The 144,179-nt window shown below is 46.1% G+C and overlaps 5 protein-coding genes, 1 long non-coding RNA gene and 4 other non-coding genes across 14 annotated transcripts; 6 read left to right on the top strand and 4 right to left on the bottom strand.

Moving 5' to 3' along the window:
• Positions 1-42,230: 42,230 nt before the first annotated feature.
• SURF6 (surfeit 6) lies at positions 42,231-46,229 on the bottom strand. Its single transcript, XM_069747366.1, has 5 exons — positions 46,079-46,229; positions 44,114-44,210; positions 43,460-43,567; positions 43,179-43,258; positions 42,231-43,078 (listed from the first exon to the last, which is right to left on the bottom strand). Exons 2-5 carry the CDS (start codon positions 44,202-44,204, stop codon positions 42,398-42,400), a joined length of 960 nt encoding a protein of 319 aa, XP_069603467.1. The 5' UTR covers positions 44,205-44,210; positions 46,079-46,229; the 3' UTR covers positions 42,231-42,397.
• A 5,114-nt stretch (positions 46,230-51,343) lies between these two features.
• Positions 51,344-52,217, bottom strand: LOC138662158 (uncharacterized). The gene is made up of 3 exons (XR_011318011.1): positions 52,104-52,217; positions 51,725-51,972; positions 51,344-51,489 (listed from the first exon to the last, which is right to left on the bottom strand). It is a non-coding gene; the product is annotated as an uncharacterized lncRNA (long non-coding RNA).
• Positions 52,218-88,327: 36,110 nt separating this feature from the next.
• On the bottom strand, positions 88,328-94,413 carry MED22 (mediator complex subunit 22). Of its 3 annotated transcripts, none has more exons than XM_069747360.1 (4): positions 94,038-94,413; positions 90,680-90,760; positions 89,472-89,680; positions 88,328-88,817 (listed from the first exon to the last, which is right to left on the bottom strand). In XM_069747360.1, exons 1-4 carry the CDS (start codon positions 94,158-94,160, stop codon positions 88,643-88,645), a joined length of 588 nt encoding a protein of 195 aa, XP_069603461.1. In that variant the 5' UTR covers positions 94,161-94,413; the 3' UTR covers positions 88,328-88,642. The 3 variants fall into 3 exon arrangements, with proteins under 3 accessions (XP_069603461.1, XP_069603462.1, XP_069603463.1); XM_069747361.1 differs by having other exon boundaries at positions 88,504-88,811; positions 94,038-94,293; XM_069747362.1 differs by lacking the exon at positions 88,328-88,817 and having other exon boundaries at positions 89,329-89,680; positions 94,038-94,293.
• RPL7A (ribosomal protein L7a) lies at positions 94,159-100,644 on the top strand. Its single transcript, XM_069754506.1, has 9 exons — positions 94,159-94,226; positions 94,422-94,497; positions 95,383-95,611; positions 95,688-95,837; positions 96,307-96,447; positions 96,616-96,695; positions 97,043-97,173; positions 97,322-97,391; positions 100,487-100,644. Exons 1-9 carry the CDS (start codon positions 94,159-94,161, stop codon positions 100,589-100,591), a joined length of 1,050 nt encoding a protein of 349 aa, XP_069610607.1. The 3' UTR covers positions 100,592-100,644.
• On the top strand, positions 94,731-94,800 carry LOC138668309 (small nucleolar RNA SNORD24). Its single transcript, XR_011319135.1, has one exon. It is a non-coding gene; the product is annotated as a small nucleolar RNA SNORD24 (small nucleolar RNA).
• On the top strand, positions 96,167-96,236 carry LOC138668311 (small nucleolar RNA SNORD24). Its single transcript, XR_011319137.1, has one exon. It is a non-coding gene; the product is annotated as a small nucleolar RNA SNORD24 (small nucleolar RNA).
• On the top strand, positions 96,483-96,555 carry LOC138668306 (small nucleolar RNA SNORD36). Its single transcript, XR_011319132.1, has one exon. It is a non-coding gene; the product is annotated as a small nucleolar RNA SNORD36 (small nucleolar RNA).
• LOC138668307 (small nucleolar RNA SNORD36) lies at positions 96,902-96,974 on the top strand. The gene has a single exon (XR_011319133.1). It is a non-coding gene; the product is annotated as a small nucleolar RNA SNORD36 (small nucleolar RNA).
• Positions 100,645-110,546: 9,902 nt separating the features above from the next.
• Positions 110,547-133,690, bottom strand: SURF1 (SURF1 cytochrome c oxidase assembly factor). Of its 3 annotated transcripts, none has more exons than XM_069747357.1 (9): positions 133,608-133,690; positions 124,395-124,467; positions 121,509-121,627; positions 115,813-115,895; positions 113,544-113,732; positions 112,462-112,534; positions 111,882-112,044; positions 111,454-111,535; positions 110,547-110,943 (listed from the first exon to the last, which is right to left on the bottom strand). In XM_069747357.1, exons 1-9 carry the CDS (start codon positions 133,644-133,646, stop codon positions 110,880-110,882), a joined length of 885 nt encoding a protein of 294 aa, XP_069603458.1. In that variant the 5' UTR covers positions 133,647-133,690; the 3' UTR covers positions 110,547-110,879. The 3 variants fall into 3 exon arrangements, with proteins under 3 accessions (XP_069603458.1, XP_069603460.1, XP_069603459.1); XM_069747359.1 differs by having other exon boundaries at positions 133,503-133,646; XM_069747358.1 differs by lacking the exons at positions 124,395-124,467; positions 133,608-133,690 and adding an exon at positions 122,305-122,421.
• Positions 133,691-133,758: 68 nt separating this feature from the next.
• SURF2 (surfeit 2) lies at positions 133,759-139,974 on the top strand. Its single transcript, XM_069747356.1, has 6 exons — positions 133,759-133,922; positions 133,999-134,153; positions 134,252-134,355; positions 136,217-136,393; positions 137,724-137,842; positions 139,838-139,974. Exons 1-6 carry the CDS (start codon positions 133,848-133,850, stop codon positions 139,907-139,909), a joined length of 702 nt encoding a protein of 233 aa, XP_069603457.1. The 5' UTR covers positions 133,759-133,847; the 3' UTR covers positions 139,910-139,974.
• Positions 139,975-144,179: the final 4,205 nt, after the last annotated feature.

Genomic DNA, 144,179 nt, shown 5'->3' with positions numbered 1-144,179 from the left:
TAGTTGGGGTTTCTAGTGGGGCCATCAGAGTGTGGTATATTAAGGGGTCCATCTTACAGAGTGGTGGCAACTATGGGGGGGGGAGCAATATACAGTACTGGGTGGACTACTATGGAGGCTATCATACAGATTAGGGACCACTGTGGGGGCAGGGATGCAGTGAGGGGGACATCATACCTTGTGAGGGATACATTGGGGACATTGTATGGTATAGGAGTCACCAGACCTCCTGCCAGAACTACAATGGATGGTTTAGATCAAAGCATATTCATGTGTGTGAATGGCCCAGTCACAGTCCAGACCGAAATCCCATTGAGAATCTGCGACAAGACATGGAAATTGCTGTTCACAGACCCCTCCATCCAGTATCACTGAGAGAGAGCGAGTGTGCAAAGAAGAACGGGCAAATGTCACCTCCAGATGTGCAAAGCTGATAAATAGACCCTAAAAGATTGACATAATTACAGCGAAATTTGGTCTCAAACTATTGATTCACGGGGCTGAATACAAATGCACCTCACAATTTTTAGATTCATATTATTAAAACATTTAGAAAACAATGTATAAATTCCTTTACATTTCACAAATACTTGATACTTGATGTGTTGGTATATCATATAAAATCCCAATACAATATATTTAAAGCGTGTGGGTGTAATACACTTACACCCAGTATACAGGACAGGAGAAGTGGTACTGTGCAGTGTATATATACAGAACTAGCTGAAGAGCCCGGCGTTGCCTGGGCATAGTAAATATCTGTGGTTAGTTATAGCACCTCACTTCTCTTATTTTCCCATCATGCCTCTCATTTTCCCCCTCACATCTCTCATTTTCTCCCTCACTCCTCTCATTCCCCCCTAACACTTGTCATTTCAACCTCACATCTGTCATTTTCTGATCACTCCACTATTTTTCCTCACTCCTCTCATTTTGCACTCACACCTTTTCATTTTCACCTCACACCTCTCATTTTCACCTCATTACCTCAGTATATACATGTTTGTCATCTCCCTTATATATAGTATACATCTGTATGTCATCTCCTGTATATAGTATATACCTGTATGTCATCTCCCCTGTATATAGTATAAACCTGCTGTGTGTCATCTCCCCTATATATAGTATATACCTGAATGTCATCTCCCCTGTATATAGTATAAACCTGCTGTGTGTCATCTCCCCTGTATATAGTATATACCTGCTGTGTGTCATCTCCCCTATATATAGTATATACCTGAATGTCATCTCCTATATATAGTATATACCTGTGTGTCATCTCCCCTGTATATGGTATATATCTGTGTGTCATCTCCTCCTGTATATAGTATATACCTGCATGTCATCTTCTATATATAGCATATACCTGTATGTCATCTCCTCCTCTATATAGTATATACCTGTATGTCATCTCGTCCTGTATATATATGTACCTGTATGTCATCTCCTCCTCTATATAGTATATACCTGTGTGTCATCTCTCCTGTATATAGTATATATCTGTGTGTCATCTCCCCTGTATATAGTATATACCTGTGTGTCATCTCCTCCTGTATTAGACCTCGTTCACACGTTATTTGCTCAGTATTTTTACCTCAGTATTTGTAAGCTAAATTGGCAGCCTGATGAATCCCCAGCCAACAGGAAGCCCTCCCCCTGGCAGTATATATTAGCTCACACATACACATAATAGACAGGTCATGTGACTGACAGCTGCCGTATTTCCTATATGGTACATTTGTTGTAGTTTGTCTGCTTATTAATCAGATTTTTATTTTTGAAGGATAATACCAGACTTGTGTGTGTTTTAGGGCGAGTTTCGTTTGTCAAGTTGTGTGTGTTGAGTTGCGTGTGGCGACATGCATGTAGCGACTTTTGTGAGATGAGTTTTGTGTGGCAACATGCGTGTAGGAACTTTTTGTGTGTCGAGTTGCATGTGACAGGTTAGTGTAGCAAGTTGTGTGCAAGTTTTGTGCATGGCGAGTTTTGCACGTGGCGAGTTTTATGTGTGGTGCCTTTTGAGTATGTGCAAGTTTTGTGTGAGGCAACTTTTGCATGTGTTGCAACTTTTGTGCATGTGGCAATTTTTCCGCGTGTGCAAGTTTTGCGTATGGCGAGTTTTCCATGAGGTGAGTTTTGCACTTGTGGCGAGTTTTGCAAGAGCCTAGTTTTTGCATGTGGCGAGTTCTGCGCGTGGCGAGTTTTGAGTGGCGACTTTTGTGTTTCAACTTTTATGTGGCGAGGTTGGTGTATTTGTGGTGAAATGTGTGCTGAGGGTAATATGTGTTCAAGCACGTGGTAGTGTGTGGCGCATTTTGTGTGTGTTCATATCCCCGTGTGTGGTGAGTATCCCATGTCGGGGCCCCACCTTAGCAACTGTACGGTATATACTCTTTGGCGCCATCGCGCTCATTCTTTAAGTTCCCTTGTTCACATCTGGCAGCTGTCAATTTGCCTCCAACACTTTTCCTTTCATTTTTTCCCATTATGTAGATAGGGGCAAAATTGTTTGGTGAATTGGAAAGCGCGGAGTTAAAATTTCATCTCACAACATAGCCTATGACGCTCTCGGGGTCCAGACGTGTGACTGTGCAAAATTTTGTGGCTGTAGCTGCGACGCCTCCAACACTTTTCCTTTCACTTTTTTCCCCATTATGTAGATAGTGGCAAAATTGTTTGGTGAATTGGAACGCGCGGGGTTAAAATTTCGCCTTACAACATAGCCTATGACGCTCTCAGGGTCCAGACGTGCGACTGTGCAAAATTTTGTGGCTGTAGCTTCGACGGTGCAGATGCCAATCCCGGACATACACACATACACACATTCAGCTTTATATAGTAGACTAGCTGAAGAGCCCGGCGTTGCCTGGACATAGTAAATATCTGTGGTTAGTTATAGCACCTCACTTCTCTTATTTTCCCATCACGCCTCTCATTTTCCCAATCACATCTCTCATTTTCTTCCTCACTCCTCTCATTCCCCCCAACACTTGTCATTTCAACCTCACATCTGTCATTTTCTGATCACTCCACTATTTTTCCTCACTCCTCTCATTTTGCACTCACACCTTTTCATTTTCGCCTCACACCTCTCATTTTCACCTCATCACCTCAGTATATACATGTTGGTCATCTCTCTTATATATAGTATACATCTGTATGTCATCTCCTGTATATAGTATATACGTGTATGTCATCTCCCCTGTATATATTATATACCTGCTGTGTCATCTCCCCTATATATAGTATATACCTGAATGTCATCTTCTTCTATATATAGTATATACCTGTATGTCATCTCCTCCTGTATATAGTATATACCTGTGTGTCATCTCCCCTGTATATAGTATATATCTGTGTGTCATCTCCTCCTGTATATAGTATATACCTGCATGTCATCTTCTATATATAGCATATACCTGTATGTCATCTCCTCCTGTATATAGTATATACCTGTAGGTCATCTGCTCCTGTATATAGTAATATACCTGTGTGTCATCTCCTCCTGTATATAGTATATACCTGTATGTCATCTCCTCCTGTATATATATATGTACCTGTATGTCATCTCCTCCTCTATATAGTATATACCTGCGTGTCATCTCTCCTGTATATAGTATATATCTGTGTGTCATCTCCCCTGTATATAGTATATACCTGTGTGTCATCTCCTCCTGTATTAGACCTCGTTCACACGTTATTTGGTCAGTATTTTTACCTCAGTATTTGTAAGCTAAATTGGCAGCCTGATAAATCCCCAGCCAACAGGAAGCCCTCCCCCTGGCAGTATATATTAGCTCACACATACACATAATAGACAGGTCATGTGACTGACAGCTGCCGTATTTCCTATATGGTACATTTGTTGTAGTTTGTCTGCTTATTAATCAGATTTTTATTTTTGAAGGATAAGACCAGACTTGTGTGTGTTTTAGGGCGAGTTTCGTTTGTCAAGTTGTGTGTGTTGAGTTGCGTGTGGCGACATGCATGTAGCGACTTTTGTGAGATGAGTTTTGTGTGGCAACATGCGTGTAGCAACTTTTTGTGTGTCTAGTTGCATGTGACAGGTTAGTGTAGCAACTTGTGTGCAGCAAGTTTTGCGCATGGCGAGTTTTGCGCGTGGCGAGTTTTGTGTGGTGCCTTTTGAGTATGTGCAAGTTTTGTGTGAGGCAAATTTTGCATGTGTTGCAACTTTTGTGCATGTGGCAATTTTTTCGCGTGTGCAAGTTTTGCGTGTGGCGAGTTTTTCATGAGGTGAGTTTTGTACTTGTGGCGAGTTTTGCAAGAGCCTAGTTTTTGCATGTGGCGAGTTCTGCGCGTGGCGAGTTTTGATCGGCGACTTTTGTGTTTCGACTTTTATGTGGCGAGGTTGGCGGATGTGTGGTGAAATGTGTGCTGAGGGTGATATGTGTTCAAGCACGTGGTAGTGTGTGGCGCATTTTGTGTGTGTGTTCATATCCCCGTGTGTGGTGAGTATCCCATGTCGGGGCCCCACCTTAGCAACTGTATGGTATATACTCTTTGGCGCCATCGCTCTCACTCTTTACGTCCCCCTTGTTCACATCTGGCAGCTGTCAATTTGCCTCCTACACTTTTCCTTTCATTTTTTCCCATTATGTAGATAGGGGCAAAATTGTTTGGTGAATTGGAACGCGCGGGGTTAAAATTTCGCCTCACAACGTAGCCTGTGACGCTCTCGGGGTCCAGACGTGTGACTTTGCAAAATTTTGTGGCTGTAGCTTCGACGCCTCCAACACTTTTCCTTTCACTTTTTTCCCCATTATGTAGATAGGGGCAAAATTGTTTGGTGAATTGGAACGCGCGGGGTTAAAATTTCGCCTCACAACGTAGCCTATGACGCTCTCGGGGTCCAGACGTGTGACTGTGCAAAATTTTGTGGCTGTAGCTGCGACGGTGCAGATGCCAATCCCGGACATACATACACACATACACACATTCAGCTTTATATATTAGATAATGCAGATACTGAGAATTACACCCAGTATACAGGACAGGAGAAGTGGTACTGTGCAGTGTATATATACAGAATAATGCAGATACTGAGAATTACACCCAGTATACAGGACAGAAGATATGGTACTGTGCAGTGTATATATACAGAATAATACAGATACTGAGAATTACACCCAGTATACAGGACAGGAGAAGTGGTACTGTGCACTGTATATATACAGGACAGGAGAAGCGGTACTGTGCAGTGTATATATACAGAATAATGCAGATACTGAGAATTACACTCAGGATACAAGACAGGAGATGTGGTACTGTGCAGTGTATTTATACAGAATATGGCCGGCTTCACACTTGCGAGTTTTACGGACGTAAGAGCGCAGAAACTACGTCCGTAAAACTCGCAAAAAATACGGCACAATTATTCTCTATGCCTCTGCTCCTATCTGCCGTATTTTACTGATCAGTATTATACGGCTTTCTACGGCTGTACAAAATCGCAGCATGCTGCGTTTGTCACCGTACTGCGCAAGAAATACGCCAATGAAAGTCTATGGAAGCGTGAAAAATACGGATTACACACGGACAAGCAGTGTGACTTGCGAGAAATACGCAGCGCTGTTAGAGAGAAAAGCCGGCAATTCAGTGCGGTGTACAGTAAAATCACACTGACAGCTTACAGTAGAATAGGTAGAATAAATGTGTACACATAGAATAGGTATATATATATATGTCAGTGAGACACATATATGTATATATATTAATATTTTTTCCAGCGCTATACAGCTTGAAAGCCGGTAATTCAATTACCGGCTTTTTCCTTCTCCTTCCTAAAACCCGACATGATTTGAGACATGGTTTACGTACAGTAAACCATGTCTTCTCTCCATTTTTTTTGCAGATTCCACACTACTAATGTCAGTAGAGTGTATCTGCAAAATTTGGCCGTTCTAGCTCTTAAAATAAAGGGTTAAATGGCGGAAAAAATTGGCGTGGGCTCCCGCGCAATTTTCTCCGCCAGAGTAGTAAAGCCAGTGACTGAGGGCAGATATTAATAGCCTGGAGAGGGTCCATGGTTATTGGCCCCCCCCTGGCTAAAAATATCTGCCCCCAGCCACCCCAGAAAAGGCACATCTGTAAGATGCGCCTATTCTGGCACTTGGCCACTCTCTTCCCATTCCCGTGTAGCGGTGGGATATGGGGTAATGAAGGGTTAATGCCACCTTGCTATTGTAAGGTGACATTAAGCCTAATTAATAATGGAGAGGCGTCAATTATGACACCTATCCATTATTAATCCAATTGTAGTAAAGGGTTAAATAAAACACAAACACATTATTTAAAAATATTTTAATGAAATAAAAACAATGGTTGTTTGAGTATTTTATTCTACGCCCAATCCAGTCACTGAAGACCCTCGTTCTGTGAAAGAAATAACATAATAAACCAACAATATACTTACCCTCCGCAGATCTGTAACGTCCAACGATGTAAATCCTTCTGAAGGGGTTAAAACATTTTGCAGCAAGGAGCTTTGCTAATGCAATGCTACTCCTCGCTGCAAAACCCCGGGGAATGAGTCTAAATATAGATCAATGAGCTATATTTAGCTTCATTTGCGGTGAGGCGCCCTCTGCTGGATGTTCATAGATCGTGGGAACTTTCCTAGAAAGCCTGGGAGCTATGAAGCCTGGGAGCTTTCTAGGTAATTTCCCACGATCTATGAACATCCAGCAGAGGGCGCATCACCGCAAATGAAGCTAAATATAGCTCATTGATCTATATTTAGACTCATTCCCCGGGGTTTTGCAGCGAGGAGTAGCATTGCATTAGCAAAGCTCCTTGCTGCAAAATGTTTTAACCCCTTCAGAAGGATTTACATCGTTGGACGTTACAGATCTGCGGAGGGTAAGTATATTGTTGGTTTATTATGTTATTTCTTTCACAGAACGAGGGTCTTCAGTGACTGGATTGGGCGTAGAATAAAATACTCAAACAACCATTGTTTTTATTTCATTAAAATATTTTTAAATAATGTGTTTGTGTTTTATTTAACCCTTTACTACAATTGGATTAATAATGGATAGGTGTCATAATTGATGCCTCTCCATTATTAATTAGGCTTAATGTCACCTTACAATAGCAAGGTGGCATTAACCCTTCATTACCCCATATCCCACCGCTACACGGGAATGGGAAGAGAGTGGCCAAGTGCCAGAATAGGCGCATCTTACAGATGTGCCTTTTCTGGGGTGGCTGGGGGCAGATATTTTTAGCCAGGGGGGGGCCAATAACCATGGACCCTCTCCAGGCTATTAATATCTGCCCTCAGTCACTGGCTTTACTACTCTGGCGGAGAAAATTGCGCGGGAGCCCACGCCAATTTTTTCCGCCATTTAACCCTTTATTTTAAGAGCTAGAACGGCCAAATTTTGCAGATACACTCTACTGACATTAGTAGTGTGGAATCTGCAAAAAAAATGGAGAGAAGACATGGTTTACTGTACGTAAACCATGTCTCAAATCATGTCGGGTTTTAGGAAGGAGAAGGAAAAAGCCGGTAATTGAATTACCGGCTTTCAAGCTGTATAGCGCTGGAAAAAATATTAATATATATACATATATGTGTCTAATGACATATATATATATATATATATATATATATAGACAGTATATATATATATTTTTTTCTTTTTGGGACACATGGATCACTTCTATAGCGGTATGTTGGTTTTGCAAGCCTGCGAGAAAACCACGCAGTACGGATGCCATACGGATTACATACGGAGGATGCCATGCGCAAAAAACGCTGACACACCCTGCCTACGGAGGAGCTACGGACCACTATTTTCGGGACATTTCAGCGTATTACGGCCTTAATATACGGACCGTATTTTCATACGCTGAGTGTGAAGCCGGCCTAATACAGATACTGAGAATTACACCCAGTATACAGGACAGGAGAAGTGGTACTGTGCAGTGTATATATACAGAATAATACAGATACTGAGAATTACACCCAGTACACAGGACAGGAGAAGTGGTACTGTGCAGTGTATATATACAGGACAGGAGAAGCGGTACTGTGCAGTGTATATATACAGAATAATACAGATACTGCGAATTACACCCAGTATACAGGACGGGAGAAGTGGTACTGTGCTGTGTATATACAGAATAATACAGATGCTGAGAATTACACCCAGTATACAGGACAGGAGAAGTGGTACTGTGCAGTGTATATATACAGAATAATGCAGATACTGAGAATTACACCCAGTATACAGGACAGGAGAAGTGGTACTGTGCAGTGTATATATACAGAATAATACAGATACTGAGAATTACACCCAGTATACAGGACAGGAGAAGTGGTACTGTGCAGTGTATATATACAGAATAATACAGATACTGAGAATTACACCCAGTACACAGGACAGGAGAAGTGGTACTGTGCTGTGTATATACAGAATAATACAGATGCTGAGAATTACACCCAGTATACAGGACAGGAGAAGTGGTACTGTGCAGTGTATATATACAGAATAATGCAGATACTGAGAATTACACCCAGTATACAGGACAGGAGAAGTGGTACTGTGCAGTGTATATATACAGAATAATACAGATACTGAGAATTACACCCAGTATACAGGACAGGAGAAGTGGTACTGTGCAGTGTATATATACAGAATAATACAGATACTGAGAATTACACCCAGTATACAGGACAGGAGAAGTGGTACTGTGCAGTGTATATATACAGAATAATGCAGATACTGAGAATTACACCCAGTATACAAGACATGAGACGTGGTACTGTGCAGTATATATACAGAATAATATAGATACTGAGAATTACACCAGTATAGAGGACAGGAAAGGAGTCTATATTTCTATAGCTCCATTTTGGAGGTATTTAACCAGTTAATAAAACCGAAATTCAGCTTCTCATGAACAGGTCTAACAAGCAATCATGGCTCCTATAACAGTACATGGTGACTGGAGGTGGGCTGCCATGTTCTGATGATGGCAAGGCCTGTGGTTACATATAGCTCCCTATCATCATCATTCTCATCATGGTCATATGAAAGCAGATTCTACATTTGGGACATTACTAATTACTGGAGGACAATACCAGGCTCAATAAGATTTTGAGACTCGGACCACAATACCATGCAAATATATAATTATAATACACACGTCACCTACCCCTGCACTTACACATATCCAGGAAGATGACTGCGATGATGCGTCACCTGCGTCTGCTGGAGACTGGAACAGGTGCAACCACGCTCTTTGCTATAATGAGGAGTCTGTACACCTGGGGCCTGGGGATCAGCTGCTTTGACTGCTGGGAAAAGAGGATGCAGGTAATGCCAGATCCCTCATAATTGCAGGGTGTTGTTTACAACAAATGGGGTAGGATTCTCTCTTCTGCTCTGGATTATAAAAGGCCTTAATAACCACTAATAATAAGAGAAAAAAATACTTTTGGAAATGAAAATTTCAGTGTGTGAAATTCACCTTTTCTGGTTGCCCTTTTGCAGCACACATAGGCATGAGCTACCAGGACATATCCCTACCTACAGTGACACATGGCGGTAAGCCTATACAGAAATGTGTTCCCTACATAGTTACACATCGTGGAGTATGCTATAGAGGAAGGAGCCCCCTACCTACAGTGACACATGGTGGAGGAACCTATAGAGAAAAGTGCTCCCCACCCACAGTGCACATGGAGGAGCCTATAGAGCAGGGGTACACATTTTTTGGTCTGACTGTCATATTGCCATACTGAACCAATCCTAAGGTCCACAACAAAAAAATTTAGAGGGGGACTTACATGAATACATCACCAGACCCAAGTATTTGAGGAAGATTTGGTGAGTTTCTGCTGAGCTAGGAAAGAAAAAGAAGAAAATCCAGCACTCACAATTTTTTTAGCAGTAAAAACACCTTCATTACTAGAAAAATCAATTTAAAAAGTCAGAATATGAAGAAAACAAAATTGACGTGTTTCAAACAAAAATCACATTAGTAACAGAAAATCATAAAGGAGAGAAACTAACTGCATTGTCAGGATGGACTCCTGGAAACATTACTGGTAAGACTAATCCCAGTTTTCTAGGATGTCCCTCCTGACAGCACCATGGAGAATACCAAAATATGACATTCTATGGTGTGACTACTGCCTGGAAAACCTTTCTACCAAAAGCAATTTGTTTCCCTGGCATTACATCCAACTAATGCCTACAGAATGTATTCAGACTAGCTTAAGTTGCTGCTCTGCAAATTTGTTCTACCGAAGCCCCTGCTCTTTCTGCCCAGGATGTGGAGACTGCTCTAGTGGGGTATATCCGAGGGGGTATTTTCTCCGAAGCATAGGCTAGGGATATTGTGGACCTAATACATCTTTCTATAGTAGGCTTAGAAGTCCCCCCCCCCCATCTATTCCTGCTTCCAAATTGAATCCATAGATTGGTATCCTGTCTCCAATTTCGTGTAGCCTCTAGGTATAGAATGATAGCCTGCCGTACATCCAATGAATAGAAGAGGTGTCCTTTTTGGCTCTTAGGGTGCAGACAAAAAGAGTACAAGACTACTTCTTGATTCATGTTCTGGGTAGAGACTCCAATGGACGGTAATGCTGGATGAAATCTAAGGATTATTCAGTCCTCCAAGCTCTGAAGGTATGGATCCTGTACAGACAAAGCTTGCATCTCTCCAATTCTCCTGGCAGAGGTGATTGCTACTAAAAATGCTGTTTTAAATGAAAGTCTGGAAATGCTTATATCATCTACGGGCTCGTAAGGATGTTTGTGTTGGAGCGTCCCCCAGTTAGGGCAATGGGGTACTCGGAGCCGGGCCCTTCGGTTCTCGTCGGGGATGTCACGGTGGCTGACCCGGTCCGTGGCCCTAGGGGGACGTCTGTTGTAAAATGGGGGAAAGGTCTTTAAAGGGATAATGTTCGTAACGCCACCTGTGGTATTCGGTCAGGGTGACCGACACTGCTTAGGGGTCTGCTGGGGAGATGTTATGGCAGCTAGATGGTATACCTTCCCACAGGTGAAGTATGTCCCCAGGGCTTCCCAGAGTGTAAATGGTGGATGGTGGATGATGTAAGGCGTGGTGAATAACGAGGACACAAGGTTGCAGTCTCTTTACCTTTACTGAAGGCTTCAGCATCCACAGTCCAGAGCACCAGATCACAGGGTAGGCAGAGTCCAGCCGGTCTGAAGGCAAATCCAGAGTCCCCCTTATCCAGGTGGAAATCAGTAGCTTTCCTCTAGCGCCTGAGTGTTGTAGTCCCTCCCTGCTGAGCTTCTCGGTGAGGTTCTCACAACTGTTGCTGATGTTCTAGATGTTATCTCTCTCTCTGTCCCCCTCATGGATAGGATAGGACAAACCTGTATGACTGATGGCCTGAGGCTTTTTACAGGGACTCTAGAGACTCCCCGGCCCCCACAAGTTGCCACCGTGCCTCCTGAGTATATGGTCGGGCAGCCAACGTGGAATCAACTGTCCTGCCAGTCTCTGAAGTAATAGCATAGAGATCCTTACTCCCTCGGTGTTCTGGCTACTGGATTCTGCGCCTCAGAAGGAGGCAGCCTGTTGCAGGGCAGAACTCCTTCTGGATTGCTCTCCTTGTGCTATGACTTAATTTCTCACTCACTGCAGCACAATTCCTTTCAATATCTATTTCTTTAGATGCTGCCGCAGCTCCGTGACCCTCGTCCTCTGCAGAACGAAGTCTGCCTCTGGCTCTCTCCCTCTCCAGCCAGCTTCTCGCCTCTCCTTCTCTGACTGTTCTAACTTTCTGTCCAGACTACCAGTTTTACCTAATTGTGAGGAGTGCCCTAGTAGATAGAAGCATAGCTCCCCCTGGTGGACTGGAGTGTGAAGTGTGTTGTGTGGCTTGTGATACCTGGTAAGGTGATCTCCTTTATTGCCATCAGACGTAACATCACTCCCCCTGGTCGAAGAATAACATTACTGCAACGACCAAGACTCTGGGGTGCTGCTTCCAACCCCCCCCCTCTTCCCCCCCGTTAAATCCAGTATTCCGGGACTGGGAAAGAAAACAACAATACATAAGCAAAAGACATGCAAAATTTTGAAAATGCTATAACACAAGTTAATTTAACTGTGCTTCCCTTTATGAGAGGTGAGAACACTTGAACGTTACAAACAATAACATATTTACATTGTGCATGACTTTAACCCCTTAGTGACAGAGCCAATTTGGTACTTAATGACCAGGCCAATTTTTACAATTCTGACCACTGTCACTTTATGAGGTTATAACTCTGGAACGCTTCAACGGATCCCGCTGATTCTGAGACTGTTTTTTCGTGACATATTGTACTTCATGTTAGTGGTAACATTTATTTGATATTACTTGCTTTTATTTATTAAAAAAACGGAAATATGGCGAAAATTTTGAAAATTTCGCAATTTTCAAAATTTGAATTTTTATTCCCTTACATCAAAGAGATATGTCACACAAAATGGTCAATAAATAACATTTCCCATATGTCTACTTTACATCAGCACAATTTTGGAAAAAAAAAAAAAATTATTATGGAGTTATAAGGGTTAAAATTTGACCAGCAATTTCTTATTTTTACAGCAAAATTTACAAAACCATTTTTTTAGGGACCACCTCACATTTGAAGTCAGTTTGAGGGGTCTATGTAGCAGAAAATGCCCAAAATTGACACCATTCTAAAAACTGCACCCCTCAAGGTGCGCAAAACCACATTCAAGAAGTTTATTAACCCTTCAGTTGCTGCACAGGAACTGAAGCAATGTGGAAGGAAAAAATGAACATTTTACTTTTTTTCACAAATATTTTACTTCAGAACCAATTTTTTTTATTTTCACATGTGTAAAAAAAGAAAATGAACCACATAATTTGTTGTGCAATTTGTCCGGAGAATGTCGATACCCCATATGTGGGGAGGGACCACTGTTTGGGTGCACAGTAGAGCTCAGAAGGGAAGGAGCGCCGTTTGACTTTTTCAACATAGAATTCTCTGGAATTGAGATCGGACACCATGTCGCGTTTGGAGAGCCCCTGATGTGCCTAAACAGTGGAAACCCCCCACAAGTGACACCATTTTGGAAACTAGACCCCCTAAGGAACTTATCTAGGTGTGTGGTCAACACTTTGAACCCCCAAGTGCTTCACACAAGTTTATAACGTAGAGCCGAAAAAATATCATTTTTTTTCACAAAAATTATCTTTTCACCCCCAATTTTTTATTTTCCCAAGGGTAGCAAGACAAAATGGACCCCAAAAGTTGTTGTGCAATTTGTCCTGAGTATGTCGATACCCCGTATGTGGGGGTAAACCTCTGTTTGGGTGCACAGTAGAGCTCAGAAGGGAAGGAGCGCCGTTTGACTTTTTCAACATAGAATTCTCTGGAATTGAGATCGGACACCATGTCGCGTTTGGAGAGCCCCTGATGTGCCTAAACAGTGGAAACCCCCCACAAGTGACACCATTTTGGAAACTAGACCCCCTAAGGAACTTATCTAGGTGTGTGGTCAACACTTTGAACCCCCAAGTGCTTCACACAAGTTTATAACGTAGAGCCGAAAAAATTAAAAATCATTTTTTTTTCACAAAAATGATCTTTTCACCCCCAATTTTTTATTTTCCCAAGGGTAGCAAGACAAAATGGACCCCAAAAGTTGTTGTGCAATTTGTCCTGAGTATGTCGATACCCCGTATGTGGGGTAAACCTCTGTTTGGGTGCACAGTAGAGCTCAGAAGGGAAGGAGCGCCGTTTGACTTTTTCAACATAGAATTCTCTGGAATTGAGATCGGACACCATGTCGCGTTTGGAGAGCCCCTGATGTGCCTAAACAGTGGAAACCCCCCACAAGTGACACCATTTTGGAAACTAGACCCCCTAAGGAACTTATCTAGGTGTGTGGTCAACACTTTGAACCCCCAAGTGCTTCACACAAGTTTATAACGCAGAGCCGAAAAAATTAAAAATCATTTTTTTTCCACAAAAATGATCTTTTCACCCCCAATTTTTTATTTTCCCAAGGGTAGCAAGACAAAATGGACCCCAAAAGTTGTTGTGCAATTTGTCCTGAGTATGTCGATACCCTGTATGTGGGGGTAAACCTCTGTTTGGGTGCACAGTAGAGCTCAGGAGGGAAGGAGCGCCGTTTGACTTTTTCAACATAGAATTCTCTGGAATTGAGATCGGACACCATGTCGCGTTTGGAGAGCCCCTGATATGCCTAAACAGTGGAAACCCCCCACAAGTGACACCATTTTGGAAACTAGACCCCCTAAGGAACTTATCTAGGTGTGTGGTCAACACTTTGAACCCCCAAGTGCTTCACACAAGTTTATAACGTAGAGCCGAAAAAATTAAAAATCATTTTTTTTTTCACAAAAATGATCTTTTCACCCCCAATTTTTTATTTTCCTAAGGGTAGCAAGACAAAATGGACCCCAAAAGTTGTTGTGCAATTTGTCCTGAGTATGTCGATACCCCGTATGTGGGGGTAAACCTCTGTTTGAGCGCACTGCGGAGCTTGGAAGGGAAGCGCGCCGTTTGACTTTTTAATCTCTTAATTGTGAGAGTGGACGCCATTTTGGGTTTGTAGATGTGCCTAACAGCAGAAACCCCCCACAACTGACCCCGTTTTGGAAACTACACCCCTCAAAGATTTTAATCAGGGGTATATTGAGCAATTTGAACCCACATGTATGACACAGAGTTTGATAACATTAGGTCGTCATATTGAAAAAATTCATTTTTTTCCACGAGAATCTTGTTTTAGACCTGAATGTCTCACTTTTTCAGAAATAACATCAAAAAGTGGACCCCACAATTCGTTACCCACTTTATTATGAGCGCAGCGATATCCCATATGTAGTAAAAAAGTTCTGTTTGGACAAATGGCAGGGCTTGGACAGAAAGGGGCACAATGTGACAAATTTGGCTTTATTTGAAATTGAAGATCCAGGACCCATTCAAAGCTTCTAGAGACATTGAGCAAAAAAGAAAATCCTTCCAGGAATTATTACTCACAGAGGGAGGCATGCTCCTAAAACACAATGGCTGACTATAAAATTGGTCTTGCTAACAAAACAGTTGTCCCGCATTTGCGTATATTGTAGCAGGAAGAATAAACTGTACTGGAATGAAGGGCAAAATGTGTAGGAAAATGCAGCCAACTATGTGGCAAAGCGGAGTTTGTTCCAAAGATGAAAGAACACCATCAGGGCTAGAATGGCAGACACTTTCAGAGACTGGTCGTACAACGTCCTTTTAGCTCCATCAATCCCTATATGAGAGACGAATGTGCCAATAGACGTGGTACACCATAGCAAGCTCCCACCCGCCAAGGTCAGAACCGCTATATGCACAAAACAACCAGTTCTCTATAGAAAGTATTGTCTGGTACCAGAGGTTCGGCAAGAACCATAAAGTAAAGCCCATCTAATATATAATTGCCTAGAATACTACTTCCTGCAATTTGTGCCAACTTCCTGTCCGGAGCTAATGTCCGGAGATAATGTCCGGAGCTAATGTCCGGAGATAAGTGACGTCAACAGTGTCCAGTGTCTGATTGGTTGCCGCCTGCTGCGAGCGACCAATCAGAAACGTGCCGTACTGTGACACACTCCGCCCGCCATTTTGGTGTGATTTTTGAATTTTTACCTCACAGCAAGTTTCTACTGCGTGGAGGCGGGCCCAGTGACGTTGCTCTTCAAGCTCCTGCCGAATTTCGTCAAAAAAATGATAATACCATTTACCAAAACTATATATATTTAGTTGTGAAGTGGTTCAGTGACATTTTCACACCAATTTTGAACTTTTGTTTGGTGTTTTCTCCATATACTGCCTATTATTTTTGTTCTTTCTTACTATTATTTATTAATTGTATTATTCTTACATTTGAATAAATAAAGTATATATGGATTCTAGACTCCCGATTCTTTAGAATCGGGCTGCCATCTAGTAGTGTATAAGTACGGAACTTCCTCATTTTTTAGAAATCCTACAATAAAATGATCATGCCCGTATCATCAACATAAATATAAGTAATATAAATGGAAGCCAAAGTTTTGTGTAGCAAGACAGTTATAAAAACAGTCAAAGTTAGATAAATGGTCAAAAATGTTTGTGAGTAATCAAGTCCTAGAATTCATTTTCAGATAATCTCACTTTTCATGATCATTTCTGGGGTCCACATTCTAACGCTTATTGACATAGGTACGTGGACGAGAATTTGTTGGAATAGTAGTTTGGTATGGGATTGATCGAGTCGTAGAATTTTCAGATGACCTGACTTTGCAAGAACATTTGTGGGGTCCACACTCTAGAGCGTACAGACGTGGGTACGTGGATGAGAATTTGTTGGGATAGTAGTTTGGTATGGGATTGATCGAGTCGTAGAATTTTCAGATGACCTGACTTTGCAAGAACATTTGTGGGGTCCACACTCTAGAGCGTACAGACGTGGGTACGTGGATGAGAATTTGTTGGGATAGTAGTTTGGTATGGGATTGATCGAGTCGTAGAATTTTCAGATGACCTGACTTTGCAAGAACATTTGTGGGGTCCACACTCTAGAGCGTACAGACGTGGGTACGTGGATGAGAATTTGTTGGGATAGTAGTTTGGTATGGGATTGATCGAGTCGTAGAATTTTCAGATGACCTGACTTTGCAAGAACATTTGTGGGGTCCACACTCTAGAGCGTACAGACGTTGGTACGTGGACGAGAATTTGTTGGGATAGTAGTTTGGTATGGGATTGATCAAGTTCTGGAATTAATTGTGAAATGGGGTGAAATGGGATCTACTAATTAAAATATTATTTATCAATTGTTCCAAATTGTACTACTGGGGCCACTAAGCAGAAAATAAAAATTATTGAAAAAAAGCAAACTAATAATTGTAGGTGGTGTGGTAGGTCTCAAAACAGGGGGAGATACAAAGGCCTGGTTGGGATGGGCATGTGGGGCAATAGAATCGGGAATCACTCCGCCTGCCATGCTTTCTGCAAACTCGGCACCTTTTTTGAGGATACCTTTGGGTGGGAGTGACAGGGACAGGGTGAGGAAAATGGCGTTCTGACAGTCTCCGGGAATCCTCAGAGTCGAAGGCTTCCCCCGGTGCCATGGACTCAAATATGAGGCTCTCTACTACTTTCTCCTGAAAGTGCAGGAAAGTTAGCGGTCCTTGAGATTTTTTATATAGGACAAAGCTGTTGTAGGTGGCAGTCTGAATTAGATAGATTCCCACCTTTTTATACCACGCCCTGGTCTTCCTCTTGACCAGGTATGGTTGCAGAACCTGGTCTGACAGGTCTACGCCACCCATATGGTTGTTATAGTCTGTGACGCAGACACGTTTTTCTTTGTCCCTGGTGGCACCCCTCTCTCTGACCGTCACAGTGGTGTCCGTATGCAGTGTGGAAAGCATATAGACGTCCTTCCTGTCTTTCCACTTCACTGCAAGTAGTTGGTCGCTTGCAAGTGAAAATGACGCCCCCCTCTTCAAACGTCTGGACACCAACTGTGACGGAAACCCCACTCTGTTTTTCCTCACTGTCCCACAGGCCCCTGTATTTGCAGCATGGAGGGATTTGTATAGGGGGATGCTAGTGTAATAATTATCTGTGTACACGTGGTACCCTTGATTGAGAAAGGGCGTCATTAGCTCCCAGACAATTTTGCCTGGGATACCAATTGTCTGGGGGCAGTTTGGGGGGTTTATTTGGCGGTCCCTACCTTCATAAATTAGGAAGGTGGACGTGTACCCTGATGAGCTCTCGCAAGCTTTATATAATTTTACGCCATATTTGGCTCTCTTGGAGGGAATAAATTGGCGGAATGACAGACGGCCCTTGTAGCTCATCAAGGACTCGTCGACTGCCACATTTTGCTCTGGGGTATAGGAATTTAGAAAGGAAGTTTTTAGGAGGGAAATTAGGGGTCTTAATTTATTTAGCCGATCGTAGTTGGGGTCAGTTCTTGGGAGAGCTTGGGAATTGTCACTGAAGTGGAGGAATCTCATCAGGGCTTCGTAACGGGCTCGGGACATGATGGCTGCAAATACAGGGGTGCAGTGGACAGCTTTTGTTGCCCAGTAAGAGCGGAGAGTGGTTTTTTTTACTATACCCATATTCAGGGTGAGGCCTAAGAATTTTTTAATTTCGGGGACATTTGTGGGGATCCAGGAACGGGAATGAAAGGCTGTGGGTTTTTGGGAAATATATTGCCGGGCATATAGGTTAGTTTGGTGGACGATTAATTGCAGGACTTCGGGGCTAATGAAAATTTCAAAAAAATCAATGGGGGTAAAATTGGCGACATCTACTTTTATTCCAGGGACTGCAGAAAAAGGGGGAATTTGAGGGGAAAATGAGGTGTCATTATACCACAGCGGTGGGGGGACTGCGGTACTTGGTCCTGCCTCTGAAGCTTCAGCAGTGACGACCGACTCCGCTACCACTGGGCTGGGGGATCCCGTGGAGGAAGAGTCGTCATCACTGTCTGAAAGCTGCTCAGCTTCAGGGGCAGAATCTGTTTCGCTGCCGGAGCTGCCGGAGCAAAGCAGGCTGTAAGCTTGCTCCGCGCTAAAAGTTCTGCGAGCCATTTTATCTAATTCCTCCCCTAACCCTAACCCTAAAAAAATTTAAAAAAAAAAAATTATAATTTTTTTTCTTCTTTTTTTTTATAATCCTCTGCTGATGATGCAGGGATTACGGAGAACGGGGGTGGGTAAATTGGATGCTGGCGGAGGCAGATGATATGTTATTTGTAACTGACAGGGCAGCACTTGAACTGTAGCCTCTCTCTCTTCTCTCCTAGAACAACTACAAGGAAAGAAGAGAGAGGTACAGCCCAAGTGCTGCCATATTTATTAAATATTAGGGGTTTTGATCACTGTAATTGGACATGTTACAGTAATCAAAACCCAGCAGCCAATGAGAAAATTCTCATAGGTTGCTGGGTCTCTGCTGGCAGATCATGGCAGGCGCACTGCGCATGCGCCCGCCATTTTCTTCCAGCAGAGAAGAAGAAGGGGGGCCAGGAGCAGTGGGCTGGGGACCGGGGACCAAGGGCTGTGGACCGGGGACAGGGGGACATTAGGAGGAGGTATGGTGGGAGGCTCGGGGGCTCTATTTCTCTCCCCTCTGATGTGCGATCACATCAGAGGGGAGAGAAATGCAAAGCATTTTTTTTTTTTTTACAAACTATTTGCAGCGATCGCAATCCCGGGGGTCTGTAAAGACCCCCGGGATTGCGATCGCTCCAGGGGGTCTGTAAAAACAGACCCCAATACACCGGGGGAAGCTAGGCTTTGGCGGGCGCATCTGCACATGCGCCCGCCATTTTGGAGCCCGGACAGGAAGGAGGAGGGTCGGGGACCGGGGGGGGCACCTTCTCCGGTACATAAGGTACCGTGGGGGGCTCGGGGGACCCTATTTCTCTCCCCTCTAATGTCCGATCACATTAGAGGGGAGAGAAACACAATACTAATGCGTTTTTGTTTTTTTTTTGCGATCGCCGGTAAACGGTTAATTACCGGCGATCGCAAAAGCGGGGTCGGTGAAAACCGACCCGAATCATGTTCTCTGGGGTCTCGGCTACCCCCGGCAGCCGAGACCCCGGAGAAAATCGGCCTCTGGGGGGCGCTATGTACTTTTTCCACAGCGCCGTTAATTAACGGCGCTGTGGCTTAAGTACCCTTAGCGGCCGCCGTTAAAAGGCGTATCGGCGGTCGCTAAGGGGTTAAGTCAAGTAGAAAACACTTATTATCTAACTATGAAATACAAGTACCCATACAGGTATACTATCTAATAAGTGCAAGTACCCTCTAAGGGTATACTATCATTAAACCTTAAAGTGCAAATCAACATTTTCTTTATCTCTCTTCTACACATGGAGGACTATCTATCTACCCCCACGGGCTCACTGCATTTTCTTTCCTAAAACCTATCATTTTAACTTAACTTCAATTCTGATTAAAAGTACATACTCAAGTTAATTTTCAGTTCCTTCTTTCAACTAGGAGCTACATTTTCTCACATTTGTTCAGCTATTCTCCTAACGTACCAGCTCCGCCTAGCTGATGTTCCGCGACAAGCTCCATTTATTTTTATTCAAAAAGTGCCTTATCTTCAAACATTTTACTACATATTACTAACTATGTAACCATTGTTACTATCTAACTACTCAAGTCAACATTATCAAAATGCAACAGGTAAACATTCCCTTTAAGGGTAAACTCAAGTCTTTTCAATGAGGTAGTGCAACAATCACATCACCAACATTCAAGTCTGTTTTAGCAACAATGGTGACGTGATGCGAGGGACCCGTGACGAACCCCCGAACGTTGGTCTTGGGTGGGCTACAAGACGTGTAATCCTGACCCGGAATACTGCCACACCAATGGGTTTTTCTTCAGGTCTGTAAAGTAAAGCAATTATCACAGCAAAAATTAACAGCAGTTTCTGTTAAGAGGCAGTCTCTGTAAAAGCCCCTTGTGTAAACCCAGTAAGGAGCACCTTTAAGAAGATGCAAACTATATACAGGCAGTTTGTGATCATGCACAATCCATGATTCTGCAGTTCTTTTAAGGCAATGATGTAACTTGTGCAAAACTGAGGATCCCTTTAACGCGGGACCCCTTTAAGGAATAACCCTAGACGGGTTCAAGCAGCAAAGAAACAGGGAAACGTTTTTGAACTATGTACAGTCTTCAGGTCCTTCGAGGTTTATTAGTAGAACTGCATCCAGGGCCTGATACGGTACCTGGTAACCTTTGGCCTTAGGTGACTCGTGTATAGATCCTCGACTACGTCAACCCCATGGGCCCGTTGCTCATGCATAGTCAGATCGTGGGCTGCTATTGCAGTCTGAGTGGCTTGAGTGCGCCTATCAAGCGCTGCATTGGCTCGTACTGTCACATCATCGATAGCTGCAGGAGCAGCAAGTTCAATCTGCCTGACGCCAGGTGACCCCATTAGTAAAGTATTTCTCTTCACTTCCTGGGTATGCCAACCCTCATTTGTCCAATAGCGGGTGTAAGTGACTATGTCTCTCTTACGTGGCTCATAGTCGGTACAGTCTGTCTCGGTGGGAGGGGGTTCTTTTTGTTCAGTAGTGGGGATTTCTTTCGGCGTCTCTATCTCCTGAATGTAGCCTTTCCTGTTCTGGTGGGGAGCGACCACCACTACCTCTATCGCACCGGAAGCGCAGGTGTTGAGCTAGAGTCCAGATATTGAGCGGTCACTGACGCCGGCTCGGTCACCCGGGTGATGGCGTTCTCCATACCTGTACCGGGCATGCGTGTCCCGATGCTGGGCCGTCCCGCTGTCTTGAGTACTGGGATCAGTGACTGTACAGGCGGCAGTCTCACCTGGGCGTTCTCCTGGGGCAGGGTTGGACAGTCGATGCAGCTGCTCCACCCATAGCTGCACGAAGTCGACCTCCACGAGCGGCGGCGGGTCCGGGCACTCCTCTTCCGATGACTCGAGGTTGCGGTGGATCGGGTCGCCCTCTTCCAGGTACCTGTTGGTCGCCATCTCTGCTCCTGGATCTGCGGCCGCACATGCACGCTGCTCCTCCATTTTCTGGGGGCGGAGATCCTTGGGTGCTGGGCACATCGTCCTCTCACAGCAGTAGTCAGAGGGGGAGGTCGTCACTTCTGGCGCCGCTTTGGTAGCCTCCTCCCATATTGGCCCGCCCTTCTTCTCCTGCGCTCCTCGTGGCGCTGTAATGGCGGCAGTTTTGGTGGGAATTTTTGTGGTAAATGGCAATACACAGTCCTTCAGTAAATCACAGTTCAAGTACAATTCTGGCACAGTTCTTAGGCGCACATGGCCCAAATTTTCAGGCTTAAGTAGATCCTGTTCATGACACCAAAATTGTTGGAGCGCCCCCCAGTTAGGGCAATGGGGTACTCAGAGCTGGAGCCTTCGGTTCTCATCAGGGATGTCACAGTGGCTGACCCGGTCCATGGCCCTAGGGGGACGTCCATTGTAAAATGGGGGAAAGGTCTTTAAAGGGATAATGTTCATGATGCCACCTGTGGTATTCGGTCAGGGTGACCGACGCTGCTTAGGGGTCCGCTGGGATGATGTTATGGCAGCTAGATGGTATACCTTCTCACAGGTGAAGTATGTCCCCAGGGCTTTTCAGAGTGTAGATGGTGGATGATGTAAGGCACCGTGAATAACAAGGACACAAGGTTGCAGTCTCTTTACCTTTACTGAAGGCTTCAGCACCCACAGTCCAGAGCACCAGATCACAGGGTAGGCAGAGTCCAGCCGGTCTGAAAGCAAATCCGGAGTCCCCCTTATCCAGGTGGAAATCAGTAGCCTTCCTCTAGCGCCTGAGTGTTGTAGTCCCTCCCTGCTGAGCTTCTCGGTGAGGTTCTCACAACTGTTCCTGATGTTCTAGATGTTATCTCTCTCTCTCTGTCCCCCTGATGGATAGGATAGGACAAACCCGTATGACTGATGGCCTGAGGCTTTTTACAGGGACTCTAGAGATGCTCCGGCCCCCACAAGTTGCCACCGTGCCTCCTGAGTATATGGTCGGGTAGCCAACATGGAATCAACTGTCCTGCCAGTCTCTGAAGTAATAGCATAGAGATCCTTACTCCCTCGGTGTTCTGGCTACGGGATTCTGCGCCTCAGAAGGAGGCAGCCTGTTGCAGGGCAGAGCTCCTTCTGGATTCCTCTCCTTGTGCGGTGACTTCGTTTCTCACTCACTGCAGCACAATTCCTTTCAATATCTCTTTCTTTGGATGCTGCCACACGTGGGGCAGGCGCAGCTCCGTGACCCTCGTCCTCTGCAGAACTCAGTCTGCCTCAGGCTCGCTCTCTCTCCAGCCAGCTTCTTGCCTCTCCTTCTCTGACTGTTCTAACTTTCTGTCCAGATTATCAGTTTTACCTGATTGTGAGGAGTGCCCTAGTAGATAGAAACATAGCTCCCCCTGGCGGACTGGAGTGTGTTGTGTGGTTTGTGATACCTGGTAAGGTGATCTCCTTTATTGCCATCAGACGTAACATCACTCCCCCTGGTGGAAGAATAACATTACTGCAACGACCAGGACTCTGGGGCGCTGCATTTGCATAAGGTATTAAGAACTAAATTTAAGTCCCACAGCGGCATCGATTTCCTTACATCAGTATTAGTCTCTGTACTGCTCTAGAAAATCTGGCTACCCAGGGGGAAAGGCTAGGGGAAGGTCAAAGAAAACACTCAGAAATTTGGACTTTTAGCATGCTTGGTCTTAGACATTTCTTAAATCCTGCTGGTAGGAAATCTAATATTTTAGGAATATCTAAGTGAGAAGTATCTATGGAAAAACTGCCACACTCCAAAGATAATCTTTTCCAAATTTTGTTGTAAATAGCCGAGGTGACTGGCTTCCTCCTTGCCTGAATTGTGGTTATCACCTTATCCAAAAGGCCCCAGGATCTTAAGATATTCCTCTCAGGATACACGCTGAAAGGTGAAGTCTCTCCAGGTCGTAGTGAAGAACTGGAACCTGATAAATCAGATCTTTTCTCAGGAGAAGCAGGACCGGTTCCTCTAGGGCCATCATTTTCAATAGAGGGAACCAACTTCTTTTTGGCCAGGAAGAATCTATCAGGAGTGCTTTTGACTGGTCCTCCTGAATCTTTCTGAGAACCCCTGAGATTAAGGCTACTGGAGGAAAGGCATATGAAAGAGTCCTGCTCCAATCCTGATTTAAGGCATCAAGTCCTTCGGGATTGTCCATAGGGTTCAAGAAGTAAAACTTTTCAACCTTCAAATTCTTCCTGGTCACACAGAGGTCTATCGGAGTAAGGTCTCAGCGCTGACACTGCTGCTGGAATATCTCAAGAAAAACCTACAAAACAAGTATCCCTAAAAAATAACCTTTATTAAAGCTAAATAAAAGAACTCTTTTCAACAACAATACAACGATGCAACAAACCACAAAATATGTGCCTGTTGAGCCATAGGGGATCGCTATACTCCAAACTGCCTAACAGTGGGAGTAGGCACCATAATTTACTGCGATAGGCACCCCCACTCCTCGTCGGCTCACCCTCAAAAATCCCTAGAGGTCCCTAAAATGCAGGAATCCTGGTGAAACATAAAAAAGTCCCTATCGGGAAATAACTACCTGGCAGTGGAGGTAGGCACCCTAATTTGAAGCGGTAGGCGCCCCCACTCAGCGTCGGCTGACCCTAGGGTCTTTCAAAATTCCCTACAATGGGGATAGAGAATTGAAAATGTCCCAATACACCTTGGCTCCCAGAAAAACAACCAAAACCATATGAAATAAAGAAGAGAATAATAAAAAAATAAAGAAAAAATATGTCTCAAATATCACAGATGTAATGTAATGGAAAAGTTGTTATCACCATAGACAAGTGATGTACCAGGCATACATGAGACAAAAAAGGACCCTAAGGTCAGATCTAGTGTGTACATAACCACATTATTGTTTATTAAGGGTATTGTTGTTTTTATGGACTCCATCCTGAATCTTTTGTACTTTACCCAGTAATTTAATGATTTTAAATTTATTAGTACGGGACTCACCCAAGCGTTTTTTGATGGTGACGAGGCCCGAGTAGTGACCCCAGCCTTTCTCTACCTGAGGAACCAGTACTATTACTCCTGACTTTAATAGATCTTTTATGTCTGACCACTTAGGGTAACTGGTTGCTAGGGAGTGAGGGTGTTATTATGATACATCTTTTGGGTGGTGGCAGGATGAATTCTATTATATATCCTTATGAGATTTTTTTAGGGTCCATTGGTCCTGGGATATGTCCTGCCAGCTTCCTGCAAATTGCCTGAGCCGCCCCCCTTACACAAATGGCGTCATTGCCTCCTTGAACCTAAATATGAGTGAAAAAGTGGCACTCTACCCCTACCCCTTTTGCAGTTCATCCTGGATCGACTGCGATTTCCTTGATTTGGACTTGTGATTTTCCTCCACCTGCAAAGTGTTTCTGACTGCACATAAGAGCTCATGTGTCTTTAGAGGAGAAGAGATATATTTTACCCTCCTCTGGGGGTTCAGAAGCCTTCTCCCCCTCTTCGTTCTGATCCGAGCCCAGGGATTGCAACTCCCCTTCTGAACTTAGTTCCATCTCCCATCTTGGTCTCTTAGCATGGGGACCTGGTTGAGATGCATGTGGAGGAACCAGACTGGAGCTAGAGGCCTGGACCTCCTCTCTAATCATGGGCCTCATGTCAGATAGGAAAGTTGGCTGTTCATCCCTAATAATGTTAGAGTTGCAGCCCTCACATAATTTATTCCCGTAAGCCTTGTGCAATTTCATATTGCAGATGGCACATCTTTTAGATTTCCCTGAAGCCTTGCCGGACTTCTAGGTGCTCGGATTGGTGTAGCAGCGGTTCCCCTGTCCAAAACTTGCAAGAAAACAGAAACTCCAAATATACTGGTACCAATAGTGAGTAGACTTTATTATAAGTGCTCACATTTTCCATGCTCTGCTTTGAGTTTCTGCACGACCTGCCTCTTCCATCCTTGTTCCTGGATGAATCAGCTGTGCCTCAAAAAGACAAAAGGTAGTGCTTTTATATTACCTTGTTTTCCTCAGATCATGTCATGCGTTCCACTGTAGAACACACGCTCCACCCGGAAGTATGTTGCCGGTGTGCTTCAGTGATGTCACTGAAAGTGCGCCTCTTCACTCATGCCACGTGGCCTGCCTGGAACAAGCAGCACACCACCGGCTGATGTCTGAGTCGAGAGCCCACCCACTGGAGGGAAGTGGCTAGATAACCAGGAGCTCTTCATGCTCAACTGGTTTGTGGCTAAGATCGTTTGACAGGGGGAAGAGATGATGAACCCCCCCGGTCCCCCTGAGTCCATACAGGTAACCTCATTGCTGAGGCTCTTTTTCAGCCGACGTACTCTCTCTTGTCTGTCCTCACAGGGACAGTAAAAAAACACTAAGATATGGGTGGGAGGGTTCTTTTACCCTCTCATGCATTTCCTGTCCCTATAAGGATAAGAAGGACGACCTCCATGGTGCTGTCAGGAGGGGCATCATGGAAAATTATTTTACATTTTGCATGATAGAACAGAATGTACAGATTTTATGTCCACACTTGTGAACCCTTCTGTGAAAGCCATGTCGTCGTTCTCTGTGGACTGTTCAAAAATAAACTGGGTGACAACATGTTACCTAAAGTTTTGGCACTGCAAGAAACATTTGATACCATATTGTAAAATTTTAGCAAATGAGGGATCATTATTTAAGACAGGCGGAAATGTCAGAATAATCTTGCAGATTGAAGGGAATTACTGTAGAACGTGGAAAATATAAGTTGATGTTGAAAATCCTTCTTTTTATCATGATATTTTAAAAGGCTATTTTGATTTTTAGCCGATGTGATATTTTTAATTTTTAGTAAGGTTTATATATCATCTTTGATAGCCATTCTCAGTGAAACGCTTCTCCAATTGAGTGGACTCCAATTTATAATTGTCATTGGAACAGTTTCTCCTGATTTGTGTAAACTCACCAACAGGTCTGTCCTTAATCACATCTTAGGGTGACAAGTGGTATTTCCTGTCCATGGTTTACGGAATGTGGTGGTGATAACTTTACAAGATAAGGGATTACCTTTGTGAAAGACAAATTTAGACAATTTTATTTTAAATGCTTGATTAGGTCCAGTATGGCCGCCACATCTGCACTCCAGATGAGGAGTAAGTCATCAATGTAACGGCCATACCAAACTATATGAAACATGAATTCAGAATCAAAAAATATACAAATACTGAAATTCCCACCAAGCCATAAAAATATTAGCAATCGAGGAGGAAAATTTGGCCCAATTGAAGCTCCTGTTCTCTGCAAAAAAATTGGAGTCAAAAAGAAAAGAAATTATGCGTGAGCAAATATGGTGAAAATGAGAAAATTTAGCAAATCCCACATGTAATCATTATACATGTTCAGAAACCATTTGAGCGCTAGAAATGCCAAATTGTGTGGTATAGAAGTATAAAGAGAAATTACGTTGACTGCAATACAGCAATAATTATTTTTAAATTAAAAATCATTGAATGCCAAAAGAACATGGGTGGTGTCCGTTATATGACCTGGAATAGAAATTAGTGCTTGTAACAAAGAATCTGCCCATTCACACAAATTCTCATACAATGATTCAATACATGCAACAATGGGACAAAATAATGGTAGAAAACCCCTTGTTTATTTTGGGAAGTGAATGAAATATGGCCATTTTAGGGTGTTCTTTAATTATATATTCTGCCTCCTTTTGATTAAAAATACCTATTCAACCACCCTTCTGAACAAAATTAGACTGATCATTTTTATACAGGGAAGTAGGATCAGACTTCAGTGTAATGTAATTTGTCTACTCACTGAACATTTTCATATTTTTATATCAATACACGTGCATTTGTTTATCAAGAATAACAACTGATCCTCCATTGTAAGCTTGGCGTATGATATATTTTATTTCTTTTAGTTCTTGCAGGACTTTTGTTTCGTCAGTTGTAAGATTTTTATACCTTTACTTTTAGTGTTATCAAGAGCTATCAAATGTTCAACTAATTCTTGAAATTGGTCAAGACAAGATGGATGAGAAATTATAGGGTAAAAAAAAAAATTGTTGAACAGTTATCATACCCCATGTCCCTAGTGTTCAGGGAAAAAAATGTAAGTTAGCAAGCAGAGTATTAGAAACTTTCTGCTCAGTTTCTGCTGCAAAACAACAGTGTCAACACACCCTAACTTACACCAAAGCTTGTTTTTTTTTTTTAGCAGAAACACTCCAAATTCTCATTATCTCAAAACTCCAAATGTTTGTGTATTTTTGAGTTTAACATAGTCATGTAGCATGTCATATCACCAGTTATGGATGCTGAATGTGTAGTAGATTAGAACCCCCATAAGTACATGAATGCAGAACCAGTGCCACCGTCAGTACATAAATCCAGTACCAGACCCAGTCAGTACATTTTTTCAAAACCAAACCAAGGAATAAATTAGATCACCAGAACCACCATCAGTACATGAACATGAATGCATCACTGGAACCTCCATCAGTTCAGGAATGCATCATCAAAACTACTATTTGTACAAGAGTTTATCACTAGAACCACCATCAGTACAGGTATTCATCACCAGAACCACCATCAATACAGCACCAAGCTTAGTACAGCAATCAATGCAATGTCAGGTCAGCAACATATACATTAGTATTTAATGAACCTGCACCTCCCAGAATGTCCTTAACAATGGTAAGGAGATGCTGGGAGTTGTTACCAGCCATCATTAGGCTGCAGATCATACAAGAAACACAGAACTGATGTGACAGTCATTATCACAAACATTTGCATCCAAGTACCTTATAGGCGACATCTCTCATTGAAGTCATTCTCATCCCTTTTCTATCCATGTAGAAGACACACCATGATGATATTTCACGCCCACATCTCATCTCTGAAGTTTTCCATCTTCTCCGCTCTTCCCAACATAGTGCCCTTAAAAATAAAAAAGTATTATAATGCCCCATGAATAAAAATCTCTCATGCTGTGCCCCTGAATAAATAATTGCATCACACTGTGCTCCCTGCGCAAAATATGACCCTCAGTTTCCTTCTAGAAATTATAAGCACAGTCCTCCTTTATGAACTATAATTGCCACACAGTCCTTCCTAAATATGGCTTCAACACTATCCTCCCTCATGCTGTCCCCATTTTCAGTGTCCCCTCCCACACTGCTACCCCTCCATAGTCTCTCCCTATGCTCCCACCACTTCATACTGTCCCCTCACATTGCCACAACTCCCTATGTTCCTCCACACAGCCATCTCTCGGTAATGTCCCCCATACTGCCACAAGTCACAGTTTTCAACCCATTGCCCTAGAATGTGCCCTCACATTAACACTCCTACCTTTTCCATCTACAATAATAGTACGGTAATTTAATCTTCGGCTCCCACATGGATTGCTTACTATTCTCCACCATTTACATTGCCACTGTGATACTGTTACGACAGCAGCGTGATGAGCTCATCATACCACTGTGCTTTGAGGTGAAGAACTGACAAGCGCTCCACTGCTCTTCTCCCGGTGTTCAAATGTATTTGTGTCTATAAGAAAAATATATTTGAATACAATATGAGAAGAACCGACATCTCCTGTTTTTCCACAAGCCTCCTTTTGAGGGCTGCATGTGGTGTAGGCCTGCTATTGAGAAAAGTTCCCCCTACCTACTGTGGCACGTGGTGGAACCTATAGATAGGTGTCCTCCACCTTCAGTGACCTATTATGGAGAAGCTTACAGAGAACAGTGCCGCCTACCTACAGTGTCACATGCAGGAACTTATAGAAAACAGTGCCTGTGACTCATGGTTGAAGAGCCTATAGAAAACAGTGCCTCTTACCTACAGTGACCAATAAAGAAGGAACCTATGAAGAAAAACCCAGTTACAGTGACACAGTGGTGCCATCATCCAGTGAACATCTTTCAGCTTTATTTCTATATTGAGATGACGGTAAGTTTGGTGACAGGACAAATTTTATTGTTGCAGGACAAGCTATGAGATTGAATGATCACAGTTGGTCAATATCCACCAATTTCAAAATATATTGACTTTTTTTTAGAACAATCACGGGTTGCTAAAGTGTTGACCAAAGCTGTATATCTTCCAGATCTTATATACAGAAAAGTTAGTAGGTCTATGACCAACAAGTGCGATTGTTTCAGGATTTTCTGCTCAAGTCTCTAAGCCATTTGATGGAGCTCACGTACTTGTAGAGGAGAGATGCCAGTCTTGTCAGTGTCCATCTCTCAACTATGTCAGTACACAAAAATAAATAAGTATGTTCCACAAGACCGGAATATGCTACTTGCGGTAGAATTGGTTTGTCCAGAATTTTCCTCAGGATTAGTAGGAGAAAATGAAAGACAAATAGTCTTATTTCAACTGAAAAATCAAATTGTCTATTATGGTGGGAGTTTTTTAACTGGTTTGTACATTTTGGGCTATAGACGTCATACCCTGATTAGGGACAAATAAAAAAGTTACAGAAACAAGCCATATTCACCAATGACTGTTCATATTACATACAGGATACAACTCATCAAATTTGGCCAATGTATCAAATAAGACCTCATGTGAACCAAACATATGTGTGACTGATGCCCTTTACAAATCTTATCCAAGTGCATTTGTAAAACTAGGGAAATTTCCCTGAGGATAGTCAATCTGGGTGCATCTACCATCTTGAATCATTCTGTGAAATCCTGTATAGAAAGGAGATGGCCTTTAGATTTTCTCCTGTTAACCTATAAAGCTAGAGAGAATGGATATAAGCCTTGGCCCAAGGTGCTGCCTCGATAGAGAACAGACAATGCTTTCATCACTGGGTGAACAGACTTTGCAGACTGAACCAAGGTGTGAAACTCCCTAATCATTGTCCTTTTCTATCCAGGAAAGCTTAATTTTCATATAATGACACAAGAAGATGAAACCCAGAAACTTTTACATTAGTGAGATAGGACTTCTCCATATTTATAAGAATCCTGTCTTGTCAAGGTTTCCAGAGGCTCCTGTAAATGACGGTGGTGGTACTTCCTGGATATTTCTACTGACCTACTGGAACAACAGTTCTAACAGTTTTCGTTTTTGCACACAGTGAATCGGTTTAAAGTTCTTTCGATTTATGATGGTATTTCGTACAATTTGGCTTCTCTACAAGAAAGAGGAGACTACGCAAATTGTGGTAGCCTTTGTTTGTCCAGAATCTTCCTCAGGATTCTCTGGACTATTGGGAGAAGAAAGACATAAACATCTTGTTACTAAAAGATAACTATGACAGTGGGATTGACTTCTCCCTTATCTGAAGAGGATACTTGAAGTACGGCCCACCACTGAAGGAAAATCTGAAAATTTTCCTTCAGTCTCCTTTGGAGAAGAAAGGAGTTTACCTTTGCTATTACAAATCTTGCAGGAAGTGTTAAGGCGAAAATCGATTCAGCCCATTCCCCGATGATCCAATCATCTGATTTCCCTTTACCGCTATAGTATCAGTTCCAAAAATCTAAACATGAAAATTTCATTTGGTCGTTTTTTTTTAATCTGGTAAAAAGCCTTTAAATTTATCCACAGCTTTTACTCGAGATTTGGTTCAAGTCAGGGCCAAACAGTTTTGTTTTTTTTAAAGAATATGCTGCAGTCTGAACTTGGAGATTTTATTATTTGCCAGTGCATAAGCCAAAAAGATCTTCTAGCCACGGTCAATAAGACAGCAGAGCGGGCAGTATGGACCAGGCCAGCAGAGACATCTGCTAAAAAAACCCATTGACAACTTCAACATTGGGACAGACAAGCAATGGCTCTTGAAGTTTTCCCCTGCAGATTAGATTCAACTTGTTCCAGCCAAAGGAAAAGGATGCTAGCGATGCTTGTTGCAGCAACATATTTGATTTTAATAAGGCAGCTGATGCCTCATAAATTCTGCAAAAAAGCCAGTCGTTCTGCCCATGGGATCTTAGATGTGGACGGTGTCCTCAAAAAAGTAAAGTGGTGTTTTTAAACACTTAATACTTACACATTAGTGATGAGCGAACGTGCTCGAGTAAGGTGTTAACCCAGCATGCTTGGGTGCTGGCATGCTCGAAAAATGTTTGAGTCCCCGTGGCTGCATGTCTCGCCGCTGTTTGACAGCCACAACACAGGAAGGGATGCCTAACAGACAATCCCTGCCTTTTTTGCAGCTGTTGAACAGCCGCGGGGACTCAAAACATATTTCTTGAGCACGCCAAAGTCACTCAGTTAGCACCCGATCATGCTAAGGTAACACCTTATCCCAGCACGTTAGCTCATCAATATTATAAGTCAATCTTGGGTATTTCATCTCAGACCTCAGTCTTCTCACCTTTAACCCTCCGTCACATACAACTGATCTGACAGGCGCTTCTCTTTTACTTTCATTTCTCCTTCCTCACCAGATTGTGAGGAAACCCCCTCCCTCCAGGTAGTCTCCTGTCTCTTGAAGGTCTGTGAAACCTGATATCACAGTTGGATTTCAGAGCTTCAGGGGAGAGGATATAGCTGCACAGATCTCTCAGGCTCATTGTATGTGAATACGTCACATTCAGTAAGGTTGGTATTTTATGTTTTTATTCATCACAATAGTTTATTTAGCTTGTTTTATGAATGTATAGCACAAAATGTGAGGATATTTCATAGAAATAAGGGAGATTTTATAAAAGAAAGTGTGCTGCTCAGGCATATACAGTAGTTCCCTAACATATTCCTTCTCTTGCTTCAGATTATCTGCTGAAATGGAGAGGAAAATGTACAATTTATCCAACTTGATGTTGAGGAAGTAACAAACATGCTGTTAGATGATAGAGACCTCACACTGAATGAGGATTTAGGAGAGGAAAGTGAGATTGATTCTCATGATGAGGTGGAAGAATGTGTCCTGGATTCTGAAACAGAGCAAGATGGTGACAGTGGTGAGGATGAAGAAGTTGGATCATATTATATTGGAAAAGATAAAAATACTAAATGGAACAAGAAGCCATTCCAGAAAAAACGTAGGGAACCTTTAAACATTATTACTCACCTTCCTGCAGTAATAGGAACTGCACGTAATGCAAAAACTGCAGTTGAATGCTGGAACAGTATATTTACAGATGACATTCTGGACTCTATTGTCACATATACCAACCAATATATAGACATTATAAAGGACAAGTACATCTGCAACAGAACCATCAAGCCCACAGATGAAATAGAACTGCATGCTTTTTTTGGATTACTGTACCTTGCAGGAGCTTATAGGGCAAATAGACAAAGTTTGGAGGAACTTTGGGGTAAAGATGGGGATGGAGTTGAAAAATTTAGCCTTGTTATGTCCATAAACAGATTCAAGATTCTAATTCGTTGCCTTCGGTTTGACGACAGAACTACCCGAACCGAACACAAAACACATGACCGACTTGCTCCAATTCGTGATATATTTCAAAGATTTGTTGTAAACTGTAAACAAAGTTATTACCCTGGAGAGAATCTCACTATTGACGAAATGCTCCCTGGTTTTCGTGGTAGATGTGCCTTTCGTCAATATATTCCATCAAAGCCAAACAAATATGGAATAAAAATGTATGCCCTTGTTGATGCCAGTAAGACCTACACTTACAACCTGGAAGTTTATGCAGGAAAACAACCAGAAGGTCCTTACTGTGTGAGCAACAAACCCATTGATGTTGTAAAAAGACTGGCTGAACCCTTATTTGGATCGGGTCGCAATATTACAGCTGACAATTGGTTTACAAGTTGTGATCTGATTGATTATCTGAAAATTCAGAAGCTGTCATATGTGGGAACTGTAAGAAAAAACAAAAGGGAATTGCCGCCACAGTTTGTAAGTGTGAAAGAGAGACAACAGTACAGCAGTATGTTTGCATTCCATAATGGAAAGGCTTTAGTTTCCTATGTACCACATGCCAAAAAAATCGTACTTCTTCTATCAACACTTCATGATGATGCTGCCATCGATCCTGGGACTGGGGCAGAAAAAAAAACGGAGATAATTACATTTTACAATGCCACCAAAGGGGGTGTGGATACAGCAGATCAGATGTGCTCCACTTTCAACGTCAGCAGAAACATCAAACGCTGGCCAATGGTCATATTTTTTGCTATGTTGAATTTGGGTGGTATAAATTCACAAGTAAATTATCTTGAAAACAAGCTTGAACCACTCCGTAGACGATTGTATCTGAAAAAATTGGCCCATGAACTAGTACTTGGAGAGCTACGCAGGAGAAGCGTGAAAACAATCGGTATCCCCTCTCGCCATCAAGTTCAGCTCAAAAGATTCCGCCCAGAAGATGATGGTGAAAAGTCACCATCTGCACCACCTGCCAAACGGAAAGCGGAACCAGAAGGCTTTCAAATTATGAATGTCTCAAATGTCATAAAGCAATTTGCCTGACACATTCAAAAATGGTGTGTAATTCTTGCTATTTGCTCTGCAAGTGTGACTTTTCTGGGGAAACCTCAGCATCTACTTCTGATTGAATATGTTTTTAATAGTACTTAAGGTACCTTAAAATTAAGTTTGTGTTCAAAAATTTTCTTTGTACATTTTTTTGAGAGAGTCGAACTGGGGACTATTTGGCGGGAGTTTTGAAAAGTTTGTATTTCATAGTTATTAGTTTTATGTTAAGTAAATGGTTTTTTTTGCAACTGATTATGTGCAGTCTCTTTTATTACATCCCTATGAAGGTCACTGATCACTTTTAGAGCACTAAAATTGCAAACATTAGATATTATTGGTATTTTTCCAGCAGGTGCCTGACAGGCACATTTTATGTGAACTCGTTAGTCCGAATATTGTATGTGACGGAGGGTTAAATAAAATGTTATTACCTTATTTCTTTTGGAACACGTTTTCTCTAAGGATGTTTTTAATAGTCCAGTTTCTGCACATTGTCATGTATGGTGAAATCCTTTTTATGAGGTCTAAGACCTCCAGACATTCCATCCTGAAAATGTTTTTGGTTGCATCTTTTTCTCAACCTTCACAGTATTGTGGATGCCACCAAGCAGGATCTCAACTGAATCGTCTTCCTCCTCCAAGGAAGATTTATATAAAAAGATGGAATTGGACTTGGAGTGATAACACAAAATTACTTGTGTTCTGGGCCTTTCCAAAGGAAGGCAAGAGCTCGGGCTTTGACACAGGTTTAATATAGATAGGCCAAACTGGACCTCCTGTCTCATAATGGCTTCAAGTTCTTCGGAGAGAGCCGGTTGTTTGTTTTGTACCATCGTATTTGTGCACGGTTTACAAAGGGGCTTGTTGTACAAACCCACTAATTTTTTTGAAGCAAATAGCACATTTCTTAACTGCAGGCTATTCTCTACACAGAGAAACCCCCGCAATAAAATATATAACACTAAACCACAGCTGCACTAGTCTATCAACAGTAACCAGGTAACAAAAAGTGCCCCATATTAAGTAAGTGCACCCATTAGGCAAAAAAAAAAAAATCAGCATCCAGCACAGAAAGTCCAATTTGGTGAGTCAAGACTGTCTAACATGCTCGAAAATTCCATATAAATTGAAACACGCAACAAATTCTTCAAAAAGAAAGATTTTTAACCTATGAAGTGTAAAAATATATGCAAAAATGTAATTCACTTTCATTGTTTTTTATCTGCTCATGTTTAATGTATTTGTCTATATTTGCCCCGTATTCACATGTAAAGCGCCATGGAATAAATGGCGCTATAAAAATGTATAATAATAATAATAATAATAATTGTATACTGCTACATTAAACGGACATTGCTGTAGATCCACAGGAGAAACGTCTACATGCCGAGTATGTCCTGTGGGATCTCCTGTAATGTCCGTTTTAAGGTAGCAGTATGCACCAAAAATGAATGACTTTATTGTATACATTCTTGCTGGATTTTATTTCAAAATATCCCTATTTGATTTGTCAGGTGTTTCAATTTATAAACGAGACCGCTGAACATCTCATATATGAGATTGCTAACAAGCTACTCATGGTTTCCGCAATCTCACCAGCCTACTCACACAGTCATCTCTACTTTATATAGCACGCTTCGAAAGTTTTCACCCATTCCAAAGGCTCCTCTTGGCTGCGATATGAATTCTGTACAAGTGATTGTCCATGATGTCAGAGTGACAGGACTTCTAACACAGCCATACACGTCTGTGCGCATTTCTACAATTTGGGAATGCTGGGAGACCCCGCCGAGAGGGACCCTGCACAGCTCTCATAGTTCCACTGAGCGCAATTAAAAAAGCAGAGACCAGGAAGCTCAAACCCGCTAAAGGCTGGTACGAATCCGGATGGGAAGAATACTGGAAATTGGTATCACTCACGGATAGCAAGGCTATAAAAAAAAAAAAGATCAAATGAGGTCTCCAACCACAGGGTCTAACAGATACCAAAAAAATACCCCGCTCTGCTCCACGTACAGGTAGGAACAGGAAAACATTGGGGACGTGGAGGTTTTTGTAATCGCTTTGCTTGTGCTTCCCGTTCCTAAAAGGATAATAATAATCTTTATTTTTTTTATATAGCGCTAACATATTCCGCAGCGCTTTACAGTTTGCACACATTATCATCGCTGTCCCCGACGGGCTCACAATCTAAATTCCCTATCTGTATGTCTTTGGAATGTGGGAGGAAACCGGAGTATCCGGAGGAAACCCACGCAAACACGGAGAGAACATACAAACTCTTTGCAGATGTTGTCCTTGGTGGGGTTTGAACCCAGGACTCCAGCGCTGCAAGGCTGTAGTGCTAACCACTGCGCCACCGTGCTGCCCATGGATCAAGAGGCAATCTCATGCCAGAGCTGTCATGGTGGCGCTAATAACAGCAATTCTGGAATTTTTTCATATATTATATACTGCTCAAAAAAAATAAAGGGAACACTAAAGTCCCACATCGTAGATATCACTGAATGAAATATTCAAGTTGTAAATCTTTATTCATTATATAGTGCAATGCGTTGAGAACAGTAGAACCTAAAAATGATCAATGTAAATCACAACTAATATCCCATGGAGGTCTGGAGTTGGAATGATACTCAAAATCAATGTGGAAAATCAAACTGCAGGCTGATCCAACTTCAGTGGAAACGCCTCAAGACAAGGAAATGATGCTCAGTAGTGTGTGGCCTCCATGTGCCTGCATGACCTCTCTACAATGCCTGGGCATGCTCCTGATGAGGCGGCGGATGGTCTCCTGAGGGATCTTCCAGACCTGGACTAAAGCATCCGCCAACTCCTGGACAGTCTGTGGTGCTATGTGACATTGGTGGATGGAGCGAAACATGATGTCCCAGATGTGTTCAATCGGATTCAGGTCTGGGGAACGGGCGGGCCAGTCCATAGCTTCAATGCCTTCATCTTGCAGGAACTGCTGACACACTCCAGCCACATGGGGTCTGGCATTGTCCTGCATTAAGAGGAACCCAGAGCCAACCACACCAGCATATGGTCTCACAAGGGATCTGAGGATCTCATCTCAGTACCTAATGGCAGTCAGGCTACCTCTGGCGAGCACATGGAGGTCTGTGCGGCCCAAAGAAATGCCACCCCATACCATTACTGACCCACTGTCAAACCGGTCATGCTGAAGGATGTAGCAGGCAGATCACTCTCCACGGCGTCTTCAGACTCTGTCACACGTGCTCAGTGCTAGCACCATGCTCACCGGTCCCAGGGCTGTTGCTGCCGGCGCCGCGCTCGCCGATTCCTCCTCCTCCTTCGTTGCTCCCGTGCTGCTGTGGGCTTCTCTCAGGTTTGGCTCCTGGCACGTGCCTGCTCGGGCACGTCGGCATGCTTCCTCCCTGCTGCGCGCTGTCTCTTCCCATATGCATCGCGCACATTCCTCCCTCTTATCCAGCACTGTGACCTGACCCGGCAGTATTGCCTTGTGGAGGCGCCAGATTGTTAAGTTTCTCTCCCATTACCAGGCCTGTCCCTCTGCTCCTTGCTTATGTCCACACTGATACTGATCTCTGTCTAAACCCCTTGCCTCCCTGTTACCTTTTCAGTTTCCAGCTCTGCCCTGTGTCCTCCTGAAACCTGTTACCATTTTCTCATTAGTCTGCTGACCTTCTTCTCTTAGGTCTCCCTTGCCTGTTTCCTCTTTTTGTGGTTACTTATCCTGCTCCTTACCCACGTGGCTCTCTCTCTTCCCGCGTTCCAGTCCCATCTCTTTTCGCTCTCCTCGAGCCGACCCCTGGTCCTGGCATCCGTGGTACTCGAGGCCTCTGACCTTGCTCCCAAACTATCCCGGTATAGGGGTTGGTCCAATCTGGTGCGCTCACTCGGGGGAGGTTCGGTATCACGGTCCAGTGTCCACTCTTGGTATCTGCCACCTCTGGCATAACAGTCTGCCATCTCCAGCATAACACTCGGTGTGAACCTGCTTTCATCTGTGAAGAGCACAGGGCGCCAGTGGCGAATTTGCCAATCCTGATGTTGTGTGGCAATTGCCAAGCGTCCTGCACGGTGTTGGGCTGTGAGCACTACCCCCATCTGTGGACGTCGGGCACTCAGACCATCATCGTGGAGTCGGTTTCTAACCGTTTGTCCAGACACATGCACACTTGTGACCTGCTGGAGGTAATTTTACAGGGCTCTGGCAGTGCTCCTCCTTGCACAAAGACTGAGGTAGAGCCCTGCTGCTGGGTTGTTGCCCTCCTATGGCCCCCTCCATGTCTCCTGGCCCGTCTCCTGGTAGCGCCACCAGCCTCTGAACACTACGCTGATAGACACAGCAAACCTTCTTGCCACAGCTCGCATTGATGTGCCATCCTGGATGAGCTGCACTACCTGGGCCACTTATGTGGGTTGTAGAGTCCGTCTCATGATACGAGTGTGAAAGCAAAACCAACACTCAAAAGTGACCAAAAAAATCAGCCAGAAAGCCTTGGTACTGAGATGTGGTCTGTGGTCCCCACCTGCAGAACCACTCCTCTGAGTGTGTCTTGATAATTGCCAATAATTTCCATCTGTTGTCTTTTCCATTTGCACAACAGCATGTGAAATTGATTGTAAAACAGTGTTACTTCCTAAGTGGACAGTTTGATATCACTGAAGTTTGATTTACTTGGATTATATTCTGTTAAGTGTTCCCTTTATTTTTTGAGCAGTGTATATACACACACATATACATACACACAGGTGATTCTCTCAAAATTAGAATATTATCAAAAAGTTCATTTATTTCAGTTCTTCAAGACCAAAAGTGAAGCTGATTATATAGAGTCATTACAGAGTGATCTATTTCAAGTGTTTATTTCTGTTAAAGTTGATAATGGCTTACAGCCAATGAAAACCCAAAAGTCATCTCTGTAAATTAGATTAACAAAACACCTGCAAAGGCTTCCTAAGCATTTAAAATGGTCCCTTAGTCTGTATCAGTAGCCCCACAATCATGGGGAAGACTGCTGACTTGAGAGTTGTCCAGAAAGCAATCACTGATACACTCCATAAGGAGGGTAAGCCACAAAAGGTCATTGTAAAGAAGCTGGCTGTTCAGAGTGCTTTATCTAAGCATATTAATGGAAAGTTGAGTGGAATGAAAAAGTGTGGTAGAAAAAGGTGCACAAGCAACCGAGATAACCGCAGTCTTGAAAGGATTGTCAAGAAAAGGCCATTCAAAAATTTTGGGGAGATTCACAAGGAGTGGACTGCTGCTTTAGTCATTGCTTCAAGAGCCACCACACACAGACGTATCCAGGACATTGGCTACAAGTGTCGTATTCCTTGTGTCAGCCACTCATGACCAATAGACAACACCAGAAGCATCTTACCTGGGCCAAGGAGAAAAAGAACTGGATTGTTGCTCTGTGGTCCAAGGTGTTGTTTTCAGATGAAAGTAAATTTAACATTTCATTTGGAAATCAAGGTCCCAGAGTCTGGATGAAGAGTGGAGAGGCCACAATCCAAATGCTTGAGGTCTAGTATGAAGTTTCCACAATCAGTGATTGTTCGGGCAGCCATGTCATCTGCTGGTGTAGGTAATTTTAGAGCACTTCATGCTTCCCTCTGCTGACAAGTTTTTTGGAGATGGAAATTTCATTCTCTAGCAGGACTTGGCACCTGTCCACACTGCCGACAGTACCAATACCTGGTTTATAAACAACAGTATCACTGTGCTTGATTGGCCAGCAAACTCGCCTGACCTTAACCCCACAGAGAATCTATGGGGTATTGTCAAGAGGAAGATGAGAGACACCAGACCCAATAATGCAGACAAGCTGAAGGCTGCTATCAAAGCAACCTGGGCTTCCATAACACCTCAGCAGTGCTGCAGGCTGATCACCTCCACGCCACGCCGCATTGATGCAGTAATTGATGCAAAAGGAGCCCCAACCAAGTATTGAGTGCATTTACTGAACCTACATTTCAGTAGGCCAACATTTTGGAATGTAAATAATTTTTCAATCTTTTGTTATAAAGTATTCTAATTTACTGAGATAATGACTTTTGGGTTTTCATTGGCTGTAAGCCATAATCATCAACATTAACAGAAACAAAGACTTGAAATAGATCACTCTGTTTGTAATGACTCTCTATGAGATTCACTTTTTGTATTGAAGAACTGAAATAAATTAACTTTTTGATGATATTCTAATTTAGTGAGAAGCACCTGTGTCTATATTGTAGTTATATTCATTTTTTAACAGCTTAAACTTTGCGGTATAAATACTGTACTTATAGTCTAATACAAGGGCTCAGTACAATTCCAGTGAAACTCAATTTACATTTTTTTTCCATTTTACTACTTCTGCACACAGACCTGTAGTTTTAATGGTTACCATTCTGGGATATTTATTCTTCCATCAGGCAAAATTAACAAAAACAACAATTCTGGCAGTTTTTTTTAAATATTTTTTGTGTGAATTTCATTACCCTAGTTATAAAGTATGGGTCGTTATAGAGGTGGTGATACAGAATACATGTTTTACAGGGGAGATATTAAAAAAAAAACAACTAGTTTTTAATTAACTTCCTCCTGACATCCGCTGTATATGCAGTTTGGGCTCAGGACCTGAGCCTGCACCATATCCAGTGGATGCCAGCTACGTTACACATCCAGCAGTCGCTGTCAGGAGTATAATAGGCTGTGGTATATGGTAGATATTGTTAGGCCTCTGGTTGTCATAAGCACCCCAAGACCGTGTTAGCGATGGGATGACATAGGGAGTTTTCTCCCTGTGTTCCTTCAAACTCCTCGCATGTTGTGGTCATTACAGACAGAGGTATCTGAGAGGTTAAAGCGCTTAGATTTAATCCAACTCTGGTGCCAGCACGAGATAGTTATGTATGCTGCGGAGGGATGATCAGAAATTTCGTAGAAAACTGCACCCCGAGGAAGTGGATTTGAAAACCGCGTCTGGGTTGCGGAATGCCAGACATGCTCGTGATTATTGCTACAACTTTATCTTTACTTATCTGGCCTGTTTACTTTTACCTCTAGCACTGTCACTTTATTAGGAAAAATATTGATGGCTGCTGTCATGCACTTTACATTGTAGCTATTGTCTTTATCTAGTCCAGGGCTTTAACATCTCTAATTGTCACATTTATATATTTTCAGGATATTGTCTACATATTTACCCCCTGGACTATACATGTTGAGGGATAATGCAGGGCCTTTTCTATCCCACTTACCCATGCAGTTATTGCAATTCGGCTGGTTTGCATGGGCTATATTGTCAGTCCTTCCCCTATTTTCGTGAGGCATCTTCGCTATATTTATTTTACTACTGCACTGCTATTGTCTGTTTAAGTAACTAATTTTGCTTTATAATACTTGTGTTCTTTGCCGCATACCTTCCGCCACAGTTCTTTTTCGCTATGGTTTGCTTTATTGATTTGATTGCCTATGTAGTAACTCTAATTGTGTTCTGGATCTTATTTCATGAGTTAAGGCTATGTTAAGGCTGTGTGCACATGGGATATCTCACTTCAAAAAGTGCTGTGGATATGCTGCCTGCGTCACCCTTTGCACCGTGGTGAGGAGCACAGCATACATTGACATCCTGCAGATTTCCGAGCAGCGGTCAATACGTATGCACAAACCCTCAGTAAATCAGTGGGTTTTCCCAAACCATCAAGAGGTTCACTTGCATCCTACGGGCAGAGGTTTGGACACAATCATCTCTAGAAGTCTGTACAGCTGAACTATTCATGTTTTGTTAGCACAGATCGGCTGCAATCATCTGCTGCCAAGAACAGGGAGTAAAGTAACCTCTAGAGTGCTTAATATGCCAAGAGCCCTTCAAGTTAACACTATCACTGACACCAAGTCACATGTGTTTTATGTGCCACCTGCTTTTCCCATCTTGTGCAGCAATGTGGCGCAACAACTCTCAGTGCGCTCCAGCACAGAGGTAATTGGCAAGAGAGCAAAATATGCGAATACAAAGGAATCCAACATGTTGGGATGCACGACGGCTCAACTTCACCCACGGTGCTGCCTCTGTACCCCCAAATCATGGCGCCATCGCCAGCCACCTCCATATCTTGCAGCATCTCCTCAACTGAATGCAGAGAGAGGCGTACTGGTTCCCCATGCAACCTAAAACAGGGAGACAAGTATGAGAAGACACTTTCTGAGGGCTAGCGGAGGTCAGCAGTGTCACCCGAGGGACTCAGAGTCCATGACACTATTCAGGCCTTTATTACACAGTTAAATATTAAAAAATGCCTCAAAGAGACAATTCAAGCTAAATGTCTTCACAATCCATACTCAACAACATCCCAGAAAGGACTATGTGCCCTAAAAACAGAAACAAACTGCTCCACTGCAGTGACTAGTCCCTGCGCACGCATCACTTCACACTGGCCTTAGCCAAGTCCTCCGGCATGATTCGTCCCCGCTTGCGAGCCCGGTTCTTCTTCTTCTCAACCTTGGCCATCTTTTTCTTCTTGATGTTGCGATTTCTCTTGTCCTGTCTCTGCTGCATCTTGTCGGCTGTGTTCTGAATGCGCTTGTCCCAGTGCTTTTTCCTCTGTTCCTTCCGCTTCTCTTTCCTTTTCAAAGCAGTCTTCAGCATCCCCTCATCATCTCTGATCTTCAGGCCCTCCGCTTTGTATAGCACATTAGTCCACTTTATCTTGTTCTCGAAGTCCTTGGCTTTGTCCTGATCTTTAACCCTGAGCTCCTCCAGTTTGCTCTTTCGGGCCTCCAAGCGGCTCAGCAGCTGCTTGTAGTTCTTGCCCGTCATAGGTGTGATGTTGCCCTTCACACTCTGTTTCTTCTCCTTCTTCTTCATAACCTTACTGAGAGGCTCATCTTGGGCCACCACCTTATTGAATACAAGTGGGGGCTGGACCATGTCCTCAGTCAGATTGTTGGAGGTCTTCTCTTCAGAGGTTGTTTCCTGCTTAGGGCTCTCTTCTATGGCCTTCATCTTCAGTTCCTTTCTCTTCCTCTTCTTTCGCTCTCGCTCTTGCTTCCTCTTTTGTCGCCTTTTTGCAATTTCTTCAGCTGAAAGTGTTTTGTTGGAAACCTATGAACAGGGAGAAAAAATTTCATTGATTATACAGAGGTTCTGGGGCCTACAGGGTGAGGACCATGACTGTGCCCCTCCACAGCAGACTCTTTCTCACCTGACACCGAGACTCTTCAATCTTGTCATGGAGGCGTTTTCTTAGTAAGTCCACTGTGGAGAAGGAGCTCAGAGCTGGGTCTATAGGAAACAAGAGTGGGTGAGATGCAAAAACCCCTCAAAAATAATGGTGCTTACCTCATCCTCACATATATACACCAGCTCACCATATATCACTAGAATGCAGGAGACCCCCATATACCACAGGTACACCAGCCCTGCCCGACACCCCATGCTCGCCCATACAAACAGCGTCTCCTACCACCCCTCCTCTGCAGTCACCTGCTCTCTGTGGTGCAGGAGAAGTCACCAAAGGTTTCTGGTCTTTTCTCGGTGGCTTCTTCTTCTTTTTTTTCTTCTTGGGGTCGCTGGACTGTGAATCTTTAAAGTCTGGAAATTAAAGGGAGACATCAGCATGTAGTGTGAAGATCAGAGTTCATTCAGATGGGTTGTATCTGGTTGTGTGCGTAACAAACTGCACATGGATCCATTATTGTCAGTGTATGTGGCCGATTTTTTTCTACACAGATCAATTGTCTGCATGGAAAAAAAAATTGCAGCTAGCAATAAGCCAGTAATATTTTCAGACCAGACTTGTGCTCGAAAATGGCAGTCAGCTCCTGTACTCATCTGGCTATGGAAATGAGCAAACGGGAAGAACCACGCGCACAATTTAGGAGACGTGAGTGGCCAGAAGTTTACTATGGCCGACTGAACTTAAAAGGGAAACAACAAAAATAAAAATGGAGAGAGAAAGACATTAGGCACAACCATGTATTCAAAATCCATAAAAACCAAGTGGATTAATACAAAAAGGTTAAAATACTGACGCATTTCCACAGAGACAAACACCATTAATGATTATATAAAAAAGAGTGATGGGAGACAATGAACAAGCATTCTCCATGATGGATGAGGAGGAAGCGTCGGCCTTACCTGCTTTATGCTTCGTTTCTTTGCTTGGCTGTGCACAAACCTTTCTGCCCAAACTCTGAAAATATGAGTCCTTCCTCACCAGAGATGCCATAGTCACCTGGAAACAGAGAAAACAGGCATCAGTTACGGTACATGGGAGGGAGAGGGTAAGAAGACAGAGAAAAGTAGGCAAGACAGATTGGGAGGGCACAGAGGAAAGAGGGCCACGGGGAACACAGGGGAGAGAGTGTGAGGGGGGCACAGAGGAGAAAGGGTCACGGGGAGCGGGGGAACAGAGGAGAGAGGGTGAGCACAGAGGAGAGAGGGTCGGGGGGAAGAGGGGCACAGAGGAGAAAGGGCTGGGGTGGAAGTGGGGAATAGAGGAGGGCCACGGGGAGAGGGGGGAACAGAGGAGAAAGGACGGTGGAAAGTGAAGCACAGAGGAGAGATCCAGGTGGGGAAAGGGAACGCCCAAAAGGAGAGGGCCACGAGGAGCACAGGGGAGAGAGTGTGAGGGGGGCACAGAGGAGAAAGGGTCACGGGGAGCGGGGGAACAGAGGAGAGAGGGTGAGCACAGAGGAGAGAGGGTCGGGGGGAAGAGGGGCACAGAGGAGAAAGGGCTGGGGTGGAAGTGGGGAACAGAGGAGGGCCACGGGGAGAGGGAGAACAGAGGAGAGAGGACGGTGGAAAGTGAAGCACAGAGGAGAGATCCAGGTGGGGAAAGGGAACGCCCAAAAGGAGAGGGCCAAGGGGGGGGGGCCACACAGAGAAGGCCAGGGACCACACAGAAAAGAGAGGGCCGGGGGACACACACATAGAAGGTAGGGCTGGGGGGACACGACCACCAAGAGGAGAGAGGGCCGGAGAGGGACCACACAGAGAGGGCTGGGACGGGGGGACACGGGAGAGATGGCCAGGGGGGGGAAGGAGGACACGGAGGAGCGGGACACAGAGGAGAGAGGGCTGGGGGGGGGGGGGGGGGGGCGACACAGAGGAGAGAGGGCCGGGGAGGGGGGACACAGGAGGGCCAGGGAGGGGGGGGGGGGGGGTGTGCGGGGGACAAGCAGAGGAGAGAGGGCCGGTGGGGGAAAGGACACGGAGGAACGGGACACAGGAGGGTTGGGGTAGGGGACACAGGAGAGTGGGCCGGGGAGGCGGGACACGCAGAGGAGAGTGTCAGGGGACACGCAGAGGAGGGCCAGAGCAAGACACACAGAGAAGAAAGGGTCGGGGGGGGGAGGACACACAGAGGACGGCAGGGACACGGAGGAGAGAGGGCAGGGGGGACACACAGAGGAGAGGGGCCGGGACACATGAGGGTCGGGGGGACACACGAGAGGGCCAGGGGGGGGGGGGGACACACATAGAGAGGGCCAGGGGGGACACAGAGAAGAGAGGGCCGGGCAGGAGGACACAGAGGAGGGCTGGGGATACAGAGATAGGGCCGGGGGGGGGGGGGAGGGGGGGGGACACACAGAGGAGAGAGGGTTGGGTGGGGACACAGAGGAGAGAGGGGGGGGGGACACACAGAGGAGAGAGGGTTGGGTGGGGACACAGAGGAGAGAGGGGGGGGGGACACACAGAGGAGAGAGGGCCGGGGACGAGGACACAGAGGAGGGTTGGGGGGGGGGACACAGAGGAGAGAGGGCAAGGGAGGATACAGAGGAGGGGGGGACATACAGAGAGCGGGTGGTGGACACGGAGGAGAGAGGGTCGGGGGGGACACACAGAGGAGAGAAGGACGAGGAGGACACACAGAGGAGAGAGGGGGGGGTGGGGGTACACACAGAGGAGAGGGCCGGGGGGGGGGGGACACACACACAGAGGAGAGAGAGCCAGGGAGGAGGACACAGAGGAGGGCCAAGGAGGAGGATGCAGAGGAGGGGGGGACACACACAGAGGAGATGGGGGGGACACGGAGGAGAGAGGGTCGGGGGTGACACATGAGAGGGGAGGGTGCTGCCATCGGTCGGTGCAGATCAGTACTTTCGGTACGTTCTGTGTTATCCCCGTGGAGCGCACGCGGCCGCCGGCATCATCGCGTGGATTCTAGGACTGAACTATCCGAGCACAGAGTAGAATTTCCTACAACCACAACACAAAGTGCGGCCTCATCGGTATTCCATTATAAATGTCTAAGACTAGCAGAGAGGGGAATGCTGGGAAATAGGACATACGTAAAGGGCATCTTAACGGCAGTGGGTCATGTGACAGTGTGGAGTCACGTGATTTAGCTGCGCAGTGCGCACAAATCCGCTGTAGTGATGCGTCTAGAGATTGGATCTTCTCTCCGGAGCTTCTGTGTGGCCGGACGAGTCAGCCGGAGAATCCAGGAGCCGCCATAGAACTCCAGAGCGGCGGGAAGAAGTGTCTGCTGGGAGGACTCTGCCCAAACCAGGGTCATATATACCCAGGATTACACTGCAGAGTGACCAGGCGTCTGTGTCTGATGTCACCGATGTGTGTATATATATATGTGTGTATCTACTATATAATTGTCCAAGGGTCACTACCGTCTGTCTGTCTATCACGGATATTCATTGGTGCGTGGCCACTGTTATATATTGCGTGGCCTGTATTAACGCATCGGGTATCTACTATATAATTTTCTAAGGGTCACTTCCATCTGTCTGTCCCGGATATTCATTGGTCGCGGCCTCTGTCTGTCATGGAATCCAAGTCGCTGATTGATCTCACCAGCTGCCTGTCATGGCTGCCATGACCAATCAGCGACTGCCACAGTCCGATTAGTCCCTCCCTACTCCCCGCAGTCAGTGCCCGCTCCATACTCCCCTCCGGTCACCGCTCACACAGGGTTAATGCCAGCGGTAACGGACCGCGTTATGCCGCGGGTAACTTACTCCGTTACTGCCGCTATTAACCCTGTGTGACCAAGTTTTTACTATTGATGCTGCGTATGCAGCGTCAATAGTAAAAGGATCTAATGTTAAAAAAAATAAAAAATCATTATATACTCACCTTCCGCCGCCTTTCCAGCTCCTCGCGACGCTCCAGTAACCGCTCCATGCAAGCGGCAGGTTCCGGTGCTAAGTATGGTATGCGACGACCTGCCATGACGTCACGGTCATGTGACCGCGACCTCATCACAGGTCCTGCGTGAGAAGGACCTGCCATGGCGTCACGGTCATGTGACCGCGACGTCATCACGGGTCCTGCGCTACCAACCCTGGGACCGGAAGCTGCCGAGTGCACTGCACACAGGCTACATGACTACAAGGGCTCCCTCGGAAGGTGAGTATATGTTTATTTTTTAACCTGTGACATACGTGGCTGGGCAATATACTACGTGGCTGTTCAATATACAACGTCACTGGGCAATATACTACGTGGCTGGGCAATATACTACGTAACTGGGCAATATACTACGTGGCTGGGCAATATACTACGTGGCTGGGCAATATACTACGTGGCTGGGCAATATACAACGTCACTGGGCAATATACTACGTAACTGGGCAATATACTACGTAGCTGGGCAATATACTACATAGCTGGGCAATATACTATGTGACTGGCCAATATACTACGTGGCTGTGCAATATACTACGTGGCTCTTTGCTGTATACTACGTCACTGGGCAATATACTACGTAACTGAGCAATATACTACGTGATTGGGCAATATACTACGTGGCTGTGCAATATACTACGTGGTTGGGCAATATACTACGTGGCTGGGCAATATACTACGTGGCTGGGCAATATACTACGTGGCTGGGCAATATACTACGTGATTGGGCAATATACTACGGGGCTGTGCAATATACTACGTGAGCTGTGCAATATACTACGTGGCTGGGCAATATACTGCGTGGCTGGGCAATATACTACTTGGCTGGGCAATATACTACGTGGACATGCATATTCTAGAATACCCGATGCGCTAGAATCGGGCCACCATCTAGTGTGTGTGTATATATATATATATATATATATATATATACTGTGCAGAGTGATCGGGCGTCTGATGTCTTTCGAGTGTTAGTGATTTTGCCATTGTAACAATTTTAGTAATATTTAATATTAGGCTTCGGTATTCAGCCTACGCATGTGCCTTTCAGTGACGACCTCGTGACTTTCGGCCCCGTGCGCGGCAGGAGGGTGAGCGTTTCATGCTTGCGTTTTAGGCACACGGATCCGGAAGTCACTATTTCGCTGAAGGAAGTCCGGGGATTGGCGCATGCGCAATAGTGCGCTGATTATACCAACGTGGGCATCAGCTGAGATTGCAGTATTTAAGGAAGTGCCAGACATCCATAGACACATATGCCCCCCGTTGAGGAAGCCAGTCAGGCGAAACGGCGCTGTCGGGGAAGCCAAAGAGCGATTTTAACCAGGACAGTCGTTATGTAAGTATTTAGGAAAAAAATTTGTTTTCCATTTACATTATTAGCAGCCAGTATACTAGTTATCTACAGGGCAACAGTCAACTGATTGTATTAAATTAACTCCACATATGTCTGAGACACCATAAGAGAGGGCACTTCACAGTACTATGTATAACTAATCCCACACAAATACTGGTGGGAAGAAAGATGAGATCCCAATATAAAAACCAATGTTTATTAGTATATTTTAAAATAGTAAACAATCAAAAAGCAAAATAACCGCAGGGGACACCAAAAGACAAGGAAAAACAAGAGTAATCCGTACTCAATATGCACTCAGATTATGCCAGTAGATATTTCACTCCAGAGTACTAACATGAAATTATTTACACAGTGGTTTAATATATCCAATACAAATATCGCTTCCAGATCACCACCTACCCACCATCAGACAACCTCAAAAATCACTAGCACAGTGGCTATATTATAAAGTATCGGTGGTGATAGGAGAATCCAAGCTGACCGCACTGAAGCAACATAGCTGACAAAAAGTATCCATAGCTGCAAAGAGAGGTAGTATTACCTTGTACTAGATGGCGTCCCCTCACCCCGACGCGCGTTTCGTCTCCTGCTTCTTCCGGGGGCGTGCCGAGGTGAGGGGCAACTGTGCTTTATATATGAGAGGTAAATGTCCAGAAACCGCCGGCAGCTGGCGGCGCATCGCGTGTGGTTCCGCCCCCAAGATGACGCGCTTCCCTTCGCCACTCAGTGACACGCAAGCATAAGCTATGCGTGTCAGTGTGTGAGCGTTTCAGGGAGCGACGGCGAGCTGGAGCCACTGCGCATGCGCACCTGCCTGGCGTGGAGAAAGGAAAAATATCACAGCCAAGCGGCAAAAAGAAGAGGAAATCAGAGAAATAGTGAGTGCAACCATACCCAAATTCACCAGGAGGTGACCGAATCTATCGAAATCTCAGAGAAGGCTGGGTATATAAACAATTTTACCCATATGGTGCTCGTGACAGTGCAATAAATGGTTTTACAAATAAATCGATTTGCAATGTTTATTGTAATGATTCTACAGGGAGTGCAAAAGAATAAATAAATCCAAAGAATGAATGTGAACAAAGAACAGAGGGGGGGGTTCCCTAATAATAAACCCCATATAGGGCGATAAGGTCACTATTAATTACCTAAAATGTCAGTGCAGTAAAAAACTTTTAATGGTGACTTAGGTGCAAATAAAAAAGAAAAACGGGGAAAGAAAAAAGGAAGGAAAGTCAATCGAAAAGGTCTGCCACACACTATAAAAGGGGAGTGGCATCTAATGCCAACCCTATATCTCAATATATATATATATATATGTATATCCCTATCCAATAGCCTATATAGACCCTGAGAGCGTTCCCACTATGGAGATACCCAATATAAAGTACCCTGTGCATATAAAGATGAAAAAAGAGAAGATAATAATGAAAATAAAAATGCAGAATATCCCCACGGTATATAAATACTCCTATACAATAACGTGCTAATAGTTCTATATAATAATGCTCATATTACTATGATGATATTAAAAACCTACTCACATAATATATATAGGTAACCTAACAACAAAAACTATATAAGAATAGAAGTGTATCTAGGTGCCAATAATGATTACCTAAAAAGACCCCCCAAGGATAAAGAAGCATGTACAATACTAAAAGAACCCCCTTAAGAGGTGCAAGGCCTAAAAAGTACATAAAAAATATAATATTACATAATGTTATATTGATAATAGTAGACAATTCTTCCTTCTTGATTCTTCATACATCCTCTTCATATTTCTGCCGGATATTCTGAGCCATGTACTCCATAGAAAGGAACAGGTATCCTGGATAGATCAAACAGTTAAAGCCTCTCATATACTAAAAAAAGGATAAAAAAAATGACAATTCGAAGATAAAATCACAGAAAATAAAGTGTACATTCCATGAGCAATACAACAGTTACAATGCAATATACCCCTCAACCCCTAAAAAGATACCAGTTACAAAAAAGCAGAGAATCCCATATTCTCATTCAGACCTACAGGGCTCAGGGCGCCTAAACGAAAAATCCAACGGCATTCCAATTGTGCCAACATTTTGCTTGTATCTCCTCCTCTGACTCCCAAATCTAATTGGTCAATGGCTTTGAATCTTAGGCCTCGAGATTTGCAGTTGTGGTGTCTCTTGAAATGTCGTGGTAACGTCTTTAACAATGTGTCATTCCCAACATTGGCCGCCTTCTCAATATCCAAAATATGCTCTCTCACCCTCAATTTGAATTCTCTAGTAGTCAGACCAATATATATTTTCCCACAGGGGAATGTTGCTTGGTAAATGATTTGTTTAGATGAACAGGTAAGATGTTTGCAAATGTCGTATCTTCGTGTACCGTCCGCATTAAAAAAGTATTTAGACCTATCCAAATTTAAACAGGCTTTACACAGCCCACATGGGAAAAAGCCAGGGGATAGTTTACTACCCGAAGAGGGACTTTTCGGATTGAAGTGGCTATGTACCAACAAATCTTTGACATTAGCTGAACGTCGGGCCACACACTGTGGGGCCTGGGGTAAACACTGTTTGAGGACGGGGTCTGTTAGCAAAACCTTCCAATGTCTGTTAATAAGATCCCTCAAGTTATTCCATTGTCCATTGTAAGTGGAAATGAAGCGGACCTGCTTATCATCCTTCTTTTCCTTAATCTCGTTGTTATAAAGAAGTTAATTTCTTGTAGTGGCTTTCGCCCTTCTATACCCCCTCCTAATCATTCGCCGACTATACCCTCTGTCCTCAGATCTTCTAGTCATTTCCTCGCACTGTTTCTCAAACAAAATGTCATTCGACCATATACGTTTGAGGCGTAGGAACTGACCTATTGGGATGCCTCTGATCGTGTTTCCTGGATGGGACGACCCTGCATGCAGATACGAATTGGTGGAACTAGGTTTTCTGAACACGTCCGTATGCACAGAACCATCACTGGCAGTTTCCACCCAGATGTCAAGGAATTCCAGACTCCTGCCAGATTTAAAGGTGAGTTTCACATTAATGTTGTTGTTATTGAGTTTCCTCATAAGTGTCTCCAAACCTTCTTCATTACCCCCCCACACAAACATCACATCATCAATATATCGTATCCAACTTTGGACCTGTCCCATTTTCACGATACCATCCCCTAAAAAGATGTCTCTCATCCAGGATCATAAAAATAAATTTGCGTATGAGGGGGCGCATGAAGCCCCCATAGCCGTACCTTGTAATTGGAGGTAGATGTTCTTATCAAAGATGAAGACATTGTGTTTCAGAACAAATTTGAGTAGTGTCAAAATTGGATCCGCCAATCGACTTTCTATGTTGCTTGCTCGGAGGAACCATGCCGTGGCTGCCAACCCGTCATCATGTCGGATTGACGTGTAAAGGGATTCGATGTCAGCCGTGACTAGAATTTGATTCTCCTCTAGTTGTAGTTGATCGATTCGTTGCAAAGCCTGGGTGGTGTCCCTAACAAAAGAGGGGAGGGTAGAAACGATGGGTTTGAGAAAATAGTCCACCAGATCCGCGACAATTTCACATAGACCTCCTATACCGGCCACAATTGGTCGCCCAGGAGGGTCTAGGGCATTTTTGTGTACCTTGGGGATCAAGTAGAAAGTTGCCAATTTTGGCTGATAATCCCGAATCCTGTCCAGAAAGGTTTTTGTGATCAGACCGTCATCATAAGCTCTCTCTAAGATCACCACCAGCTCCTGTTGAAATAAAGTGGTGGGGTTAGAAGCCAAGCGCTTATAGCATGTCTCATTTTTAAGTACCGTATATACTCGAGTATAAGCCGACCCGAGTATAAGCCGACCCCCCCTAATTTTGCCACAAAAAACTGGGAAAACTTATTGACTCGAGTATAAGCCTAGGGTGGAAATGCAGCATTTACCGGTGAATTTCAAAAATAAAAATAGATCATTATTTCCCCATAGCTGTGCCATATAGTGCTCTACACCGTTCATTATTTCCCCATAGCTGTGCCCCATATAGTGCTCTGCACCGTTCATTGTGCCCCATAGCTGTGCCATATACGGTGCTCTGCACCGTTCATTGTGCCCCATTGCTGTGCCATATACAGTGCTCTGCACCGTTCATTGTGCCCCATATCTGTGCCCATATACGGTGCTCTGCTCCGTTCATTGTGCCCCATTGCTGTGCCATATACGGTGCTCTGCACCGTTCATTGTGCCCCATTGCTGTGCCATATACGGTGCTTTGCACCGTTCATTGTGCCCCATTGCTGTGCCATATACGGTGCTCTGCACCGTTCATTGTGCCCCATTGCTGTGCCATATACGGTGCTTTGCACCGTTCATTGTGCCCCATTGCTGTGCCATATACGGTGCTCTGCTCTGTTCGTAGCATGTCTCATTTTTAAGTAACCTGTTAGCTTGCCTAACATACATGTCCACCAGCCAGACCACCAGGTTACCCCCCTTGTCCGCTGGTTTATACACAACGTCTTCCCAACTTTTAAGTTCATCAAGGGCTATGCGTTCCTCCTTAGACAAATTGTCCTTATATCTCTGAGATTTGGCCATAGCATGGATCTCATTACTAATTAGACGTGTGAATACCTCCACTGCCGGGCATAAATTTAAGGGCGGAAAATTTTTAGATTTTACAAATAGGCCGGATGGAATTATGCTTACCTCCTGTTGCTCGGCTTCCAAGGATTACAAAATTTCCACCACCTCTCTATCCTCCATTGTAATTGAAGCTGTCGGATCACACCCAGTTGGTTTAAAATGTAATTTTTTCAAAATGATCTTACGTGCAAATAAGTTTAAATCTTTTATCGCAGTAAAGGGGTCTAGGAGAGAGGAGGGAGAGAAAGTAAGCCCCTTCTCCAATAAACCAATCTGTGAATTTGTCAGGACATGTTTAGATAAATTAATTACCTTCATATTGTCCCTTGCTTTCTTCTGTCCCTTGGGTTTATGAAATATATCAGCATATTTACGCCTCCCACTCCTCAAGTGAAAATCACGGCTATAGGTAATTTCATTAGAGGATCTCCAGCTCTCACTTCCAGAGACACTCGAGGCGTCAGATGTATCTGTTCCAGTTTGTTGAGATGGAATCTCCACTTTCTTCTGTTGCCACTTATATACTTTACATGTTTCATAGTCTTTATTATCCCGTACAAACTTCTTCAGTTTGCCACCACTGACATCCTCCTCCCATTTATCCACATCTTTTCCCAGTTCTTTGAACCAGGACTCCAGAGATTCCTTACTCATACCTGCCTCCAACAGTTTGTAGATGGACTCCAACTCCTTATCCATATCCTTGAGACTAGCCGTATTATGTTCAATTATTATTCTAATAAAATCCAAAGAGCAGTTTGAGGCAGTATCCATCCATTTTGTGATCAATTCTTCACTATTCAAGTCAAAGGTCGGATACAACTGTACCCTGAGACCTCTAGGGACAATATGAAGGTAATTAATTTATCCAAACATGTCCTGACAAATTCACAGATTGGTTTATTGGTGAAGGGGCTTACTTTCTCTCCCTCCTCTCTCCTAGACCCCTTTACTGCGATAAAAGATTTAAACTTATTTGCACGTAAGATCATTTTGAAAAAATTACATTTTAAACCAACTGGGTGTAATCCGACAGCTTCAATTACAATGGAGGATAGAGAGGTGGTGGAAATTTTGGAATCCTTGGAAGCCGAGCAACAGGAGGTAAGCATAATTCCATCCAGCCTATTTGTAAAATCTAAAAATTTCCCGCCCTTAAATTTATGCCCGGCAGTGGAGGTATTCACACGTCTAGTTAGTAATGAGATCCATGCTATGGCCAAATTTCAGAGATATAAGGACAATCTGTCTAAGGAAGAACGCATAGCCCTTGATGAACTTAAAAGTTGGGAAGACGTGTATAAACCAGCGGACAAGGGGGGGTAACCTGGTGGTCTGGCCGGTGGACATGTATGTTAGGCAAGCTAACAGGTTACTTAAAAATGAGACATGCTATAAGCGCTTGGCTTCTAACCCCACCACTTTATTTCAACAGGAGCTGGTGGTGATCTTAGAGAGAGCTTATGATGACGGTCTGATCACAAAAACCTTTCTGGACAGGATTCGGGATTATCAGCCAAAATTGGCAACTTTCTACTTGATCCCCAAGGTACACAAAAATGCCCTAGACCCTCCTGGGCGAACAATTGTGGCCGGTATAGGTGGTCTATGTGAAATTGTTGCGGATGTGTTGGACTATTTTCTCAAACCCATCGTTTCTACCCTCCCCTCTTTTGTTAGGGACACCACCCAGGCTTTGCAACGAATCGATCAACTACAACTAGAGGAGAATCAAATTCTAGTCACGGCTGACATCGAATCCCTTTACACGTCAATCCGACATGATGACGGGTTGGCAGCCACGGCATGGTTCCTCCGAGCAAGCAACATAGAAAGTCGATTGGCGGATCTAATTTTGACACTACTCGAATTTGTTTTGAAATACAATGTCTTCATCTTTGATAAGAACATCTACCTCCAATTACAAGGTACGGCTATGGGGGCTTCATGCGCCCCCTCATACGCAAATTTATTTTTAGGAGCCTGGGAGAGAGACATCTTTTTAGGGGATGGTATCGTGGAAATGGGACAGGTCCAAAGTTGGATACGATATATTGATGATGTGATGTTTGTGTGGGGGGGTAATGAAGAAGGTTTGGAGACACTTATGAGGAAACTCAATAACAACAACATTAATGTGAAACTCACCTTTAAATCTGGCAGGAGTCTGGAATTCCTTGACATCTGGGTGGAAACTGCCAGTGATGGTTCTGTGCATACGGACGTGTTCAGAAAACCTAGTTCCACCAATTCGTATCTGCATGCAGGGTCGTCCCATCCAGGAAACACGATCAGAGGCATCCCAATAGGCCCGTTCCTACGCGTCAAACGGATATGTTCGAATGACATTTTGTTTGAGAAACAGTGCGAGGAACTGACTAGAAGATCTGAGGACAGAGGGTATAGTCAGCGAATGATTAGGAGGGGGTATAGAAGGGCAAAAGCCACTACAAGAAATGAACTTCTTTATAACAACTGTTATGAACTGGTGATTCAGAAACACAATAGACCTGGTGGTTAAGAGCACACAAGTGACCTGATAGTTACAAATAACATAGGACAAGCTCTGAGACGTGGGAACTCTGCTGACCGCAATTCCTAATCCTATCATACCACACCAGAGGTAGCCGTGGATTGCTCCTAATGCTCCCTATGCAACTCGGCACAGCCTGAGAAACTAGCTAGCCCTGAAGACAGAAAAATAAGCCTACCTTGCCTCAGAGAAATTCCCCAAAGGAAAAGGCAGCCCCCCACATATAATGACTGTGAGTTAAGATGAAAATACAAACACAAAGATGAAACAGATTTTAGCAAAGTGAGGCCCGACTTACTGAATAGACCGAGGATAGGAAAGATAGCTTTGCGGTCAGCACAAAAACCTACAAACAACCACGCAGAGGGCACAAAAAGACCCTCCGTACCGACTAACGGCACGGAGGTGCTCCCTCTGCGTCCCAGAGCTTCCAGCAAGCAAGAAAAACCAATATAGCAAGCTGGACAGAAAAAATAGCAAACAAAAGTAACACAAGCAGAACTTAGCTTATGCAGGGCAGACAGGCCACAAGAACGATCCAGGAGAGAGCAAGACCAATACTGGAACATTGACTGGAGGCCAGGAACAAAGAACTAGGTGGAGTTAAATAGAGCAGCACCTAACGACTTAACCTCGTCACCTGAGGAAGGAAACTCAGAAGCCGCAGCCCCACTCACATCCACCAGAGGAAGCTCATAGACAGAACCAGCCGAAGTACCACTCATCACCACAGGAGGGAGCTTGACCACAGAATTCACAACAGTACCCCCCCCTTGAGGAGGGGTCACCGAACCCTCACCAGAGCCCCCAGTTAAGTGGAGGGGTTATGGTCAGGAAGATAATTCCTGGGTCTTTGCCTCTGATGTAGGAAAAAAATAAGGTGCTCACTATTTAGTTGGTGCTCAGGAGAAAAAAGTAGAACATCCAAAAAGGCCGACCAGGATGAGCCAAATGAAAGGCACGAACCAGATCGGCAGCATGAACATCAGAGGCAAAGATCCAAAAAGATAACTCCGGCACACAATAGAAATCAAATGCAATTTCATGAAAGTTTATTGAAAAATTTCCAAACGTTGAAAATGACGTATTCAAATGACATTAATTCACCGCACACGTATTAGAAAAAAAGAATAATAATATCCATCACTCCATAGGTAATTTTCGACGTTTCGGCTTATGAGCCTTTTTCAAGTAAACCTGTACATGTATCTGTAATGATATTAAACAGATAAAAACACTTAAATACATATGACCAAACATGACCAAAACTTTTGGAAAAAAGCCAACGCCTCAAATACATAGGATATATAATATAGAATAATCCCTATTTGGAAGAAAAAGGACCATACATTTGAACTGGGATATACTACATACATAGGACTGACAGACAAAATAGCCACCAGTCAAACTAGAAAACCAACCTAAACGGAAAAAAAGAGGAAAATCAAAAAAAAAAAAAAGGAAAGTGAAGGGAAAACAGAAAATACAACCAAGAAAAATGAGAATATAAATTCACACACTACCATATATGCAAACGCATATACTAGCACACATACACATTCACACACCAATCACAAAGCGCCCCGAAACATGCACACTAACATGTACACACATATATAAACTGTCACCCCTATATATACATCCAGAACTACCATACATAAGCAGAAAAAGGGGGTATGAGGACACAGGTAAATAAGTAAATAAGTCTATGTAAGAAAGAAAAAGATGAAAAGTAATGTGAAAACACTATAGCCAACAAGGGCCCAGGGAAAAACAACATGTGGCAAGAAACCAACGGCGTAGATACAAGATAACACCAGAGGACCCAGAAGACTGCGTGAAGAAACATACACAGAGAAACCTTACCAGTGGTGGTGATCCGGCTAAGCGAGGTCCGTGGTGCGGTGGGGGAGAGAGCGCAGTGCCGCGCTTATATGTGCCCGCCGACCGCAGTGAGTGGATGGGAAGAAAAGAACTTCCGGGTGCCCAGAAGGTCAGAATACAAAGTGCGCAGGCGCTAGACAAAAGTACAGCGCCGAAGGGAGCCGAAGAAAGCCGAGTGCAGAGCGTCCCTGGCGCATGCGCAGTTAGCGCAGATCGGAGCCAGCCTGTAAGAAAGGAAATAAAATGAGTATATGGCAGAAAAGTAAAATAACATATAAGCGATCAGAAAGAAAAGGGGGGAGGGGGAAGACCTAAGTGAGAGGAGAGAAAGAAGAAAAAAACATATATTCAAAAATAAGACAACAAAAATAACGATAATCCCAATCACTGAAATGAAAATAGAGGGAGATAACAAACCTCCACATATCAAGTGAAGTCCATAGAGGAGGAAGTACCTCCTCCTAAATGAAAATAGAGGGAGATAACAAACCTCCACATATCAAGTGAAGTCCATAGAGGAGGAAGTACCTCCTCCTATGGACTTCACTTGATATGTGGAGGTTTGTTATCTCCCTCTATTTTCATTTCAGTGATTGGGATTATTATTATTATTATCGTTATTTTTGTTGTCTTATTTTTGAATATATGTTTTTTTCTTCTTTCTCTCCTCTCATGGTTTCTTGCCACATGTTGTTTTTCCCTGGGCCCTTGTTGGCTATAGTGTTTTCACATTACTTTTCATCTTTTTCTTTCTTACATAGACTTATTTACTTATTTACCTGTGTCCTCATACCCCCTTTTTCTGCTTATGTATGGTAGTTCTGGATGTATATATAGGGGTGACAGTTTATATATGTGTGTACATGTTAGTGTGCATGTTTCGGGGCGCTTTGTGATTGGTGTGTGAATGTGTATGTGTGCTAGTATATGCGTTTGCATATATGGTAGTGTGTGAATTTATATTCTCATTTTTCTCATTTTTCTCATTTTTCTTGGTTGTATTTTCTGTTTTCCCTTCACTTTCCTTTTTCTTTTTTTCTTTTTTTCTGATTTTCCTCTTTTTTTCCGTTTAGGTTGGTTTTCTAGTTTGACTGGTGGCTATTTTGTCTGTCAGTCCTATGTATGTAGTATATCCCAGTTTGGACATTTTTCAATAAACTTTCATGAAATTGCATTTGATTTCTATTGTGTGCCGGAGTTATCTTTTTGGATCTTTGCCTCTGATGTTCATGCTGCCGATCTGGTTCGTGCCTTTCATTTGGCTCATCCTGGTCGGCCTTTTTGGATGTTCTACTTTTTTCTCCTGAGCACCAACTAAATAGTGAGCACCTCATTATTTTCCTACATCAGAGGCAAAGACCCAGGAATTATCTTCCTGACCATAACCCCTCCACTTAACCAGGTACTGAAGTTTCCGTCTCGAAATACGAGAATCCAAAATCTTCTCCACTATATACTCCAACTCCCCCTCAACCAAAACCGGGGCAGGAGGATCAACGGATGGAACCACAGGTGCCACGTATCTCCGCAATAATGACCTATGGAATACGTTATGGATGGAAAAAGAAGCTGGAAGGGTCAAACGAAAAGACACAGGATTAAGAACCTCAGAAATCCTATACGGACCAATGAAACGAGGCTTAAACTTAGGAGAGGAAACTTTCATAGGAATATAACGAGATGACAACCAAACCAAATCCCCAGCACGAAGTCGGGGACCCACTGTTGTGAATTCTGTGGCAGAGCTCCCTCCTGTGGTCATAAGTGGTACTTCTGCTGATTCTCTCTGTGAGCTTCCGTTGGTGGAGGGAAGTGGTACTGCGGCTTCTGAGTTTCCTCCCTCAGGTGATGTGGTGAGGTCGTTAGGTGCTGCTCTACTTAACTCCACCTAGTGCTTTGATCCTGGCTTCCTGTCAATGTTCCAGTATTGGACTTGTTTTCCTCCTGGATCGTTCCTGTGGCCTGCTGCTCTGCATAGCTAAGTTTTCCTTTGCTATTTTGTTTGTTTTTTTTTCTGTCCAGCTTATCTATTTGTTTGCTGGAAGCTCTGGGACGCAGAGGGTGTACCTCCGTGCCGTTAGTTTGGTACAGAGGGTCTTTTTGCCCCCTTTGCATGGTTTTTAGGGTTTTGTGTTGACCGCAAAGTTACCTTTCCTATCCTCGCTCTGTTCAGAAAGTCGGGCCTCACTTTGCTAAATCTATTTCATCTCTACGTTTGTCTTTTCATCTTAACTCACAGTCATTATATGTGGGGGGCTGCCTTTTCCTTTGGGGTATTTCTCTGAGGCAAGGTAGGCTTATTTTCTATCTTCAGGCTAGCTAGTTTCTCAGGCTGTGCCGAGTTGCATAGGGAGCGTTAGGCGCAATCCACGGCTGCCTCTAGTGTTTGTTGGAGAGGATCAGGGATTGCGGTCAACAGAGTTCCCACGTCTCAGAGCTCGTTCTATGTTTTTGGGTTATTGTCAGATCACTGTATGTGCTCTGACCTCTATGTCCACTGTGGTACTGAATTGCCTAATCATAACACCCACACAGCGCCTGCGGTTAGTGAAACGTTGAGCCTTCTCCTGAGACAATGTCAAATTGTCCACCACATGAGTCTAAATCTGCTGCAACCTGTCCACCACAGTATCCACACCAGGACAGTCAGAAGACTCAACCTGCCCTGAAGAGAAACGAGGATGGAAACCAGAATTGCAGAAAAACGGCGAAACCAAAGTAGCCGAGCTGGCCCGATTATTAAGGGCGAACTCAGCCAAAGGCAAAAAGGACACCCAATCATCCTGATCAGCAGAAACAAAACATCTCAGATATGTTTCCAAGGTCTGATTGGTTCGTTCAGTCTGGCCATTTGTCTGAGGATGGAAAGCCGAGGAAAAAGACAAATCAATGCCCATCCTAGCACAAAAGGCTTGCCAAAACCTCGAAACAAACTGGGAACCTCTGTCAGAAACGATGTTCTCCGGAATGCCATGTAAACGAGCCACATGCTGGAAGAACAATGGCACCAAATCAGAGGAGGAAGGTAATTTAGACAAGGGTACTAAATGGACCATCTTAGAGAAGCGATCACAAACAACCCAAATGACCGACATTTTTTGAGAGACGGGGAGATCCGAAATAAACTCCATAGAGATATGTGTCCAGGGCCTCTTCGGGACTGGCAAGGGCAAAAGCAACCCACTGGCACGAGAACAGCAGGGCTTAGCCCGAGCACAAATCCCACAGGACTGCACAAACGAACGCACATCCCGCGACAGAGACGGCCACCAAAAGGATCTAGCCACCAAATCTCTGGTACCAAAGATTCCAGGATGACCAGCCAATACCGAACAATGAACCTCAGAGATAACTCTACTAGTCCATCTATCAGGGACAAACAGTTTCTCCGCTGGGCAACGGTCAGGTCTATCAGCCTGAAATTTTTGCAGCACCCGCCGCAAATCAGGGGAGATGGCAGACAAAATTACCCCCTCTTTGAGAATACCCGCCGGCTCAGACAAACCCGGAGAGTCGGGCACAAAACTCCTAGACAGGGCATCCGCCTTCACATTTTTAGAGCCCGGAAGGTACGAAACCACAAAGTCAAAACGGGAGAAAAACAGCGACCAACGAGCCTGTCTAGGATTCAACCGTTTGGCAGACTCGAGATAAGTCAAGTTCTTGTGATCAGTCAAGACCACCACGCGATGCTTAGCTCCTTCAAGCCAATGACGCCACTCCTCGAATGCCCACTTCATGGCCAGCAACTCTCGATTGCCAACATCATAATTACGCTCAGCAGGCGAAAACTTCCTGGAAAAGAAGGCATACTAACCAAACAGAGCACCAGAAACGCAGTCAAAGAATGTCCAGTTAATGCAAAAATAGAAAACAGCTTTATTGAATAAAAAACACACACAGGTATACAGCATGGCAGGCAAGCAAATCCCCTACACAAGCCCGCACACACATCTCATATAAAGGGACCGGGCTGCAGTGCAACAATATTTATTATGGACCACATACATAGAAAGTCCATATATGCTATAGTAGCAACACTAATAGCAGGATGTTTTATCCACAATGCATGTGACCCCATACACAAGTGTCCAATATGAAGTACATACCAAAATGGTGAGTCACGGAATATGTGCACAGCAGTCCAGTCCTCCCCGACGCGCGTTTCGGCGAGTGGCCTTCCTCAGGGGGGGGTGCCAGAGACAAGGGGGGCACCGATTAAATAGCTTACAGACCGGAAGTCGTGGCGTTAGCGGCGCTCATGTGCACAGCCGCACCGCAACATCCACATCCGGTCCGCACGGCCTGCGGGACCGGAAACACACGGGCCCCATGTGATCCATCCCACAAGGCATAGCGAGAGCCGGGGAGAGGCGCGGCGCGACTGCGCATGCGCGAACGACAGCCGCAGCCATATTACAAAGGGGCAAGTGTGCTGGCATATAGATAGAGCCAAAACGGCTCAAATAAAAGCACGCATACCTCTGGCCGCCGCTAATAAAACACAAATATATAAAACAAAAAACAAAAATAAACCAATACATATAGCCTACTTAAATCACTATAGCGACCAACGATGCGGGACCTACAAGTATATGGCCGGAAAACAAACACATATCAAGATGACACCAATATATACGTACAGATCGGCCGTAGAAAACAATAGAACAACCACAGCCCTCATCCCTGCCCATATCAGAATATAAAGCCTCATGAATACAGTAAACATCAATACATATGCCTAAGAATATCAGCACCAATTATATAGTAATAAGTAGTAAATAACGCGTTGCCGCTGAATCGCATAGTCCATGATATAAATATCTCAGGATGATGTACAGTGGAAGGTATAGATGTCCGTAGAATATTCAACTATATTCAGAGTAGATTCAGGTTCTTCTTGTAGGTAGCCGGGATGAAAGTCCCATACCCAGGTCACAAACCGGAAACAAGCTAAAATTAGAAAACAATAAAACGCAATTAAAAACAAATAGAGATAGCGGATGCGGAGCAGTACAAGGGAAACGATGCGCAGCAGTCCAGGCGACTATATGAATGGGGCGAACGACAATCCCTCATTAAGTCCGTTCGGTTAAACAGTCCCTAAGCGCCAAATCCAGCGCGTTTCTAGCATGCCAAGTCTCTTAGAAAGACGGCCGCCTCTGATGTTGATCCTGAGGGCATCAATTCCCCTCACTTTCAACATCGTGGCATCGCAATTGTGGTATGCCTTAAAATGTCTCGGCAGTGTTTTTAGTGTGGTTGCATCCATGTGGTCGGCGGCCGCCTGTATCCCCAACACGTGCTCCCTTACGCGGACTTTCAACTGGCGGGTGGTAAGGCCAACGTATATAAGTCCACAGGGGCATGTAGCAAAATAAATAACATACCTAGTGGTACAGGTGATCCGTTGTCTAATAGAGAACCTCCTTGTACCACTGGAGTTAAAGAAAAACTTAAAGAAAAACTTAAAGAAAAACGCCGCGACTTCCGGTCTGTAAGCTATTTAATCGGTGCCCCCCTTGTCTCTGGCACCCCCCCCTGAGGAAGGCCACCCCCCTGAGGAAGGCCACCCGCCGAAACGCGCGTCGGGGAGGACTGGACTGCTGTGCACATATTCCGTGACTCACCATTTTGGTATGTACTTCATATTGGACACTTGTGTATGGGGTCACATGCATTGTGGATAAAACATCCTGCTATTAGTGTTGCTACTATAGCATATATGGACTTTCTATGTATGTGGTCCATAATAAATATTGTTGCACTGCAGCCCGGTCCCTTTATATGAGATGTGTGTGCGGGCTTGTGTAGGGGATTTGCTTGCCTGCCATGCTCTATACCTGTGTGTGTTTTTTATTCAATAAAGCTGTTTTCTATTTTTGCATTAACTGGACATTCTTTGCGTTTCTGGTGCTCTGTTTGGTTAGTATATATATGTATATGCAGTTGTCCATTTGAGGTCCTAGGTCTGCCTTGGTTGATATGTCTGGTATAATGAATATATGATTTATATAACCAAGACGGACTATGTATGCTACTGAATTTTGTTCTGGAAAAGAAGGCGCATGGTTTCATCACCGAGCCATCAGAACTTCTTTGCGACAAAACAGCCCCTGCTCCAATCTCAGAAGCATCAACCTCGACCTGGAACGGGAGCGAAACATCTGGTTGGCACAACACAGGGGCAGAAGAAAAACGACGCTTCAACTCTTGAAAAGCTTCCACAGCAGCAGAAGACCAATTGACCACATCAGCACCCTTCTTGGTTAAATCAGTCAACGGTTTAGCAATACTAGAAAAATTATTGATGAAGCGGCGATAAAAATTAGCAAAACCCAGGAACTTTTGCAGACTCTTCAGAGATGTCAGCTGAGGCCAATCATAAATGGCCGGAACTTTAACAGGGTCCATCTCGATAGTAGAAGGGGAAAAAATGAAACCCAAAAATGAAACCTTCTAACACCAAAGAGACACTTTGACCCCTTCACAAACAAAGAATTCGCACGCAGGACCTGGAACACCATTCTGACCTGCCTCACGTGAGACTCCCAATCATCTGAGAAGACCAAAATATCATCCAAGTATACAATCAGGAATTTATCCAGGTACTCTCGGAAGATGTCATGCATAAAGGACTGAAACACTGATGGAGCATTAGAAAGCCCGAATGGCATAACCAGGTACTCAAAATGGCCCTCGGGCGTATTAAATTCTGTTTTCCATTCATCGCCCTGTTTAATACGCACAAGATTATACGCACCACGAAGATCTATCTTGGTGAACCAACTAGCCCCCTTAATCCGAGCAAACAAATCAGACAGCAGCGGCAAGGGGTACTGAAATTTGACCATGATTTTATTTAGAAGGCGGTAATCAATACAAGGTCTCAGCGAACCATTCCTCTTGGCCACAAAAAAGAACCCTGCTCCCAATGGCGACGACGACGGGCGAATATGACCCTTCTCCAAGGATTCCTTTACGTAACTCCGCATAGCGGCGTGCTCAGGCACAGACAAATTAAACAGTCGACCTTTAGGAAACTTACTACCAGGAATCAAATCGATAGCACAATCAAAATCCCTATGCGGAGGTAGGGCACTGGACTTGGGCTCATCAAATACATCCCGGTAATCCGACAAGAACTCTGGGACCTCAGAAGGGGTGGATGATGAAATAGACAGAAATGGAACATCACCATGTACCCCCTGACAACCCCAGCTGGACACAGACATTGATTTCCAATCCAATACTGGGTTATGGACTTGTAGCCATGGCAACCCCAACACGACCACATCATGCAGATTATGCAACACCAAAAAGCGAATATCCTCCTGATGCGCAGGAGCCATGCACATGGTCAGCTGGGTCCAGTACTGAGGCTTATTCTTGGCCAAAGGCGTAGCATCAATTCCTCTCAATGGAATAGGATACTGCAAGGGCTCCAAGAAAAACCCACAGCGCCTAGCATACTCCAAGTCCATCAAATTCAGGGCAGCGCCTGAATCCACAAATGCCATGACAGAATAGGATGACAAAGAGCAGATCAAAGTAACGGACAAAAGAAATTTCGACTGTACCGTACCAATGGTGGCAGACCTAGCGAACCGCTTAGTGCGCTTAGGACAATCGGAGATAGCATGAGTGGAATCACCACAGTAAAAACACAACCCATTCTGACGTCTGTGTTCTTGCCGTTCAGCTCTGGTCAAAGTTCTATCGCACTGCATAGGCTCAGGTCCATGCTCAGATAATACCGCCAAATGGTGCACAGTCTTACGCTCACGCAAGCGTCGACCGATCTGAATGGCCAAAGACATAGACTCATTCAGACCAGCAGGCATAGGAAATCCCACCATGACATCCTTAAGGGCTTCAGAGAGACCTTTTCTGAAAATTGCTGCCAGCGCACATTCATTCCATTGAGTGAGCACAGACCACTTCCTAAACTTCTGACAATATATCTCTACCTCATCCTGACCCTGACACAGAGCCAGCAAATTTTTCTCTGCCTGATCCACTGAATTAGGTTCATCATACAGCAATCCGAGCACCAGAAAAAATGCATCAATATTACATAATGCAGGATCTCCTGGCGCAAGGGAAAATGCCCAGTCTTGAGGGTCGCCACGTAATAAAGAAATAATGATCTTAACTTGTTGTACTGGGTCACCAGAGGAACAGGGTTTCAAAGCCAGAAACAGTTTGCAATTATTTTTGAAATTCAGAAACTTAGCTCTATCTCCAGAAAATAACTCAGGAATAGGAATTCTAGGTTCTAACATAGATTTCTGAACCATAATGTCTTGAATTTTTTGTACTTTTGCAGTGAGATTATCCACACAAGAAGACAGACCTTTAATGTCCATCACTACACCTGTGTCCTGAACCGCCCAAATGTCTAGGGGAAAAGAAAGACAAAACACAGTGCAAAGAAAAAAAAAATGGTCTCAGAACTTCTCTTTTCCCTCTATTGAGAAGCATTAGTACTTTGGGCCTCCAGTACTGTTATGAACTGGTGATTCAGAAACACAATGGACCCGGTGGTTAAGAGCACACAAGTGACCTGATAGTTACAAATAACATAGGACAAGCTCTGAGACGTGGGAACTCTGCTGACCGCAATTCCTAATCCTATCATACCACACCAGAGGTAGCCGTGGATTGCTCCTAACGCTCCCTATGCAACTCGGCACAGCCTGAGAAACTAGCTAGCCCTGAAGACAAAAAAATAAGCCTACCTTGCCTCAGAGAAATTCCCCAAAGGAAAAGGCAGCCCCCCACATATAATGACTGTGAGTTAAGATGAAAATACAAACACAGAGATGAAATAGATTTTAGCAAAGTGAGGCCCGACTTACTGAATAGACCGAGGATAGGAAAGATAGCTTTGCGGTCAGCACAAAAACCTACAAACAACCACGCAGAGGGCGCAAAAAGACCCTCCGTACCGACTAACGGCACGGAGGTGCTCCCTCTGCGTCCCAGAGCTTCCAGCAAGCAAGAAAAACCAATATAGCAAGCTGGACAGAAAAAATAGCAAACAAAAGTAACACAAGCAGAACTTAGCTTATGCAGGGCAGACAGGCCACAAGAACGATCCAGGAGAGAGCAAGACCAATACTGGAACATTGACTGGAGGCCAGGAACAAAGAACTAGGTGGAGTTAAATAGAGCAGCACCTAACGACTTAACCTCGTCACCTGAGGAAGGAAACTCAGAAGCCGCAGCCCCACTCACATCCATCAGAGGAAGCTCATAGACAGAACCAGCCGAAGTACCACTCATGACCACAGGAGGGAGCTTGACCACAGAATTCACAACAAACAACGAGATTAAGGAAAAGAAGGATGATAAGCAGGTCCGCTTCATTTCCACTTACAATGGACAATGGAATAACTTGAGGGATCTTATTAACAGACATTGGAAAGGTTTTGCTAACAGACCCCGTCCTCAAACAGTGTTTACCCCAGGCCCCACAGTGTGTGGCCCGACGTTCAGCTAATGTCAAAGATTTGTTGGTACATAGCCACTTCAATCCGAAAAGTCCCTCTTCGGGTAGTAAACTATCCCCTGGCTTTTTCCCATGTGGGCTGTGTAAAGCCTGTTTAAATTTGGATAGGTCTAAATACTTTTTTAATGCGGACGGTACACGAAGATACGACATTTGCAAACATCTTACCTGTTCATCTAAACAAATCATTTACCAAGCAACATGCTACTGCGGGAAAATATATATTGGTCTGACTACCAGAGAATTCAAATTGAGGGTGAGAGAGCCTATTTTGGATATTGAGAAGGCGGCCAATGTTGGGAATGACACATTGTTAAAGACGTTATCACGACATTTCAAGAGACACCACAACTGCAAATCTCGAGGCCTAAGATTCAAAGCCATTGACCAATTAGATTTGGGAGTCAGAGGAGGAGATACAAGCAAAATGTTGGCACAATTGGAATGCCGTTGGATTTTTCGTTTAGGCGCCCTGAGCCCTGTAGGTCTGAATGAGAATATGGGATTCTCTGCTTTTTTGTAACTGGTATCTTTTTAGGGGTTCAGGGGTATATTGCATTGTAACTGTTGTATTGCTCATGGAATGTACACTTTATTTTCTGTGATTTTATCTTTTAATTGTCATTTTTTATCCTTTTTTTAGTATATGATAGGCTTTAACTGTTTGATCTATCCAGGATACCTGTTCCTTTCTATGGAGTACATGGCTCAGAATATCCGGCAGAAATATGAAGAGGATGTATGAAGAATCAAGAAGGAAGAATTGTCTACTATTATCAATATAACATTATGTAATATTATATTTTTTATGTACTTTTTAGGCCTTGCACCTCTTAAGGGGGTTCTTTTAGTATTGTACATGCTTCTTTATCCTTGGGGGGTCTTTTTAGGTAATCATTATTGGCACCTAGATACACTTCTATTCTTATATAGTTTTTGTTGTTAGGTTACCTATATATATTATGTGAGTAGGTTTTTAATATCATCATAGTAATATGAGCATTATTATATAGAACTATTAGCACGTTATTGTATAGGAGTATTTATATACCGTGGGGATATTCTGCATTTTTATTTTCATTATTATCTTCTCTTTTTTCATCTTTATATGCACAGGGTACTTTATATTGGGTATCTCCATAGTGGGGACGCTCTTAGGGTCTATATAGGCTATTGGATAGGGATATACATATATATATTGAGATATAGGGTTGGCATTAGATGCCACTCCCCTTTTATAGTGTGTGGCAGACCTTTTAGATTGACTTTCCTTTCTTTTTTATTTGCACCTAAGTCACCATTAAAAGTTTTTTACTGCACTGACATTTTAGGTAATTAATAGTGACCTTATCGCCCTACATGGGGTTTATTATTAGGGAAACCCCCCCCCCTCTGTTCTTTGTTCACATTCATTCTTTGGATTTATTCTTTTGCACTCCCTGTAGAATCATTACAATAAACATTGCAAATCGATTTATTTCTAAAACCATTTATTGCACTGTCACGAGCACCATATGGGTAAAATTGTTTATATACCCAGCCTTCTCTGAGATTTCGATTCATTCAGTCACCTCCTGGTGAATTTGGGTATGGTTGCACTCACTATTTCTGATTTCCTCTTCTTTTTGCCGCTTGGCTGTGATATTTTTCCTTTCTCCACGCCAGGCAGGTGCGCATGCGCAGTGGCTCCAGCTCGCCGTCGCTCCCTGAAACGCTCACACTGACACGCATAGCTTATGCTTGCTTGTCACTGAGCGGCGAAGGGAAGCGCGTCATCTTGGGGGCGGAGCCACACGCGATGCGCCGCCAGCTGCCGGCGGTTTCTGGACATTTACCTCTCATATATAAAGCACAGTTGCCCCTCACCTCGGCACGCCCCCGGAAGAAGCAGGAGGCGAAACGCGCGTCGGGGTGAGGCGACGCCATCTAGTACAAGGTAATACTACCTCTCTTTGCAGCTATGGATACTTTTTGTCAGCTATGTTGCTTCAGTGCGGTCAGCTTGGATTCTCCTATCACCACCGATACTTTATAATATAGCCACTGTGCTAGTGATTTTTGAGGTTGTCTGATGGTGGGTAGGTGGTGATCTGGAAGCGATATTTGTATTGGATATATTAAACCACTGTGTAAATAATTTCATGTTAGTACTCTGGAGTGAAATATCTACTGGCATAATCTGAGTGCATATTGAGTACGGATTACTCTTGTTATTCCTTGTCTTTTGGTGTCCCCTGCGGTTATTTTGCTTTTTTATTGTTTACTATTTTAAAATATACTAATAAACATTGGTTTTTATATTGGGATCTCTTCTTTCTTCCCACCAGTATTTGTGTGGGATTAGTTATACATGATTGTATTAAATGCAGTTTAGTCATTGGACCACAGCTGGCTGTTTATTGTAGTTCCCACCCAAATCTGTGCACTATGCTATATATACTGGGTGGAATTTCTTTAGCAGGTTGCTGTTTGGTATGACTTCAAGATTTATATATAGGTACATGTTGCAGAATTTAAATTGCTGCTGGGTATACTCTTTACCTGTTTTGGTGGTCGCTCCAGGCTATATGTAAATACGGAAATTTCCCTTGCTGAATATTAATTGTTTTTTTAACATTACAGTTAAAGATATATTTTTTTTAATTATTTCAGTGCTTATGCCTCTTTGTCCCTGTGGATTTCACATGGGATTTTGTGTAAAATGTGGCTGGAGTGTGTCAGCAGTTCCTGCCAGATGAAGGCATTGAAGCTATGGACTGGCCTGCCCGTTCCCCAGACCTGAATCCGATTGAACACATCTGTGACATCATGTGTCGCACCATCCACCAACGTCACGTTGCACCACAGACTGTCCAGGAGTTGGCGGATGCTTTAGTCCAGGTCTGGGAGGAGATCCCTCAGGACTCGGAGACCACCCGCCACCTCTTCAGGAGCATGCCCAGGCGTTGTAGGGAGGTCATACAGACACATGGAGGCCACACACACTACTGAGAATCATTTCCTTGTCTTGAGGCATTTCCACTGAAGTTGGATCAGCCTGTAACTTTATTTTCCACTTTGATTGTAAGCATCATTCCAACTCCAGACCTCTGTGGGATATTAGTTGTGATTTATGTTGATCATTTTTAGGTTTTATTGTTCACTATGTAATGAATAAAGGTTTTCAACTGGAATATTTAATTCAGTGATACCTAGGATGTGAGATTTTAGTGTTCCCTCTAGTTTTTTCTAGCAGTGTGTGTATATATATATATATATATATATATTGTGTGTGTGTATATATATATATATATATATATATACAGTGGGGCAAAAAAGTATTTAGTCAGTCAGCAATAGTGCAAGTTCCACCACTTAAAAAGATGAGAGACATCTGTAATTTACATCATAGGTAGACCTCAACTATGGGAGACAAACTGAGAAAAAAAAAAATCCAGAAAATCACATTGTCTGTTTTTTTAACATTTTATTTGCATATTATGGTGGAAAATAAGTATTTGGTCAGAAACAAAATTTCATCTCAATACTTTGTAATATATCCTTTGTTGGCAATGACAGAGGTCAAACGTTTTCTGTAAGTCTTCACAAGGTTGCCACATACTGTTGTTGGTATGTTGGCCCATTCCTCCATGCAGATCTCCTCTAGAGCAGTGATGTTTTTCAGCTTTTCGCTTGGCAACACGGACTTTCAACTCCCTCCAAAGGTTTTCTATAGGGTTGAGATCTGGAGACTGGCTAGGCCACTCCAGGACCTTGAAATGCTTCTTACGAAGCCACTCCTTCGTTGCCCTGGCGGTGTGCTTTGGATCATTGTCATGTTGAAAGACCCAGCCACGTTTCATCTTCAATGCCCTTGCTGATGGAAGGAGGTTTGCACTCAAAATCTCACGATACATGGCCCCATTCATTCTTTCATGTACCCGGATCAGTCGTCCTGGCCCCTTTGCAGAGAAACAGCCCCAAAGCATGATGTTTCCACCACCATGCTTTACAGTAGGTATGGTGTTTGATGGATGCAACTCAGTATTCTTTTTCCTCCAAACACGACAAGCAGTGTTTCTACCAAACAGTTCCAGTTTGGTTTCATCAGACCATAGGACATTCTCCCAAAACTCCTCTGGATCATCCAAATGCTCTCTAGCAAACTTCAGACGGGCCCGGACATGTACTGGCTTAAGCAGTGGGACACGTCTGGCACTGCAGGATCTGAGTCCATGGTGGCGTAGTGTGTTACTTATGGTAGGCCTTGTTACATTGGTCCCAGATCTCTGCAGTTCATTCACTAGGTCCCCCCGCGTGGTTCTGGGATTTTTGCTCACCGTTCTTGTGATCATTCTGACCCCACGGGGTGGGATTTTGCGTGGAGCCCCAGATCGAGGGAGATTATCAGTGGTCTTGTATGTCTTCCATTTTCTAATTATTGCTCCCACTGTTGATTTCTTCACTCCAAGCTGGTTGGCTATTGCAGATTCAGTCTTCCCAGCCTGGTGCAGGGCTACAATTTTGTTTCTGGTGTCCTTTGACAGCTCTTTGGTCTTCACCATAGTGGAGTTTGGAGTCAGACTGTTTGAGGGTGTGCACAGGGGTCTTTTTATACTGATAACAAGTTTAAACAGGTGCCATTACTACAGGTAATGAGTGGAGGAAAGAGGAGACTCTTAAAGAAGAAGTTACAGGTCTGTGAGAGCCAGAAATCTTGATTGTTTGTTTCTGACCAAATACTTATTTTCCACCATAATATGCAAAAAAAATGATAAAAAAACAGACAATGTGATTTTCTGGATTTTTTTTTCTCAGTTTGTCTCCCATAGTTGAGGTCTACCTATGATGTAAATTACAGACGCCTCTCATCTTTTTAAGTGGTGGAACTTGCACTATTGCTGACTGACTAAATACTTTTTTGCCCCACTGTATATATATATATATATATATATATATATATATACTATTCAGAGTGGTCTGATGTCACTGGTGTACATTGCCGGACTGGGACTAAAATTCAGCCCTGGCATTTGAAGTTACACTGGCCCACTTGTCACATGGTGACTATAATATATTTGTACACTTGTAGGTTACAAGAAGTGAGGGGAGTGTAACACGACTATCTAACATATAATTACAGCTGTATCCAGCATTACAGCTCAGTCCTATTTATTGCTTTTAGTTGCAGTACCAAGAAAAGCTGCTACTTTACCTAGATAACTGGATCTCGCAGATAATGAAGGGATAGGACGACCAAAGGCTATGGAACCTCATTCTGATGCTCCATAAACGTTGCCTACAGCCACTTTTGGTTCCGCTGCGCAGCACGAGACACGGTGACTCTGAAGAGCGGTGACATCAGTAACTCAGTAACGTCACCACTCTTCAGATATTCCGGGTCTTGCGCTGAGCTCTGCGACTGTGAAAAGCGGTACTGTTACTACCGTCACCGCTCTTCAGAGTCGCTGGGTCTCGCCAGGTCTGGACTAGTAGTGGGTGTGTCTGATAGACCACTCCATTACTTACACTAGGGATTGATAGCAGCTGACATTACACAGCTGACATCAACCCTAAAAATCATTACACAGAATTAAATGCTCTGGCGGCTGGGAAAAGCAGTAGGGTTAGCGCTATTCCCAGGTGCCGGGTGCTAACTGCAACTATCATCATCCTTGCCTCATCTCCTTGCGAAGCATTTCTGCTGTATTTACATGCGCTGATCTCAGGCCGCTAAACGAGTGTGATCGACAATACTGAAGTCGTTTGCTTGTTTCCCGGCCTCTTTACACCAACTGAGAAAGAATGAAGGGAACAGAACAATCACAATTAGATCAATCTGTCCCCATACAGTATCATGTTATCAGCAGCACAACTACAGTTTACACCGGCGATGTGCTGCTGAGAACAAGGATTTCTGTTCCCACATAAACAATCCAATCACTCGATGAATAGGCAGCATTTTGCTTGTTTAGTATAATACACCCCATAGTCCTCCATATATTATAATGTGCACCTCAGTCCTCCATATAGTATAATACACTCCTCAGTCCTCCATATAGCATAATACACTCCTCAGTCCTCCATATAGTATTATACACTCCACATAGTCCTCCATATAGTATAATACACTTCTTATAGACCTCCATATATTAAAATACACTGCAATTCCTCCATATAGTATAATACACTCCTCAGTCCTCCAAATAGTATAATACATTCCTCATAGTGCTCCATATAGTATAATGCCCTGCCATTGTCATCCATGTAGTACAATTCACTTCCCATGTATAATGCACCCATAGTTCTTCATATAGTATAATGTATTCCCCATAGTCCTCGACACAGTATAATGCAGCCCACATATAGTATAATGATGCCACCCCAGAGTATAATGCAGCCACCCCACCGAATATATTGTAGTCCCGAGTATAATGTAACCCCCAGAGAATATAATGCAGCCCCCTCATATAGTATAATGCAGCCCCTGCATATATAATATATGGTAGCCCCCTCATAGAGCATAATGCAGCCCCCCATAGAATATAATGTAGCCCCTCCATAGAGTATAATACAGCACCCCAAAGAATGTAATACAGCCCCCCATAGAAGTAATACAGCCCCCCATAGAATGTAATACAGCTAGGCTCGGACTGGCCCACCGGAGGATTCTCCGGTGGGCCCAGGCACTGACACCTGCTGACATACTGGCCAGCAGCTGCCTAGGGCCCCCACTGCTCCAGGGGCCCCTTGCCAGTGGCTATAGGGCCCCTGAGTCAAGAGGGCCCGCCCTGTGCCAGTAGCAGCAGCTGGAGACAGGATCCTGTCCCCGCTGCTAAAGCCAAATGAATATTCACGCTTCCCCCACGCCCCTATGGGCATGGAAGAGGCGTGAATACCATTCGTCTTTAATAGCGGGCAGCGTTAGCCACAGGGTGCAGCTTAACACTGCCCGCATGTAAAGCCGCACCACACACACACAAAGTACCGCACACCCACACACAGCACCGCACACATACACACGCAGGCACACAGACTCACAGAGCAGCTCACCTCCCGGCGCCCTGCTTCCTGTCTGAGACAGCCCAGCTGGATGACGTCATCAGCCAGCGTGCTGCTGTCTCAGTCAGAAAGCTTCCAGGAATCCAGCGAGGAAGAGGTTGCTGGAATGAGCTGCTGCTGCGGGGAGGTGAGCTGTGCTGCGTGCCTGCGTGTGTGCCTGCCTGCGTGTGTGAGAGAGTGTGTTTGTGTGTGTGTGTGATGAGCTGCGGTGAGCTGTGTGTGTTGGGTGAAGGACAATGATATTGGTGGGGGCCGGGGGAGACAATGATGGAGGTGATGGGCAATGATGGTGGTTGGGGAGACAATGATGGAGGTGATGGGTAATGATGGTGGGGGGGGGAAGACAATGATGGAGGTGATGGGCAATGATGGTGGTGGTGGGGAGGCAATGATGGAGGTGAGGGGAGGCAATTATGGAAGTGTTGGGCAGTGATGGGGGAGACAATGATGGAGGTGATTGGCAATCATGGTGAGGGAAGGAATGATGGAGGTGATGGTCAATGAGGGTGAGGGAAGGCAATGATGGTGGTGGTGGGGAGGCAATGATGGAGGTGAGGCAATGATGGAAGTGATGGTGGGGGAGACAATGATGGAGGTGATGGGCAATCATGGTGAGGGAGGGAATGATGGAGGTGATAGGCAATGAGGGCGAGGGGAGGCAATGATGGAGGTGATAGGTAATGATGGTATGGGAGGCAATGATGGAGGTGATAGGCAATGATGGTTGGGAGGCAATGATGGAGGTGATGGGCAATGGTGGTGGTGGGGGAGGCAATGATGGAGGTGATGAAATGGGCAATGATGGTGGGGGGAAGCAATGATGGAGGTGATGGGCAAGGATGGTGGTGGGGGAGGCAATGATGGAGGTGATGAAATGGACAATGATGGTGGGAGAGGAGGCAATGATGCAGGTGGTGGAATGGGCAGTGATGGAGGTGGTGGGGGAGAATGAGAGGGGTGATGGGGAGAAGGCAATGATGGAGATGGTGATGAGGACAATGATGGGGGTGGAGAGGGGCTGCATTATACTTTATGAGGGGGCTACATTATATTCTGTGGGGGGACTGCATTATTCTCAGAGGACTACATTATATTATGGCGGGCTACATCATACTATGTGAGGAGGCTACAGTATACTCTATGGGGGGCTGCATTATATTCTGTGGTGGGGCTGCATTCTCTCAGTTGACTACATTATATTCTGTGGTGGCTGCATTATACTATATGAGGGGGGCTGCATTATACCCTATAAGGGTGCTACATTATATTTTATGGTGGGGACTGCGTTATACCTGAGGGGGTTGCATTATATTTTGTGGGGTGCTGCATTATATTCTATTAGAGGGGACTGCATTACATTTTATGAGGGGGCTAAATTATATTCTGCGAGGGGGCTACCCCAACCCCTGCTACATAATTAAGACGTGTACTACCTTATACCCTGATATTAGCGCTTATTACCGCACAATTGGTGGTCTTGTACCTATTTCTATGTAGCTACATAGTGGGCCCCAAGAATGATTTTCTCTGGTGGGCCCAAGGTGCTCCAGTCCGACGCTGAATACAGCCCACCTCCCCATAGAATATAATACAGCCCCCATAGAATATAATGTAGCCCCATAGAATGTAATACAGCCCTCCCCCATAGAATGTAATACAGCCCCCCTTAGAATGTAATGCAGCCAGCCCCCCATAGAATGTAATGCAGCACAGCCCCCATAGAATGTAATGCAGCACAGCCCCCATAGAATGTAATGCAGCACAGCCCCCATAGAATGTAATACAGCACAGCCCCCATAGAATGTAATACAGCTCCTCCAATAGCCCCACAATCCAGTTATCACTCATTGATATATTTAAAAAAAAAAAAAAAAACACTCCTCACCTTTTGTCATGCCCCGCGCTGCTCCCGGCTCCGGTCTCAGCAGCTGCAGTCTGCCCTGGTGAGCAGCCCTCGACTACCACCAGCCCTTCTGGCATTTGCCAGAAATGTCCGATGGCCAATCCGGCCCTGCTGGTGTATATATAATTAAATTGCATTTTATTGCATGAACGTTTATCACCTACCAACCAGCAAGAATTCTGGCTCTCACAGTCCTGTTAGCTTTTCTTTAAGAAGCTCTCCAACTCTGCATATCATGTATTAATTGCACCTGTTTGAACTCATTACCTGTATAAAAGACACCTGTTCACTCAATCAATCACACTCTAACCTTTCCACCATGGCCAAGACCAAAGAGGTCACCAGGGACAAAATTGTAGACTTGCACAAGTTTGGGATGGACTCAGGGCTGTGGAGTCGGTAAGCCACAGTTGCGACTCCGACTCCTGGATTTGATCAGGTTCCGACTCCTTCATAAATGGCCAATTCGTAACAAATTTACTGTTGTCAAATATTAACATCGTGCTTATTCAGTTTCTCACCATCATATAAGTAATCAGACCACTTAGAGCAAAAACTATATTTATTAGAATACAATTAGAATATAGCAAATAACTTTTCTAAACTCTTGTAAATAAATATGCAATAAACACTGTTAGGCCAGCTTCACACTCAGCGTATGAAAATACGGTCCGCATATTACGGCCGTAATACGCTGAAATGTCCCGAAAATAGTGGTCCGTAGCTCCTCCGTAGGCAGGGTGTGTCAGCGTTTTTTGCGCATGGCATCCTCCGTATGTAATCCGTATGGCATCCGTACTGCGTGGTTTTCTCGCAGGCTTGCAAAACCAACATACCGCTATAGAAATGATCCATGTGTCCCAAAAAGAAAAAAATATATATATATACTGTCTCTATATATATATATATATATATATATATATATGTCATTAGACACATATATGTATATATATTAATATTTATTCCAGCGCTATACAGCTTGAAAGCCGGTAATTCAATTACCGGCTTTTTCTTTCTCCTTCTTAAAACCCGACATGATTTGAGACATGGTTTACATACAGTAAACCATGTCTTCTCTCCATTTTTTTTGCAGATTCCACACTACTAATGTCAGTAGTGTGTATCTGCAAAATTTGGCCGTTCTAGCTCTTAAAATAAAGGGTTAAATGGCGGAAAAAATTGGCGTGGGCTCCCACGCAATTTTCTCCGCCAGAGTAGTAAAGCCAGTGACTGAGGGCAGATATTAATAGCCTGGAGAGGGTCCATGGTTATTGGCCCCCCCCTGGCTAAAAATATCTGCCCCCAGCCACCCCAGAAAAGGCACATCTGTAAGATGCGCCTATTCTGGCACTTGGCCACTCTCTTCCCATTCCCGTGTAGCGGTGGGATATGGGGTAATGAAGGGTTAATGCCACCTTGCTATTGTAAGGTGACATTAAGCCTAATTAATAATGGAGAGGCGTCAATTATGACACCTATCCATTATTAATCCAATTGAATGAAAGGGTTAAATAAAACAAACACATTATTTAAAATTATTTTAATGAAATAAAAACAATGGTTGTTGGAGTATTTTATTCTACGCCCAATCCAATCACTGAAGACCCTCGTTCTGTGAAAGAAAAAACATAATAAACCAACAATATACTTACCCTCCGCAGATCTGTAACGTCCAACGATGTAAATCCTTCTGAAGGGGTTAAAACATTTTGCAGCAAGGAACTTTGCTAATGCAGGCTGCTCCTCGCTGCAAAACCCCGGGGAATGAGTCTAAATATAGATCAATGAGCTATATTTAGCTTCATTTGCGGTGAGGCGCCCTCTGCTGGCTGTTTATAGATCGTGGGAACTTGCCTAGAAAGCCTGGGAGCTTTCTAGGAAATTTCCCACGATCTATGAACATCCAGCAGAGGGCGCCTCACCGCAAATGAAGCTAAATATAGCTCATTGATCTATATTTAGACTCATTCCCCGGGGTTTTGCAGCGAGGAGCAGCCTGCATTAGCAAAGCTCCTTGCTGCAAAATGTTTTAACCCCTTCAGAAGGATTTACATCGTTGGACGTTACAGATCTGCGGAGGGTAAGTATATTGTTGGTTTATTATGTTTTTTCTTTCACAGAACGAGGGTCTTCAGTGATTGGATTGGGCGTAGAATAAAATACTCCAACAACCATTGTTTTTATTTCATTAAAATAATTTTAAATAATGTGTTTGTGTTTTATTTAACCCTTTCATTCAATTGGATTAATAATGGATAGGTGTCATAATTGACGCCTCTCCATTATTAATTAGGCTTAATGTCACCTTACAATAGCAAGGTGGCATTAACCCTTCATTACCCCATATCCCACCGCTACACGGGAATGGGAAGAGAGTGGCCAAGTGCCAGAATAGGCGCATCTTCCAGATGTGCCTTTTCTGGGGTGGCTGGGGGCAGATATTTTTAGCCAGGGGGGGGCCCAATAACCATGGACCCTCTCCAGGCTATTAATATCTGCCCTCAGTCACTGGCTTTACTACTCTGGCGGAGAAAATTGCGCGGGAGCCCACGCCAATTTTTTCCGCCATTTAACCCTTTATTTTAAGAGCTAGAACGGCCAAATTTTGCAGATACACACTACTGACATTAGTAGTGTGGAATCTGCAAAAAAAAATGGAGAGAAGACATGGTTTACTGTATGTAAACCATGTCTCAAATCATGTCGGGTTTTAGGAAGGAGAAAGAAAAAGCCGGTAATTGAATTACCGGCTTTCAAGCTGTATAGCGCTGGAATAAATAGTAATATATATACATATATGTGTCTCACTGACATATATATATATATATACCTATTCTACGTGTACACATTTATTCTACCTATTGGACTGTAAGCTGTCAGTGTGATTTTACTGTACACCGCACTGAATTACCGGCTTTTCTCTCTAACAGCGCTGCGTATTTCTCGCAAGTCACACTGCTTGTCCGTGTGAAATCCGTATTTTTCACGCTTCCATAGACTTTCATTGGCGTATTTCTTGCGCAGTACGGTGACAAACGCAGCATGCTGCGATTTTGTACGGCCGTAGAAAGCCGTATAATACTGATCAGTAAAATACGGCAGATAGGAGCAGGGGCATAGAGAATAATTGTGCCGTATTTTTTGCGAGTTTTACGGACGTAGTTTCTGCGCTCTTACGTCTGTAAAACTCGCAAGTGTGAAGCCGGCCTTAGGCTGATGCACACGTTGCAGATTTTTGTGCAGATTTCTTCCTTTTTTTACCCCTGCAGATTTCTATTATGGAATGGGTGCAGAAACGCAGCAGTTCTGCACAAAGAATTGACATGGTCCTTTTTTAATCTGCTGCGTTTTCTGTGCAGAATTTTCTGCACCATTAGCACAGCATTTTTATTTTGCCATTGATTTACATTGTACTGTAAATCACTTGCAGATCTGCAGCGTTTCTGCGTGGAAAAAAAAAGCTCCAGTTCTGCAGGAAATCTGCAACGTGTGCACATACCCTTATGCAGTTAATAAGAAGAAATCTATAAATTTGTCCTCAGAAAAAGTATTGCCTCTGTCAGATCCTCCTTCATGGATGCCCTCAAATCTGATCTAATTATTTTGAGAGCAGAGAACAACCTCTCTACACTAACTTGGGTTGGTGGCAAAGCAGTAACCACTCGGGCAACATCTCTGACAATGTCAGGATACAGAGGAATCGCTTGTTGCACTGTTATTTTTGATGAACGGTCAAATTTCTCAATTTCTTTTAGTGCACATGAAAAATTCTGCTGAAATGTACTGGCTGTGTTCTTTGATGGGGATGACTCTTCTACGCGGGAACGCTTTGCACGGTCCTTGTGATTCAAATATTTTTCGAAATTAAATTTTGCATCAGTTGATGAGGGTGAAGATGTGGCAGGACGACCAAATTCTTCTTGCTCCTCCTGACTGTTCTGCAACCCTTTCATCCTTACTGCTATTTCAAACAGAGCTTCTTTTCCTTTAGTTAGCTGTTGATCATCTAGAAGAATCCGATGCATTGGGTCTACATAAACAGCTGCCAAAAGAATGTTATTTTGTGATAGTAGCTCCTCTCTCCGTTTCATTGATGTAGCAATGCCACTTGCAATTAACCCTCCTCTTTGGGACAGGCGAAACATCAGGTTCTTCCACTCCTTTAAGAAAATACCTGGAGTTAAGTCCTCTGCTTGTAATTTTTTAGTCACTGTAAATGGGTGCTCTAGCAATTTTTCCAGCTCAGTCACCTGATTCCACTGACTTTCATTTAGCGTCAGTTGAGGGTTTGCCATGTCTACAAGAAAGGTTTTCAGTTCAACCAAGCGCTGAATCATTAAGTACTGCCCCATCTTGTGGCTTGATCAATAATTGCCCCTTTTCCAGCATGTCTCTTCAAAATTGAGTCAACTTTAGGGGTTCTGGCAACAGTAGCCAATTTTCTCACCTTGCCAATCAGTGCAGCAGCATGTCCTTCTTGCAGACTGTCTCTTATAGCCAGCTGTAGCGTATGCACAACACGGCGCATGTGATGAATGAAAGAACGTATTGACACAGTTTCAACAAGATCATCTAAAATATCATGTTGCTGTTCATCTGAAGCAACTTCAGTTAGCTCCTCAGTTACAATACCGTGTTCCTCTATTTCAAACATTTCTGTCTGTGGACCCAGAATGTTCTTCTAGCTGCTAGTCACCATCATTACTCTCATTCATTAGCTTAATAGTACTTATCATATTTGAAGCATTGTCAGTTACGACAGAAAGAACTTGCTGTCTTTTAAGTTCATAGTCTTGCAGAACCTTTTCCACCAAGACCTGGAGAAACTCACTGGTGTGATGAGCTTTGGAGTTTTTTACTGCCAATGTCTTGGTAACTATTTCATTTTCGTCACAAACAAATCGGACATTGATGGCAAAATAGTTCACTCTGTGACGTGTGCAGGCATCCATTTTAAGAAACAGAAAGCGTCCCTTGAGAGTTTTTTTAAGTTCTTCCTTTTGTTTAAAAGCTTCTTCGATTACTAATTTTCTAATACTCTCTCTCTCTCCAGAGAAACACCAAGCTTGCGGGACGTTTCCCCATTCAGACACATAAAAGCTATTCGTGAAAATAATGAAATAGGCACACTATCCTTTACAACAAGCTCTATGATCTGTTTTTTAAATGTATCTACTGTCATTGTCACAGTAACTTTGTCACTGACAAAATATCTTGCAACTGATGGCTGCCAAGTTCTCTGCTCCTTTGTTTGGCTGGAAGAGCTGGGCACTGGTTCATTGGTTTGGATGCAGTCTTTCTCATCCACTGCTTTCAGTACTTATGGATGAAAGCGCTGTAAATGTCTCTTTAGATTAGAAGCTCTGGTAGGAGCATTTTTATCTTTGCATGAATATGCACTGATCTTGGCTTCACAGCATTTGTTTTCGTCTGGATCATTTGTCATACACTGACAGACATAATGTTTTCTATCTTGAGTGATGGTGAAATGTTCAAATACAGCTGATTTAATGTGACGCTTCTTTGACATTCTCAGGTTTTTAATTCTGCATTCACAATCCAAATGACAATTGTTTTTCCTAAAAACAATTGTACAAAATTATTGCCAGGTCGTGCAACTGATATAGTGGTCAGTAATACTGTTATTCCTCATGTACTCAGTTAACTGATGCAAAGTTTGTTGAAAGGATAATACTTCTTACAGTCTTCCTCTTCTGAGTAGCAGCTGTGAGATGCTTGGAAGACGCACACCAAACATCTAGTCTAGAGGAGGAGCTTTACTACTAAGGGTACCGTCACACTATACGATTTACCTACGATCACGACCAGCGATATGACCTGGCCGTGATCGTAGGTAAATCGTAGTGTGGTCGCTGGGGAGCTGTCACACAGACAGCTCTCCAGCGACCAACGATGCCGAGGTCCCTGGGTAACCAGGGTAAACATCGGGTAACTAAGCGCAGGACCGCGCTTAGTAACCCGATGTTTACCCTGGTTACAAGCGTAAAACTAAGAAAAAACAAACAGCACATACTTACATTCTGGTGTCCGTCAGGTCTCTTGCCGTCTGCTTCCCGCACTCACTGACTGCCGGCCGTAAAGTGAAAGCACAGCCGCTCTGCTCTGCTTTCACTTTACGGCCGGCAGTCACAGTGCGGGAAGCAGACGGCAAGGGACCTGACAGACACCAGAATGTAAGTATGTGCTGTTTGTTTTTTTTTAGTTTTACGCTTGTAACCAGGGTAAACATCGGGTTACTAAGCGCGGTCCTGCGCTTAGTTACCCGATGTTTACCCTGGTTACAAGCGAACGCATCGCTGGATCGCATCGCTAGATCGGTGTCACACACACCGATCTAGCGATGACAGCGGGAGATCCAGCGATGAAAGAAAGTTCTAAACGATCTGCTACGACGTCTGATTCTCAGCAGGATCCCTGATCGCTGCTGCGTGTCAGACACAGCGATATCGTAACGATATCGCTGGAACGTCACGAATCGTACCGTCGTAGCGATCGAAATGGTATAGTGTGACGGTACCCTAAGAATTTGCAACACATTTTCACTTTCATACATTGTAAGTAGGGGGGTTGGGGCAGCATGAGGTTAACCAAGTATAAGATTAGATAAGGGCAGTGGAGAACAGTGACACACAAGAAGTAAGAAATGTCTATCTCCAGCAGAACTGCTTATCACTGTTGTTCATAGTCTAATAGAACATATATATTTGAGTAACATTTATAAAATTCATATGAAAGTTCAATTATGAAATATTAATACATTTTTTAAAGCTGGAGTCGGTACATTTCTACCGACTCCGACTCCAACCAAAACTAACTCCAACTCCACAGCCCTGGATGGGCTACAGGACAATAGGCAAGCAGCTTGGTGAGAAGGCAACAACTGGCAAATGTTTATTAGAAAATGAAAGGAACACAAGATGACTGTCAGTCTTCCTTGGTCTGGGGCTCCATGCAGGATCTCACCTTGTGGGGTAAGGGTTTTTCTGAGAAAGGTCAGGAATCAGCCCAGAACTACACGGGAGGACCTAGTCAGTGACCTGAAGAGAGCTGGGACCACGGTCTCAAAAATTACCATTAGTAACACACTACAAATGTCATACTTTAGGGTGCTTTTCTGCAAAGGGGACAGAACGACTGCGCCGTATTGAAGAGAGGATGGATGGGGTAATGTATCCCAAGATTTTGGCCAACAACCTCCTTCCTTCAGTAAGAGCATTGAAGATGGGTCGTGGCTGGGTATTCCAGCATAACAATGACTCGAAACACACAGAGAAATTAAGGATGGCACCGTAAGACACATTTCAAGGTCCTGAAGTGGCCTTGGCCTTCCAGGCTGAAACTCAATGTTTCCCAGTGACAGCCCCGCAACCTGAAAGGTCTAGAGGAGATCTGTATGGAGGAGTGGGCACTTGTTCAAGACCTACAAGAAACGTCTGACCTCTGTACTTGCAAACAAAGGTTTCTGTACCAAATATTAAGTTGTTTTTCTTTTGTATCAAATGCTTGTTTCATGCAATAAAATGCAAATTAATTATGTAAAATTCATACAATGTGATTTTCTGGATTTTATTTTTAGATTATTTATCTCACATATGAAGTGTACCTAAAAATTACAGACCTCTCCATTCTCTGTAGGTGGGAAAACTTGCAAAATTTGACAGCGTATTAAATACTTATTTTCCCCACTGTACATATACTGTGCAGAGCGATCAGGCGTTCTGTGTCTCTGATGTATGAATATTATACACTGCTCAAAAAATAAGGTACCAAGCAACACAATGTAACTCCAAGTCAATCACACTTCTGTGAAATCAACCTGTCCAGTTCTGGAGCAACACGAATTATGAATGAATTTCTCCTGCTGTTGTGCAAATGGAACAGACAACAGGTAGAAATGATAGACCATTAGCAAGATAATCCCTATAAAGGAGTGGTTCTGCACGTTGTGACTAGACTCTTTCTCTGTTCTCATCCTTTTTGGCTGTTTTGGTCACTTTTGCATTATGTCATTGCTCTCACCCCTAAAGGTTCTGTCCAGTAGCATGAGGCGGTGACTACAAACCACAGAAGTTGCTCAGGTCGTGCAGCTCATCCAGGATAACCCATCAATGCGAACTGTGGCAAGAAGCGTAGCTGTGTCTGTAAGCACAGTGTCCAGAGCATGGAGCAGATATCAGGAGACAAGCCAGTATACCAAGAGATGTGGAGGTGGCCGGAGGAGAGCAACAACCCAGCCGCAGGACTGCTACCTCCTCCTTTGTGCAAGGAGGAGCAGTACCAGAACCATGCAAACTGACCTCCAGCAGGCCAACATCCATGCGTCTGCTCAAACTGTCAGAAACATACTATGAGGGCCTGACATGCACAAGTGGGTGTTGGGTTTACAGCCCAACACCGCCCAGGGCAATTGGCATTTGCAGAGAACAAGACTGGCAGATTTGACATTGGTGCCCTATGCTCTTCACAGATTAGAGCAGGTTCACACTGAGCACATGTGACAGTCTGGAGACGCTGTGGAAAACATTCTGCTGCCTGCAACATCTTCCTTCATGACCGGTTTGGCAGTGGGTCAGTAATTATGTGGGGAGGCATTTCTTTAGAGGGCCGCAGAGCCCTCCATGTGCTTGCAAGAGGTAGCCTGGCTGCCATTAGGTACCGGGATGAGATCCTCAGACCCATTGTGAGACAACATGCAGGTACACTGGGCCCTGAGTTCCGTCTGATTCATGACAATGCTATGCCTCGTGGCTGAAGTGTGTCAGCAGTTCCTGCATCATGAAGGCATTGATGTTATGGACTGGCCTGCTTGTTCTCCAAGACCTGAATCCAATCAAGCACATGTCTCGTTCCATCCATCGCCATGTTGCACCACAGACTGTCAGGGAGTTGACTGATGCTGTAATACAGCTGCCTGCTTTGCCTTTGCTGGTTATCAAAAATGGATGGGACATTTTTTTAGGGTCCCTTCCCCTGCCCCATATATATTTTTTGTATAACAAGGAAAGGCAAAGCAGACAGTTATGAGCTGATGTTAATATGTCTGGGGAGGTCCATGGTTATCTGGGCCTTCCCAGCATGATAATATAAACTCTAAGCGGTTTGCTTTTCCTTAGCTGCTGTGCTGTGCATTTTTTTCTTGCACCCCTTGACCTGCATTGGCGAGTGAAACCGATTCTTGCAACCAATCACAGCATGCTGCGATTTTTTCCTCAGTCCGATTCGAGCTGATTAAAATCTCGCAGATGAGCACTGACTCATTTACTAACATTGTTTTGTCACATTGCACGTGTCTGATTTATACGCCAGTGTGAGTGAGCCCTTAAAGGGAACCTGTCACCTGAATTTGGCGGGACTGGTTTTCGGTCATATGGGTGGAGTTTTCGGGTGTTTGATTCACCCTTTCCTTACCCGCTGGCTGCATGCTGGCCGCAATATTGGATTGAAGTTCATTCTATGTCCTCCGTAGTACACGCCTGCGCAAGGTGAATCAAACACCCGAAAACTCCGCCCATATGACCGAAAACCGGTCCCGCCAAATTCAGGTGACAGGTTCCCTTTAAACAAAGAAAAAAAAATGGTGTTTTTTTTCTACCTTGAAATTGTATAGTGTATATAGCCAACACATATAACTGTATATAGTGTACTGCCAGTGTGTATACACATATCACCTTATACAATGTATTGCACGTTTATGTAACCCCAGGGTCATCATCGCGTGCACGTATTAAAGTCGTTGGTGGTGAAGTACCCCCTATACCTGGCTGTGTTCACTTTGTTTCAGGCACTAAGTAGCAGCTCAGCACATGCAGACCCCAGAGCACATTCTCCCTGCTCTGCAGAAGTGGACACAGATCGGGAAGAAGACATTGCTGCCACCCTCCCCAGTCTATGCACCCGGGTCATTCCATGTCAAGTGAACCAATGATTTTTACCTCTACATTTTTAATTCTTTCGAGATTTTGTTATTTATGTTATTCAAAGTAAAAAAAAAAGTGCGAATTTCGGTGTTGCCTGCCTTTACATTTCTCCTCATAACTCAGGCTAGAAAAAAAAGATAAACAAATTAAACACCATTCTACTCAAAACTGTACAGGCTTTCACCAGATATGTCACAAGAGTATCTTTGTTAATATTTTACTCATGCGAATGCAAGCGCAAAATTTTAAACCTCATTTCCGAAAAAAAAAGTTTCATTTAAAAAACTGCACATGTGCCTGCTCTGCTCCTAGCCACATCTGTACCAAAATACAAGATGGGATCGTGATGAGATCATATTTTAAAAAATAAAACTATTACAGCGTCAATTCGAACATCTTGAATTCAGATCTGTTCAGCCTGTGGTCTAAAAGTGTGGGGTCTATATTTACCAAATAATCCATGATTTTTAGATATTACTGTATTATTTTATTATGTTACAGCTTAGACGCAGGAGAGGGCAGAGGAGAAGCTTTGTTAGGGCTGAGAATGACCAGAGGTAGACAGTAAAAATGCAGAGCAGATTACGGGCCGGCAGCTCGGGCCTCCAGAGGCCGTATTCACACCAAATCTTAACACCCAGGCAACTCCTCAAATGGAGGGAGAAAAATATTTTTAACATCCAGTCCATGTATTGTACAAACCAGGACTACGAAGAGGAGGAGAGTTTGTGAAAACCTCAGTTACAGGAAGCAGAACCCATCACAGGGACTCGGCAATACCGGACTGTCATTCCATGTAGGGAAAACAAAGACAGTGACGTCCATGAGGTGGAAAAAAGGCGGCACAAGATCGGCAATGGATGACACAACTGTCTATGTGATCTGTGAATATGATCGGCGCTGGCGGCTACTGGACTCTCCAAAGATTGTGAAAATGAAGACGTAGAAGTGACTTTTCTGCACTTTCTGGTCCAGTGTCGTCCTTTGTGTATCCAAGAAAACCAGACATTGTAAAAGTTAACAAAAATCAGATATAACTCAGGTGGAGCCGAGCACCATGACAGGCCGGACATACTCTGACACAGAAGGAAACGGCCATTGCTAGTGAGCCCTTATGGACAAGATGACATTTCACCCACTAGAAGGGGCACATTGATGATAACAGACCAGTGTAAAAACCTACTATTGTTTGATTAGTTCATATTTTATAGAACGAGGATTTAACTACTGCACTATTCTTCTTAAACACTTCATAAATGACATGTTTAGTGATATAATAGAAAAACAATTGTTACATGTATAAATAGGTGGTAAAATATTGGTTCTTTTCATCTGGTTTTTAAAATATAATTAGGATGAGACTGTATTTAGAAAATCACACTTGAGGATATGATCACCTTTTTTCTTTTTGCATTCAGGTTGAAAATGCTGAGCACATTGTGTTATGATGATTAAGATTTATTTATTCTGGCACTTCGGTATTTGTTTTTTGTGTTTCTTTATTGTTGCATATAAATGTTGAAATCAATAAGTTGTAATTTGAAAAGAAAAAAGGAAGAAACTCGCACAAACATAAAATCAGATGATTCAAGGCTTAAAAAAAAAAAAACCCTACAATCTGACAGGTCCCAAGTTGAATCACTTTACAAATATAATCAAGAACACAAGTAACGCACATGCATTTTTTCACAATTTTAAAACATACTTTTTTTTCACAATCGCACATCTAAATTTTTTAATTTGATCTCTCCAAACCAAAATATAAAGAAACATAGTCTTGTGACATACCAAATGAAAGCTGGCACCGTTCTGAGAAAAATGATGCCTCTCCCACCTCTTTATCTTAATTCTAGCCCGAGATATGATAAAAAATGTAAAGCCATACCAGGCCAAAATTCGCACTTTTTCAAAACTTTAGAAGTCTGTAAAAAATTAACTGATAAAGAAAAAAAAATTCAAAACTTAATTTATAATTAACTAAAGTTGTACTTCATAAAAAGAAAATATTAATCTAAAGATGTTAGGTAAAAAAAATATTCATATTTGGATCACTTGATATGGAATGACCCACCCGGACACATCCATTGTTAACAGATCTGGTCCCCCCAGTTATGCATGGCCCACTCTGACATCACAGAGCTAATGAGATCCGCCTCTTCAATAATAAGGATCACCCGTGTGTTTCTGCCCCCAATACCACGCACATGATCATCTGCAGAGGGAGCATTATGATTCCAGCTGTGAAGCATGTGGTTGGCAGAAGACTGGGCCACGAGCCAAATCTCTGCAGCCCGTGGCTCCTGTTACAGATACAGCCTGTATAGCGGACATGAATCCATCTTCTACCTGGACGGTTCTACAGATTCAACACTGGTAAACTTTATTTCTTTGATTGGAAACAGAAATTAACAAAAAAAAAATAAAAATCACTTTTATTTCAGTTTCAAAGGAACAAATGAAACGTTCAGTTGAGGAAACACGACTACAAGTACACCGCAAATGGCGAGGTGACAGAGCGCTCCGGGGATGGGGCCAGGCACGGATTCAGGCTCCTGTGTGGTACACGCACTCCATGTGATGAGACGCGGACAGCATTAGGCCACCAGACTGACTAGTCCTATACATGAGCGGATAAGATCAGATGATGGAAGATGTGGACGAGCAGAGCGCGCTCACCCCCTCCGCGGTCTCCAGGATGAGAGGACCAGGAATGATCTGCGCTCCACCCTCTCAGCTGTGCTCGGACATGCTCACTCCGTGTCCGTTCACATGTGGAGATGCATGAACCTGACTGGGGAGGGCGCTGTTCTCGGACATCACCGGGGTGCACGGGTCCTGAGGCGAGGAGTCTGTGAGCCAGTACGCTTCACACAGCGGCAGACCGCTCGGCTCACACACACTGTAGCTTACAACACAACAGGTAAAGCAGCAGAGTCCAGAGAGCAAGAGAGAAAAGCAAGACAGAAGCAAAGCGTTAAGAACTGGAAAGCAGCGAATCACCGCAACTTAGGTACAGACTACATGTATGGCCCTAAAGACCCCACACCAGGCCACCACCCCCGAAACTACACAAGGCATCAGAGCAGAAGTGACAGAAGACAACAGTGAGCAGGATGGTCCATCATACCAGCGACCACGAGGAGAGACGGTGTCACACAGTGGGCCTGCACCCCCCACCACATGAACTACTCATTCATATCACCGGATGGACCCCACAACACTCAGCCATGGCACAAATGTGAAGGGTTGATGCACAAGTCACTTTATTGTTCTGACAGGTTATTACCCTCATAGGACACCAATTGCACCGCCACATGGTGTGTGATGTCTCCTGATAACAGAGAACACTAGACTACACACCAACACACTGCAGGATCCCACTCATGACAAAATTGAAAAATCAGAGCACAGGATACTAAAGACAGACGATCACAGAGCCCATGATACACGACTGCCACCAGCCCACCATGGCACAGGTATTAACCCCCTAACTGGCAGGACTTGGGTACAATCCCGCTCCCAGACTTGGGCACTTCATCTGTCTGGAACTTATTTATACCTGGAGGAGTAATATTCCTCTTCAAGTTCATACAGGTCAATGGCAATCTCATCCCGCAGCGAGATCAGCTTCCGGTCACACTCGTCCTGCAGACCGCGCAGCTGCTGACTGCGCTGATTAATGGCCTCGTTCACAGAGGGAAAGTCGTTCAGGATCAGATACTGCTTCAGATCAGACACCAGCCGCATCAGAGACTCCCCAGCACGGACCTGGAGCACAGACCAGGAGTATAAGTTACAAACCATCACCAGTGAGATAGCACCAAGTCAGCTCTTACACTCAAGTCATGGAGCTATGGAAATCCATGGATGGAGACGTTACTAATCTGCAAATGATGGAAGAATAGACATAACATTATCACAATCTCTGGCTGTATCCAGTCTGGAGTCTGAGCCCCGTGCAGAGATCCCGACACTCCCAGCCGCTGACTGCACTTGGGTAAATCATCAGGATCCGCTCCTGGCAGCTCCTGTGTGATCACTGACCAATGACATCACCAATGTGCTTGAAGGAGACAAGTCCGGAGACGCTGAAGCCATGGGAACAGGTTTAGGCCAGGCAGGCTGATCACAGCAGTATGAGGAACAGGCGGCTTTGTCATGTGGAAAAACAGCTCCTGGGACACTTTGGAGAATTGGCCGCACCACTGGTTTCATGACAAATCAATGTAAAGCCGAGATGTTAGTGCACCTGGAATGAAGACTAGAGGGGTGTGCGACTACAGTACGTTATGCCCTCTGCACACCATAATCCTGCGAGCAGGACCGCTGTGATGTTCCCTCGTGAAGACCTTTTCATTACATTGTTCATGTGGTCCCAGACCAATGTCCAGCAGTCACTGAGTCCAAGACAAAAGTCTGGACTTATCACTGGAGATGACAGGCCTGCATTGCTCTGAACCATAATGGAGTTTGACAATGGTGGTGTGAGGTCATGTAGAGGCCTTCATGTGCAAACGTCACAACGGTCCTACTTCTGGGATTATGGTGGGTGGGTTCCATAATGTCCAGCAGCCGGGCCCCTCTAGAGCTCATTCGAGGTGCATTTACAGCTGAAACCTCCACTACACAGTGTACGCTATATACCCTCTCTGGGGTGATATCACCACTTATTATACTGAAGAGAGACCTTCAGCAAAAGTCTGCAGGCGATAAACCGCCGACCTACGATACATGTAGAGGAGAAGATAGTGACCACACTCTACTCACTATGTTAGCTGAGCGGACATGCATCTCGTAGTTGTCCTGTTCCCCTTGGGTCGAGCGGCTGACCTGATGTTCTTCTTCAATCTGACCAAAACAAAAGGAAATAAAAGTGAGCAGTCAGTCAGCTGGCGGACAGCGGGAAGTGAGCGGGCGACAGAGCTAGCGGACAGCCGGGGAATTCTCAGGCAACAGAGCTAGCGGACAGCCGGGGAATTCTCAGGCAACAGAGCTAGCGGACAGCCGGGGAATTCTCGGGCAACAGAGCTAGCGGACAGCCGGGGAATTCTCGGGCAACAGAGCTAGCGGACAGCCGGGGAACTCTTGGGCGACAGAGCTAGCGGACAGCTGGGGAACTCTCGGGCGACAGAGCTAGGGGACAGCTGGGGAACTCGCACGCGGGCGACAACTAGCAGGGAGCCGGCTACAGAGCTGGTGAACAGCTGGGGAACTCACAGGCGACAGAGCTAGCGGACAGCCTGGGAACTCACGGGCGACAGAGCTAGCGGACAGCCTGGGAACTCACGGGCGACAGAGCTAGCCGACAGCCGGGGAACTCGCAGGCGACAGAGCTAGCCGACAGCCAGTGGGTGGGCGACAGAGCTAGCGGACAGCCGGGGAACTCGCAGGCGACAGAGCTAGCGGACAGCCAGGGAACTCTCATGCGGGCGACAACTAGCAGGGAGCCGGCGAGTGGGCGACAGAGCTGGTGGACAGCTGGGGAAATCACGGGCGACAGAGCTAGCCGACAGCCGGGGTGTCGGTGTGTGGACGACAGAACTAGCGGACAAACAGTGGGCGGGCGACAGAACTAGCGGACAGCCAGGGAACTCGCGGGCGACAGAGGTAGCGGACCGGGGAGCCGGTGTGCGGATGACAGAGCTAGCGGGGAGCTAGTGTGCGGACGACAGCGCTAGCATACAGCCGGGGAGCCGGTGTGCAGACGACAGAGCTAGCGGACAGCCGGTGAGCGGACGACAGAGCTAACGGACAGCTGGCAGGCAGATCACAGAGCTAGCAGACAGCTGGCAAGCTGGCGGATGGGCGACAGAGCTAGCAGACAGCCGGCGGACGACAGAGCTAGCGGACAGCCGGGGAGCCGGTGTGCGGACGACATAGCTAGCGGACAGCTGGCGGGCAGACGACAGAGCTAGCGGACAGCCGGTGGGCGGACGACAGAGCTAGCGGACAGCCGGCGGGCAGACAACAGAGCTAGCGGACAGCCGGCGGGCAGACAACAGAGCTAGCGGACAGCTGGCAGGCAGATGACAGAGCTAGCGGACAGCCCATGTGCGGACGACAGAGTTAGCGGACAGCTGGTGGGCGAACAACAGAGTTAGCGGACAGCCGGCGGGCGAGCAGATGGGCGACAGAGTAGGGGACAGGCAACAGTTAGCGTGCTGCCGACAGCTAGCGGACAGCCGGGGAGCCCGCGCGCAGGCAACAGAGCCAGCAGACAGCCGGCAGGCGGACGACAGAGCTAGTGGACAGCCGGGGAGCTGGCGGACGGGCGACAGAGCTAGCGGGGAGCCAGTGTGTGGATGACAGAGCTAGCGGACAGCCGGCAGGCAGACGACAGAGCTAGCAGACAGCCGGCAGGCGGACGACAGAGCTAGCGGACAGCCGGGGAGCCCGCGCGCAGGCAACAGAGCTAACAGACAGCCGGCAGGCGAACGACAGAGCTAGTGGACAGCCGGGGAGCTGGTGGATGGGCGACAGAGCTAGCGGGGAGCCGGCGGGTGGACGACAGAGTTCGCGGACAGCCGGTGTGCGGACGACAGAGTTAGCGGACAGCCGGTGGGCAGACGACAGAGTTAGCGGACAGCCGGTGGGCAGACGACAGAGCTAGCGGACAGCTGGCAAGCTGGGCGACAGAGCTAGCAGACAGCCGGCGGGCGAGCAGATGGGCGACAGAGTAGCGGACAGGCAACAGTTAGCGGACAGCTGGCGCACTGCCGACAGCTAGTGGACAGCCGGGGAGCCCGCGCGCAGGCAACAGAGCTAGCAGACAGCTGGCAGGCGGATGACAGAGCTAGTGGACAGCCGGGGAGCTGGTGGACGGACGACAGAGCTAGTGGGGAGCCAGTGTGCGGATGACAGAGCTAGCGGACAGTCGGCAGGCGGATAACAGAGCTAGCAGACAGCCGGACGACAGAGCTAGCGGACAGCTGGGGAGCCCACGCGCAGGCAACAGAGCTAACAGACAGCCGGCAGGCGGACAACAGAGCTAGTGGACAGCCGGGGAGCTGGTGGATGGGCGACAGAGCTAGCGGGGAGCCAGTGTGCGGATGACAGAGCTAGCGGACAGCCGGACGACAGAGCTAGCGGACAGCTGGCAGGTGGACGACAGAGCTAGCGGACAGCCAGCAGGCGGACGACGGAGCTAGCGGACAGCCGGCAGGCGGACGACAGAGCTAGTGGACAGACGACAGAGCTAGCGAACAGCCGGCAGGCGGACGACAGAGCTAGTGGACAGACGACAGAGCTAGCGGACAGCCGGTGGGCAGACGACAGAGCTAGCGGACAGCCGGCAGGCGGACGACAGAGCTAGTGGACAGACGACAGAGCTAGCGGACAGCCGGCGAGCGGACGACAGAGTTAGTGGACAGACGACAGAGCTAGCGAACAGCCGGCAGGCGGACGACAGAGCTAGTGGACAGACGACAGAGCTAGCGGACAGCCGGTGGGCAGACGACAGAGCTAGCGGACAGCCGGCAGGAGGACGACAGAGCTAGTGGACAGATGACAGAGCTGGCGGACAGCCGGTGGGCGACAGAGCTGGCGAACAGCCGGTGGGCAGCGACAGAGCTGGCGGACAGCTGGCAGGCGGACGATAGAGCTAGCGGACAGCCGGCGGGCGGACGACAGAGCTAGCGGACAGCCGGTGGGCGGACGACAGAGCTAGCGGACAGCCGGTGGGCGGACGACAGAGCTAGCGGACAGACAGAGCTGGCGGACAGCCGGTGGGCAGCGACAGAGCTGGCGGACAGCCGGTGGGCAGCGACAGAGCTGGCGGACAGCTGGCAGGCGGACGACAGAGCTAGCGGACAGCCGGTGGGCGGACGACAGAGCTAGCGGACAGCCGGTGGGCGGACGACAGAGCTAGCGGACAGACAGAGCTGGCGGACAGCCGGTGGGCGACAGAGCTGGCGGACAGCCGGTGGGCAGTGACAGAGCTGGCGGACAGCTGGCAGGCGGACGACAGAGCTAGCGGACAGCCGGTGGGCGGACGACAGAGCTAGTGGACAGACGACAGAGCTAGCGGACAGCCGGTGGGCGGACGACAGAGCTGGCGGACAGCACTCATTATTATTACACAATCCCCAGAACAGGACAGGTTTCGGAGAACCCCCATCCTCCTCACTTTGGCAGTCTTGATGATCTCAGTGAAGTTGTCCATGATAGACTTGATGTCGTCCTTCAGCCTCTTGTTGTAGGACTGCAGTAACGTCTCCTTGCTCTGGGGGAGCACTCGCAGCTGCGCCATGACACTGGAAGGAATGAGGAGCCGTCTGCTTTCCCGGCAGCACTACTATTCCCCCGCGCTCTCACCGTCAGTGAGTCCCCTCTCAGTCACCATCCGCCATCTCTCCGCACCGCTGCACTGTGATTGGCTACCACATCGTCGCGCAACGTTGTGATCCACCACATGACGTCACTGACCAGTTGCAGCAGCGCCACTCGGAGCCTTCAGAGGGCGCTCCTCACACGCCACTCACATCTGCATCAAATCTCGCTCTTCCTGCAGGTGTCGCGATATCGCTGAGGCCATACAAAATTACCCACAATCCTTTAGTCTTCCTTTTTCTGCCCCGTCCGCCATGGTGAGTGCTCATCTGTTCCTCCGCTTTCCCTATCCGCTGCCATCCTCCGGCCGCCGCCGCTCTTGTGCTCCGCTGACCACGGGCTGCTGTCGGTGGAGGCCCCCACATCTCTCCCGGGTGGAATTTTGTTTCTCCGGGACGTAAGTCGCGTTTCTGTGCAGGCGGCTGACTGCACCGGGTGCTCGGGGCGGGAGACGGTACCGGCATGCGGCGGACGGTTCTGTTGCCGGACGAGCAGATGATGTGACTGAATATTTGCTATCTGAGGTGCTGATGACAATTCCCACCAAGATCTCTGATGCTCGTGTCCCCGGGGAAGGCGCTGGTACCGCTGTGTGATGAGGCTGGGGGGCCATCCTGTGTAATGGGGGGCTCTCCTCGGTGTTGTGGCTGGTGTCGTCCTGTGTGTGGTCGGGGTGGGTGTCTGTGGACCCTGCATCTTGTCCTGTAGGCTGGTGTCGCCCTGTGTGTGGTCGGGGTGGGTGTCTGTGGACCCCGCATCTTGTCCTGTAGGCTGGTGTCGCCCTGTGTGTGGTCGGGGTGGGTGTCTGTGGACCCTGCATCTTGTCCTGTAGGCTGGTGTCGCCCTGTGTGTGGTCGGGGTGGGTGTCTGTGGACCCTGCATCTTGTCCTGTAGGCTGGTGTCGCCCTGTGTGTGGTCGGGGTGGGTGTCTGTGGACCCCGCATCTTGTCCTGTAGGCTGGTGTCGCCCTGTGTGTGGTCGGGGTGGGTGTCTGTGGACCCTGCATCTTGTCCTGTAGGCTGGTGTCGCCCTGTGTGTGGTCGGGGTGGGTGTCTGTGGACCCTGCATCTTGTCCTGTAGGCTGGTGTCGCCCTGTGTGTGGTCGGGGTGGGTGTCTGTGGACCCTGCATCTTGTCCTGTAGGCTGGTGTCGCCCTGTGTGTGGTCGGGGTGGGTGTCTGTGGGCCCTGCATCTTGTCCTGTAGGTTGGGGGTCTCCCCATTGCTCAGTTGTTTGTCTCCGCAGCCGAAAGGAAAGAAAGTGAAGGGGAAGGGCAAGAAGGTGGCTCCTGCCCCTTCCGTGGTGAAGAAGGTAGAGGTGAAGAAGGTGGTGAACCCGCTGTTCGAGAAGCGGCCTAAGAACTTTGGCATTGGTGAGTGGTGCTGCCCGTCGCTGCCTCCGACTGACCTGTGAGCTGTAGTCGCCTTTAACCCCTCTTCTGCCTTCAGGCCAGGATATCCAACCCAAGAGGGACCTTACCCGCTTCGTGAAATGGCCGCGCTACATCCGGCTCCAGCGCCAGAGGTCCATCTTGTACAAGCGTCTGAAGGTGCCCCCTGCAATCAACCAGTTCACCCAGGCCCTGGATCGGCAGACAGGTTGGTGTAGTGCCCCCACAGTTCTGTCCCATGGCATCCATCATCCTGCGGCTGTGGACAGATCAGGTGCCCCCCACTTATAGGTCACCCTGGTTGACTGACAAATGGGAGGACCACTAATGTCCAGTGCACAGGAGAGCGCAGCACGGGGTGAATGATCTCTTGGGGACTTGTTTTCCTTTGGGGGCTGATACACTGGTCCCTGTTGTGGGTTTGGTGCTGCTGTGTTCTCTGGCCCAGAGGGGTAAGGTGATGCCCTCTTGGGGGGCATTTGGTGCCGCTCTGTTCCGGGAGGGTGGGGGATGGTGATGATCTGTGATGGGCTTACGTGCACATGATGTCTGATATTTGCTATCTGAGAAGTTGTGATTACACTTTTCCACCAAGATCTCTGATGCACGATGTCCGTGCTCCTGTGACTTTTCCCGTTGGTCTCCCTGCCTCCATTGAATGCACATTCTCTCATCAGCCACTCAGCTCTTCAAACTGGCGCACAAATACCGGCCCGAGACCAAGCTGGAGAAAAAGAAGCGGCTGCTGGCCCGTGCTGAGCAGAAGGCAGCCGGCAAAGGAGACGTCCCAACAAAGAGACCCCCTGTGATCAGAGCAGGTATGTGGGGGACAGGTTGGGGCTTTGGTGGCAGATTGCGATGATGTCAGAATTTCTTCACCTGAAACATTGTGTGGAATAAACACGAGCTTTTTAACCCTGAGCAATGACCATGTTCTTTTTGGGGTCTCGGGTGAGATGAGCGCAGCTGATGACTTTCTCTTTCAGGTGTTAACACAGTGACCACCTTGGTGGAGAACAAGAAAGCCCAGCTGGTAGTCATCTCTCATGATGTGGATCCCATTGAGGTGCGATGGTGATACGCAAAGTCCCTGTTGGTGTCACTCTAGCTGGTGGGATGTACAAGCATTGCGATGGTGGCGTTTGGGGGCCTGTTAGTTCTGAGTAGGGTGGGTTTTTGAGAAATAATGGGTTGTCTACACCGGACTAGGGTTAGTAAGTATGGTGGGTGGGGAGTGAGTTTGGATGTGTGGGGGTCTTGTGCAGGGCAGATCTGCAGTGATGTATGAATTTCTTCACCTGACTGAATATGAAGATTCAATTCGAGCTTTTTAACCCTGAGCGATCTGCCTGTAAGTGCTGCATGCACAAGTGGCTGCTGTTGGCGCTGGCTCATGCTGTGCTTCTCTTCTAGCTAGTAGTTTTCCTGCCTGCTCTGTGCCGGAAGATGGGAGTCCCCTACTGTATTGTGAAGGGCAAGGCCAGACTGGGCCGCCTCGTCCATAGGAAAACATGCACCAGTATCGCCTTTACACAAGTGAACCCGTAAGTCATGACTATTGTCCTGCTCTGACCTTGTGACTTCTCAGCAGTTATTTCCCAGACTTTCTTTACCTGAATTGTGGCTGGGCGTGAACCTTGATCTGTCAAGTATGGTCTGGACTGAGAACTCATCCTTGTCTCTGTCCTACAGGGAGGATAAAGGTGCCCTATCCAAACTGGTGGAAGCCGTGAAGACCAACTACAATGAACGACACGATGAGGTAAGATGGTGACAGCTGCTGGGGGGAGATGGATAGTTTCTTCCTTATGAGGGTTTGGTGTTAGTGGCAAGAGTTTTAGGGTGTATGTACAATTTTTCAGTGTTTGCAGAACCCAGGATAAACGTATAACAATCGCAGAGATACCAGATTATGGTTTAGCTTTTTTCACTTTGCTCAATATGAGTAAAATGTCATATTGTTTGCTCGCCCAGTGGTGAGGATTGCACGGCAGCACTAGTGTACATTATCCGGCAGCTCGTATGTGGTCATCATGCTTCATCTTCTATAAGGGCTGGCCATTACACAGAGGAGAAGACTCCACCATGTCTGTGTTCAGACCACTATCACCCCTAGTTATGGCACTGGTGCACGATCGTCTGGCTCAAAGCCTCATCCACTACCTATGGTGACCTGTCACCATAGGTAGTGGATGACCTGTGTGTTATATCTGTAACTTGCAGTTTCCACTTGTCCAGTATATACAACACTTCTGAACTTTAAATTCAAGGAGGAAATGTCTCCTGGATCAGAAAACAAAATAATTGGTCACCAACCTTAAGTTGTCTTTCCTAGCCTGTGCACAGCTTCTACGGAAAGACAAGAAAATACTTTTTTTTTTTTTTTTTTTCCCTCATCCTCCTGCACCCTATGCTGATGGGCAGCCCAGTCTGATGGGTGTTCCTGGTCTGTGCTCGTTGGCTCTGTCCTCAGTCGCTGGTCCCCATGCGTTATTCTGTCCTAATCTCGTGATTGCATGGTAGAGAGCAATGGCTGCAGCAAGCAGTCTTGTGAAATCATTGGATTAAGGCTATGTGCACACGGTGTGGATTTTGCTGCGGATCCGCTGCTTGTTTCCATGCGTTGTACAATACCATGTAAACCTATGGAAAACCAAAAACGCAGTGCACATGCTACGGAAAAAACAGCGCAGAAGCGCTGCGGTTTACATTCTGCAGCATGTTAATTCTTTGTGCGGATTCCGCTGCGGTTTACACCTGCTCCATAATAGGAATCCGCACAAAAACCACGGGAATTCCGCAGTGCAGTTTACCTGCGAATTTTCAAAAACAGGTGCGGAAAAGTCTGCAGAGATTCAACCTACGTGTGCACATACCCTAAGGATTTCTGCCCCTACATCATGCTATACTCAGATGGAGGGGGCGGAAAATCTGGTGACAGATGTAACATAATTACAACAATCCGTCCAATTTATGCTGCCCAAACCTGCACTTCTGCTTGATTGGCTATGTGCACACATCAATAATAATATAATAATAATAATCTTTATATAGCGCCAACATATTCCACAGCGCTTTACAGTTTAACAGTTTCAAACACAAAAGTCATAAGTAACAACGTTAACAATACAATTAAAGCAAAATAAGACGACCCTGCTCGTCAGAGCTTACAATCTACAATGAGGAGGGGGAGATGCAAAGTACAGGTGTGTATTTACAATGATGTATTTACAATCATGGTCCAGCCATCTTCAGGGGTTGGGGAATAGATGGGGATAGTGAATGGGCTACACACACACAAACATAACATAACATAATCAATCACCTAGAGCGGTGCAAGGGAAGCTCAGCCAGGCACTGCAGGACTAGGAACTTCTATTCCTATGGCTTCTGGCCCGATCGTTAAACGCAGGGTGTTTCGGAGTGTGTCTACCTTGCTGCAGTCGGGCAGCCACGCTTAGATTCATGCTGCCTGTGGTTTTGTCAGCATGAGTTTACTGAAGACAAGTGATGAGCAAGTATACTCTTTGCTCAGGTTTTCTCCGAGTATTTGTTAGTGCTCGGAGATTTAGTTTTTGTTGACTCTGCTATAAATCATGCTGCTGAGGGGAGAAAACGAAATGTCCCGAGCACTAACAAATACTCATAGATCACCGGAGCAATGAGCATACGCGCTCATCACTATTGAAGATTCCTTAAACACTGAGCTTTTCTGTCCACCTGTGCTATGACTAGGCGCCATTTTCATGAACGGTGTTGCATGGTGGAGTCCTGTCCTCTGTAATGGCCAGATTTGATAAGTGATGGTCACATATTGGCTGCTTGTCAATTTACAGCCAATGATCAAACATCAGTTCTGACTACCATTTTGGTGGTGAGGTGACTGCAGTTCTGGATCATAAGTGCTAGATCTACGAGATGGATTGTGGCCAAATTTCATCATCTGGTCACTTTCCGAGGTGTTAAATAAACAGATTTAAAAATGTCTGACCCTGGCAGTTGGTTACATAAAGTGTTGGCTGTAATGTACACAGTGGGTGTCAGTGCGCCATTGCAGCACCCTATCTTTTTAAGGTGCGTGCTGGGAGAGTTTTATGGGCATTCTGACCTGGACAGTTCTCTAACTTGGCCCCAAAAACCAGGGCTGTGGAGTCGGTAAGCCCTAAACTCCCTGACTCCTCCATTTCCGAGTTCGACCTCCACAGCATTGGTCACTACTGAGCATGTACAGAAAATGCAGCACAGATTCGTCTTGTCTATGGCCCCACAGCACTGGTCACTGCTGAGCATGTACATAAAGTGCAGCACAGTCATCTCAACTAAATACACAGATCCTTTGATCAGGAACAGAAAATACATTTATAGGATATTTCCCAAATTCTTCTGAAAACACTTCCAGCGCATCCTGCACTGAACTACTGTACCCAATTTATGTTTTAGGAGTCTGTCCATTTTATGCCGACTCCACCAAAATGGTCACCGGCTCTCTGACTCCACAGCCCTGCAAAACAAACATCCCATAGTTGTCTGGCTTTGTTTGGTGATCAGAACCATTTGGCTTTTCTCACCAATGAGAGCAGACTCTTGGATCCCCTTTTAAGTTTAAGTTCACCCTCCAACACATTTATGCAAAATTGATGCAGCCCAAACTGCATTGACACCCAGTCATACTCCCAGTGAGAGCCATTCATAGACCGCAAGTGGCTGTCACCATTCACATAAAGTTACCGCATGGTTTGTGAATGGCCAAACACCAACCTATATGAGCGTCCTGCCAGAATGTTCATTTCCCCCATGCTACCGTTCTTAGATCAAGTGTCCTGAATGCTGTGGTGACACCATTATCTTCTCTTACAGATCCGTCGTCACTGGGGAGGAGGCATCTTGGGCCCGAAGTCTGTGGCCAGAATTGTCAAGCTGGAAAAAGCAAAGGCCAAGGAACTGGCCACAAAACTTGGTTAAATGTACTGACCGCTTCACATCTGTTCTGTACATAATAAAGAATTTAAAGAAAATCTACCTTGTGTACATTTTACCAGGGAGTGGGTGTGATGGGGGGGGGGGGGGCATAGCTAGTCTGTGGCCAGGGGAATTTTGTGCTTGTAAGGTATGGCCACCCTGGGCGCATGTTATAATTGTGGTTTGTCTGTAATAATCCTTTAGTACAAACGTTAGATGATCTATTTTATCGGTCGTCCATGACAGCATTACGGAGAGAGGGGATCCGCCCTTCAGGAACAGGAAACCTACAGATACATAAGGGCGGCACCTCTCCCACGCATCAGTTGGTTTCCTGTTCCTGGAGGACAGGATTCCCTTCAGATATGACTTCGTTCACCTATCAATACCCAGGCCGGCTGTCCGACCCAGGTAGCGAGGGGGTCTCCTACATCGGGCAGTGCGGGTCCCTGGAAGTGCCACGGTGGGTCCGGGTAGGACTCCACGACAGTGAGCGGTGCAGAGTGGAGCGGCGTCCGGAGGAGATCCGTCTCGAGGCCAGCGAGGTGAGTAGGTCTCCTCCCTCCCCCGGGGGGGTCCGTTCACTCTCCTGGGCCTCTGTCTTCCCCGCCTCTGGTCCTCGTCGGTGCAGTGCAGGCTTCCGGGAGCGCCCCTCTGCGCTCCTTTCGGTTCGGAGGTTGTCGGGGGCAAGGCCGTAGCCAGGGGTCGGACACCAGCTTCTGCCGCGATCGCCGCTGTGGTGCAGCGGCGAGCGGCTGGGTGGTCCGGCGGCGCCGTCCCTGAGCGCACTGTCCGATACAGAAGTGACGCACGGGGCGGGACCGGAAATCAAATGCCGGCCGGCTTTAGCTGGAAACACCGCGGTCCTGCAGGGGTGGTGGTGGGGAGCGATCGGAGGGGGGTGGAGCAAGGATCTGCACGTGGGGGGGTGGATTCTGGACACACCTGCACATGTTCCGGGGGAACAACGCTGCAGGGCTGCTTGTGAGCCCATCTGCAGCTATGGATGAGCCGGAAGTTCTGCTGGAGCCGAAGACCCGCGGACGCAGTAACCAGCCCAGTTGCAGATCTAAACAGAAGGATCTGGACCGACACCCCCCCCCCTCCCCCCGGTAATCCGGTACCTACCGCTACTGCCTGGGTAAGAGATCTTCGTGAACGTACCCTGATGTAGTCTTATTCCTATGTTTATTTCCTTAGGGGAAAAAATGCGCTGGTAAGGTAAAAAACAAGGAATGCGCACTATGTGCTTGCCCTTTGCCAGACGCCTACTTTGAAAGACTTTGTCAGTCGTGTGTGCGGCAGACGGTAGGGAATAGATTGATTGGAGCACTGTATAGTGGTAGCACCGGATAAATTACATAACCTTTTTCTCCGCTCCCATAGGTGGCGGAAGAATCTCCTGATTTTACATCAAACCTTAGGGAGATTATCAGGAAGGAAGTGAAAGATTCCCTGAAATCCCTGTCCCGGGGGGAGCCTTCCAAAAGAAGGGAGCCTAGCGCCTCAGATTCGGATTCGTCCGCAGGCCCTAGAAGGGAGAATGATTCAGAAACCTCTGTCTCTTCGGCGTCCTCTTCAGAAGAGGATTCTAATCGTTTCTGCTTCCCGCTGGACCAGATGGACAAGCTGATTAAATCAGTTAGATCCACCATGGGGGTGGCTGACGAAAGGCCAGAACTTTCAGCACAGGACCTAATGTTTGGCGGACTAGACCCGAAAAAGCATTGGTCATTTCCTCTTAATGACAAGGTTCAGAACCTTATCAAGAGGGAATGGAAAAAGCCAGAGAAGAAAGGCTCCTTTCCACCGGCGTTTTAAACGTAGATATCGCTTTGAGGACCCCCTGGTGAACACGTGGGATAAGGCACCAAAATTGGACGCAGCGGTGGCTAAGGAGTCTAAAAAATAATCTATTCCCTTTGATGACATGGCTTCCCTAAAGGATCCTCTCGCTAAGAAGGCAGACTCATTTCTTAAAGGGACATGGGAGATGTCGGCGGGTGCCCTAAGACCTGCGGTAGCTGTGACATGCGCAGCCAGATCAATGATGGTCTGGCTGGATCAACTAGGGTCCAAATTGGAAGAGGGAGTCTCCAGAGATTCCATGTTAAAATTCCTGCCAATTCAGAATGCCGCTGCTTTTCTCGCGGACGCATCTGCAGATTCTGCAAGAATGGCGGCTAGAGCGGCAGGATTATCAAATGCGGTACGCAGGGCCCCATGGCTGAAATGTTGGCTGGGTGACCTTCAATCCAGATCCCGTCTGTGCTCTATCCCATGTGAAGGGGAATACCTGTTCGGTCCAGTCCTAGACGAACTGCTGGAGAAAGCCGGAGACGAGAAAAAGAAATTTCCCAGTCTACCGACTACTTACAGGCGTCCCTTCGCAGGGAAAAGGTTCTTTTGAAGACCAGCTAGAGACCAGAGCAGATGGGGCGATAAAAAGAAGAGGTACTGGATTTATGTTTGGAGGTGGGGGACGTCAGGAGCCATCCCGTGAGGTCAAAAAACCACCCCAATGACTAGTTTCCCCGGTGGGAGGTAGACTATCTGCCTTCTACCCAGCCTGGTCCAAAATTTCCAGTAGCGATTGGATTTTGGGAATAATGGCTACGGGTCTGCGGCTAGAGTTCTCCTCTATCCCTCAGAATTTCTTCAGAATTACCCCACTCAGGTCCTCTCCAGCAGAACAGGCGGCCCCGGAATCGGAAGTTCACGACCTGCTCAATAAGAATGTCCTATCAGAGGTTCCGGAAGGAGAACAGGGTAGAGGATTCTACTCTCCTCTATTCCTGATGCGTAAACCTGACGGCTCCTTCAGAACAATTATTAACCTTAGGGCTCTTAACAATTTTCTGACCGTACAATCATTTAAACTGGAGACTATTCACACGCAATAAAGCTACTGTTTAAAAACTGCTTTATGGTAGTATTGGATTTAAAGGACACCTATTACCAGATCCCCATTTATGCAGGACACCAACGATTCCTGAGGGTGGCGGTACGGTTGGATGGGGTAGTCAGACACTTCCAGTATGGGGCCCTCCCTTTTGGTATATCGGTCGCCCCTCGGGTGTTTACTAAGGTAATGGCTGAGGTTATGGCCCACCTACATGAGTCTGACATTCTAATAATCCCCTACCTGGACGATCTCCTTATCGTAGGTAAAACGGCGGATCACTGTCTGGAATAGTTACATAAAGTAATGTCTGCCCTAGAGCGTTTGGGGTGGATGCTAAACGTCAAAAAATCACGGTTAGAGCCCATGATGGTGCAGCGATTTTTAGGCCTGACCCTTGATTCTCAGGTTCAGGAATGCTGTCTGCCTCTCGAGAAAATTGATCGCCTGCACCTTCAGGTGCTGAATGCCTCTAAAACCCCCACCATGTCCCTTAGAAGAGCCATGTCTGTTAGGCTCTCTCTCGTCCTGTATTCCAGCGGTCCGATGGGCCCAGTATCATACGAGGATACTTCAGGGCGAGGTGCTGTTACAACAAAAAAGGTTGGGGGGATGTCTGGAGAGCCTGCTGACCCTATCCCAAGACGCTATTGTATCCCTTGAATGGTGGCTAGACCGAGAGAACCTGTCCACGGGGGTCCCCTGGGAATATAATGTAACTCGTATAGTCACCTCAGACGCTAGCCCTTCTGGGTGGGGGGCTCACATGGGAGATATATTGGTCCAGGGGCTTTGGGATTGCGTCAGATGGAAATGTCCTCCAACCTGAAGGAGTTAACGGCAGTGGAACAGGCAGTTAAAACACTCCTTGTCTATCTACAGGGCCACCACGTGCGGGTATTCTCAATCGGGTCACCGTGGCATATATAAACCACCAAGGCAGGACCCGTTCCAAATCCCTAATGTACGTAGCAGATCGTCTGTTCCAGCTAGCAGAGCAACATCTTCTCTCATTGATGGCTCTTCACATAAGAGGAGCAGAAAACACTATGGCGGATTTCTTAAGCCGCAACACACTGAGGCAGGGAGAGTGGTCCCTGAACGGCTCCATCTTCAACCTCATCGTGGAAAGGTGGGGTCAACCGGATGTAGATCTGTTTGCCACAAAAGAAAACAGAAAAGTGACTGAACCCCAGAGAAAATCTTCTGTCAGTAGACGCCCTCATAGACTGGAACTTCAGGCTAGCCTACGCCTTTCCTCCCCTGTCTCTACTTCCTCTGGTGGTGAGGAAGATCAGGAAGGACAAGGCCACAGTGATAGTAATTGCCCCCCGCTGGCCCAGAAGGACGTGGTTTCCATGCCTAAAGGTACCGACAACGATGTCGATCGCTGCAGCGTCGCTGGAGAGCTGTCACACAGACAGCTCTCCAGCGACCAACGATGCCGGATCCCTGGTAACCAGGGTAAACATCGGGTTACTAAGCGCAGGGCCGTGCTTAGTAACCCGATGTTTACCCTGGTTACCAGCGTAAAAGTAAAAAAAAAAAAACTACATACTTACCTTCCGCTGTCTGTCCCCCGGCGCTCTGCTTTCCTCTGCACTGAAACCCAATGTTTACCCTGGTTACCAGTGAAGACATCGCTGAATCGGCGTGTGTGCTGAATCGGCGTCACACGCCGATTCAGCGATGTCTGCAGGGAGTCCAGCGACGAAATAAAGTTCTGGACTTTCTGCAGCGACCAACGATGGCACAGCAGGTTCCTGATCGCTGCTGCCTGTCAAACTGAACGATATCGCTAGCCAGGACGCTGCAACGTCACGGATCGCTAGCGATATCGTTCAGTGTGACAGTACCTTAAGGGCTATGTCAATGTCCAACCCATGGGTCTTGCCAGACATCCCGGATCTCCTATCCCAGGGCCCAGTCTACCATCCTCGGGCAGTTGGCCTTCATCTGACGGCGTGGATTTTGAGCGGGCGCTGTTAAGATATGGGGTTCTCTCCGGGCCTCATTAACACTGCTGAAGAGCAGAAAAATAATCACCACAAAAATTTGTCAGAATCTGGAAGAGATTTCTTCAGAACTCGGGGGTAATAGCTGGTCAGTCAATACCGATAGACCAGATTTTGGAATTCTTACAGAAGGGGTTAGATATGGGGTTATCCCCAAATACTCTTAAAGTGCATGTATTGGCCTTAGGGGCCCTCTTTGGCTGCAACATTGCTGAGAATTACTGGGTCAGCAGATTCATCAGGGCGACAAAACGGTCTAGGCCAATGGTGAAGAATAGGGTCATGCCATGGGACCTGAACCTAGTCCTCTCAGCTATGACAGAAGCCCCATTTGAGCCAATTTCTTCAGCCTCTGCACCATATACTCATCGTGGGAGCTTGGCCTCAGGGTGCATTTGATGGTCTCTCCATGCATGTGTTGTGACTGTGACACATGCAGCTCCGGCGCCGAACTGCTGATCAGCCGGAGCGATCCAGGTTCCCGATGCAGCTATTCGGAAAGCTCTATAGCTATTCGGATAAGGAGTAGTGATGAGCGAGTATAGTCGTTACTTGGGTGGTCTCCGAGTATTTGTGAGTGCTCTGAGATTTAGTTTTTGTCGATGCAGCTGCATGATTTGTGGCTGCTACAGCTTGAATACATGTGGGGATTCCCTAGCAACCAGGCAACCCCCACATGTACTCAGGCTGGCTAGCAGCCTTAAATAATGCAGCTGCATTGACAAAAACTAAATCTCCGAGCACGCCAAAATACTCGGAGACCACCCGAGTATGCTCAGGAAAACCTGAGCAACGAGTACACTCGCTCATCACTAGTGAGTTATCCGAAGCTATTTGCTCATCCCTAAGGCTGCCGTCACACTAGCAGTATTTGGTCAGCATTTTAAATCAGTATCTGTAAGCCAAAACCAGGAGTGGAACAATTAGAGGAAAAGTACAATAGAAATACGTCACCATTTCTGCATTTATCTCCCACGCCTGGTTTTGGCTGAGAAATACTGATGTAAAATACTGACCAAATACTGCTAGTGTGACGGCAGCCTAATTGTTACCCTTTTGCTTGTCGCTGTATAATGACAGGACCTTTTATGGTGATCAGAGGAGAGCCCTTGCTCCAGCTGATCATTGATCAAAATGCCCAATGTACCGTCAACTAGATAAGACCATAAGAGCCACCTTAAAGCAGCTTGTTCCGTTATCAAAAGCCTTCATGATCTGTCCTAATAATACACCACCCGTATAAAGAAAGTATTGACGCTCCAGTCCCCTCCTGCAAGGTGACGCAGACCCAGGTCATCAATCGGTTTATTGAGATGTATTGGACACGGCACAAAGTTTGAATATAGGAGGGAGATTTTAGTAAGACTGACGCCTCATATGCCGATCTTCGTTTAGAACATGGTGGAGTATAATTTTGGGCACAGAGCCTCCATAGATGTTTGTTGAACCTTTTGCTGGTCTGGGCACCAAAAAATAGCAAGTGTACTCCGGCTTCTGAGGTAGTTTATTATTAGCTACTGGGTGACCCTGCCTCTCACATTCTATTTTAACCAGGGTAAAAATGACATGTGTCACTTAATAAATCTCCTTCGCAAGAACAGGAGATCTAAACTCACTTTATTCTGCCCCATTTGCAGCCGCCTCTTCAGGAGGTCCAGAAGGCGGCACATTTCCTGGGAAAAGATCTTCCCGATTAAACTTTTGGCCGGATTGTCAAATATCAGCTCCCTTGAACACATAACGGACAACCTCATGGCCAATTATTCTGAGTTCCCCAAGGAGATTCTTGAACAATCTCAGGCGGGATTCATGAGGAAAGGTACTGTCGGCCACACGTATCCCCCAATTACTCAGATGTATGACTGCACGGAGGACCCCATGGGGATATCACATAGGCACCATGAAATAGTAACTACACTTATTTCATACTGTAATAATACACACTCGGATGACTCCTGCTGGACTCCTTTATTTACCCCACAAGCCTAGCTTCTTCTTGGGATCAGTGCACACCATCTCAGACTGCACATTTACTTATATAGCACCATTATATTCTGCTGCGCTGTCCAAGATAGTCCCCAGTCACATCTGTCCCAATTCTCTGTAGGACTGGGTCACGAATTGGGAGTGTGAAAGGGAGCAGCGCAGAACAACATTTTTGGAGCTCCACGTTCTTCTTGTGCTCTTCCACGGATGGGGTGAGAAATGATGACAGATGCAATATTTCATGTGCTTCTTAATTTATTCTCCTCATACCTTGTCTTTTCTGATCCAAATTGAAATCTTAGGACTCACCCCAAAGGTAGAATAGTCTATGCTCCCAAAATGACACAATTGTAAGAGGAAATAAATGATCCATACATACCGCCCCCAGTCCTACAGAACACTGCCCCTAGCACCAGTACACAGTCTGGGATAAGAGGGAAAGGGTATGTGCACACGTAGAATGGTCCACTGCAGATTTTTCCGCAGCGGATTTGATAAATCGTTTTTCCTGCGGATTCCACTGCGGTTTTACACCTGCGGTTTTCTATTATGGAGCAGGTGTAAAACCGCTGTGGATTACGCACAAAGAATTGACATGCTGCGGAATGTAAACAGCTGCGTTTCCGCGCGTTTTTTCCCGCATGTGCACTGCGGATTGCGTTTCCCATAGGTTTAAATTGTACTGTAAACGCATGGGAAACTGCTGTGGATCCGCAGCGTGTGAACATAGCCAAAGGGTCAACTTTTATCAGCTGTGCTCTCACACACAGTCGAATATATCAAGGCATGTATCCCTAGGGCTTTGATTTCATTCTCTGGCGCATACAGATGAGCCACCTCTATTAGGCTGCGTTCCCATGTTGTAGCTGCAACTTTTGGAGATTGCGCCAAAATTGCACTGTTGGCCGCCATTTTTAAATCCCAAGCGTGTAAATGTAGTCAAATGCATCACATATTAGTCCAGGACACGACTACGTGAGACTGGTGAATGTTAAGTACTCCATGTGTACGCAATTCTTAGGCCTCGATTCTTCAAGGTGTTATCAACAGAATTTTGGCAAAAATCACTGAAATTTATTTTTGTTTCCCCAACTCCAAGCTCCAAAAAAGTAGCAACATTTGTGCATCAGTCCTGAGCAGTTCATTCATGTGGCACCAACCGCGCTCAACTCATTCATCAGAATTTAGGCCACAAAGGTGAGGTTAAGTTACAGCAGAGATGTCTTCCAGGCCCCGAGTGGCACACACTAGGTGAGAGGTTCTCTTACTCCAGTGCTCTGTTCATCAAGACTGGGGTACAAAAGCCAGCCATGATGGATCTGGCTCCATCTCACAATCCTGTGCCCGGCTGTACCCTTGTTACACCAAGAACCCTATGTCACAGGCACCAGACAAAAAAATGGAAGGCAGTGGGGAAAGAAATGAAGTATGGTCTGTGCCAGCCTTCTAAGTGACGAGGCAACGTTCACTAGTCATGTAGGCTGGCTGGAGAGGACATTTTCTCGGTGGATTGCACGCACTGTAATAGTGAAGTTCACAGCTCAATCCACGCGTTACTACTTTGAGCTAAGATTGGAGCCTGGATTACTCAGCTGGTTGTATAGTACCATTATTGCAATGTGTGAACAGAACCTTTCACCAATGACAATGAAGTAGAGCCAGCGATTCACTGACAAACCACAGTCCAGACCTTGGCACTAGGAGACTCTGGGGTCAGGTGCACTTCTAAGCATAGGCTCATAGCAGCCGGTGAACCTGCTGGGGGCCCAGAACAAAGTGGCCCCCAAGTCTTTCATGGGATTACTGCCCCAGATGTGTCACATGACAGATGCTGTAGGACAGGGGTCCCCAACTCCAGTCCTCAAGGCCCACCAACATGTCATGTTTTCAGGATTTCCTTAGTCTTGCCCAGGTAATAATTGCATCACCTGTGCAATGCAAAGGAAATCCTGAAAACATGACCTGTTGGTGGGCCTTGAGGACTGGAGTTGGGGACCTCTGCTGTAGGAGACCGATGGTTGTGTGCTCTCACGTACTGCCTTTTCTGATCGCACTCTGCCCAGTACTGTGTACGGTCACATACACCTACTCTCACAGAGGAGCCCGGGGGAGGCTGGACTGAGGGCCACATTGGGACAGTCTTAGCACTGCACAGATTTCCTGTTATCTGCAGCCATCAGGATGTGGCTGGGACCCATCTGATGCAAAGGGGCAGATTTACGAAACCAAAATACTCAAGAGTATGGTGCGCATGTGGTGCAACACCTTTATTAAAAGGGATGTGATCACGTTGTACATGCAGCCCAATCTGTGGAGCGCAGAGATAGGAGAAACTGAGCAGAATGATGGAGAGGCGTCTGGCAGAAGAAGATTCAGGAAAACTTGCAGTTTATTGAGATCCCTGGTATATGGATGAGTCCAGTGGGCGGTCCTGATAGTGATTGACAGCTATCTCTGCATGAACAGAGGGAACACTGTCAATCACAGAGTAGAGCCACCCACTGGACTCCTGTATACAAATATTAGGGATTTAAATTAATAACCTACAACTTTTACTGAACCTTTCCCCACACATCTATCCATCTGATCAGCCCCTCCTGCCCTGTAACATCCTCCCTGCAGGTCAGACACCATCTTCAACAAGACCGGATCCCTTTAGACACGGGTGTGGGATGAATGGTTGTTCTCATTTCAACAAAACTTTGCATAAATTGATATTACAAAAGAACAGAAGAATCTTTGTAACCCCCACCTCTTAACTCACTAGCCACTTGGGAAATCAACTGAAATCCCACCAGACTGCTAGAAAACTGCAGTGTTAGGTTTCATCTATTAAATCTGAGGAAGCTAGCACTCCGCAGTGTGACACCCAGGTCACGGGTGCAGCTCAGGTCTGCTGCATACTGTCCTTTATACGGCAGCAGCTCCTGTCTGTGTGCTAAAGAAGGTGCAGGAATCCCCTCGTCCTGTGTGGGGGGACATCATAGCATTGGGCCTGTAAATCAGAGATTAGCAGCGTAATGCTCGGCTCCGGTCACACACAACAGCCCAGCTCTCACTGCAACCAGAAAAAAACTTTATTAACTGGAGGCTTCCTGCACCATTCCCATGACCCTATCAAACCAAAAAGAGAAAACTGGAATAAATGGCAGATAAAAATAGAAGACCCAAGTGTCTGATTATTCGTTGGGCTGGCGGGGCTAAATGTGCACCTTGACTCCGCCATCACACGCACTGCTGCCTCTCTGTCCTTACGGGGCTCCAGGTCGTACTCCTGAAGGCTCATCATAAAGTGGTTCCCAGCCAGCAACTCCTGAGAGACGTCGTATCGCCTCCTCCACTTTGTTACAGCAGATCTGGCCACCGACTGTGATCCCTGGAGACGTCACTAATGGGCTTTCCGGATGAATTTTTGGAACCAGAGAAGAGAGGTGAAGGCAGAGAGTGAAAACCTGGAAATTAGAGAAAGCAATACATGACCTCGGGGTAGAAGAATGATGGTGGAAACAATCAGTAAGTAGGCACTATGGCATGCGGTGGTCATACAGCGAGGCTGAAGGGAGTGGGTCTGCGCAGCCACTGGTATAACGCACAGGGCACTGATGTTAGGCGAGTTGTGGGTTACGTCCTGGTATGTGCGGAGCGGGAACACACGGGCATGTAGTCATGTACGGGACGTACATACACATGTATACACATCCTGGCTGTGGTATACAGAACACGTCTATAGGCTTCGTCTCTGTGGCATTGAGTTTGGTGGTATACATCACACTATTAGGTGTTTCTTTTAGCGCGTACCTTGGGAGACTTTCTTGGTGGTCCCATGTGTTAAATCTAATGCAAAATGACGTGCCAGGAGACACACATGGCACACGCCCTGAAAGTCACGTCCATTAAGTGTCCAAAGGCGACATGATAAATATGGAGCCCATGCATAGGAAAATGTGCAGATATCCACCTACCAGGTCACACTGTACTGCAGGTGGTCATTTCTTAGTGTCAGACGGGTCTGTCCACCGATAGGACCCCCAGGAACGGTGCTGTCTGAGATTTAACAGAGAAGGTCTATTAACCACCATCTTGACATCCACCAGACTACAAACAGGGAGATGAAGCAAAGAAAGATGGGGACAGGCGCACTCAGTACCCAGACTCCCCCGTTTCAGAATGCTGAGAGCGGAGCACTGGCTACTAGGGGGAACTTCTGTGCTCTTGATTTATTGCATTCTGTAATATAAAGGGATGGCGTGCATTCACAATAACATTCACGAGTGGGGTCTGCATTATATAAAGAAGCTGCTCATCGGATGCAGTATAACAGGGCACTGCATCCTACGACAGAACCTCAGCGTAAAGGAGTGAGGGTACTGCCCATCTCATCAGGTCTTACCACAATCAGCCTCAATGTATATCGGCTGTGCCCCCGTCTGCTCTGCCATGGCTGCCAGGTCCCGATAATACCACACGTTGTTCTTAACATCATTTTCTGGAGCAAACTGCTGTCGAGTTTCCGAGAGTCTCACAATCCCCACCAGGTCCAGCTTCCCATCAATCTACAAAGAGAAAAGCTGATGAACTCCTCACACATCTGCAGGAGGATGGAGAACAATTGCAGCCAGAAGTCCAATCATCTCCTGATCGCCAGCACATGATCAGTCTCTAAAGAGGTCCTGGAGTCAGTGCTGATGTATGGCCGCAGGAGGTTTCCTAGTGCGAGCAGACCCTTATAGTAAGATGCATGAGCAGGTCATCTCCTGGACAGGGGGGGAAGCCCTACACTTACAGATCGCTGACATACAATATGATGGCAGACCCTATGGCTCCTGCACACTGTGAGCGACTGTGTGGTTCATCACTTGTCTGCGGAACACAATATATCATACCAGGCACAGCGAGCGCCCCGTCTCATTACTCGCACAGACAGCAGACCTTCCCTGTAATGTCGCCTGGCCATCCAGTGCTATGCTCACCTGACCCTCCAGTCTCGTCTGTGGATTTAGCTTCTTGTTAGGCACAAATCCCCTATTTACCAAGATGGTGATTCTGTGGGGAAATTATTACACATATTAGAGGTGGAGGAGCAAAAATAAAGATTATCAGCATGAAAATACCTGATCCATTCACCATGATGACATGATTTCAACCGGGGCGCCACCCCTTCCATGATGATGTCACTGTACCTGTGGCACCACCTGTGCCACGATAATAATGCTGCATCTACAGCGCCATCACTTCCACAATCAGGTCACTGTACCCATGGCATCACCTCTTCCATAAGGCCGCATCTTCAGCGCCACCAGTTCCACGATCATGTCATTGTACCCGTGGCACCACCTCTTCCATAAGGCTGCATCTACAGTGCCACCACTTCTACGATGTCATTGTACCCATGGCATCACCTCTTCCATAAGGCTGCATCTACAGCGCCACCACTTCCACGATCATGTCATTGTATCCATGGCATCCCCTATTCCATTACTCTGCATCTAAAGCGCCACCAGTTACATGATCATGTTATTGTACCCATGGCACCACCTCTTCCATGATAATAACGATGCACTTACGGCGCCACCGCTTCCACGATGTCATTGTACCTATGGTGCCACCTTTTTCACTATAGAAATGCTGCACCTACAGTGATACCCCTTAAATGACAACGATGCTGCACCTACTGCACCGCCCCTTCCATGACAACTTCTTTGTACTGTACATATGGCACTACCACTTTCCCAATGATGAACCTCCAGCTACAACGCCACCATCTCAATGACGACAACACCACCAGTGCATTTTGTTCTTTGAACGGGAGTGGAAATTGGAGACTTTTCCAGTGGTCACAGGTTAGACATGCCAATCATCAGATAAGATTCACTAGCAGCAATATAAATAAGTAAATCCCACAGGTTTCGTCCCTGTAAAGAACAGGGCTGTGGAGTCGAAGTCGGAGTCCATCTTGGTGGAGTCGGAGTCATGGAAATTGAGGATTCGGAGGTTTGGCTTTTCCGACTCCTCAGCCCTGGTAAAGAACACATCATATGATAACATTACATACCCAGAGTCCGTACAGATTAATGGGGTGATGACGTGAGCCCCGGTCTCCGGAGGTGCCATCCCACTGGAATCCTGAGACTGATTGCTTGGCCTCACCAGGGTGCGGGGTCTCAGGTAAAGCTCCTTCGAATGGTCAAAATGGCCTGTGACCTTAACGGGATGGTACTCCAATGTCTGCAGCTCTGCGAGACTGGACACAACAGGGAATCGTGTACAGCATGAACATGTAAGGTTTATGGACAGATGTCACATTGGCCACAACTTTCCCCAACTTTACATAGCTTCATGGTTACCTTCAAACCAGCATTCCTGACGAAATGATAACGCCCGCGGACACATCTTACACTACACCCTACACATTATACAAGGAGCAAGCAGCGCTTTCATCCCACAATAAATGATTTTTTTCTGGTTAGCCAATAAAGGTATCACTCCTAGAATACTTCTGTCATCATTGGGCAGGAAAATATTCACATCGATCCCACAATAAAGATATCCAAATCTGAATGCACCTTGCACCAAAAGCGCCACAATCTTACACTTTTCTGCCAATTGAGAGGTGCAAAACTAAAGTGCTCCTAAGGTATGCCACAGTCTTCCATCCAATAAATGGTTACAATCTTTACTTTTTTTCCTTTTTTAACACCCAATGACTGTTAGATAATGTTTTGGCTCCTGTTTGTAAGTCCAGTGGCCGTCCCACCATACACAGACTACCTCTGGCAGGACAAGTTCTGCCCCCCGAGACTTATCTGGCAGGGTGACATCCTCCCGACAAAGGTTGTCAGAAATAACAATTCAGAGAGAAGAAAAGCTCATCCCACTTGTCTAATAATCAAAATGACTAAAAAACACAGGGGGACCCCAATCCATGTGCGCCTATGGGAGTACCAGAATCAAGTATGGGGGATGCAGCGTGAGGGCATCAGAGACTCTTTCAATACACATTGAAACAAAGGGTGGTTATTAATGGAGCACACTCGGACTGGGTAGCGGTTAGCAGTGGGGTACCACAGGGGTCAGTATTGGGCCCTCTTCTTTTTAACATATTTATTAATGACCTTGTAGGGGGCATTCAGAGTAGAATTTCAATATTTGCAGATGACACTAAACTCTGCAGGGTAATCAATACAGAGGAGGACAATTTTATACTACAGGATGATTTATGTAAACTAGAAGCTTGGGCTGATAAATGGCAAATGAGCTTTAATGGGGATAAATGTAAGGTCATGCACTTGGGTAGAAGTAATAAGATGTATAATTATGTGCTTAATTCTAAAACTCTGGGCAAAACCGTCAATGAAAAAGACCTGGGTGTATGGGTGGATGACAAACTTAAATTCAGTGGCCAGTGTCAGGCAGCTGCTACAAAGGCAAATAAAATAATGGGATGCATTAAAAGAGGCATAGATGCTCATGAGGAGAATATAATTTTACCTCTATACAAGTCACTAGTTCGACCACACTTAGAATACTGTGCACAGTTCTGGTCTCCGGTGTATAAGAAAGACATAGCTGAACTGGAGCGGGTGCAGAGAAGAGCGACCAAGGTTATTAGAGGACTGGGGGGTCTGCAATACCAAGATAGGTTATTACACTTGGGGCTATTTAGTTTGGAAAAACGAAGACTAAGGGGTGATCTCATTTTAATGTATAAATATATGAGGGGACAGTACAAAGACCTTTCTGATGATCTTTTTAATCATAGACCTGAAACAGGGACAAGGGGGCATCCTCTGCGGTTGGAGGAAAAAAGGTTTAAGCATAATAACAGACATGGATTCTTTACTGTAAGAGCAGTGAGACTATGGAACTCTCTGCCATGTGATGTTGTAATGAGTGATTCGTTACTTAAATTTAAGAGGGGACTGGATACCTTTCTGGAAAAGTATAATGTTACAGGGTATATACACTAGATTCCTTGATAGGGCGTTGATCCAGGGAACTAGTCTGATTGCCGTATGTGGAGTCGGGAAGGAATTTTTTTCCCCAATGTGGAGCTTACTCTTTGCACATGGGGTTTTTTTGCCTTCCTCTGGATCAACATGTTAGGGCATGTTAGGTTAGGCTATGGGTTGAACTAGATGGACATATAGTCTTCCTTCAACCTTAATAACTATGTAACTATGTAACTATGTAACATGGCAGGACATTCGACAGTAACCCTAACAGGGTCCAGAGTGTGACTGCAGATTGTTTCATAGCTTCAGCTGTTTCTTGGTAAACTCCATGGATTCCCCATTACAAAGTGGCTGCTAATGGGAACTCACTCTGTGGGGAGCGATATGGGGCTGGACGTAACCTGTGCCTCCAGCTGCTGGATGAGGTTTAGTTTCCATTTCCGTCGCTGGATCTAAAAGAGAAGACAAAGAGCAGCAATGACGCAGAGAACATCAACTCCAACCACGCGATAGCTACAGTCAGCAAGGAGAACCAGCTTCTCTGTCACAGCCACCAGCAATGGAGTCATCAAAAGACAACCACGTGACTCCTACATCCACCAGGTAGAAGCCAAAATAGTTTCCCATCGTCCTCCGCTAAATGAGGATCCAAGTGACTGAGGGGTTAATTACTGGATGCAAAAGTTTTTTTCAGACCCCGAGGTGGGCGCACATATAAGCGAGCCAGGTCTACAACAGGATGACCACAACTGTAGAGTGCTAGTCACCGGCGTCTTTACTGGGGACATCTAAGCACAATCATTGGGTTAGGGTCAGCATGATGGCAATGACAAAGGCCGATACTATCTATCCCAGAGTTCTCTATGTGGTGAACAAAACCAGCAGCAACGGGAGGAGAACACACCACAGCCCCTAGCAATAAGCACCCCAGAACCAAGTGCTTGTGATAATCTAGACAAGATGCCAAAAGCGACTGAAGACTGCTCTACAGACACAGCAGGTACAGCCTCCTAATACCGATCATTGCACAGTGTATACAGTGGGGCAAAAAAGTATTTAGTCAGTCAGCAATAGTGCAAGTTCCACCACTTAAAAAGATGAGAGGCGTCTGTAATTTACATTATAGGTAGACCTCAACTATGGGAGGCAAACTGAGAAAAAAAAATCCAGAAAATCACATTGTCTGTTTTTTTTAGCAATTTATTTGCATATTATGGTGGAAAATAAGTATTTGGTCAGAAACAAACAATCAAGATTTATGGCTCTCACAGACCTGTAACTTCTTCTTTAAGAGTCTCCTCTTTCCTCCACTCATTACGTGTAGTAATGGCACCTGTTTAAACTTGTTATCAGTATAAAAAGACACCTGTGCACACCCTCAAACAGTCTGACTCCAAACTCCACTATGGTGAAGACCAAAGAGCTGTCAAAGGACACCAGAAACAAAATTGTAGCCCAGCACCAGGCTGGGAAGACTGAATATGCAATAGCCAACCAGCTTGGAGTGAAGAAATCAACAGTGGGAGCAATAATTAGAAAATGGAAGACATACAAGACCACTGATAATCTCCCTCGATCTGGGGCTCCACGCAAAATCCCACCCCGTGGGGTCAGAATGATCACAAGAACGGTGAGCAAAAATCCCAGAACCATGCGGGGGGACCTAGTGAATGAACTGCAGAGAGCTGGGACCAATGTAACAATGCCTACCATAAGTAACACACTACGCCACCATGGACTCAGATCCTGCAGTGCCAGACGTGTCCCACTGCTTAAGCCAGTACATGTCCGGGCCCGTCTGAAGTTTGCTAGAGAGCATTTGGATGATCCAGAGGAGTTTTGGGAGAATGTCCTATGGTCTGATGAAACCAAACTGGAACTGTTTGGTAGAAACACAACTTGTCGTGTTTGGAGGAAAAAGAATACTGAGTTGCATCCATCAAACACAATACCTACTGTAAAGCATGGTGGTGGAAACATCATGCTTTGGGGCTGTTTCTCTGCAAAGGGGCCAGGATGACTGATCCGGGTACATGAAAGAATGAATAGGGCCATGTATCGTGAGATTTTGAGTGCAAACCTCCTTCCATCAGCAAGGGCATTGAAGATGAAACGTGGCTGGGTCTTTCAACATGACAATGATCCAAAGCACACCGCCAGGGCAACGAAGGAGTGGCTTCGTAAGAAGCATTTCAAGGTCCTGGAGTGGCCTAGCCAGTCTCCAGATCTCAACCCTATAGAAAACCTATGGAGGGAGTTGAAAGTCCGTGTTGCCAAGCGAAAAGCCAAAAACATCACTGCTCTAGAGGAGATCTGCATGGAGGAATGGGCCAACATACCAACAACAGTGTGTGGCAACCTTGTGAAGACTTACAGAAAACGTTTGACCTCTGTCATTGCCAACAAAGGATATATTACAAAGTATTGAGATGAAATTTTGGTTCTGACCAAATACTTATTTTCCACCATAATATGCAAATAAATTGTTAAAAAAACAGACAATGTGATTTTCTGGACTTTTTTTTCTCAGTTTGTCTCCCATAGTTGAGGTCTACTTATGATGTAAATTACAGACGCCTCTCATCTTTTTAAGTGGTGGAACTTGCACTATTGCTGACTGACTAAATACTTTTTTGCCCCACTGTACATCACCCGAGAGACAGAAAGTACAGCCTCCTAATACCGATCATTGCACAGTGTATACATCATCAGAGCGGCAGCAGGTACAGCCTCCTAATACCGATCACTACACAGTGTATACATCACCCGAGAGACAGCAGGTACAGCCTCCTAATATCGATCATTGCACAGTGTATACATCATCAGAGCGGCAGCAGGTACAGTCTCCTAATACCGATCACTACACAGTGTATACATCACCCGAGAGACAGCAGGTACACCTCCTAATACCGATCACTACACAGTGTATACATCACCCGAGAGACAGAAGGTACAGCCTCCTAATATCGATCATTGCACAGTGTATACATCATCAGAGCGGCAGCAGGTACAGTCTCCTAATACCGATCACTACACAGTGTATACATCACCCGAGAGACAGCAGGTACAGCCTCCTAATACCGATCACTACACAGTGTATACATCACACGAGAGACAGAAGGTACAGCCTCCTAATATCGATCATTGCACAGTGTATACATCATCAGAGCGGCAGCAGGTACAGCCTCCTAATACCGATCACTACACAGTGTATACATCACCCGATAGACAGCAGGTACAGCCTCCTAATACCGATCACTACACAGTGTATACATCACCCGAGAGACAGAAGGTACAGCCTCCTAATATCGATCATTGCACAGTGTATACATCATCAGAGCGGCAGCGGGTACAGCCTCCTAATACCGATCACTACACAGTGTATACATCACCCGAGAGACAGCAGGTACAGCCTCCTAATACCGATCACTACACAGTGTATACATCACCCGAGAGACAGCAGGTACAGCCTCCTAATACCGATCACTACACAGTGTATACATCACCCGAGAGACAGCAGGTACAGCCTCCTAATACCGATCACTACACAGTGTATACATCAAACGAGAGACAGCAGGTACAGCCTCCTAATACCGATCACTACACAGTGTAAACATCACCTGAGAGGCAGCAGGTACAGCCTCCTAATACCGATCATTGCACAGTGTATACATCAACAGAGTGGCAGCGGGTACAGCCTCATTATACCAATTACTGCACAGTGTATACATCACCCGAGAGACAGCAGGTACAGCCTCCTAATACTAATCATTGCACAGTGTATACATTACCCGAGAGACAGCAGGTACAGCCTTCTAATACTGATCATTGCACGGTGTATACATCACCTGAGAGACAGCAGGTACAGCCTCCTAATACCGATCATTGCACAGTGTATACATCAACAGAGTGGCAGCGGGTACAGCCTCATTATACCAATTACTGCACAGTGTATACATCATCAGAGCGGCAGCAGGCATAGCCTCATTATACCCATCACTGCATAATGTATACATCAGAGCAGCAGCAGGTACAACCTCATTATACCGATGACTGCACAGTGTAAACAACATCCGGGTTGCAGGGAGAACAGCCTTCTACTAATCACTGCACAGTGTATATATCATCAGAGAGGCAGCAGGCACAGCCTCCCACTACTGATCACTGCACAGTGCATACATCATAGTGTCAGCAGGTAAAGCCTCAATATACAAATCTGTCTTGAAAAGATGCATGTCGCACCCAGGTGTTAATATGTACTTTCCTGGGACAAGTAGACTTCTGTCTCCAAATCTCACCAGGGGGTGGTGCTGAGATCCAAGAAAAAAGGTAACATTTGGCACCTCCTAGCTCTTGGAAGAGAGATGTTAATTACGGCCTGATAGTATCTCTGGGAGAGCTGTTACACAAAGGATCTCAAGAGAAAATAATATATTCATTGGGGGGCGCGGTCGTGGTCCAATCAAAAACCAAGCAATTATGATATTAACCTGAGGGGGCGGTCTAGAAACCTGACCTCCAGACCAAAGTTATAAATTGGACCTGTATTCAGAGAATCATGTTCACATGTGAGGGCAGCCGACGCTGATGTGTTCCACCAACTCCATTCACCCCTCTCAGGGAGCAGAAAGCAAACCACCAGTTAGATGATTTCTGTAAGTTTTCTCCTGTTATTTTATACTGTTTTGCATAAGTTGTATGTCTTTTTATTATCATATTTTTATACCTTTTTCTTACTGTAAGCATTGAACTTTTTGTATTAAAGTATAAAACTTTAACAAGTTGAACCTTTAATGTTCTAAAAGAATCCATAGCCTAAGGTGTGTGAGCCTTATGAGTGGTAGACATTATTAGCATTAATATTTCCAGGACTCATCGGGTGTGTGGCCTGGGTCGGTGTGTGATTCATGCTCCCATTACAGCATAGGACAGAGGTTGAATACTGGACTGAGAGTGGGGAGATAGATTAACCCTTGCAGGCACAACCAAGTCACGTGCTGAGAGCGGGCATGTGACAAATTACACTACACAGTGCAAACATCACCCGAAAAGCAGCAGGCACAGCCTCAATATACCCGATCACTGCACAGTGTATACATACATAAAATGAGAATAATGGGGATAGGGGAAAATATGTGTACGTGGGTTAAGAGCTGGCTCAGGGATAGGAAACAAAGGGTGGTTATTAATGGAGCACACTCGGACTGGGTCGCGGTTAGCAGTGGGGTACCACAGGGGTCAGTATTGGGCCCTCTTCTTTTTAACATATTTATTAATGACCTTGTAGGGAGCATTCAGAGCAGAATTTCAATATTTGCAGATGACACTAAACTCTGCAGGGTAATCAATACAGAGGAGGACAATTTTATATTACAGGATGATTTATGTAAACTAGAAGCTTGGGCTGATAAATGGCAAATGAGCTTTAATGGGGATAAATGTAAGGTCATGCACTTGGGTAGAAGTAATAAAATGTATAACTATGCGCTTAATTCTAAATCTCTGGGCAAAACCATCAATGCAAAAGACCTGGGAGTATGGGTGGATGACAAACTCGTGTTCAGTGGCCAGTGTCAGGCAGCTGCTACAAAGGCAAATAAAATAATGGGATGCATTAAAAGAGGCATAGATGCTCATGAGGAGAACATAATTTTACCTCTATACAAGTCACTAGTTCGACCACACTTAGAATACTGTGCACAGTTCTGGCCTCTGGTGTATAAGAAAGACATAGCTGAACTAGAGCGGGTGCAGAGAAGAGCGACCAAGGTTATTAGAGGACTGGGGGGTCTGCAATACCAAGATAGGTTATTACACTTGGGGCTATTTAGTTTGGAAAAACGAAGACTAAGGCGTGATCTTATTTTAATGTATAAATATATGAGGGGACAGTACAAAGACCTTTCTGAGGATCTTTTTAATCATAGACCTAAGACAGGAACAAGGGGGCATCCTCTACGTCTGGAGGAAAGAAGGTTTAGGTATAATAACAGACGCGGATTCTTTACTGTAAGAGCAGTGAGACTATGGAACTCTCTGCCGTATGATGTTGTAATGAATGTTACCTGCCAAGTTCCAAGCCCAAAGGAGGCGACAGGGATGAGTAAGAGCATCCATTTCACCAGTGGATCTTTACTAGACTCCGTGGAAGACGAGAATGGTCTATGTGAGCCGCTACTGGGACCTGTTGTAGATACATAGGATATTAGTGCAAAACATGGGGTAGAGCACACATCCCAGTGCCTCGCAGACTGTTAGCTCTCGGGACAACATCAGTGATTGCGCCACACTATATCTACTAGTTAAGAGTTCAGAAATGATAAAAAGCCTAGAAATAAAGGATGAGTACACAGGAAATTATATCGATATGAAAGAAAAGCTCAAACTCTGCAGAGAACACAGGGTAAATTAATAACTGTTAATGACTGAGGGGAGGGATTAGCACATGAACAGAGTTTAGGCTATGATCATATAGCCCTGAAAAATGAGATTCCAATAGTATGTTATGTTTTAGTTGCTTGTAGTCCGTACAATTGTGGAAGGGACCACTCCCCTATGGGCTGTGCATCTTGTCTATATAGCTTTCCACGGGCAGGTGTAAAACAGTCAGGTCTGGGTCCTGCTCTGCCCCCACGTATTTGAGGCCTGGGGGAACATAACGTGGTGACATACTGGAGTTAGGAGCAGACCTGATTGTAACCTAGTTGTGGCGAGATGGCTTTTACGCTTTTTTGATCAAAACTGTGTAAATCAAGTCCCCTAAGTTATGGACACGGACTATTAAAGAAGATGTCCACTACTTAGACAACTCCTTTGAAAACCCCATTCTTGGCCTGGTAAAATAATAAAGCTTATACTGACCTCCCATGCCGGCATCGTCCCAGTGGTGTGGGCACTCGCTCTCCCCGGGGCTCCTGTGCGGTTGATGTGACACGTGGTGCCCGGTGCCCAATCAGTGCTGGTATCACCATCTCTGCCTCCTGTTGAATTGAGCATCAAGAAGAATCCATGATCAGCTGCAGCCAGGACTTCCACTTCATGTTCAATTTGTACAAAGACGGGGACATTGACGACAGAACCGACTGCTCATGTGTCACAACAACCGCACGAGAGCCCCGAGACTGCTAATGCTGACACCGCCGGAACGGCACAGGCATGGTAGGCGAGCACAGGCGTTTTTATTTATTGAGCCAAACATTTAGATCAAGAAGGGGTTGTCCTAGTAGTGGACAACCCAATTATCACTATATGTCCTGCAGGGTAACTTCTCTTTGTTCTTATGCTAGGCTTTGTATGTTTATATAGCCATTCGGGGGCATGTACTAAGTACTGACTGTGCCATTGACTGTACTGACGCAGACGGACTCACAGAGTGCCCTGTTAGACAGTATTCACAGCAGTTAACACTTATGTAAGGGGATCAAAAAGGTAGTCAACTGCATCTTGATGCACACCTCAAATAGGTGTATATGGCATCATTACAGTCAATGGCCCTGGGGCTGCGCTCCAACACAGCCACTAATGCAAGGGTAAAACACAGCATGAACATGGTCTTCGTGGGAATCTGTCAGCAGGATTTTACCTCCCACATTGTTTCTATGCACATGAGCTGAGTGCTGTCAGCATGCGGAGGAAGACCCCATGCTTTTGCTCTCTATGCTGCATGATTTCAAGCAAGGAGGCTGTCCATCAGCAGATGGCGGGGAGGGACGGGAATATAGCCGGGGAGAGCAGAAGCTTGGGACGTGCTGAAAGCACATCAGCCTCGTACACATTGATTTAAATGGCCACTTCTCATTAAGGGAAGAAGGGACTAGCTAGCTAAAGGTACTGGTACACTCGCCTACATGTGCATATGGACAGTCTGGGGGTGACCTCCTGCGGACAGACCCCCTCTAACATGCTCCTATGGCAGCCAGCTATCTTACAGCCACACAGAGAGCAGGAGGGCAGCACAGCTCTGGGGGGAGACAGGAGGTTTCCTTATAAATTTACCTACATTCTTGTAAGGAAAGTGTCAGCTTGGTTTTCTGTTTAACTTAAGGAGATAAATGTACGTCTTTTCCGATTGCAAATTGCTGAACTCTATTTCATGTCGACAGCGCTGCAGCCAATCAAGCGAGTTCTGCGGCTCGTGCTGCCTACTCATGAAGAGCCGCTGAGCTCATGGATTGGCTGCAGCGCTGCCGATGTGACATCAGAGCTGCAAACAATAGAGACCAAGGCAGCAGCAGAGAGCGAGCACTGGACTTGTGGAGAGTGAGCAATACTTAGCCTGGTCTTTTACCACTTATAGCACACAGTCTGCAGAAAGGAAAAAACTCCTTTATAAAAAAAAAACAACAAAATACAGTATAACTCGGGAAACATTGGAAAATTGTATTGATCTGTACTATAAACCTATATCCTTACTTACCTGGCATGGTGAGCGCCAAAGGAAAAAGAAAAAATATAGAATAAAAAGTGATTGAAAAGTCACGTGACGAAAAATGAGACTGGTCTATTGAAAACTGAAAAAAGCTACCGGATTTATTCATGGGCCGCGGTTTTTTCCGCAGCCAAGACCCTCTCTCTCGGCAGTAATAATACAAGGTTTGCTGTGTCTTTTGTTGTGGGTTATGGGTGTGATTTATCTGCAGTACATTTTTAATATAATTACAGTGGGTTAATCACTAAAATGAAGCAAAAAACTGCAAAAACACATGAACGCCCACCTGCTGTGTGTTCTGCACTTTCTTACTGCTTTCTATGGGTGAAAAACACTGAAATTTCAAACTGTTTAAATCTGCATGGAAAAAATAAGCAGCGTGTGCTGCACGGGATGTCAGAAATCTCATTGCACTTTTTGGAACAGTAAAAGACTGCGTCTTTTTTCGGGACAAAAATGCAATGTGTGAACAAGCTCTAAGGCAGAGTCTATATTTCCATCTAAATTCATCAGTGACCCTTACACATCTGGCGGCTCCATGGCTGGGATCTGGGCCACAGACAAGACAGCGTCAGCTGAGACTGGAGCAGGCGATACTGCAAAGAAAGGAGAAGAGACATCGTCACTGGGGTCCAAGCAGTATCCGGCAGGAAGCGCTCACCATCCCACCAAACAATTAAAGGGTGGCCCCACTATTCTATACTGATGACCTATAAATGGTCCAATAGGTCACATGTGCAGTACTCTCGTCCGCTGCCACAATACAGATGATGAAGCTGTAGGCGGCTCAGCAACTGCTAACATGTGGCCTCCGCCGAGAGCAGATGATGGATGGTTGTACTGGGACCGGGTGTCAGACCCCCAGAGATCTCATACTGATGACCTGTCCATAGGCCAAGTCCTGAATACTAATGAGAAGCTGTCACTTTTTGGAGTTATTAATATGGGCATACAGGTTGTATACAGCGGACACTAGTCACACCTGTGCCGCCTGGATGTGGCTTTCTTCACTACAAATCATCTTTTATAGCTTTGCTCTTCCAGGTCCTGGGGTGTTCACTGCTTGGAGAATAAGAGCCTTCCCCTCACTTCAGAGTCCCCTTGACGCCACGTGCACAGCTGTAAATCCTGCGCGTACTCCCTGACGTTGCTCCTCTTCTTCGGTCTTCAGTTTTGATGGGCACAAGTGTCGGAGAGTCACTAACTTCCGCTCCCAGTGATCTCCGGCGCAGTGTAGGTGCATTACACACAGTGCAGAGGAGCGGCGGCAGGCAGAGGGCTCTTATATTACAGACAATTTAGGTGGGGGACATCAGGCCATGGAGGGAGATGTATGGAGAGGACGGGCTATATACTGGGGATTATGTGGGGGACATCAGGTTATGGAGGGAGATGTATGGAGAGGACGGGCTACAGTCATGGCCAAAAGTATTGACACCCCTGCAATTCTGTCAGATAATACTCAGTTTCTTCCTGAAAATGATTGCAATCACAAATTCTTTGGTATTATCTTCATTTAATTTGTCTTAAATGAAAAAACACAAAAGAGAATGAAGCAAAAAGCAAAACATTGATCATTTCACACAAAACTCCAAAAATGGGCCAGACAAAAGTATTGGCACCCTCAGCCTAATAGTTAGTTGCACAACCTTTAGCCAAAATAACTGCGACCAACCGCTTCCGGTAACCATCAATGAGTTTCTTACAATGCTCTGCTGGAATTTTAGACCATTCTTCTTTGGCAAACTGCTCCAGGTCCCTGATATTTGAAGGGTGCCTTCTCCAAACTGCCATTTTAGATCTCTCCACAGGTGATCTATGGGATTCAGGTCTGGACTTATTGCTGGCCACCTTAGAAGTCTCCAGTGCTTTCTCTCAAACCATTTTCTAGTGCTTTTTGAAGTGTGTTTTGGGTCATTGTCCTGCTGGAAGACCCATGACCTCTGAGGGAGACCCAGCTTTCTCACACTGGGCCCTACATTAAGCTGCAAAATTTGTTGGTAGTCTTCAGACTTCATAATGCCATGCACACGGTCAAGCAGTCCAGTGCCAGAGGCAGCAAAGCAACCCCAAAACATCAGGGAACCTCCGCCATGTTTGACTGTAGGGACCGTGTTCTTTTCTTTGAATGCCTCTTTTTTTCTCCTCTAAACTCTATGTTGATGCCTTTGCCCAAAAAGCTCTACTTTTGTCTCATCTGACCAGAGAACATTCTTCCAACACGTTTTAGGCTTTTTCAGGTAAGTTTTGGCAAACTCCAGCCTCCCTTTTTTATGTCGTGGGGTCTTCCTGGGTCTCCTACCATACAGTCCCTTTTCATTCAGACGCTGACGGATAGTACGGGTTGACACTGTTGTACCCTCGGACTGCAGGGCAGCTTGAACTTGTTTGGATGTTAGTCGAGGTTCTTTATCCAACATCCGCACAATCTTGCGTTGAAATCTCTTGTCAATTTTTCTTTTCCGTCCACATCTATGGTGGTTAGCCACAGTGCCATGGGCTTTACACTTCTTGATGACACTGCGCACGGTAGACACAGGAACATTCAGGTCTTTGGAGATGGACTTGTAGCCTTGAGATTGCTCATGCTTTCTCACAATTTGGTTTCTCAAGTCCTCAGACAGTTCTCTGGTCTTCTTTCTTTTCTCCATGCTCAATGTTGTACACACAAGGACACAGGACAGAGGTTGAGTCAACTTTAACCCCTTAGTGACAGAGCCAATTTGGTACTTAATGTCCGAGCCAATTTTTATAATTCTGACCACTGTCACTTTATGAGGTTATAACTCGAACGCTTTAACGGATCCCGCTGATTCTGAGATTGTTTTTTCTTGACATATTGTACTTCATGTTAGTGGTAACATTTCTTCGATATTACTTGCGATTATTTATGAAAAAAACAGAAATATGGCGAAAATTTTTAAAATTTTGCAATTTTCAAACTTTGTATTTTTATGCCCTTAAAATCAGAGAGATATGTCACGAAAAATAGTTAATAAATAACATTTCCCACATGTCTACTTTACATCAGCAAAATTTTGGAAACAAATTTTTTTTTTGTTAAGGAGTTATAAGGGTTAAAAGTTGACCAGCAATTTCTCATTTTTACAACACCATTTTTTTTTAGGGACCACATCACATTTGAAGTCATTTTGAGGGGTCTATATGATAGAAAATAATGAAGTGTGACACCATTCTAAAAACTACACCCCTCAAGGTTCTCAAAACCACATTCAAGAAGTTTATTAACCCTTTACGTGCTTCACAGGAACTGAAACAATGTGGAAGGAAAAAATGAACATTTAACTTTTTTTTGCAAACATCTTAATTCAGAACCATTTTTTTTATTTTCACATGTGTAAAAACAGAAATGTAACCATAAATTTTGTTATGCAATTTCTCCAGAATACGCCAATACCCCATATGTGGGGGTAAACCACTGTTTGGGCGCACCGCAGAGCTTGGAAGTGAAGGAGCGCCGTTTGACTTTTTCAATGCAGAATTGGCTGGAATTGAGATCGGACGCCATGTCACGTTTAGAGAGCCCCTGATGTGCCTATACAGTGGAAACTCCCCACAAGTGACACCATTTTGGAAACTAGACCCCTTAAGGAACTTATCTAGATGTGTGGTGAGCACTTTGAACTCCCAAGTGCCTCACGGAAGTTTATAACGTAGAGCCGTGAAAATAAAAAATCGCTTTTGTTTACACAAAAAATGATCTTTTCGCCCACAAATTCTTATTTTCACAAGGGTAACAGGAGAAATTAGACCACAAAAGTTGTTGTGCAATTTCTCCTGAATACGTCGATACCCCATATGTGAGGGTAAACCACTGTTTGGGCCCACCGCAGAGCTTGGAAGGGAAGGAGCGCCGTTTTACTTTTTCAATGTAGAATTGTCTGGAATTGAGATCGGACGCCATGTTGCGTTTGCAGAGCCCCTGGTGTGCCTAAACAGTGGAAACCCCCCACAAGTGACACCATTTTGGAAACTAGACCCCTTAAGGAACTTATCTAGATGTGTGGTGAGCACTTTGAACCCCCATGTGCTTCACAGAAGTTTATAACGTAGAGCCGTGAAAATAAAAAATTGCATTTTTTCTACAAAAATAATCTTTTTGCCCCCAAATTTTTATTTTTACAAGGGTAACAGGAGAAATTGGACTGCAATAGTTGTTGTTCAATTTATCCTGAGTACGCTGATGCCCCATATGTGGGGGTAAACCACTGTTTGGGCGCACGGCAGAGCTCGGAAGGGAAGGAGTGCCGTTTTGGAATGCAGACTTAGATAGAATGGCCTGTTGGCGTTATGTTGCGTTTGCAGAGCCCATGATGTACCTAAACAGTAGTAACCCCCCACAAGTGACCCCGTTTTGGAAACTAGACCCCCCAAGGAACTTATATAGATGTGTGGTGAGAACTTTGAATGCCCAAGTGCTTCACAGAAGTTTATACTGCAGAGTCATAAAAATAAAAAAAATATTTTTTTTTTCCACAAAAAAGATTTTGTAGCCCCCAAGTTTTTATTTTCACAAGGGTAACAAGAGAAATTGGACCCCAGAGGTTGTTGTCCAATTTATCCTGAGTACGCTGATGCCCCATATGTGGGGGTAACCCACTGTTTGGGCGCACGGCAGAGCTCAGAAGGGAGGGAGCACCATTTGACTTTTTGAGCGCAAAATTGGCTGTCGTGTTTGGAGACCCCCTGATGTACCTGTGGGGAAACCCCCCAATTCTAGCTTCAACCCTAACCCCAACACACCCCTAACCCTAATCCCAACCCGATCCATAATCCTAATCACTAACCCTAACCATAATCACAACCCTTACCCCAAAACAACCCTAATGTCAACCCTAACCATAACCCTAATCAAAACCCTAAATCCAACACACCCCTAATCCTAATCTCAACCCTAACCTCAAACCTAACCCTAATGCCAATACACCCCTAATCACAACCCTAACCTTAACCCTAATCCCAAACCTAACCCTAATCCCAAGCGTAACCCTAATGCCAACCCTAACCCTAATACCAACCCTAATCCAAACCCTAACCCTAATCCCAACTCTAACCCCAACTTTAGCCCCAACCCTAGCCCTAAGGCTACATTCACACTTGCGTCGTTTGGCATCCGTCGCAATCCGTCGTTTTGGACAAGAAACGGATCCTGCAAATGTGCCCGCAGGACGCGTTTTTTGCCCATAGACTTGTATTGCCGACGGATCGTGACGGATGGCCACACGTCGCGTCCGTCGTGCACTGGATCAGTGTTTTGGCGGACCGTCAGCACAAAAAAACGTTCAATGTAACGTTTTTTTGTACGTCGCATCCGCCATTTCTGACCGCGCATTCGTGGCCGTAACTCCGCCCCCTCCTCCCCAGGACATAGATTGGGCAGCGGATGCGTTGAAAAACTACATCCGCTGCCCACGTTGTGCACAATTTTCACAACGTGCGTCGGTATGTCGGGCCGATGCATTGCGACGGCCCCGTACCGACGTAAGTGTGAAAGAAGCTTAATCCTAAATTTAGCGCCAACCCTAACCCTAAATTTAGCCCCAACCCTAACCCCAAATTTAGCCCTAACCCTAATCCTAGGCCTAACCCTAGCCCTAACCCTAGCCCTAATTTTAGCCCCAACTGCTCTTCTCCTGCCGGCCGGCAGATGGAGACAGATGGCGGGCGCACTGCGCATGCGCCCGCCATTTTCTTTTCCCCGGCGGCCAGGAGGAGCAGCAGGAGGACCCAGGGACACCGGTGAGTATGATAGGGTCCCTGAATCCCCCTATTTCTCTGTCCTCTGATGTGCGATCACATCAGAGGACAGAGAATTACACTTTGCTTTTTTTTTTGCGGTCACCGGTAAACAGTTAATTACCGGCAATCGCAAAACAGGGGTCGGTAAAACCGACCCCGATCATGCTCTTTGGGGTCTCGGCTACCCCCGATAGCCGAGACCCCAAAGATTCTCTACAAAACCCCCCGAATCATGTTCTCTGGGGTCTCGGCTACCCCCGGCAGCCAAGACCCCAGAGAAAATCCGACTCTGGGGGGCGCTATTTACTTTTTCCACAGCGCCGTTAATTAACGGCGCTGTGGTTTAAGTACCCTTAGCGGCCGCCGTTAAAAGGCGTATCGGCGGTCGCTAAGGGGTTAATCCATGTCAGCTGGCTTCAAGTTAAATAAATAGGGCAGCACACTGCAGCGCCAAAACATGCAAACTTGAAAAAACGAAATTTGAACTGCATTACTGCACTAGAAATATGAAAAATGAGAGCTTTTAGCGCACAAAAATGGCCAATTTTATGTGTACCTCGTAGCCACGTTAAGGCATCTCTCTTATACGAGGTCCTACGTTTGACCTACCTCACTGAGAATAAACGTCTCGTATAAGAGAGATGCCTTAACGTGGCTTCGAGGTACACATAAAATTGGCCATTTTTGTGCGCTAAAAGCTCTCATTTTTCATATTTCTAGTGCAGTAATGCAGTTCAAATTTCGTTTTTTCAAGTTTGCATGTTTTGGCGCTGCAGTGTGCTGCCCTATTTATTTAACTATATACGAGTTGGCGACTCTGGGTTCAGCACCTGTTCACACTCAGTCTATGTTTGGATGTGCAGGTCAGGTTTTTGAAATGTAAGCTGGCTGCAAGTGTGATTTAGTTATTGTCAACACCTGTTAGGTGCCACAGGTAAGTTACAGGTGCTGTAAATTACACAAATTCGAGAAGCATCACATGATTTTTCGAATGGTGCTAATACTTTTGTCCACCCCCTTTTTTATGTTTGGTGTGGAATTATATCCAATTTGGCTTTAGGACAATTCTTTTTGTGTTTTTTCATTTAAGACAAATTAAATGAAGATAATAATACCAAATAATTTGTGTTTGCAATCAGGAAGAAACTGAGTATTATCTGACAGAATTGCAGGGGTGTTAATACTTTTGGCCATGACTGTATATACTGGGGATTATGTGGGGGGTATCAGGCTATGGGCAGAGATGTATGGAGAGGACGGGCTATATACTGGGGATTATGTGGGGGGTGTCGGGCTATGGACAGAGATGTATGGAGAGGACGGGCTATATACTGGGGATTATGTGGGGGTATCAGGCTATGGGTGGAGATGTATGGAGAGGACGGGCTATATATTGGGGATTATGTGGGGGGTATCAGGCTATGAGGGGAGATGTATGGAGAGGACTGTCTATATACTGGGGATTATGTGGCGGGTGTCGGGCTATGGACAGATGTATGGAGAGGACGGGCTATATACTGATGATTATGTGGGGGGTATCAGGCTAAGGAGGGAGATGTATGGAGAGGACGGGCTATATACTGGGGATTATGTGGGGGGTATCAGGCTATGGGGGGAGATATATGGAGAGGACGGGCTATATACTGGGGATTATGTGGGGGGTATCAGGCTATGGGAGGAGATGTATGGAGAGGACGGGCTATATACTGGGGATTATGTGGGGGTATCAGGCTATGGGGGGAGATGCATGGAGAGGACGGGCTATATACTGGGGATTATGTGGGGGGTATCAGGCTATGGGTGGAGATGTGTGGAGAGGACGGGCTATATACTGGGGATTATGTGGGGGGTATCAGGCTATGAGAAGAGATGTATGGAGAGGACGGGCTATATACTGGGGATTATGTGGGGGTATCAGGCTATGGGAGGAGATGTATGGAGAGGACGGGCTATATACTGGGGATTATGTGGGGGGTATCAGGCTATGGGGGGAGATGTACGGAGAGGACGGGCTATATACTGGGGATTATGTGGGGGGGTATCAGGCTATGGGGGGGGAGATGTATGGAGAGGACGGGCTATATACTGGGGATTATGTGGGGGGTATCAGGCTATGGGGGGGAGATGTATGGAGAGGACGGGCTATATACTGGGGATTATGTGGGGGGTATCAGGCTATGGGGGGGAGATGTATGGAGAGGACGGGCTATATACTGGGGATTATGTGGGGGGTATCAGGCTATGGGGGGGAGATGTATGGAGAGGACGGGCTATATACTGGGGATTATGTGGGGGGTATCAGGCTATGGGGGGGAGATGTATGGAGAGGACAAGCTATATACTGGGGATTATGTGGGGGGTATCAGGCTATGGGGGGGAGATGTATGGAGAGGACGGGCTATATACTGGGGATTATGTGGGGGGTATCAGGCTATGGGGGGGAGATGTATGGAGAGGACAAGCTATATACTGGGGATTATGTGGGGGGTATCAGGCTATGGGGGGGAGATGTATGGAGAGGACGGGCTATATACTGGGGATTATGTGGGGGGTATCAGGCTATGGGGGGGAGATGTATGGAGAGGACGGGCTATATACTGGGGATTATGTGGGGGTATCAGGCTATGGGGGGGAGATGTATGGAGAGGACAAGCTATATACTGGGGATTATGTGGGGGGTATCAGGCTATGGGGGAGATGTATGGAGAGGACGGGCTATATACTGGGGATTATGTGGGGGGTATCAGGCTATGGGGGGGGAGATGTATGGAGAGGACGGGCTATATACTGGGGATTATGTGGGGGGTATCAGGCTATGGGGGGAGATGTATGGAGAGGACGGGCTATATACTGGGGATTATGTGGGGGGTATCAGGCTATGGGGGGAGATGTATGGAGGGGACGGGCTATATACTGGGGATTATGTGGGGCGTATCAGGCTAATGGCAGCTTTCTTTCAGCATTCCTAGTATTTGGTGGACAGTTATCTATTGTGCAGACTAGGTCACACTTCATTTTTTTACAGAATGATAAAAATGCTCCTAGTAATTTCGTAAATGTAACGTTAAGACCTCGCTATTCATAAATGAAATCATTATTATACCTAATCACGATAAATGGAGTTGATTTTACACCAAAATGACATTGTACACTGTACAAGAGCCGATCTTCAGGGTGATCTCGGGGCCGTGTAGTGACGGGCACTGCTGTGTGCGACCTGTGGTACAGAGGCCAGCGGAGCGCCCCCATAAGGCCTGCAGCACCTATCACACATCACCACAATCTCTATACAGTCCATCATCACAGTCTGCCAACATGCTGCGATTAGTGGTGGTGGTGGTGGGGGGTGGGGGTAGTTGTCAGAATCCCCCTTATTTTAGAATTAGGCAGCAACAATCTAAAAAAAATCTATTAAAGGGGTCGAACCAAGTTTTGAAGATATCTTGTATGCTGTGAACACAATGTGAACCTAGCCTTATCAGCGAGATAGTGGGCAACTAGCCGATTGCTGGGGGTCCGACTGCTGGCAACCGAACCGATCCTGAGAACCTGCCCCCATGTCAATGGACAGACGGAACAAGAGAAGCCTGAGATAGATCAGACTATATATATGGCCGGGGTCTTACAGGCAGACATTCATCAGTGTCAGAAGCAAAGTCAGTACTGACACGCCTTTGGGCCGGATGGCTTCACCCACAGACACTGAGGGAGCTGAGAGCAGTCAGGTCAGACAGCAGAACAGGAAAGGGTTCTTTCCAGTTAGAGCAGTCAGTGTGTGCACTGCCCGAGCACAGGAGGCAGGAATGGCCGCCACTACAGGAGCAATCAGGGGGCTGCTCACAACTAAGGGCATTGTGGCTAATGAACTAACCAGTGACAGAAGATGGGCACAGGCCGGGACCGGAGACTTCCCACGTTACGGAGCAGCGGTGTCCGGTCCCCCGGTGTCACATGTCCCGCTATTGCCGGTCCTCACCTGCCGTCTAGCTCTCAATAACACCTGCACTGCAGACATGGCGGCTCCGGCTTCCTGTATCACGTGAGGCTGCAGAGCTTCCGAGAGACGTCACGTGTGCTGTGGAAACCATAGCAACCAGTGTGAGGAGGACGGAGGGCGCCGAGAGTCATATTGCAGAGCGCGGAGGGAATAATGGCGGCCACATGAGGGCTGCTCTGTGATTGGCTGCAGGAAGCAGAAGCTTCACGTGGTAACAGCATGGAGGATCTGCCGGGGGATGTGCGGGGCTTCCTGGAGAGACACCCGGCCCTGGAGCTCATCCCCGGGAACAAGGTGCCAGTGCCCACCCATAGGGACAGGGCCCCGGTGTTTTGGGACCACCTGTGACTCCTGCCCCCCATGCTTGTAGGTGCGGTTCTCGGTGACGGGCCACGAGCTGCCGTGTCGTCTCTCCGAGCTGCGGAGCTTTACTGAGGGCAAGAAGTACCAGCGGCTGCAGAGCCGGCCCCGCGTGTTTGACTACAGCAGTTTTGAGCCTCATATTGTGCCCAGCACCAAGAACGGGTCAGTATCGGGCGGAGGGGCTCCGGTGAGGGGCTGCCGGCTCCGGTGAGGGGCTGCCGGCTCCGGTGACTTCCTGCTAACCGTGCCTCTTCCCGCAGACATCAGCTGTTCTGTAAATTAACCCTTCGTCACATCAACAAGGTCCCAGAACACGTAGAGCGACATGTACAGGGGAAAAAATTCGTCCGGGCGCTGCACAGGTGTAAGTATCCGCTCCCCTCCCCCGGCCACACAGGAGTAAGTATCCGCCCCCTCCCCCAGCCACACAGGAGTAAGTATCCGCCCCCTCCCCCGGCCACACAGGAGTAAGTATCCGCCCCCTCCCCCGGCTGCACAGGTGCAAGTATCCGCTCCCCTCCCCCGGCCACACAGGAGTAAGTATCCGCCCCCTCCCCCGGCTGCACAGGTGCAAGTATCCGCTCCCCTCCCCCGGCCACACAGGAGTAAGTATCCGCTCCCCTCCCCCGGCCACACAGGAGTAAGTATCCGCCCCCTCCCCCGGCCACACAGGAGTAAGTATCCGCCCCCTCCCCCGGCCACACAGGAGTAAGTATCCGCCCCCTCCCCCGGCCACACAGGAGTAAGTATCCGCCCCCTCCCCCGGCCGCACAGGTGCAAGTATCCGCACCCCTCCCCCTGCCACACAGGTGCAAGTATCTGCCCCCTCCCCCCCGCCGCACAGGTGTAAGTATCTGCCCCCTCCCCCCCGCCGCACAGGTGTAAGTATCCGCCCCCTCCCCCCCGCCGCACAGGTGTAAGTATCCGCCCCCTCCCCCGGCTGCACAGGTGTAAGTATCCGCTCCCCTCCCCCGGCCACACAGGAGTAAGTATCCGCTCCCCTCCCCCGGCCACACAGGAGTAAGTATCCGCCCCCTCCCCCGGCCACACAGGAGTAAGTATCCGCCCCCTCCCCCGGCCACACAGGAGTAAGTATCCGCCCCCTCCCCCGGCCACACAGGAGTAAGTATCCGCCCCCTCCCCCGGCCGCACAGGTGCAAGTATCCGCACCCCTCCCCCGGCCACACAGGTGCAAGTATCTGCCCCCTCCCCCCCGCCGCACAGGTGTAAGTATCTGCCCCCTCCCCCCCGCCGCACAGGTGTAAGTATCCGCCCCCTCCCCCCCGCCGCACAGGTGTAAGTATCCGCCCCCTCCCCCGGCCACACAGGAGTAAGTATCCGCCCCCTCCCCCGGCCGCACAGGTGCAAGTATCCGCACCCCTCCCCCGGCCACACAGGTGCAAGTATCTGCCCCCTCCCCCCCGCCGCACAGGTGTAAGTATCCGCTCCCCTCCCCCGGCCACACAGGTGTAAGTATCCGCACCCCTCCCCCGGCTGCACAGGTGTATCTGCTCCCCTCCCCCGGCCGCACAGGTGTAAGTATCCGCTCCCCTCCCCCGGCCGCACAGGTGTAAGTATCCGCTCCCCTCCCCCGGCCACACAGGAGTAAGTATCCGCTCCCCTCCCCCGGCCACACAAGTGCAAGTATCCGCACCCCTCCCCCGGCTGCACAGGTGTATCTGCTCCCCTCCCCCGGCCACACAGGTGCAAGTATCCGCACCCCTCCCCCGGCTGCACAGGTGTATCTGCTCCCCTCCCCCGGCCGCACAGGTGTAAGTTTCCGCACCCCTCCCCCGGCCACACAGGTGTAAGTATCCGCACCCCTCCCTCATATGTGTAAGTATGTGTCCTCCCCTCCCCAGCCGCACAGGGTAAGTATGTGGCCCCCCCCCTCCCCGGCTGCACAGCTGTAAGTATCTGCCCCCACCTTCCTGCCCCGCACAGGTGTAAGGATCTGCCCCCTCTTCTCCTGGCCGCACCGGTACAGGTGGCTGCGCCCTCTTTCCCCGGACAAGGCCGCTCACCTTTTACCTCCTCGGTCAGGGCCAGCGGTTTATAGGGGTGACTTAGAGCGCCCCCGGTGGATTGGGGCATTAGTGAGGAAAGCTTGGTGTTGCATAGCCAAGGGTCAGTAGTGATTGGCAGCACCACGTGTGCCCACCATGGGTTGGGGGTATCGTACTTTGGTCTGTGTTGCCGTGTGTGACCCTTCTCTTCTCCACTAGACGAGGATTGTCAGAAACGCGGGGTGGAGTTTGTTCCTGCTTGTTTACAAAGAAAGAAGAAGCAGCGCCCCCCAGAGGATAAGCAAGCACATGGTGAAGGTGACGTGTGGGCCCCTAATGACGGCGGCCAGTCCGAACACAGTGACTCCGGGGACAGTATGAGTGACCTGTACCCAGGTAGGGTAGTGACTGCAGCACTGGCACAGACATTTTGGGATGGGGGCATCCTGTGTACTGTAGCTGATGGACTGGTGCGCTAGGGAGAACTTGGGAAATGCCAGCCGTGGCCATGTTTGCTTTCATCATCTTGATAGCTGTTTGCCATGTCTTTACAAGCGGCACGATCATGGGCGCTGTCGGCATTGTCAGTTCTTTCTAGCTTCCACCCCTGGGGCGGCACTGTCGTCATCGCAGCCTCTATGTGCGCCAAGGTGTCAGCAAACATCGAATATCTGGAATATCGCCTCCATTACTGCCGTATAGCATATAATTAGAAAATGAAGGTACTTGGCACATTCATTCTCCAGTTCATCTGAGCCCACCAGCCATGACAAGGTGACCACTCTGTGATGGGACCCTGATATTATTTATTACTTCATCCTGTCTGGAGGTTCTGGTCAGTTATTTGTTGTCCATTATTGGAGGTGACAGCAGGGCTGGTGCTGTAACTGCCTCCAGCGGTGAGAACAGGGCGGTAGACTGGCTTTAGTAGTCCGGTGTCGGCCTTTCTGATGTGTTCTCACCGCCGCTGCTTTCCTGCTGTCACCGCTGAGCATTGAAGTCATCACAGCTGCGCTCTGCACACTGACTCGTGAAGGACTTATGTCTGCCCTCAACCTAAAAAACAATGATGATATGTTCTATGTGGCAGAAATCCAGTTTTACATCTCAAATGTCCAATGTCTGGATTTATCGTGGAACTCAGAGGCTGCTGATTCTTCTCTGTGTTTATCATGCAGTCACAGCAGCTTTTGTACCTGTTCACACTTGCTGTATTTTATTAAGAAGTGCTGGTCAGTTTTTTTGTTTTTATTTTCTGTTACTATGAGATGTGACATGAATTTAGGGAACAAAGGACTCTCATCCTGCAGGTATGAGACTCCAGTAACATGCAGGTGGCACAACATATTCACAATGCTCTGCCGGCCACCTCCGGCCTCCTTTTCCTTTCCTCACAGCTCTGCCAAATCCAGCTTCCCTTTGCTTTCTCCGTAGCTCTTCAGGCCTCCCTTTCCCTTCCCGTAGCTCTGCCACCTCATCCGACTTCCCTTTCCTTTCCCAGTAGCTCTGACGACCTTTTCTGGTCTCCCTTTCCCCGCAGCTCTGCTGACTACCTCCGGCCTCCATTTCCTCACAACTCTACCGACCTCCTCCGGCTTCCCTTTCCTTTCCCCGTAGCTCTGACCACCTCTTCTGGCCTCCCTTTCCCTTTTCCCGCAGCTCTGCCGACCTCCCCTGGCCTCCATTTCCCTTTCCTTGCAGCTCTAACACTTTTTGGTCCCTACAGCTCATATGTTTTCAAAGAAAATCCCAGCGGAGGAGGCGAATGGCAGGTTGCAGTCCGCCAGTGATGAGGATATGGAAGTAGACAAAACTATGTGCATCAGCAATAGGAAAAGGCCACAGGTGAGTGTACACATGAGTACTGGACGGGGGCGCTCTGCTGGGTACGGCACGGTCCTCTCTAGAGGAGGCATTCCATTGGACCTGACCCGGCTGATTTCAGGATTGGCTCCTTGTGGTTGGCTGTGGTACTGCAGCTCTGTCCACCTATAATACCGCGCACAGCCTAGAGGGGGTGACACTACTTGTTTTCAGATGGTGAAAGTATTTCCTTTGTGTAAGATTTCATTGTGATGGAGGTCGTGATTGAGCCTCCACTTCTAGATTTCGACCTGTTTACTATGATCATGTGGCTTACTAGTACAGGGGCGTGGCTTACTATGACATGGGTGTGGCTTACTATCAGGGGTGTGGCTTACTCACAAGGGTGTGGCTTAGCAGAGTTTGATACAATATCAGGTCCTTGTCATCGCAGGAGACCAGGTATGTAGAGTGCGCCTCAGAGGATTGTCTGCAGTGTGTGCAATGAGTGACGTTCTCTACAAGATTCCCACTAGACTTGGAGACTTGCAGAGGGGCGACGTTACTGTGTGCAGCAGGAGGTCCTAGCAGTGCGGCGGAATATCACGGCCCACTTTCTTGTAATTCATCAATTGGAATCTGCCGCTGGCACTTCCGGCTGCTGCTTTCTGGCGAGCGGGCAGATTCGCTGTATGTGCACTTAGGTCATTTACAGATCTACAATTTGTGGAGCTGCAAAATGCAAATGATTCATTGATTGACAGAAAGCAGAGATCTCCGAAAAAGCAGTGACAAAACTTCCATTGTGTCAGATAAACCTCTTTCACCTCTTCCTGCCTGTGCCGTAGTTCATTCCTGTGTATCCCTATACTGTGGCGCTGTACAGCCGGTGAGGGACAGTAAGGCTAGGTTCACATTGCGTTACTGGGTTAACGCTAGCGGACTCTGTTACATGGCGAAATTGTCGCAATTAACGCCATGCAACGGATCCGTTAGCGCACCCATTGACGTCCATGTGCTAGCGGATCTCTAGCGCATGCCATTTTTGGCACACGCTATGTCCCGTTAGTTTCGGACGGACCGCGGATGCTGCTTGCAGCGTCCGAGGTCCGTCCCTCGCTAGCGCTGATCGGGTATCTGCGCTAGCGGGATCGCCAAACGCGATCCCTTTTGGGACATTGCGTTAGCGCAATCCGCTAGCATATGCGCTAAACGGATTGCCCTAATGCAATGTGAACCTAGCCTAAGCTGCGTGTGTTGTATAAGCCAGGTTGCCATGGGGTGTGCCCACTGCTCCTGCATTGTACATGACTAGTAATACGAGGGGAGAAATGATCCCGCTCCCGTCACGTCACCGCTAAAACAGGATTCTTTATTCTATTTGGTTAAAAGCAGGTAAGTATCCAGATGGAATTCACATACAGTTCATGTTAGAAGACCGGGGACATGGGGAGAATCGTATCATCACCAAGATCAAGAACACGCTCTGTTCGAAACGCATCTGACGATGATGATGATACGATTCTCCCCATGTCCCCCGGTCTTCTAACATGAACTGTATGTGAATTCCATCTGGATACTTACCTGCTTTTAACCAAATAGAATAAAGAATCCTGTTTCACCTGTGACGCGCAGGAGCTGGATAATTTCTCCCTTCGTGTTATATTAAGCGCCTGCAGCAGCGCTGATCAGACTCCCAAATCTAATGCAGCTGGGGGAGGAAGAGCGGGTTTTTCCTGTTGGAAACCTGCGGATATGGATCACTGAATAAAACGCATCGGATGTTTCTACCGCAGTGAGTCAGCGTGCGTGGCCCCTTAGTTCATGAGTAGTCCTCAGTGTAAGCACTGCGCCGGCCCCCTCAGTTCATGAGTAGTCCTCACTGTAAACGCTGTGCCGGCCCCTTCAGTTCATGAGTAGTCCTCACTGTAAGCGCTGTGCCCCGCTTCTGTGTTGGCCGCCCTGTGCCCCTCTCCCGGGTTGCCCTCACTCATAGTCTTCATGTACCTGTTTTCATTGTATACTCTCTGTTTGCAGAAACAAAATGGATCTTCCCAGAAGAAATTCAAGTCTCATCACAAGAAGCCAAAGATGAGTAGGAAGCTCTAGGCTCGGCAATTTGTTGCTTATATTGTGTGTCAGATAGCGAAATAAAGTGTTTGATTGTTGATGCAGCTTCTTAGAGCCACTCATTGTGTCTTCACCTGCACACAGCGTCACTGGGAACACAACAAAACAGACTGTGCTCCACACTCTGTACAACTATAGATACAGCTTCATCGTCCAGCCTCCCCACCCCCTGGTGTATAAAGTCAGGCCCTACTGCTCCGCGCCCAATTATGTAACATCCAGCCATGTTACCATTCTGGTGCATATCGTGCGGCCACATTTGCACCCCCCTACATGTGTATAACATCCGGTTCGCTGTATAGGATCCGACGACCCCCCCCCCCCCCCCAGTGTATAACATCTGACCACATTGTCCCCAGGGGTATATCCTCTGGCCCATGCCTTGTCGTCTGCCTCTAATAATGTGTGACAGAGTGGCTCATTTTATGCTCACAAATGCTATTTGCTGGATATTGTTGTACCATAACATCCAGAGACCCCAAGCAAGGATTACATTAAGCGCAAGGAGGCAGAAAAGTCCTTAGTGTACACAAGAAAATAGAAGACTAAAGGTGTGTTGTTGTTTTTTTGCATACTTGTCTCCTTTGTGGTCTATAAAGCTCTAAAGTAGAATGAAATGTATAAATATATACACAGTACTGCATTTTTTACTTTAAATATTTTTTATTGTGTGGTAACGTTGATATGAAAACAGAAGATTCCAGTTATGTTCAATAATGACAATAAAAAAAGTTGACTTGTTAGCTTAATGCTATCATTGAAGATTAGTGTATAAGTACCGTACAACCAGCTTGATGAGGCATTAAGTTATCCTCTATAATGAACCAAATTATGCGTGTGCTATTGGCGAAGAAAGGAGGTGGTAATAGAATGAATGGGAAGGAAAAGGAGGTGGGGACAAAAGGGGAAAAAAAAGCACTGCTTATTGGAACCAGCACTTCAGAGAAGACCACATCTACCACAACAATGTCTCACTGAATAATATCCAACATGTCTATTGGCAATGGAAAGCTTAGAGGTTAGTGATGAGCGAGTGTGCTTGTTACTCGAGTTTCCAGGTCACCACCTGACAGCACCATGGAGGACGTCCTTCTTATACACAGTGGGACAGGAAACATGAGAGTTTAAAAGGACCCTCCCCCTTCCACCCTTCAGTGTTTTTTCTGTCCCACTGTGGATAGGAACGACGAGAGCGTTGTCCCTACAGAGCGTGCGGATCGGGGGGGCTCAGCCTCTTCCTTCCCATGGGTCGTATCTCTGTACCGCCGACACCCAATTAATTGGGTCCCTCAGCGACGCCGGTGTAGCGCTGCTCCTGGCTAGGAGGTCGCTTCCCCCTGGGGGGGGCTCTCGACCTCGGACGGCTACCCCACGCGTACCTGCATGGATCTCTGCAGGGTGGTCCCTTGGCAGACAGTCCGGAGGAGGGGCAGGTACGGCAGAGCGCTCCGGACTCCATGTGTGTCGGCGGTAAGCGTGCGTTGGACTTCCGGTTTACCGCTGCCGCGTCACTTCCGGGTCACAGCGGCAGCAGGGGGGCGGCCTTCCTCCTCGCTCCTGTAGGAGCGCCGGGACACAAGCGAAAGGATTTAAGGTAAGTGAATACCGCTAGACACCGCAGTTGCAATGGATCCAGGCTCTGTACCAACTTTCAGCGTAGAGGCCACGGGGAAACAGGATTCCCTTACACACGTGAGTCCCCTCTAAAAGGTGCGCTCCTTATACTCCTATTAAAGGTACTAGTAGTGGTCCCTTTATATATTCCAGGGGCGTCCTTCATCTGGGGATAAGAAGACGGGTAAAACCAGGAGATGTCCCATATGTGCCACAAAACTTAATGCCTTGTGCCAGAAGCCTCTGTGCGAGCCCTGCACCGCCCGCATTGTAGGAGAGGAACAGGCCTCTCTAATAACAAGCATGAGAGCTATGGTTAGAGAAGAAGTGCAGTCTTCTATATCTAACCTATCTGCCATCCAGCAGTTCCAGCCTGAGGTCCAGGATCTACCCAGGTCTAGGAAGAGGCAGAGGGAGTCAGATTCGTCTTCTGAGGACAGTCAATCAGAATCTGACATTGAGGAAGAGGAAGAATTGCGTAAAGATCCTCCTCAGAAGGGGAAAAAGTATCTTTTCTCTTCCAATGATATTGACGAACTACTGGGAGCAGTCAGACAGACTATGCAGGTTGAGGAACCTTCGACCTCTCTTTCCGTGCAGGATGAGAAGTTCGGGGGACTGCGGTCACAGACGTCAAAAGTCTTTCCGGTTAATGCCCACATTCGGTGAGTCCGAGTTCAGTCTCGGCTTTGCTCAGAGTTTACAACTACTGACCCCTTCTTCACCTCTTCCCGCAGCTCAATGATTTTGGAAGAGTGGGAGGAGGCAGAGAAGAGGATATCAATACCGAGAGACTTTAGGCTCCGTCTTCCCTTTGACCATGAAGAGGTCAAAGACTGGGAAGATATACCAAAAATTGACATCCCACTAGTAAAAGTGTCTAAAAGAACTGCCATACCATTCGAGGACTCCTCGAACTTAAAAGAGCCTATGGACAGAAAGGCAGATGGTCTCCTTAAAAAAGCTTGGGAGAGTTCGGCCGCGGTGATCCGCACAAATATTGCGGCGACATCCGTGGCGAGAGCCATGCATCTATGGGTTGATGATTTAAAAGATCAGCTGTCAGCCAAAACTTCTAGGGAATCTATCATCAGTGCTATTCCCTTACTTAAACTAGCTACAGGGTTTTTAGCAGATGCTACGGCAGAATCGGTCAGGTTCTCAGCCAGAGGGCAATCGCTATCTAATGCAGCCCGTAGGGCTATTTGGTTAAAAAGCTGGTCAGGGGATGTTCCCTCTAAGAACAAACTATGTTCCATTCCCTTTTCGGGTGGCCGGGTTTTTGGCCCTGTATTAGATGACATTTTGGAAAAAGCTTCTGATGAAAAGAAGGGATTTCCAGAAGAGAAGAAGAAAAAATTCCAGCCCTTTCGTAGACCCTATTACAGTCAGAGAGCAGACTATAGGGGTAAAGGTAAACAAGGGAGATGGAGTTACCAGAAAGGGGGGGATAATAGGAACCGAAATAGAGATCCAGGTCCCTCAAACCCTAGGTCTGAGTTCCGGAGAAAGTGACGCCACCAGAATAGGGGGTCAGTTGTTGAATTACCTGGGGGAATGGGAAAAAATTACCTCAAACCCATGGGTCCTTCAGGTTGTATCACTGGGTTACAGGATAGAGTTCGTATCCCGTCCCCCAGAAAGATTTTTTATCTCCAACGCCCGTCTCTCTTCAGTCTCCCCAATGTGGTCAGACATTCAGGATCTCCTCCGGATGGAGGCAATAACTCCCGTACCTCCTCACCAAAGAGGAACAGGTCACTACTCGGGTCTTTTCTCTATAATAAAACCATCAGGAGAATCCCGAACCATCATAAACCTCAAGCCATTAAACAAATGGCTATCGTACAAAAGATTCAAGATGGAGTCCATTCGCTCCACAATTCCCCTATTGGGGAAGGACGTGGTAATGTGCACTTTGGATCTAAAAAGTGCGTATTATCACATCCCAATTTTTTCGCAACATCAAAAGTACCTAAGATTTGCGATAGAGAAAGACGGTTCAGTCCTCAATTATCAGTTCCGTTGCCTTCCGTTTGGTCTAGCATCTGCTCCAAGAGTTTTTACAAAACTCATCATAGAGATCGTATCTTTTCTAAGGAGACGAGGTATCATTATAATACCATATCTAGACGATTTCCTGCTAGTGGCAGACTCAGTGTCCCAACTCAAGATCGATTCTCAGTTAGTGATCTCCACACTGCAGAAACTAGGTTGGGTGGTGAACTGGAAAAAATCACACTTAACCCCAAGATCAATACGACAGTTTCTGGGGGTAATACTAGACTCAGACATCAGGAAGTCTTTTCTTCCGGACAAAAGTCGGTCAGACCTGGTAAAGAAGGTTTGACAGTTTGCAAGAACTCGGGTGACAATAAGAGATGCAATGAAGATCCTAGGCCTGATGACAGCCTGTATCCCATGTGTCAGCTGGAGCCAATTCCATTCTCGTCAACTACAGAGAGCGGTTCTAACAACATGGGACAGAAGACAGTCTTCGTTGGACAGACAGTTTGTCCTATCCTATCGAGTCAGGAAATCCCTACGATGGTGGATGGTGTCAGGAAACCTTCAGGTGGGGGTCCCATGGATCCAGACTCCAGCAGTCATGGTAACCACGGATGCGAGTCAGCAA

The sequence above is a fragment of the Ranitomeya imitator genome, chromosome 2 (genome assembly GCF_032444005.1).
Source record: "Ranitomeya imitator isolate aRanImi1 chromosome 2, aRanImi1.pri, whole genome shotgun sequence".
NCBI classification, from domain to species: Eukaryota; Metazoa; Chordata; class Amphibia; order Anura; family Dendrobatidae; genus Ranitomeya; species Ranitomeya imitator.
This window is presented reverse-complemented; position numbering and strand designations above follow the sequence as displayed.

What these genes read in the sequence shown, in the direction of transcription:
- SURF2 (XM_069747356.1), top strand. Translation starts at nt 133,848, where the DNA reads ATGGAGGATCTGCCGGGGGATGTGCGGGGCTTCCTGGAGAGACACCCG. An exon ending in GTGCCCAGCACCAAGAACGG is followed by an intron (nt 134,154 to 134,251) that starts GTCAGTATCGGG and finishes CTCTTCCCGCAG; the next exon opens with ACATCAGCTGTTCTGTAAAT. An exon ending in CGTCCGGGCGCTGCACAGGT is followed by an intron (nt 134,356 to 136,216) that starts GTAAGTATCCGC and finishes CTTCTCCACTAG; the next exon opens with ACGAGGATTGTCAGAAACGC.
- MED22 (XM_069747360.1), bottom strand. Translation starts at nt 94,160, where the DNA reads ATGGCGCAGCTGCGAGTGCTCCCCCAGAGCAAGGAGACGTTACTGCAG. An exon ending in ATGTCCGCTCAGCTAACATA is followed by an intron (nt 89,681 to 90,679) that starts GTGAGTAGAGTG and finishes TCTGTGCTCCAG; the next exon opens with GTCCGTGCTGGGGAGTCTCT. An exon ending in GAGGAATATTACTCCTCCAG is followed by an intron (nt 88,818 to 89,471) that starts GTATAAATAAGT and finishes TTGTGTTGTAAG; the next exon opens with CTACAGTGTGTGTGAGCCGA.
- RPL7A (XM_069754506.1), top strand. Translation starts at nt 94,159, where the DNA reads ATGACACTGGAAGGAATGAGGAGCCGTCTGCTTTCCCGGCAGCACTAC. An exon ending in GGCCCTGGATCGGCAGACAG is followed by an intron (nt 95,838 to 96,306) that starts GTTGGTGTAGTG and finishes TTCTCTCATCAG; the next exon opens with CCACTCAGCTCTTCAAACTG. An exon ending in ATGATGTGGATCCCATTGAG is followed by an intron (nt 96,696 to 97,042) that starts GTGCGATGGTGA and finishes CTTCTCTTCTAG; the next exon opens with CTAGTAGTTTTCCTGCCTGC.
- SURF6 (XM_069747366.1), bottom strand. Translation starts at nt 44,204, where the DNA reads ATGGCATCTCTGGTGAGGAAGGACTCATATTTTCAGAGTTTGGGCAGA. An exon ending in AGAAACGAAGCATAAAGCAG is followed by an intron (nt 43,568 to 44,113) that starts GTAAGGCCGACG and finishes TTTAATTTCCAG; the next exon opens with ACTTTAAAGATTCACAGTCC. An exon ending in TTGAAGAGTCTCGGTGTCAG is followed by an intron (nt 43,079 to 43,178) that starts GTGAGAAAGAGT and finishes CCCTGTTCATAG; the next exon opens with GTTTCCAACAAAACACTTTC.
- SURF1 (XM_069747357.1), bottom strand. Translation starts at nt 133,646, where the DNA reads ATGTCTGCAGTGCAGGTGTTATTGAGAGCTAGACGGCAG. An exon ending in GCCATGGAGCCGCCAGATGT is followed by an intron (nt 121,628 to 124,394) that starts GTAAGGGTCACT and finishes TATCTACAACAG; the next exon opens with GTCCCAGTAGCGGCTCACAT. An exon ending in CCCATATCGCTCCCCACAGA is followed by an intron (nt 113,733 to 115,812) that starts GTGAGTTCCCAT and finishes TGTTGTGTCCAG; the next exon opens with TCTCGCAGAGCTGCAGACAT.